Source organism: Odontesthes bonariensis, chromosome 2, assembly GCF_027942865.1.
Source record: "Odontesthes bonariensis isolate fOdoBon6 chromosome 2, fOdoBon6.hap1, whole genome shotgun sequence".
In the NCBI taxonomy this organism is placed as follows: Eukaryota; Metazoa; Chordata; class Actinopteri; order Atheriniformes; family Atherinopsidae; genus Odontesthes; species Odontesthes bonariensis.
In genome coordinates this window covers 46,338,799-46,482,977 of record NC_134507.1, presented here as the reverse complement: position 1 = coordinate 46,482,977, position 144,179 = coordinate 46,338,799, and the positions used below count along the sequence as shown (strand labels likewise).

At 41.8% G+C, this 144,179-nt stretch overlaps 1 protein-coding gene across 1 annotated transcript; it reads right to left on the bottom strand.

Moving 5' to 3' along the window:
* Window positions 1-83,538: 83,538 nt before the first annotated feature.
* Window positions 83,539-140,173, bottom strand: ndst2a (N-deacetylase/N-sulfotransferase (heparan glucosaminyl) 2a). Its single transcript, XM_075482575.1, has 14 exons — window positions 140,060-140,173; window positions 133,879-135,390; window positions 129,200-129,287; window positions 128,959-129,113; window positions 127,891-128,076; window positions 126,807-126,935; window positions 125,469-125,651; window positions 125,220-125,316; window positions 125,010-125,133; window positions 113,434-113,608; window positions 113,153-113,323; window positions 99,547-99,656; window positions 98,298-98,400; window positions 83,539-85,938 (listed from the first exon to the last, which is right to left on the bottom strand). Exons 2-14 carry the CDS (start codon window positions 134,950-134,952, stop codon window positions 85,813-85,815), a joined length of 2,721 nt encoding a protein of 906 aa, XP_075338690.1. The 5' UTR covers window positions 134,953-135,390; window positions 140,060-140,173; the 3' UTR covers window positions 83,539-85,812.
* Window positions 140,174-144,179: the final 4,006 nt, after the last annotated feature.

The following is a 144,179-nucleotide window of genomic DNA, read 5'->3' as shown; positions in this document are numbered from 1 at the left end:
CCCATAGACGTAAGACACTGTCCCATAGACATAAGACACTGTCCCATAGACATAAAACACTGTCCCATAGACATAAGACATTGTCCCATAGACTTAAGACACTGTCCCATAGACATAAGACACTGTCCCATAGACATAAGACACTGTCCCAAAGACATAAGACCCTGTCCAATAGACATAAAACACTGTCCCATAGACATAAGACCCTGTCCAATAGACTTACGACACTGTCCCATAGAAATAAGACACTATCCCATAGACATGACACTGTGCCATAGACATACGACACTGTCCCATAGACTTAAGACAATGTCCGATAGACATACGACACTGTCCCATAGACATAAAACACTGTCCCATAGACATAAGACACTGTCCCATAGACACAAGACACTGTCCCATAGACATAAAACACTGTCCCATAGACATAAGACACTGTCCCATAGACATAAGACCCTGTCCAATAGACTTACGACACTGTCCCATAGAAATAAGACACTATCCCATAGACTTGACACTGTGCCATAGACATACGACACTGTCCCATAGACTTAAGACACTGTCCGATAGACATACGACACTGTCCCATAGACATAAAACACTGTCCCATAGACATAAGACACTGTCCCATAGACATAAAATACTGTCCCATAGACATAAGACACTGTCCCATAGACATAAAACACTGTCCCATAGTCATAACACACTGTCCCATAGACATAAGACCCTGTCCCATAGACATAAAACACTGTCCCATAGACATAAGACACTGTCCCATAGACATAAGACCCTGTCCCATAGACATAAAACACTGTCCCATAGTCATAAGACACTGTCCCATAGACATAAAACACTGTCCCATAGACATAAGACACTGTCCCATAGACATAAGACCCTGTCCAATAGACTTACGACACTGTCCCATAGAAATAAGACACTATCCCATAGACATGACACTGTGCCATAGACATACGACACTGTCCCATAGACTTAAGACACTGTCCGATAGACATACGACACTGTCCCATAGACATAAAACACTGTCCCATAGACATAAGACACTGTCCCATAGACATAAAATACTGTCCCATAGACATAAGACACTGTCCCATAGACATAAAACACTGTCCCATAGTCATAACACACTGTCCCATAGACATAAGACCCTGTCCCATAGACATAAAACACTGTCCCATAGACATAAGACACTGTCCCATAGACATAAGACACTGTCCCATAGACATAAGACCCTGTCCCATAGACATAAAACACTGTCCCATAGTCATAAGACACTGTCCCATAGACATAAGACACTGTCCCATAGACATACGGCACTGTCCCATAGACATAAGACACTGTCCCATAGACATAAGACACTGTCCCATAGATATAAAACGCTGTCCCATAGACATAAAACGCTGTCCCATAGATATAAGACGCTGTCCCATAGATATAAGACACTGTCCCATAGACATAAGATACTTTCCAATAGACATAAAACACTGTCCCATAGGCATAAGACACTGTCCCATAGACATAAGACACTGTCTAATAGACATACGACACTGTCCCATAGACATAAGACAAACTGTCCCATAGACATGAGACACTATCCCATAGACATAAAACACTGTGCCATAGTCACAAGACACTGTCCCATAGACAGAAGACCATGTCTCATAGACATAAGACACTGTCCCATAGACATACGACTCGGTCCCATAGACATAAGACACTGTCCCATAGACATAAGACACTGTCCCATAGACATAAAACACTGTCCCATAGACATAAGACATTGTCCCATAGACTTAAGACACTGTCCCCTTGACATAAGACACTGTCCCAAAGACATAAGACCCTGTCCAATAGACATAAAACACTGTCCCATAGACATAAGACCCTGTCCAATAGACTTACGACACTGTCCCATAGAAAGAAGACACTATCCCATAGACATGACACTGTGCCATAGACATACGACACTGTCCCATAGACTTAAGACACTGTCCGATAGACATACGACACTGTCCCATAGACATAAAACACTGTCCCATAGACATAAGACACTGTCCCATAGACATAAGACACACTGTCCCATAGACATAAGACACTGTCCCATAGACATGACAGTGTCGCATAGACATACGACACTGTCCCATAGACATAAGACACTGTCCAATAGACATAAGAAACTGTCCCATAGACATAAAACAGTCCCATAGACATAAAACACTGTCCCATAGACATAAGACACTGTCCCATAGACTTAAGACACTGTCCCATAGACTTAAGACACTGTCCCATAGACATAAGACACTGTCCCATAGACAAAAAACACTGTCCCATAGACACAAGACACTGTCCCATAGACATAAAACACTGTCCAATAGTAATGAAACGCTGTCCCATAGACATAAGACACTGTTCCATAGACATAAGACCCTGTCCAATAGACATAAAACACTGTCTCATAGACATAAGAAACTGTCCCATAGACATAAGACACTGTCCCATAGACATAAGACACTGTCCCATAGACATAAGATACTTTCCAATAGACATAAAACAATGTCCCATAGGCATAAGACACTGTCCCATAGACATAAGACACTGTCTAATAGACATACGACACTGTCCCATAGACACAAGACAAACTGTCCCATAGACATGAGACACTGTCCCATAGACATAAAACACTGTGCCATAGTCACAAGACACTGTCCCATAGACAGAAGACACTGTCCCAAAGACATAAGACCCTGTTAAATAGACATAAAACACTGTCCCATAGACATAAGACCCTGTCCAATAGACTTACGACACTGTCCCATAGAAATAAGACACTGTCCCATAGACATACGACACTGTCCAATAGACATACGACACTGTCCCATAGACAAAAGACCCTGTCCCATAGACATAAGATACTGTCCCATAGACATAAGAAACTGTCCCATAGACATAAAACACTGTCCCATAGACATAAGACACTGTCCCATAGACATAAAACACTGTCCCATAGACATAAGACACTGTCCCATAGACTTAAGACACTGTCCCATAGACATAAAACACTGTCCCATAGTCATAAGACACTGTCCAATAGACATACGACTCTGTCCCATAGACATAAGACACTATCCCATAGACATAAAACACTGTCCCATAGACATAAGACATTGTTCCATAGACTTAAGACACTGTCCCATAGACATAAGACACTGTACCATAGACATAAGACACTGTTCCAAAGACAAATGACCCTGTACAATAGACATAAAACACTGTCCCATAGACATAAGACACTGTCCCATAGACATAAAACACTGTCCCATAGACATAAGACCCTGTCCCATAGACATAAGACACTGTCCCATAGACATAAAACACTGTCCCATAGACTTAAGACACTGTGCCATAGATATACGACACTGTCCCATAGACATAAGACACTGTCCCATAGACATAAAATACTCTCCCATAGACATAAGACACTGTCCCATAGAAATAAGACATTATCCCATAGACATGACACTGTGCCATAGACATACGACACTGTCCCATAGACTTAAGACACTGTCCGATAGACATACGACACTGTCCCATAGACATAAAACACTGTCCCATAGACATAAGACACTGTCCCATAGACATAAAATACTGTCCCATAGACATAAGACACTGTCCCATAGACATAAAACACTGTCCCATAGTCATAACACACTGTCCCATAGACATAAGACCCTGTCCCATAGACATAAAACACTGTCCCAGAGACATAAGACACTGTCCCATAGACATAAGACCCTGTCCCATAGACATAAAACACTGTCCCATAGTCATAAGACACTGTCCCATAGACATAAGACACTGTCCCATAGACATACGGCACTGTCCCATAGACATAAGACACTGTCCTATAGACATAAGACCCTGTCCCATAGACATAAGACCCTGTCCCATAGACATAAAATACTGTCCCATAGACATAAGAAACTGTCCCATAGACATAAAACACTGTCCCATAGACCTAAGACACTGTCCAATAGACATACGACTCGGTCCCATAGACGTAAGACACTGTCCCATAGACATAAGACACTGTCCCATAGACATAAAACACTGTCCCATAGACATAAGACATTGTCCCATAGACTTAAGACACTGTCCCATAGACATAAGACACTGTCCCATAGACATAAGACACTGTCCCAAAGACATAAGACCCTGTCCAATAGACATAAAACACTGTCCCATAGACATAAGACCCTGTCCAATAGACTTACGACACTGTCCCATAGAAATAAGACACTATCCCATAGACATGACACTGTGCCATAGACATACGACACTGTCCCATAGACTTAAGACACTGTCCCATAGACATAAAACACTGTCCCATAGACATAAAACACTGTCCCATAGACATAAGACACTGTCCCATAGACATAAGACCCTGTCCAATAGACTTACGACACTGTCCCATAGAAATAAGACACTATCCCATAGACATGACACTGTGCCATAGACATACGACACTGTCCCATAGACTTAAGACACTGTCCGATAGACATACGACACTGTCCCATAGACATAAAACACTGTCCCATAGACATAAGACACTGTCCCATAGACATAAAATACTGTCCCATAGACATAAGACACTGTCCCATAGACATAAAACACTGTCCCATAGTCATAACACACTGTCCCATAGACATAAGACCCTGTCCCATAGACATAAAACACTGTCCCATAGACATAAGACACTGTCCCATAGACATAAGACCCTGTCCCATAGACATAAAACACTGTCCCATAGTCATAAGACACTGTCCCATAGACATAAGACACTGTCCCATAGACATACGGCACTGTCCCATAGACATAAGACACTGTCCCATAGACATAAGACACTGTCCCATAGACATAAGACACTGTCCCATAGATATAAAACGCTGTCCCATAGACATAAAACGCTGTCCCATAGATATAAGACGCTGTCCCATAGATATAAGACACTGTCCCATAGACATAAGATACTTTCCAATAGACATAAAACACTGTCCCATAGGCATAAGACACTGTCCCATAGACATAAGACACTGTCTAATAGACATACGACACTGTCCCATAGACATAAGACAAACTGTCCCATAGACATGAGACACTATCCCATAGACATAAAACACTGTGCCATAGTCACAAGACACTGTCCCATAGACAGAAGACCATGTCTCATAGACATAAGACACTGTCCCATAGACATACGACTCGGTCCCATAGACATAAGACACTGTCCCATAGACATAAGACACTGTCCCATAGACATAAAACACTGTCCCATAGACATAAGACATTGTCCCATAGACTTAAGACACTGTCCCCTTGACATAAGACACTGTCCCAAAGACATAAGACCCTGTCCAATAGACATAAAACACTGTCCCATAGACATAAGACCCTGTCCAATAGACTTACGACACTGTCCCATAGAAAGAAGACACTATCCCATAGACATGACACTGTGCCATAGACATACGACACTGTCCCATAGACTTAAGACACTGTCCGATAGACATACGACACTGTCCCATAGACATAAAACACTGTCCCATAGACATAAGACACTGTCCCATAGACATAAGACACACTGTCCCATAGACATAAGACACTGTCCCATAGACATGACAGTGTCGCATAGACATACGACACTGTCCCATAGACATAAGACACTGTCCAATAGACATAAGAAACTGTCCCATAGACATAAAACAGTCCCATAGACATAAAACACTGTCCCATAGACATAAGACACTGTCCCATAGACTTAAGACACTGTCCCATAGACTTAAGACACTGTCCCATAGACATAAGACACTGTCCCATAGACAAAAAACACTGTCCCATAGACACAAGACACTGTCCCATAGACATAAAACACTGTCCAATAGTAATGAAACGCTGTCCCATAGACATAAGACACTGTTCCATAGACATAAGACCCTGTCCAATAGACATAAAACACTGTCTCATAGACATAAGAAACTGTCCCATAGACATAAGACACTGTCCCATAGACATAAGACACTGTCCCATAGACATAAGATACTTTCCAATAGACATAAAACAATGTCCCATAGGCATAAGACACTGTCCCATAGACATAAGACACTGTCTAATAGACATACGACACTGTCCCATAGACACAAGACAAACTGTCCCATAGACATGAGACACTGTCCCATAGACATAAAACACTGTGCCATAGTCACAAGACACTGTCCCATAGACAGAAGACACTGTCCCAAAGACATAAGACCCTGTTAAATAGACATAAAACACTGTCCCATAGACATAAGACCCTGTCCAATAGACTTACGACACTGTCCCATAGAAATAAGACACTGTCCCATAGACATACGACACTGTCCAATAGACATACGACACTGTCCCATAGACAAAAGACCCTGTCCCATAGACATAAGATACTGTCCCATAGACATAAGAAACTGTCCCATAGACATAAAACACTGTCCCATAGACATAAGACACTGTCCCATAGACATAAAACACTGTCCCATAGACATAAGACACTGTCCCATAGACTTAAGACACTGTCCCATAGACATAAAACACTGTCCCATAGTCATAAGACACTGTCCAATAGACATACGACTCTGTCCCATAGACATAAGACACTATCCCATAGACATAAAACACTGTCCCATAGACATAAGACATTGTTCCATAGACTTAAGACACTGTCCCATAGACATAAGACACTGTACCATAGACATAAGACACTGTTCCAAAGACAAATGACCCTGTCCAATAGACATAAAACACTGTCCCATAGACATAAGACACTGTCCCATAGACATAAAACACTGTCCCATAGACATAAGACCCTGTCCCATAGACATAAGACACTGTCCCATAGACATAAAACACTGTCCCATAGACTTAAGACACTGTGCCATAGATATACGACACTGTCCCATAGACATAAGACACTGTCCCATAGACATAAAATACTCTCCCATAGACATAAGACACTGTCCCATAGAAATAAGACATTATCCCATAGACATGACACTGTGCCATAGACATACGACACTGTCCCATAGACTTAAGACACTGTCCGATAGACATACGACACTGTCCCATAGACATAAAACACTGTCCCATAGACATAAGACACTGTCCCATAGACATAAAATACTGTCCCATAGACATAAGACACTGTCCCATAGACATAAAACACTGTCCCATAGTCATAACACACTGTCCCATAGACATAAGACCCTGTCCCATAGACATAAAACACTGTCCCAGAGACATAAGACACTGTCCCATAGACATAAGACCCTGTCCCATAGACATAAAACACTGTCCCATAGTCATAAGACACTGTCCCATAGACATAAGACACTGTCCCATAGACATACGGCACTGTCCCATAGACATAAGACACTGTCCTATAGACATAAGACCCTGTCCCATAGACATAAGACCCTGTCCCATAGACATAAGATACTGTCCCATAGACATAAGAAACTGTCCCATAGACATAAAACACTGTCCCATAGACCTAAGACACTGTCCAATAGACATACGACTCGGTCCCATAGACGTAAGACACTGTCCCATAGACATAAGACACTGTCCCATAGACATAAAACACTGTCCCATAGACATAAGACATTGTCCCATAGACTTAAGACACTGTCCCATAGACATAAGACACTGTCCCATAGACATAAGACACTGTCCCAAAGACATAAGACCCTGTCCAATAGACATAAAACACTGTCCCATAGACATAAGACCCTGTCCAATAGACTTACGACACTGTCCCATAGAAATAAGACACTATCCCATAGACATGACACTGTGCCATAGACATACGACACTGTCCCATAGACTTAAGACACTGTCCCATAGACATAAAACACTGTCCCATAGACATAAAACACTGTCCCATAGACATAAGACACTGTCCCATAGACATAAAATACTGTCCCATAGACATAAGACACTGTCCCATAGACATAAAACACTGTCCCATAGACATAAGACACTGTCCCATAGACATAAGACCCTGTCCAATAGACTTACGACACTGTCCCATAGAAATAAGACACTATCCCATAGACTTGACACTGTGCCATAGACATACGACACTGTCCCATAGACTTAAGACACTGTCCGATAGACATACGACACTGTCCCATAGACATAAAATACTGTCCCATAGACATAAGACACTGTCCCATAGACATAAAACACTGTCCCATAGTCATAACACACTGTCCCATAGACATAAGACCCTGTCCCATAGACATAAAACACTGTCCCATAGACATAAGACACTGTCCCATAGACATAAGACCCTGTCCCATAGACATAAAACACTGTCCCATAGTCATAAGACACTGTCCCATAGACATAAAACACTGTCCCATAGACATAAGACACTGTCCCATAGACATAAGACCCTGTCCAATAGACTTACGACACTGTCCCATAGAAATAAGACACTATCCCATAGACATGACACTGTGCCATAGACATACGACACTGTCCCATAGACTTAAGACACTGTCCGATAGACATACGACAATGTCCCATAGACATAAAACACTGTCCCATAGACATAAGACACTGTCCCATAGACATAAAATACTGTCCCATAGACATAAGACACTGTCCCATAGACATAAAACACTGTCCCATAGTCATAACACACTGTCCCATAGACATAAGACCCTGTCCCATAGACATAAAACACTGTCCCATAGACATAAGACACTGTCCCATAGACATAAGACCCTGTCCCATAGACATAAAACACTGTCCCATAGTCATAAGACACTGTCCCATAGACATAAGACACTGTCCCATAGACATACGGCACTGTCCCATAGACATAAGACACTGTCCCATAGACATAAGACACTGTCCCATAGACATAAGACACTGTCCCATAGATATAAAACGCTGTCCCATAGACATAAAACGCTGTCCCATAGATATAAGACGCTGTCCCATAGATATAAGACACTGTCCCATAGACATAAGATACTTTCCAATAGACATAAAACACTGTCCCATAGGCATAAGACACTGTCCCATAGACATAAGACACTGTCTAATAGACATACGACACTGTCCCATAGACATAAGACAAACTGTCCCATAGACATGAGACACTATCCCATAGACATAAAACACTGTGCCATAGTCACAAGACACTGTCCCATAGACAGAAGACCATGTCTCATAGACATAAGACACTGTCCCATAGACATACGACTCGGTCCCATAGACATACGACACTGTCCCATAGACATAAGACACTGTCCCATAGACATAAAACACTGTCCAATAGACATAAGACATTGTCCCATAGACTTAAGACACTGTCCCATTGACATAAGACACTGTCCCAAAGACATAAGACCCTGTCCAATAGACATAAAACACTGTCCCATAGACATAAGACCCTGTCCAATAGACTTACGACACTGTCCCATAGAAAGAAGACACTATCCCATAGACATGACACTGTGCCATAGACATACGACACTGTCCCATAGACTTAAGACACTGTCCGATAGACATACGACACTGTCCCATAGACATAAAACACTGTCCCATAGACATAAGACACTGTCCCATAGACATAAGACACACTGTCCCATAGACATAAGACACTGTCCCATAGACATGACAGTGTCGCATAGACATACGACAATGTCCCATAGACATAAGACACTGTCCAATAGACATAAGAAACTGTCCCATAGACATAAAACACTGTCCCATAGACATAAGACACTGTCCCATAGACTTAAGACACTGTCCCATAGACTTAAGACACTGTCCCATAGACATAAGACACTGTCCCATAGACATAAAACACTGTCCCATAGACATAAGACACTGTCCCATAGACATAAAATACTGTCCCATAGACATAAGACACTGTCCCATAGTCATAACACACTGTCCCATAGACATAAGACCCTGTCCCATAGACATAAAACACTGTCCCATAGACATAAGACACTGTCCCATAGACATAAGACCCTGTCCCATAGACATAAGACACTGTCCCATAGACATAAGACCCTGTCCCATAGACATAAAACACTGTCCCATAGTCATAAGACACTGTCCCATAGACATAAGACACTGTCCCATAGACATACGGCACTGTCCCATAGACATAAGACACTGTCCCATAGACATAAGACACTGTCCCATAGATATAAAACGCTGTCCCATAGATATAAGACGCTGTCCCATAGATATAAGACACTGTCCCATAGACATAAGATACTTTCCAATAGACATAAAACACTGTCCCATAGGCATAAGACACTGTCCCATAGACATAAGACACTGTCTAATAGACATACGACACTGTCCCATAGACATAAGACAAACTGTCCCATAGACATGAGACACTATCCCATAGACATAAAACACTGTGCCATAGTCACAAGACACTGTCCCATAGACAGAAGACCATGTCTCATAGACATAAGACACTGTCCCATAGACATACGACTCGGTCCCATAGACATACGACACTGTCCCATAGACATAAGACACTGTCCCATAGACATAAAACACTGTCCAATAGACATAAGACATTGTCCCATAGACTTAAGACACTGTCCCATTGATATAAGACACTGTCCCAAAGACATAAGACCCTGTCCAATAGACATAAAACACTGTCCCATAGACATAAGACCCTGTCCAATAGACTTACGACACTGTCCCATAGAAAGAAGACACTATCCCATAGACATGACACTGTGCCATAGACATACGACACTGTCCCATAGACTTAAGACACTGTCCGATAGACATACGACACTGTCCCATAGACATAAAACACTGTCCCATAGACATAAGACACTGTCCCATAGACATAAGACACACTGTCCCATAGACATAAGACACTGTCCCATAGACATGACAGTGTCGCATAGACATACGACAATGTCCCATAGACATAAGACACTGTCCAATAGACATAAGAAACTGTCCCATAGACATAAAACACTGTCCCATAGACATAAGACACTGTCCCATAGACTTAAGACACTGTCCCATAGACTTAAGACACTGTCCCATAGACATAAGACACTGTCCCATAGACATAAAACACTGTCCCATAGACATAAGACACTGTCCCATAGACATAAAATACTGTCCCATAGACATAAGACACTGTCCCATAGTCATAACACACTGTCCCATAGACATAAGACCCTGTCCCATAGACATAAAACACTGTCCCATAGACATAAGACACTGTCCCATAGACATAAGACCCTGTCCCATAGACATAAAACACTGTCCCATAGTCATAAGACACTGTCCCATAGACATAAGACACTGTCCCATAGACTTACGACACTGTCCCATAGAAATAAGACACTATCCCATAGACATGACACTCTGCCATAGACATACGACACTGTCCCATAGACTTAAGACACTGTCCGATAGACATACGACACTGTCCCATAGACATAAAATACTGTCCCATAGACATAAGACCCTGTCCCATAGACATAAGACACTGTCCCATAGACATAAAACACTGTCCAATAGACATAAAACACTGTCTCATAGACATAAGACACTGTCCCATAGACATGACACTGTCCCATAGACATACGACATTGTCCCATAGACATACCACACTGTCCCATAGACATAAGACACTGTCCCATAGACATAAAACACTGTCCCATAGACTTAAAACACTGTCCAATAGACACACCACACTGTCCCATAGACATAAAACACTGTCCCATAGACATAAAACACTGTCCAATAGACACACCACACTGTCCCATAGACATAAAACACTGTCCCATAGACATAAAACACTGTCCCATAGGCATAAGACACTGTCCCATAGACATAAGACACTGTCCCATAGACATAAGACCCTGTCCAATAGACTTACGACACTGTCCCATAGAAATAAGACACTATCCCATAGACTTGACACTGTGCCATAGACATACGACACTGTCCCATAGACTTAAGACACTGTCCGATAGACATACGACACTGTCCCATAGACATAAAACACTGTCCCATAGACATAAGACACTGTCCCATAGACATAAAACACTGTCCCATAGTCATAACACACTGTCCCATAGACATAAGACCCTGTCCCATAGACATAAAACACTGTCCCATAGACATAAGACACTGTCCCATAGACATAAGACCCTGTCCCATAGACATAAAACACTGTCCCATAGTCATAAGACACTGTCCCATAGACATAAAACACTGTCCCATAGACATAAGACACTGTCCCATAGACATAAGACCCTGTCCAATAGACTTACGACACTGTCCCATAGAAATAAGACACTATCCCATAGACATGACACTGTGCCATAGACATACGACACTGTCCCATAGACTTAAGACACTGTCCGATAGACATACGACACTGTCCCATTGACATAAAACACTGTCCCATAGACATAAGACACTGTCCCATAGACATAAAATACTGTCCCATAGACATAAGACACTGTCCCATAGACATAAAACACTGTCCCATAGTCATAACACACTGTCCCATAGACATAAGACCCTGTCCCATAGACATAAAACACTGTCCCATAGACATAAGACACTGTCCCATAGACATAAGACCCTGTCCCATAGACATAAAACACTGTCCCATAGTCATAAGACACTGTCCCATAGACATAAGACACTGTCCCATAGACATACGGCACTGTCCCATAGACATAAGACACTGTCCCATAGACATAAGACACTGTCCCATAGATATAAAACGCTGTCCCATAGACATAAAACGCTGTCCCATAGATATAAGACGCTGTCCCATAGATATAAGACACTGTCCCATAGACATAAGATACTTTCCAATAGACATAAAACACTGTCCCATAGGCATAAGACACTGTCCCATAGACATAAGACACTGTCTAATAGACATACGACACTGTCCCATAGACATAAGACAAACTGTCCCATAGACATGAGACACTATCCCATAGACATAAAACACTGTGCCATAGTCACAAGACACTGTCCCATAGACAGAAGACCATGTCTCATAGACATAAGACACTGTCCCATAGACATACGACTCGGTCCCATAGACATAAGACACTGTCCCATAGACATAAGACACTGTCCCATAGACATAAAACACTGTCCCATAGACATAAGACATTGTCCCATAGACTTAAGACACTGTCCCATTGACATAAGACACTGTCCCAAAGACATAAGACCCTGTCCAATAGACATAAAACACTGTCCCATAGACATAAGACCCTGTCCAATAGACTTACGACACTGTCCCATAGAAAGAAGACACTATCCCATAGACATGACACTGTGCCATAGACATACGACACTGTCCCATAGACTTAAGACACTGTCCGATAGACATACGACACTGTCCCATAGACATAAAACACTGTCCCATAGACATAAGACACTGTCCCATAGACATAAGACACACTGTCCCATAGACATAAGACACTGTCCCATAGACATGACAGTGTCGCATAGACATACGACAATGTCCCATAGACATAAGACACTGTCCAATAGACATAAGAAACTGTCCCATAGACATGAAACAGTCCCATAGACATAAAACACTGTCCCATAGACATAAGACACTGTCCCATAGACTTAAGACACTGTCCCATAGACTTAAGACACTGTCCCATAGACATAAAACACTGTCCCATAGACATAAGACACTGTCCCATAGACATAAAATACTGTCCCATAGACATAAGACACTGTCCCATAGACATAAAACACTGTCCCATAGTCATAACACACTGTCCCATAGACATAAGACCCTGTCCCATAGACATAAAACACTGTCCCATAGACATAAGACACTGTCCCATAGACATAAGACCCTGTCCCATAGACATAAAACACTGTCCCATAGTCATAAGACACTGTCCCATAGACATAAAACACTGTCCCATAGACATAAGACACTGTCCCATAGACATAAGACCCTGTCCAATAGACTTACGACACTGTCCCATAGAAATAAGACACTATCCCATAGACATGACACTCTGCCATAGACATACGACACTGTCCCATAGACTTAAGACACTGTCCGATAGACATACGACACTGTCCCATAGACATAAAATACTGTCCCATAGACATAAGACCCTGTCCAATAGACATAAAACACTGTCCCATAGACATAAGACACTGTCCCATAGACATAAAACACTGTCCCATAGACATAAGACCCTGTCCCATAGACATAAGACACTGTCCCATAGACATAAAACACTGTCCCATAGACTTAAGACACTGTGCCATAGATATACGACACTGTCCCATAGACATAAGACACTGTCCCATAGACATAAAATACTCTCCCATAGACATAAGACACTGTCCCATAGACATAAAACACTGTCCCATAGACATAAGACACTGTCCCATAGACATAAGACCGTGTCCCATAGACATAAAACACTGTCCCATAGACATAAGACACTGTCCCATAGACATAAAACACTGTCCCATAGTCATAACACACTGTCCCATAGACATAAGACCCTGTACCATAGACATAAAACACTGTCCCATAGACATAAGACACTGTCCCATAGACATAAGACCCTGTCCCATAGACATAAAACACTGTCCCATAGTCATAAGACACTGTCCCATAGACATAAAACGCTGTCCCATAGACATAAGACGCTGTCCCATAGATATAAGACACTGTCCCATAGACATAAGATACTTTCCAATAGACATAAAACACTGTCCCATAGACATAAGACACTGTCCCATAGATATAAAACGCTGTCCCATAGACATAAAACGCTGTCCCATAGATATAAGACGCTGTCCCATAGATATAAGACACTGTCCCATAGACATAAGATACTTTCCAATAGACATAAAACACTGTCCCATAGGCATAAGACACTGTCCCATAGACATAAGACACTGTCTAATAGACATACGACACTGTCCCATAGACATAAGACAAACTGTCCCATAGACATGAGACACTATCCCATAGACATAAAACACTGTGCCATAGTCACAAGACACTGTCCCATAGACAGAAGACCATGTCTCATAGACATAAGACACTGTCCCATAGACATACGACTCGGTCCCATAGACATAAGACACTGTCCCATAGACATAAGACACTGTCCCATAGACATAAAACACTGTCCCATAGACATAAGACATTGTCCCATAGACTTAAGACACTGTCCCATTTGTATTTTTGTATTTGTTTATTTATTTCAAGCCAGAATTTAAAAATAAATCAAAAAATAAATATATGTCTATTTATAAATAACAGTCACTTATGCCCACTGGGCATAGAAAACAACAAATGATAAATTAAACAACAGAATACCAGCTTGAAAAGGAGTGGGATGAAGACAAGCTTATTTACTCCCACCCCCATCCAATCCGCAATAGTTTTCAATTCCCACTATACTCCGTAGTCAACTGCATCAACAGTATTCATAAGTTAACATATAATATACATCACTGCAACATATAGCCATAACATACACCTATTATATATCACACATACATACTATACACACGTGATCACCCCATACTCATCATTATTTACCAATTATTATCCTCAAAAAGCAAAACAAAAATAATGATGGTATCTGCGAACACCAAGTAACAGTCAAACGCCCCTGACTTCATTCCCATACCGTGACAAAATCATTTCCTTGTATTTTGTTTTGAATTGATAAATATTTGGACACTGTTTGTACTCTAACCCCAGTCGATTCCACAGTTTAACGCCACATACAGACACACACATACTTTTCCTTGTGGTTCGTACTTTCCGGACATAAAAGTTACCACACCCCCTCAAATTATAACCCCTGTCTTTCTGTGTGAAAATCTTCTGAATATTACTAGGTAATATACTTTTATAAGCTTTGAATAGAAGTTGCGCATTATAGAAGTCAACTAAATCTGAAAATTTTAGCAGCTTAGACTGCAAAAATAAGGTATTTGTGTGATCAATATATCCTACCTTATGTATAATTCGTATTGCACGTTTTTGGAGTATAACAAGAGGTTGTAGTGAACTTTTGTAGTTATTACCCCAGACTTCTATACAGTATGTTAAATAGGGCAAAACTAATGAACAATACAATAAATATAATGCATTATATTCTAGGAAATATCTAACTTTATACATTATTGCTACACTTTTGGAAACTTTACGTTGTATATGTTCAATATGAGTTTTCCAGCTTAGTTTACTGTCAATAATTATCCCTAAGAACTTATATTCTGACACTTTATCTACAACAAAACCGTCTATATTTATTACTAAATCTGAATTTTCTTTATAGTTTCCGAACAACATACTTTTTGTTTTATCTAAATTTAGGGATAATTTGTTGATGTCCATCCAAGTTTTTAACTTGATTAGTTCATCATTTACTTCATTTATAAGCTCACTATAGTTATCACTGGAACAGAATATGTTAGTGTCATCTGCAAATAATAATAATTTTAATATATTTGATACATTAAATATGTCATTTATGTAAAGATTAAATAACTTGGGGCCCAATACAGATCCCTGAGGGACCCCGCAAGCAATGCCCAAATACTCCGATTGGAACTCCCCCATCTTCACATACTGTTGTCTCTCCATGAAATAGCTTTGAATCCAGTTCAAAGTCACTCCCCTTATACCATATTTATCTAGTTTTTTAAATAATATTGAATGATTAAGGGTATCAAAGGCTTTTTTCAAGTCAATAAATATTCCAACTGCGTATTTTCTACTATCGACAGTGTTGGTAATCTCTTCCACTGCTTCAAGTAAAGCCATTGAAGTTGACCTTCCTGACCTGAACCCATACTGACTTTCATTTATTATATTATATTTATCTATAAATGATTCTAATCTATTATTGAAGAGCTTTTCTAAAATTTTGGAAAATTGAGGGAGCAGAGAGACAGGTCTATAGTTTGTGAAGATGTGTGTGTTCCCATTTTTGTGTAGTGGTATTACTTTTGCAATTTTCATTTTATTGGGAAATGTCCCCGTTTGAAATGATAAGTTACATATGTAAATTAAGGGTTTTAAGATACTTTTTATTGTCCTTTTAACTAAAGTCATATCTATATCATAACAATCAGTCGATGTTTTATTTTTACATTTATTAACAATATCTATTATTTCTGCCTCACTTACTCCAGAGAGAAACATTGTGCTAGGGTTTATTTCTATCAATGATTCACTGTGATCACTACTGCACTCAGGAATTTTCGCTGCCAAATCTGGTCCAACATTTACAAAAAAAGTATTGAAACTATTAACCATTTCATTCATATTATAATTATCATTGTTATTTACGGTAAAATAATCTGGATAATAATTATTTTTTGTATTACCTTTAATTACAGTATTTAGTATCCCCCAAACTTTTTTAATATTATTTTTATTTTTATTTAGTAGATTGGTATAGTATAATTTCTTACTAGTTCTTATTATATTAGTCAATTTATTTTTATATATTTTATATCTCTGTTCAGATTCTTTAGTCCTTAGCCTAATAAATTGTCTGTATAAAGTATTTTTCTTTTTGCAAGCATTTTGTAAACCATTTGTTAACCATGGACATTTTACAACAGTATTATTTGTACTAAGTTGTCGAATCGGACAGTTTTTGTTATATAGAGAACAAAAAATTCCTAAAAAGTTATTGAAAGCACAGTCCACATCCTTCTCTCTGTATACAGACTTCCAGTCCTGTTCTATTAAGTCACAATTAAGTGCATCTAATGCTTCTTCAGTTCTTACTCGTTTAAATATAAATTTTTGGGGTATTTTATGATAATTACAACTATAGTCGTACAGTGTGAAGACCGGTAGATGATCAGTTATATCACATATCATTAGACCACTAACATTTATGGACTCTATATTATTTGTAAAGATGTTATCTATGAGTGTTGCACTGTGTGATGTAACTCTACTGGGTCTTGTTATAGTTGGGAACAAACTCATACTGTACATCCTATTAATAAATTCCTCCGTTGTTTTATGTTTATTTGGATTGATCAAGTCAATGTTGTAGTCTCCACAGATGAAGATTTTTTTATTACCTATTACCGAAAACATTTTTTCCACCCAGTCTGTAAATATGTCCAAACTCGAACCCGGTGACCTATATAAACAACTTATTATTATATTTTTCTTATTTCCATTATAAATTTCTATTGATATACATTCTAACACATCATTTATTGTCAATGTCATGTTTTCTATTACTTTAAATTTAAGATAATTATGGACATATATAGCAACTCCTCCACCTATTTTGTTTGTTCTATTTACATAGGTCAAATTATAACCATCTAACTCAAAATCAATACCTTTATCTTCATTAAACCATGTTTCAGAAATTGCTATGATACTAAATGGCTGCCCAAACTGCTGTAAATATTCTTTGATAGAGTTGAAGTTTGTATACATGCTTCTACTATTAAAATGAATAATTGAAAATGTCCCTTCTGATTTAACAAAGTTATTATAATCATCTTCAGTATAGTAGTTGCAATCAATCGTGTTAGATGATAAAAACAAGTTATTATCAGGGTCTAGTTCATCTTCCAAATCTGATCTCTTATGTTCAGTGTATTCAAACGGTTTCAGTTCCAAGTGCTCATAGTTCCGGATATTTTGCTGTATCCCTAAATGTTGTGAATATGAAAGCGCGTGAGAAGTGTCAATAGTCATAGTATATTTAGTAGTTCATCATCAACATACCTCTGTGAATTAAATGTCCTGCTGTTGTTTTGGTGCGCCGCTGCGCGGATAAACAACCAGCTTATCGTAACGTAGGTATGCAATGTCCCCTCTCCCCCTCGCTGCTCTCATCTCCGGTAGTAGCTCTTTTCTCTTTCTTCTTACAGCGTCAGTAAAGTCCTCGTTAACGTAAATGTTGGATCCTTTGAGAGCTTTTGTGCGCTGTAGTATGGCATCTCTGTCCTTGCAGCGTAAAAGTTTAACCACTATGGGTCTCGGTCTGTCACCCCCTCCATGTCTCCCAGTGCGGTGCGCTCTCTCTACTTCCACTGTCGGTTGCATCTGTAGCTTCTCCGTCAAAACTTTTCTAACTTTCTGCTCGGTCTCAGTCCAAGTTTCTCCTGGTGACTCCACTACCCCGTCAAAAACTAGATTATTTCGTCTACTCTGTCCCTCCAGGTACTCAATCTTGTCTGTGATGGTGAGCAAACTGTCACAGACTTTGGAGATATCCGCCTGCATCATGTCATCTCGCTCGGTCTGTTTAACATTTTCAGCTTTCAAGTCGTCAACTTCTCTTTGTGTGAACTGCAAGCTCACCTTAATTTCCTGTAAATCCTTCGTTACTGCATCCAGTCTTGTGTTCGACGAGTCCACCAAGATCTTCACAAAGCCTTGGAAGTTGTCTTGTTGTTGTTTCAGCAGTGCCATAAACATTTCCTTTTGTTGTTGCATTAGCTCGTTTAATTGGCTAATTGGTACATACTCGTCATCTGGCTTTATATCCACTTTTGCTACCTTAGGAGGCATTTTTTTAGCTTCAGTTTTTTTAATTTTTTAATTTTTTTCGTTGGAGCCTGGGCCTGATGGTGGATGGCTGTAGCTGGAGCCTGGGCCTGATGGTGGATGGCTGTAGCTGGAGCCTGGGCCTGATGGTGGATGGCTGTAGCTGGAGCCTGGGCCTGATGGTGGATGGCTGTAGCTGGAGCCTGGGCCTGATGGTGGATGGCTGTAGCTGGAGCCTGGGCCTGGTGGTGGATGGCTCTGGAGCCTGGACCTGGTGGTGGATGGCTGTAGCTGGAGCCTGGGCCTGATGGTGGATGGCTGTAGCTGGAGCCTGGGCCTGATGGTGGATGGCTGTAGCTGGAGCCTGGGCCTGGTGGTGGATGGCTCTGGAGCCTGGACCTGGTGGTGGATGGCTGTAGCTGGAGCCTGGGACTGATGGTGGATGGCTGTAGCTGGAGCCTGGACCTGGTGGTGGATGGCTGTAGCTGGAGCCTGGGCCTGATGGTGGATGGCTGTAGCTAGAGCCTGGGCCTGATGGTGGATGGCTCTGGAGCCTGGACCTGATGGTGGATGGCTGTAGCTGGAGCCTGGGCCTGATGGTGGATGGCTCTGGAGCCTGGGCCTGGTGGTGGATGGCTCTGGAGCCTGGGCCTGGTGGTGGATGGCTGTAGCTGGAGCCTGGGCCTGATGGTGGATGGCTCTGGAGCCTGGACCTGATGGTGGATGGCTGTAGCTGGAGCCTGGACCTGGTGGTGGATGGCTCTGGAGCCTGGGCCTGGTGGTGGATGGCTGTAGCTGGAGCCTGGACCTGGTGGTGGATGGCTGTAGCTGGAGCCTGGGCCTGATGGTGGATGGCTGTAGCTAGAGCCTGGGCCTGATGGTGGATGGCTCTGGAGCCTGGACCTGATGGTGGATGGCTGTAGCTGGAGCCTGGGCCTGATGGTGGATGGCTCTGGAGCCTGGGCCTGGTGGTGGATGGCTCTGGAGCCTGGGCCTGGTGGTGGATGGCTGTAGCTGGAGCCTGGGCCTGATGCACTTCTGGGTCTCTCCAACACTTGTTAGCTTTTGCTGGTCAATGAGCGGGGGTGTTAAACATTATACGGTTTAGTTAGGAAAAAAGAATCACGGCTGCATGACAACATATCCTATACTGATGTATATCCATTGACATAAGACACTGTCCCAAAGACATAAGACCCTGTCCAATAGACATAAAACACTGTCCCATAGACATAAGACCCTGTCCAATAGACTTACGACACTGTCCCATAGAAAGAAGACACTATCCCATAGACATGACACTGTGCCATAGACATACGACACTGTCCCATAGACTTAAGACACTGTCCGATAGACATACGACACTGTCCCATAGACATAAAACACTGTCCCATAGACATAAGACACTGTCCCATAGACATAAAACACTGTCCCATAGACATAAGACCCTGTCCCATAGACATAAGACACTGTCCCATAGACATAAAACACTGTCCCATAGACTTAAGACACTGTGCCATAGATATACGACACTGTCCCATAGACATAAGACACTGTCCCATAGACATAAAATACTCTCCCATAGACATAAGACACTGTCCCATAGACATAAAACACTGTCCCATAGACATAAGACACTGTCCCATAGACATAAGACCGTGTCCCATAGACATAAAACACTGTCCCATAGACATAAGACACTGTCCCATAGACATAAAACACTGTCCCATAGTCATAACACACTGTCCCATAGACATAAGACCCTGTACCATAGACATAAAACACTGTCCCATAGACATAAGACACTGTCCCATAGACATAAGACCCTGTCCCATAGACATAAAACACTGTCCCATAGTCATAAGACACTGTCCCATAGACATAAAACGCTGTCCCATAGACATAAGACGCTGTCCCATAGATATAAGACACTGTCCCATAGACATAAGATACTTTCCAATAGACATAAAACACTGTCCCATAGACATAAGACACTGTCCCATAGATATAAAACGCTGTCCCATAGACATAAAACGCTGTCCCATAGATATAAGACGCTGTCCCATAGATATAAGACACTGTCCCATAGACATAAGATACTTTCCAATAGACATAAAACACTGTCCCATAGGCATAAGACACTGTCCCATAGACATAAGACACTGTCTAATAGACATACGACACTGTCCCATAGACATAAGACAAACTGTCCCATAGACATGAGACACTATCCCATAGACATAAAACACTGTGCCATAGTCACAAGACACTGTCCCATAGACAGAAGACCATGTCTCATAGACATAAGACACTGTCCCATAGACATACGACTCGGTCCCATAGACATAAGACACTGTCCCATAGACATAAGACACTGTCCCATAGACATAAAACACTGTCCCATAGACATAAGACATTGTCCCATAGACTTAAGACACTGTCCCATTGACATAAGACACTGTCCCAAAGACATAAGACCCTGTCCAATAGACATAAAACACTGTCCCATAGACATAAGACCCTGTCCAATAGACTTACGACACTGTCCCATAGAAAGAAGACACTATCCCATAGACATGACACTGTGCCATAGACATACGACACTGTCCCATAGACTTAAGACACTGTCCGATAGACATACGACACTGTCCCATAGACATAAAACACTGTCCCATAGACATAAGACACTGTCCCATAGACATAAGACACACTGTCCCATAGACATAAGACACTGTCCCATAGACATAAAACACTGTCCCATAGACATAAGACCCTGTCCCATAGACATAAGACACTGTCCCATAGACATAAAACACTGTCCCATAGACTTAAGACACTGTGCCATAGATATACGACACTGTCCCATAGACATAAGACACTGTCCCATAGACATAAAATACTCTCCCATAGACATAAGACACTGTCCCATAGACATAAAACACTGTCCCATAGACATAAGACACTGTCCCATAGACATAAGACCGTGTCCCATAGACATAAAACACTGTCCCATAGACATAAGACACTGTCCCATAGACATAAAACACTGTCCCATAGTCATAACACACTGTCCCATAGACATAAGACCCTGTACCATAGACATAAAACACTGTCCCATAGACATAAGACACTGTCCCATAGACATAAGACCCTGTCCCATAGACATAAAACACTGTCCCATAGTCATAAGACACTGTCCCATAGACATAAAACGCTGTCCCATAGACATAAGACGCTGTCCCATAGATATAAGACACTGTCCCATAGACATAAGATACTTTCCAATAGACATAAAACACTGTCCCATAGACATAAGACACTGTCCCATAGATATAAAACGCTGTCCCATAGACATAAAACGCTGTCCCATAGATATAAGACGCTGTCCCATAGATATAAGACACTGTCCCATAGACATAAGATACTTTCCAATAGACATAAAACACTGTCCCATAGGCATAAGACACTGTCCCATAGACATAAGACACTGTCTAATAGACATACGACACTGTCCCATAGACATAAGACAAACTGTCCCATAGACATGAGACACTATCCCATAGACATAAAACACTGTGCCATAGTCACAAGACACTGTCCCATAGACAGAAGACCATGTCTCATAGACATAAGACACTGTCCCATAGACATACGACTCGGTCCCATAGACATAAGACACTGTCCCATAGACATAAGACACTGTCCCATAGACATAAAACACTGTCCCATAGACATAAGACATTGTCCCATAGACTTAAGACACTGTCCCATTGACATAAGACACTGTCCCAAAGACATAAGACCCTGTCCAATAGACATAAAACACTGTCCCATAGACATAAGACCCTGTCCAATAGACTTACGACACTGTCCCATAGAAAGAAGACACTATCCCATAGACATGACACTGTGCCATAGACATACGACACTGTCCCATAGACTTAAGACACTGTCCGATAGACATACGACACTGTCCCATAGACATAAAACACTGTCCCATAGACATAAGACACTGTCCCATAGACATAAGACACACTGTCCCATAGACATAAGACACTGTCCCATAGACATGACAGTGTCGCATAGACATACGACAATGTCCCATAGACATAAGACACTGTCCAATAGACATAAGAAACTGTCCCATAGACATAAAACAGTCCCATAGACATAAAACACTGTCCCATAGACATAAGACACTGTCCCATAGACTTAAGACACTGTCCCATAGACTTAAGACACTGTCCCATAGACATAAAACACTGTCCCATAGACATAAGACACTGTCCCATAGACATAAAATACTGTCCCATAGACATAAGACACTGTCCCATAGACATAAAACACTGTCCCATAGTCATAACACACTGTCCCATAGACATAAGACCCTGTCCCATAGACATAAAACACTGTCCCATAGACATAAGACACTGTCCCATAGACATAAGACCCTGTCCCATAGACATAAAACACTGTCCCATAGTCATAAGACACTGTCCCATAGACATAAAACACTGTCCCATAGACATAAGACACTGTCCCATAGACATAAGACCCTGTCCAATAGACTTACGACACTGTCCCATAGAAATAAGACACTATCCCATAGACATGACACTCTGCCATAGACATACGACACTGTCCCATAGACTTAAGACACTGTCCGATAGACATACGACACTGTCCCATAGACATAAAATACTGTCCCATAGACATAAGACCCTGTCCCATAGACATAAGACACTGTCCCATAGACATAAAACACTGTCCAATAGACATAAAACACTGTCTCATAGACATAAGACACTGTCCCATAGACATGACACTGTCCCATAGACATACGACATTGTCCCATAGACATACCACACTGTCCCATAGACATAAGACACTGTCCCATAGACATAAAACACTGTCCCATAGACTTAAAACACTGTCCAATAGACACACCACACTGTCCCATAGACATAAGACACTGTCCCATAGACATGACAGTGTCGCATAGACATACGACACTGTCCCATAGACATAAGAAACTGTCCCATAGACATAAAACACTGTCCCATAGACATAAGACACTGTCCCATAGACATAAAACACTGTCCCATAGACATAAGACACTGTCCCATAGACTTAAGACACTGTCCCATAGACATAAAACACTGTCCCATAGACATAAGACCCTGTCCCATAGACATAAGATACTGTCCCATAGACATAAGACACTGTCCCATAGACATAAGAAACTGTCCCATAGACATAAAACACTGTCCCATAGACCTAAGACACTGTCCAATAGACATACGACTCTGTCCCATAGACATAAGACACTATCCCATAGACATAAAACACTGTCCCATAGACATAAGACATTGTTCCATAGACTTAAGACACTGTCCCATAGACATAAGACACTGTACCATAGACATAAGACACTGTTCCAAAGACAAAAGACCCTGTCCAATAGACATAAAACACTGTCCCATAGACATAAGACACTGTCCCATAGACATAAAACACTGTCCCATAGACATAAGACCCTGTCCCATAGACATAAAACACTGTCCCATAGTCATAAGACACTGTCCCATAGACATAAAACACTGTCCCATAGACATAAGACACTGTCCCATAGACATAAGACCCTGTCGAATAGACTTACGACACTGTCCCATAGAAATAAGACACTATCCCATAGACATGACACTCTGCCATAGACATACGACACTGTCCCATAGACTTAAGACACTGTCCGATAGACATACGACACTGTCCCATAGACATAAAATACTGTCCCATAGACATAAGACCCTGTCCCATAGACATAAGACACTGTCCCATAGACATAAAACACTGTCCAATAGACATAAAACACTGTCTCATAGACATAAGACACTGTCCCATAGACATGACACTGTCCCATAGACATACGACATTGTCCCATAGACATACCACACTGTCCCATAGACATAAGACACTGTCCCATAGACATAAAACACTGTCCCATAGACTTAAAACACTGTCCAATAGACACACCACACTGTCCCATAGACATAAGACACTGTCCCATAGACATGACAGTGTCGCATAGACATACGACACTGTCCCATAGACATAAGAAACTGTCCCATAGACATAAAACACTGTCCCATAGACATAAGACACTGTCCCATAGACATAAAACACTGTCCCATAGACATAAGACACTGTCCCATAGACTTAAGACACTGTCCCATAGACATAAAACACTGTCCCATAGACATAAGACCCTGTCCCATAGACATAAGATACTGTCCCATAGACATAAGACACTGTCCCATAGACATAAGAAACTGTCCCATAGACATAAAACACTGTCCCATAGACCTAAGACACTGTCCAATAGACATACGACTCTGTCCCATAGACATAAGACACTATCCCATAGACATAAAACACTGTCCCATAGACATAAGACATTGTTCCATAGACTTAAGACACTGTCCCATAGACATAAGACACTGTACCATAGACATAAGACACTGTTCCAAAGACAAAAGACCCTGTCCAATAGACATAAAACACTGTCCCATAGACATAAGACACTGTCCCATAGACATAAAACACTGTCCCATAGACATAAGACCCTGTCCCATAGACATAAGACACTGTCCCATAGACATAAAACACTGTCCCATAGACTTAAGACACTGTGCCATAGATATACGACACTGTCCCATAGACATAAGACACTGTCCCATAGACATAAAATACTCTCCCATAGACATAAGACACTGTCCCATAGACATAAAACACTGTCCCATAGACATAAGACACTGTCCCATAGACATAAGACCGTGTCCCATAGACATAAAACACTGTCCCATAGACATAAGACACTGTCCCATAGACATAAAACACTGTCCCATAGTCATAACACACTGTCCCATAGACATAAGACCCTGTACCATAGACATAAAACACTGTCCCATAGACATAAGACACTGTCCCATAGACATAAGACCCTGTCCCATAGACATAAAACACTGTCCCATAGTCATAAGACACTGTCCCATAGACATAAGACACTGTCCCATAGACATAAGACCCTGTCCCATAGACATAAAACGCTGTCCCATAGACATAAGACGCTGTCCCATAGATATAAGACACTGTCCCATAGACATAAGATACTTTCCAATAGACATAAAACACTGTCCCATAGACATAAGACACTGTCCCATAGACATAAGACCCTGTCCCATAGACATAAAACACTGTCCCACAGTCATAAGACACTGTCCCATAGACATAAGACACTGTCCCAAAGACATAAGACCCTGTCCAATAGACATAAAACACTGTCCCATAGACATAAGACCCTGTCCAATAGACTTACGACACTGTCCCATAGAAATAAGACACTATCCCATAGACATGACACTGTGCCATAGACATACGACACTGTCCCATAGACTTAAGACAATGTCCGATAGACATACGACACTGTCCCATAGACATAAAACACTGTCCCATAGACATAAGACACTGTCCCATAGACACAAGACACTGTCCCATAGACATAAAACACTGTCCCATAGACATAAGACACTGTCCCATAGACATAAGACCCTGTCCAATAGACTTACGACACTGTCCCATAGAAATAAGACACTATCCCATAGACTTGACACTGTGCCATAGACATACGACACTGTCCCATAGACTTAAGACACTGTCCGATAGACATACGACACTGTCCCATAGACATAAAACACTGTCCCATAGACATAAGACACTGTCCCATAGACATAAAATACTGTCCCATAGACATAAGACACTGTCCCATAGACATAAAACACTGTCCCATAGACATAACACACTGTCCCATAGACATAAGACCCTGTCCCATAGACATAAAACACTGTCCCATAGACATAAGACACTGTCCCATAGACATAAGACCCTGTCCCATAGACATAAAACACTGTCCCATAGTCATAAGACACTGTCCCATAGACATAAAACACTGTCCCATAGACATAAGACACTGTCCCATAGACATAAGACCCTGTCCAATAGACTTACGACACTGTCCCATAGAAATAAGACACTATCCCATAGACATGACACTGTGCCATAGACATACGACACTGTCCCATAGACTTAAGACACTGTCCGATAGACATACGACACTGTCCCATAGACATAAAACACTGTCCCATAGACATAAGACACTGTCCCATAGACATAAAATACTGTCCCATAGACATAAGACACTGTCCCATAGACATAAAACACTGTCCCATAGTCATAACACACTGTCCCATAGACATAAGACCCTGTCCCATAGACATAAAACACTGTCCCATAGACATAAGACACTGTCCCATAGACATAAGACCCTGTCCCATAGACATAAAACACTGTCCCATAGTCATAAGACACTGTCCCATAGACATAAGACACTGTCCCATAGACATACGGCACTGTCCCATAGACATAAGACACTGTCCCATAGACATAAGACACTGTCCCATAGATATAAAACGCTGTCCCATAGACATAAAACGCTGTCCCATAGATATAAGACGCTGTCCCATAGATATAAGACACTGTCCCATAGACATAAGATACTTTCCAATAGACATAAAACACTGTCCCATAGGCATAAGACACTGTCCCATAGACATAAGACACTGTCTAATAGACATACGACACTGTCCCATAGACATAAGACAAACTGTCCCATAGACATGAGACACTATCCCATAGACATAAAACACTGTGCCATAGTCACAAGACACTGTCCCATAGACAGAAGACCATGTCTCATAGACATAAGACACTGTCCCATAGACATACGACTCGGTCCCATAGACATAAGACACTGTCCCATAGACATAAGACACTGTCCCATAGACATAAAACACTGTCCCATAGACATAAGACATTGTCCCATAGACTTAAGACACTGTCCCCTTGACATAAGACACTGTCCCAAAGACATAAGACCCTGTCCAATAGACATAAAACACTGTCCCATAGACATAAGACCCTGTCCAATAGACTTACGACACTGTCCCATAGAAAGAAGACACTATCCCATAGACATGACACTGTGCCATAGACATACGACACTGTCCCATAGACTTAAGACACTGTCCGATAGACATACGACACTGTCCCATAGACATAAAACACTGTCCCATAGACATAAGACACTGTCCCATAGACATAAGACACACTGTCCCATAGACATAAGACACTGTCCCATAGACATAAGAAACTGTCCCATAGACATAAAACACTGTCCCATAGACCTAAGACACTGTCCAATAGACATACGACTCTGTCCCATAGACATAAGACACTATCCCATAGACATAAAACACTGTCCCATAGACATAAGACATTGTTCCATAGACTTAAGACACTGTCCCATAGACATAAGACACTGTACCATAGACATAAGACACTGTTCCAAAGACAAAAGACCCTGTCCAATAGACATAAAACACTGTCCCATAGACATAAGACACTGTCCCATAGACATAAAACACTGTCCCATAGACATAAGACCCTGTCCCATAGACATAAGACACTGTCCCATAGACATAAAACACTGTCCCATAGACTTAAGACACTGTGCCATAGATATACGACACTGTCCCATAGACATAAGACACTGTCCCATAGACATAAAATACTCTCCCATAGACATAAGACACTGTCCCATAGACATAAAACACTGTCCCATAGACATAAGACACTGTCCCATAGACATAAGACCGTGTCCCATAGACATAAAACACTGTCCCATAGACATAAGACACTGTCCCATAGACATAAAACACTGTCCCATAGTCATAACACACTGTCCCATAGACATAAGACCCTGTACCATAGACATAAAACACTGTCCCATAGACATAAGACACTGTCCCATAGACATAAGACCCTGTCCCATAGACATAAAACACTGTCCCATAGTCATAAGACACTGTCCCATAGACATAAGACACTGTCCCATAGACATAAGACCCTGTCCCATAGACATAAAACGCTGTCCCATAGACATAAGACGCTGTCCCATAGATATAAGACACTGTCCCATAGACATAAGATACTTTCCAATAGACATAAAACACTGTCCCATAGACATAAGACACTGTCCCATAGACATAAGACCCTGTCCCATAGACATAAAACACTGTCCCACAGTCATAAGACACTGTCCCATAGACATAAGACACTGTCCCAAAGACATAAGACCCTGTCCAATAGACATAAAACACTGTCCCATAGACATAAGACCCTGTCCAATAGACTTACGACACTATCCCATAGACATGACACTGTGCCATAGACATACGACACTGTCCCATAGACTTAAGACAATGTCCGATAGACATACGACACTGTCCCATAGACATAAAACACTGTCCCATAGACATAAGACACTGTCCCATAGACACAAGACACTGTCCCATAGACATAAAACACTGTCCCATAGACATAAGACACTGTCCCATAGACATAAGACCCTGTCCAATAGACTTACGACACTGTCCCATAGAAATAAGACACTATCCCATAGACTTGACACTGTGCCATAGACATACGACACTGTCCCATAGACTTAAGACACTGTCCGATAGACATACGACACTGTCCCATAGACATAAAACACTGTCCCATAGACATAAGACACTGTCCCATAGACATAAAATACTGTCCCATAGACATAAGACACTGTCCCATAGACATAAAACACTGTCCCATAGACATAACACACTGTCCCATAGACATAAGACCCTGTCCCATAGACATAAAACACTGTCCCATAGACATAAGACACTGTCCCATAGACATAAGACCCTGTCCCATAGACATAAAACACTGTCCCATAGTCATAAGACACTGTCCCATAGACATAAAACACTGTCCCATAGACATAAGACACTGTCCCATAGACATAAGACCCTGTCCAATAGACTTACGACACTGTCCCATAGAAATAAGACACTATCCCATAGACATGACACTGTGCCATAGACATACGACACTGTCCCATAGACTTAAGACACTGTCCGATAGACATACGACACTGTCCCATAGACATAAAACACTGTCCCATAGACATAAGACACTGTCCCATAGACATAAAATACTGTCCCATAGACATAAGACACTGTCCCATAGACATAAAACACTGTCCCATAGTCATAACACACTGTCCCATAGACATAAGACCCTGTCCCATAGACATAAAACACTGTCCCATAGACATAAGACACTGTCCCATAGACATAAGACCCTGTCCCATAGACATAAAACACTGTCCCATAGTCATAAGACAATGTCCCATAGACATAAGACACTGTCCCATAGACATACGGCACTGTCCCATAGACATAAGACACTGTCCCATAGACATAAGACACTGTCCCATAGATATAAAACGCTGTCCCATAGACATAAAACGCTGTCCCATAGATATAAGACGCTGTCCCATAGATATAAGACACTGTCCCATAGACATAAGATACTTTCCAATAGACATAAAACACTGTCCCATAGGCATAAGACACTGTCCCATAGACATAAGACACTGTCTAATAGACATACGACACTGTCCCATAGACATAAGACAAACTGTCCCATAGACATGAGACACTATCCCATAGACATAAAACACTGTGCCATAGTCACAAGACACTGTCCCATAGACAGAAGACCATGTCTCATAGACATAAGACACTGTCCCATAGACATACGACTCGGTCCCATAGACATAAGACACTGTCCCATAGACATAAGACACTGTCCCATAGACATAAAACACTGTCCCATAGACATAAGACATTGTCCCATAGACTTAAGACACTGTCCCCTTGACATAAGACACTGTCCCAAAGACATAAGACCCTGTCCAATAGACATAAAACACTGTCCCATAGACATAAGACCCTGTCCAATAGACTTACGACACTGTCCCATAGAAAGAAGACACTATCCCATAGACATGACACTGTGCCATAGACATACGACACTGTCCCATAGACTTAAGACACTGTCCGATAGACATACGACACTGTCCCATAGACATAAAACACTGTCCCATAGACATAAGACACTGTCCCATAGACATAAGACACACTGTCCCATAGACATAAGACACTGTCCCATAGACATGACAGTGTCGCATAGACATACGACACTGTCCCATAGACATAAGACACTGTCCAATAGACATAAGAAACTGTCCCATAGACATAAAACAGTCCCATAGACATAAAACACTGTCCCATAGACATAAGACACTGTCCCATAGACTTAAGACACTGTCACATAGACTTAAGACACTGTCCCATAGACATAAGACACTGTCCCATAGACAAAAAACACTGTCCCATAGACACAAGACACTGTCCCATAGACATAAAACACTGTCCAATAGTAATGAAACGCTGTCCCATAGACATAAGACACTGTTCCATAGACATAAGACCCTGTCCAATAGACATAAAACACTGTCTCATAGACATAAGAAACTGTCCCATAGACATAAGACACTGTCCCATAGACATAAGACACTGTCCCATAGACATAAGATACTTTCCAATAGACATAAAACAATGTCCCATAGGCATAAGACACTGTCCCATAGACATAAGACACTGTCTAATAGACATACGACACTGTCCCATAGACACAAGACAAACTGTCCCATAGACATGAGACACTGTCCCATAGACATAAAACACTGTGCCATAGTCACAAGACACTGTCCCATAGACAGAAGACACTGTCCCAAAGACATAAGACCCTGTTAAATAGACATAAAACACTGTCCCATAGACATAAGACCCTGTCCAATAGACTTACGACACTGTCCCATAGAAATAAGACACTGTCCCATAGACATACGACACTGTCCAATAGACATACGACACTGTCCCATAGACAAAAGACCCTGTCCCATAGACATAAGATACTGTCCCATAGACATAAGAAACTGTCCCATAGACATAAAACACTGTCCCATAGACATAAGACACTGTCCCATAGACATAAAACACTGTCCCATAGACATAAGACACTGTCCCATAGACTTAAGACACTGTCCCATAGACATAAAACACTGTCCCATAGTCATAAGACACTGTCCAATAGACATACGACTCTGTCCCATAGACATAAGACACTATCCCATAGACATAAAACACTGTCCCATAGACATAAGACATTGTTCCATAGACTTAAGACACTGTCCCATAGACATAAGACACTGTACCATAGACATAAGACACTGTTCCAAAGACAAATGACCCTGTCCAATAGACATAAAACACTGTCCCATAGACATAAGACACTGTCCCATAGACATAAAACACTGTCCCATAGACATAAGACCCTGTCCCATAGACATAAGACACTGTCCCATAGACATAAAACACTGTCCCATAGACTTAAGACACTGTGCCATAGATATACGACACTGTCCCATAGACATAAGACACTGTCCCATAGACATAAAATACTCTCCCATAGACATAAGACACTGTCCCATAGAAATAAGACATTATCCCATAGACATGACACTGTGCCATAGACATACGACACTGTCCCATAGACTTAAGACACTGTCCGATAGACATACGACACTGTCCCATAGACATAAAACACTGTCCCATAGACATAAGACACTGTCCCATAGACATAAAATACTGTCCCATAGACATAAGACACTGTCCCATAGACATAAAACACTGTCCCATAGTCATAACACACTGTCCCATAGACATAAGACCCTGTCCCATAGACATAAAACACTGTCCCATAGACATAAGACACTGTCCCATAGACATAAGACCCTGTCCCATAGACATAAAACACTGTCCCATAGTCATAAGACACTGTCCCATAGACATAAGACACTGTCCCATAGACATACGGCACTGTCCCATAGACATAAGACACTGTCCTATAGACATAAGACCCTGTCCCATAGACATAAGACACTGTCCCATAGATATAAAACGCTGTCCCATAGATATAAGACGCTGTCCCATAGATATAAGACACTGTCCCATAGACATAAGATTCTTTCCAATAGACATAAAACACTGTCCCATAGGCATAAGACACTGTCCCATAGACAGAAGACCATGTCTCATAGACATAAGACACTGTCCCATAGACATACGACACTGTCCAATAGACATACGACACTGTCCCATAGACATAAGACCCTGTCCCATAGACATAAGATACTGTCCCATAGACATAAGAAACTGTCCCATAGACATAAAACACTGTCCCATAGACCTAAGACACTGTCCAATAGACATACGACTCGGTCCCATAGACGTAAGACACTGTCCCATAGACATAAGACACTGTCCCATAGACATAAAACACTGTCCCATAGACATAAGACATTGTCCCATAGACTTAAGACACTGTCCCATAGACATAAGACACTGTCCCATAGACATAAGACACTGTCCCAAAGACATAAGACCCTGTCCAATAGACATAAAACACTGTCCCATAGACATAATACCCTGTCCAATAGACTTACGACACTGTCCCATAGAAATAAGACACTATCCCATAGACATGACACTGTGCCATAGACATACGACACTGTCCCATAGACTTAAGACACTGTCCCATAGACATAAAACACTGTCCCATAGACATAAAACACTGTCCCATAGACATAAGAACTGTCCCATAGACATAAAATACTGTCCCATAGACATAAGACACTGTCCCATAGACATAAAACACTGTCCCATAGACATAAGACACTGTCCCATAGACATAAGACCCTGTCCAATAGACTTACGACACTGTCCCATAGAAATAAGACACTATCCCATAGACTTGACACTGTGCCATAGACATACGACACTGTCCCATAGACTTAAGACACTGTCCGATAGACATACGACACTGTCCCATAGACATAAAATACTGTCCCATAGACATAAGACACTGTCCCATAGACATAAAACACTGTCCCATAGTCATAACACACTGTCCCATAGACAAAAGACCCTGTCCCATAGACATAAAACACTGTCCCATAGACATAAGACACTGTCCCATAGACATAAGACCCTGTCCCATAGACATAAAACACTGTCCCATAGTCATAAGACACTGTCCCATAGACATAAAACACTGTCCCATAGACATAAGACACTGTCCCATAGACATAAGACCCTGTCCAATAGACTTACGACACTGTCCCATAGAAATAAGACACTATCCCATAGACATGACACTGTGCCATAGACATACGACACTGTCCCATAGACTTAAGACACTGTCCGATAGACATACGACACTGTCCCATAGACATAAAACACTGTCCCATAGACATAAGACACTGTCCCATAGACATAAAATACTGTCCCATAGACATAAGACACTGTCCCATAGACATAAAACACTGTCCCATAGACATAAGACACTGTCCCATAGACATAAAATACTGTCCCATAGACATAAGACACTGTCCCATAGACATAAAACACTGTCCCATAGTCATAACACACTGTCCCATAGACATAAGACCCTGTCCCATAGACATAAAACACTGTCCCATAGACATAAGACACTGTCCCATAGACATAAGACCCTGTCCCATAGACATAAAACACTGTCCCATAGTCATAAGACACTGTCCCATAGACATAAGACACTGTCCCATAGACATACGGCACTGTCCCATAGACATAAGACACTGTCCCATAGACATAAGACACTGTCCCATAGATATAAAACGCTGTCCCATAGACATAAAACGCTGTCCCATAGATATAAGACGCTGTCCCATAGATATAAGACACTGTCCCATAGACATAAGATACTTTCCAATAGACATAAAACACTGTCCCATAGGCATAAGACACTGTCCCATAGACATAAGACACTGTCTAATAGACATACGACACTGTCCCATAGACATAAGACAAACTGTCCCATAGACATGAGACACTATCCCATAGACATAAAACACTGTGCCATAGTCACAAGACACTGTCCCATAGACAGAAGACCATGTCTCATAGACATAAGACACTGTCCCATAGACATACGACTCGGTCCCATAGACATAAGACACTGTCCCATAGACATAAGACACTGTCCCATAGACATAAAACACTGTCCCATAGACATAAGACATTGTCCCATAGACTTAAGACACTGTCCCCTTGACATAAGACACTGTCCCAAAGACATAAGACCCTGTCCAATAGACATAAAACACTGTCCCATAGACATAAGACCCTGTCCAATAGACTTACGACACTGTCCCATAGAAAGAAGACACTATCCCATAGACATGACACTGTGCCATAGACATACGACACTGTCCCATAGACTTAAGACACTGTCCGATAGACATACGACACTGTCCCATAGACATAAAACACTGTCCCATAGACATAAGACACTGTCCCATAGACATAAGACACACTGTCCCATAGACATAAGACACTGTCCCATAGACATAAGAAACTGTCCCATAGACATAAAACACTGTCCCATAGACCTAAGACACTGTCCAATAGACATACGACTCTGTCCCATAGACATAAGACACTATCCCATAGACATAAAACACTGTCCCATAGACATAAGACATTGTTCCATAGACTTAAGACACTGTCCCATAGACATAAGACACTGTACCATAGACATAAGACACTGTTCCAAAGACAAAAGACCCTGTCCAATAGACATAAAACACTGTCCCATAGACATAAGACACTGTCCCATAGACATAAAACACTGTCCCATAGACATAAGACCCTGTCCCATAGACATAAGACACTGTCCCATAGACATAAAACACTGTCCCATAGACTTAAGACACTGTGCCATAGATATACGACACTGTCCCATAGACATAAGACACTGTCCCATAGACATAAAATACTCTCCCATAGACATAAGACACTGTCCCATAGACATAAAACACTGTCCCATAGACATAAGACACTGTCCCATAGACATAAGACCGTGTCCCATAGACATAAAACACTGTCCCATAGACATAAGACACTGTCCCATAGACATAAAACACTGTCCCATAGTCATAACACACTGTCCCATAGACATAAGACCCTGTACCATAGACATAAAACACTGTCCCATAGACATAAGACACTGTCCCATAGACATAAGACCCTGTCCCATAGACATAAAACACTGTCCCATAGTCATAAGACACTGTCCCATAGACATAAGACACTGTCCCATAGACATAAGACCCTGTCCCATAGACATAAAACGCTGTCCCATAGACATAAGACGCTGTCCCATAGATATAAGACACTGTCCCATAGACATAAGATACTTTCCAATAGACATAAAACACTGTCCCATAGACATAAGACACTGTCCCATAGACATAAGACCCTGTCCCATAGACATAAAACACTGTCCCACAGTCATAAGACACTGTCCCATAGACATAAGACACTGTCCCAAAGACATAAGACCCTGTCCAATAGACATAAAACACTGTCCCATAGACATAAGACCCTGTCCAATAGACTTACGACACTGTCCCATAGAAATAAGACACTATCCCATAGACATGACACTGTGCCATAGACATACGACACTGTCCCATAGACTTAAGACAATGTCCGATAGACATACGACACTGTCCCATAGACATAAAACACTGTCCCATAGACATAAGACACTGTCCCATAGACACAAGACACTGTCCCATAGACATAAAACACTGTCCCATAGACATAAGACACTGTCCCATAGACATAAGACCCTGTCCAATAGACTTACGACACTGTCCCATAGAAATAAGACACTATCCCATAGACTTGACACTGTGCCATAGACATACGACACTGTCCCATAGACTTAAGACACTGTCCGATAGACATACGACACTGTCCCATAGACATAAAACACTGTCCCATAGACATAAGACACTGTCCCATAGACATAAAATACTGTCCCATAGACATAAGACACTGTCCCATAGACATAAAACACTGTCCCATAGACATAACACACTGTCCCATAGACATAAGACCCTGTCCCATAGACATAAAACACTGTCCCATAGACATAAGACACTGTCCCATAGACATAAGACCCTGTCCCATAGACATAAAACACTGTCCCATAGTCATAAGACACTGTCCCATAGACATAAAACACTGTCCCATAGACATAAGACACTGTCCCATAGACATAAGACCCTGTCCAATAGACTTACGACACTGTCCCATAGAAATAAGACACTATCCCATAGACATGACACTGTGCCATAGACATACGACACTGTCCCATAGACTTAAGACACTGTCCGATAGACATACGACACTGTCCCATAGACATAAAACACTGTCCCATAGACATAAGACACTGTCCCATAGACATAAAATACTGTCCCATAGACATAAGACACTGTCCCATAGACATAAAACACTGTCCCATAGTCATAACACACTGTCCCATAGACATAAGACCCTGTCCCATAGACATAAAACACTGTCCCATAGACATAAGACACTGTCCCATAGACATAAGACCCTGTCCCATAGACATAAAACACTGTCCCATAGTCATAAGACACTGTCCCATAGACATAAGACACTGTCCCATAGACATACGGCACTGTCCCATAGACATAAGACACTGTCCCATAGACATAAGACACTGTCCCATAGATATAAAACGCTGTCCCATAGACATAAAACGCTGTCCCATAGATATAAGACGCTGTCCCATAGATATAAGACACTGTCCCATAGACATAAGATACTTTCCAATAGACATAAAACACTGTCCCATAGGCATAAGACACTGTCCCATAGACATAAGACACTGTCTAATAGACATACGACACTGTCCCATAGACATAAGACAAACTGTCCCATAGACATGAGACACTATCCCATAGACATAAAACACTGTGCCATAGTCACAAGACACTGTCCCATAGACAGAAGACCATGTCTCATAGACATAAGACACTGTCCCATAGACATACGACTCGGTCCCATAGACATAAGACACTGTCCCATAGACATAAGACACTGTCCCATAGACATAAAACACTGTCCCATAGACATAAGACATTGTCCCATAGACTTAAGACACTGTCCCCTTGACATAAGACACTGTCCCAAAGACATAAGACCCTGTCCAATAGACATAAAACACTGTCCCATAGACATAAGACCCTGTCCAATAGACTTACGACACTGTCCCATAGAAAGAAGACACTATCCCATAGACATGACACTGTGCCATAGACATACGACACTGTCCCATAGACTTAAGACACTGTCCGATAGACATACGACACTGTCCCATAGACATAAAACACTGTCCCATAGACATAAGACACTGTCCCATAGACATAAGACACACTGTCCCATAGACATAAGACACTGTCCCATAGACATGACAGTGTCGCATAGACATACGACACTGTCCCATAGACATAAGACACTGTCCAATAGACATAAGAAACTGTCCCATAGACATAAAACAGTCCCATAGACATAAAACACTGTCCCATAGACATAAGACACTGTCCCATAGACTTAAGACACTGTCACATAGACTTAAGACACTGTCCCATAGACATAAGACACTGTCCCATAGACAAAAAACACTGTCCCATAGACACAAGACACTGTCCCATAGACATAAAACACTGTCCAATAGTAATGAAACGCTGTCCCATAGACATAAGACACTGTTCCATAGACATAAGACCCTGTCCAATAGACATAAAACACTGTCTCATAGACATAAGAAACTGTCCCATAGACATAAGACACTGTCCCATAGACATAAGACACTGTCCCATAGACATAAGATACTTTCCAATAGACATAAAACAATGTCCCATAGGCATAAGACACTGTCCCATAGACATAAGACACTGTCTAATAGACATACGACACTGTCCCATAGACACAAGACAAACTGTCCCATAGACATGAGACACTGTCCCATAGACATAAAACACTGTGCCATAGTCACAAGACACTGTTCCATAGACAGAAGACACTGTCCCAAAGACATAAGACCCTGTTAAATAGACATAAAACACTGTCCCATAGACATAAGACCCTGTCCAATAGACTTACGACACTGTCCCATAGAAATAAGACACTGTCCCATAGACATACGACACTGTCCAATAGACATACGACACTGTCCCATAGACAAAAGACCCTGTCCCATAGACATAAGATACTGTCCCATAGACATAAGAAACTGTCCCATAGACATAAAACACTGTCCCATAGACATAAGACACTGTCCCATAGACATAAAACACTGTCCCATAGACATAAGACACTGTCCCATAGACTTAAGACACTGTCCCATAGACATAAAACACTGTCCCATAGTCATAAGACACTGTCCAATAGACATACGACTCTGTCCCATAGACATAAGACACTATCCCATAGACATAAAACACTGTCCCATAGACATAAGACATTGTTCCATAGACTTAAGACACTGTCCCATAGACATAAGACACTGTACCATAGACATAAGACACTGTTCCAAAGACAAATGACCCTGTCCAATAGACATAAAACACTGTCCCATAGACATAAGACACTGTCCCATAGACATAAAACACTGTCCCATAGACATAAGACCCTGTCCCATAGACATAAGACACTGTCCCATAGACATAAAACACTGTCCCATAGACTTAAGACACTGTGCCATAGATATACGACACTGTCCCATAGACATAAGACACTGTCCCATAGACATAAAATACTCTCCCATAGACATAAGACACTGTCCCATAGAAATAAGACATTATCCCATAGACATGACACTGTGCCATAGACATACGACACTGTCCCATAGACTTAAGACACTGTCCGATAGACATACGACACTGTCCCATAGACATAAAACACTGTCCCATAGACATAAGACACTGTCCCATAGACATAAAATACTGTCCCATAGACATAAGACACTGTCCCATAGACATAAAACACTGTCCCATAGTCATAACACACTGTCCCATAGACATAAGACCCTGTCCCATAGACATAAAACACTGTCCCATAGACATAAGACACTGTCCCATAGACATAAGACCCTGTCCCATAGACATAAAACACTGTCCCATAGTCATAAGACACTGTCCCATAGACATAAGACACTGTCCCATAGACATACGGCACTGTCCCATAGACATAAGACACTGTCCTATAGACATAAGACCCTGTCCCATAGACATAAGACACTGTCCCATAGATATAAAACGCTGTCCCATAGATATAAGACGCTGTCCCATAGATATAAGACACTGTCCCATAGACATAAGATTCTTTCCAATAGACATAAAACACTGTCCCATAGGCATAAGACACTGTCCCATAGACAGAAGACCATGTCTCATAGACATAAGACACTGTCCCATAGACATACGACACTGTCCAATAGACATACGACACTGTCCCATAGACATAAGACCCTGTCCCATAGACATAAGATACTGTCCCATAGACATAAGAAACTGTCCCATAGACATAAAACACTGTCCCATAGACCTAAGACACTGTCCAATAGACATACGACTCGGTCCCATAGACGTAAGACACTGTCCCATAGACATAAGACACTGTCCCATAGACATAAAACACTGTCCCATAGACATAAGACATTGTCCCATAGACTTAAGACACTGTCCCATAGACATAAGACACTGTCCCATAGACATAAGACACTGTCCCAAAGACATAAGACCCTGTCCAATAGACATAAAACACTGTCCCATAGACATAAGACCCTGTCCAATAGACTTACGACACTGTCCCATAGAAATAAGACACTATCCCATAGACATGACACTGTGCCATAGACATACGACACTGTCCCATAGACTTAAGACACTGTCCCATAGACATAAAACACTGTCCCATAGACATAAAACACTGTCCCATAGACATAAGAACTGTCCCATAGACATAAAATACTGTCCCATAGACATAAGACACTGTCCCATAGACATAAAACACTGTCCCATAGACATAAGACACTGTCCCATAGACATAAGACCCTGTCCAATAGACTTACGACACTGTCCCATAGAAATAAGACACTATCCCATAGACTTGACACTGTGCCATAGACATACGACACTGTCCCATAGACTTAAGACACTGTCCGATAGACATACGACACTGTCCCATAGACATAAAATACTGTCCCATAGACATAAGACACTGTCCCATAGACATAAAACACTGTCCCATAGTCATAACACACTGTCCCATAGACAAAAGACCCTGTCCCATAGACATAAAACACTGTCCCATAGACATAAGACACTGTCCCATAGACATAAGACCCTGTCCCATAGACATAAAACACTGTCCCATAGTCATAAGACACTGTCCCATAGACATAAAACACTGTCCCATAGACATAAGACACTGTCCCATAGACATAAGACCCTGTCCAATAGACTTACGACACTGTCCCATAGAAATAAGACACTATCCCATAGACATGACACTGTGCCATAGACATACGACACTGTCCCATAGACTTAAGACACTGTCCGATAGACATACGACACTGTCCCATAGACATAAAACACTGTCCCATAGACATAAGACACTGTCCCATAGACATAAAATACTGTCCCATAGACATAAGACACTGTCCCATAGACATAAAACACTGTCCCATAATCATAACACACTGTCCCATAGACATAAGACCCTGTCCCATAGACATAAAACACTGTCCCATAGACATAAGACACTGTCCCATAGACATAAGACCCTGTCCCATAGACATAAAACACTGTCCCATAGTCATAAGACACTGTCCCATAGACATAAGACACTGTCCCATAGACATACGGCACTGTCCCATAGATATAAGACACTGTCCCATAGATATAAGACACTGTCCCATAGACATAAGATACTTTCCAATAGACATAAAACACTGTCCCATAGGCATAAGACACTGTCCCATAGACATAAGACACTGTCTAATAGACATACGACACTGTCCCATAGACATAAGACAAACTGTCCCATAGACATGAGACACTATCCCATAGACATAAAACACTGTGCCATAGTCACAAGACACTGTCCCATAGACAGAAGACCATGTCTCATAGACATAAGACACTGTCCCATAGACATACGACTCGGTCCCATAGACATACGACACTGTCCCATAGACATAAGACACTGTCCCATAGACATAAAACACTGTCCAATAGACATAAGACATTGTCCCATAGACTTAAGACACTGTCCCATTGACATAAGACACTGTCCCAAAGACATAAGACCCTGTCCAATAGACATAAAACACTGTCCCATAGACATAAGACCCTGTCCAATAGACTTACGACACTGTCCCATAGAAAGAAGAAACTATCCCATAGACATGACACTGTGCCATAGACATACGACACTGTCCCATAGACTTAAGACACTGTCCGATAGACATACGACACTGTCCCATAGACATAAAACACTGTCCCATAGACATAAGACACTGTCCCATAGACATAAGACACACTGTCCCATAGACATAAGACACTGTCCCATAGACATGACAGTGTCGCATAGACATACGACAATGTCCCATAGACATAAGACACTGTCCAATAGACATAAGAAACTGTCCCATAGACATAAAACAGTCCCATAGACATAAAACACTGTCCCATAGACATAAGACACTGTCCCATAGACTTAAGACACTGTCCCATAGACTTAAGACACTGTCCCATAGACATAAGACACTGTCCCATAGACATAAAACACTGTCCCATAGACATAAGACACTGTCCCATAGACATAAAATACTGTCCCATAGACATAAGACACTGTCCCATAGTCATAACACACTGTCCCATAGACATAAGACCCTGTCCCATAGACATAAAACACTGTCCCATAGACATAAGACACTGTCCCATAGACATAAGACCCTGTCCCATAGACATAAAACACTGTCCCATAGTCATAAGACACTGTCCCATAGACATAAGACACTGTCCCATAGACTTACGACACTGTCCCATAGAAATAAGACACTGTCCCATAGACATGACACTCTGCCATAGACATAAGACACTGTCCCATAGACTTAAGACACTGTCCGATAGACATACGACACTGTCCCATAGACATAAAATACTGTCCCATAGACATAAGACCCTGTCCCATAGACATAAGACACTGTCCCATAGACATAAAACACTGTCCAATAGACATAAAACACTGTCTCATAGACATAAGACACTGTCCCATAGACATGACACTGTCCCATAGACATACGACATTGTCCCATAGACATACCACACTGTCCCATAGACATAAGACACTGTCCCATAGACATAAAACACTGTCCCATAGACTTAAAACACTGTCCAATAGACACACCACACTGTCCCATAGACATAAAACACTGTCCCATAGACATAAAACACTGTCCCATAGACATAAGACACTGTCCCATAGACATAAAATACTGTCCCATAGACATAAGACACTGTCCCATAGACATAAAACACTGTCCCATAGACATAAGACACTGTCCCATAGACATAAGACCCTGTCCAATAGACTTATGACACTGTCCCATAGAAATAAGACACTATCCCATAGACTTGACACTGTGCCATAGACATACGACACTGTCCCATAGACTTAAGACACTGTCCGATAGACATACGACACTGTCCCATAGACATAAAACACTGTCCCATAGACATAAGACACTGTCCCATAGACATAAAACACTGTCCCATAGTCATAACACACTGTCCCATAGACATAAGACCCTGTCCCATAGACATAAAACACTGTCCCATAGACATAAGACACTGTCCCATAGACATAAGACCCTGTCCCATAGACATAAAACACTGTCCCATAGTCATAAGACACTGTCCCATAGACATAAAACACTGTCCCATAGACATAAGACACTGTCCCATAGACATAAGACCCTGTCCAATAGACTTACGACACTGTCCCATAGAAAAAAGACACTATCCCATAGACATGACACTGTGCCATAGACATACGACACTGTCCCATAGACTTAAGACACTGTCCGATAGACATACGACACTGTCCCATAGACATAAAACACTGTCCCATAGACATAAGACACTGTCCCATAGACATAAAATACTGTCCCATAGACATAAGACACTGTCCCATAGACATAAAACACTGTCCCATAGTCATAACACACTGTCCCATAGACATAAGACCCTGTCCCATAGACATAAAACACTGTCCCATAGACATAAGACACTGTCCCATAGACATAAGACCCTGTCCCATAGACATAAAACACTGTCCCATAGTCATAAGACACTGTCCCATAGACATAAGACACTGTCCCATAGACATACGGCACTGTCCCATAGACATAAGACACTGTCCCATAGACATAAGACACTGTCCCATAGATATAAAACGCTGTCCCATAGACATAAAACGCTGTCCCATAGATATAAGACGCTGTCCCATAGATATAAGACACTGTCCCATAGACATAAGATACTTTCCAATAGACATAAAACACTGTCCCATAGGCATAAGACACTGTCCCATAGACATAAGACACTGTCTAATAGACATACGACACTGTCCCATAGACATAAGACAAACTGTCCCATAGACATGAGACACTATCCCATAGACATAAAACACTGTGCCATAGTCACAAGACACTGTCCCATAGACAGAAGACCATGTCTCATAGACCTAAGACACTGTCCCATAGACATACGACTCGGTCCCATAGACATAAGACACTGTCCCATAGACATAAGACACTGTCCCATAGACATAAAACACTGTCCCATAGACATAAGACATTGTCCCATAGACTTAAGACACTGTCCCATTGACATAAGACACTGTCCCAAAGACATAAGACCCTGTCCAATAGACATAAAACACTGTCCCATAGACATAAGACCCTGTCCAATAGACTTACGACACTGTCCCATAGAAAGAAGACACTATCCCATAGACATGACACTGTGCCATAGACATACGACACTGTCCCATAGACTTAAGACACTGTCCGATAGACATACGACACTGTCCCATAGACATAAAACACTGTCCCATAGACATAAGACACTGTCCCATAGACATAAGACACACTGTCCCATAGACATAAGACACTGTCCCATAGACATGACAGTGTCGCATAGACATACGACAATGTCCCATAGACATAAGACACTGTCCAATAGACATAAGAAACTGTCCCATAGACATAAAACAGTCCCATAGACATAAAACACTGTCCCATAGACATAAGACACTGTCCCATAGACTTAAGACACTGTCCCATAGACTTAAGACACTGTCCCATAGACATAAGACACTGTCCCATAGACATAAAACACTGTCCCATAGACATAAGACACTGTCCCATAGACATAAAATACTGTCCCATAGACATAAGACACTGTCCCATAGACATAAAACACTGTCCCATAGTCATAACACACTGTCCCATAGACATAAGACCCTGTCCCATAGACATAAAACACTGTCCCATAGACATAAGACACTGTCCCATAGACATAAGACCCTGTCCCATAGACATAAAACACTGTCCCATAGTCATAAGACAATGTCCCATAGACATAAAACACTGTCCCATAGACATAAGACACTGTCCCATAGACATAAGACCCTGTCCAATAGACTTACGACACTGTCCCATAGAAATAAGACAATATCCCATAGACATGACACTCTGCCATAGACATACGACACTGTCCCATAGACTTAAGACACTGTCCGATAGACATACGACACTGTCCCATAGACATAAAATACTGTCCCATAGACATAAGACCCAGTCCCATAGACATAAGACACTGTCCCATAGACATAAAACACTGTCCAATAGACATAAAACACTGTCTCATAGACATAAGACACTGTCCCATAGACATGACACTGTCCCATAGACATACGACATTGTCCCATAGACATACCACACTGTCCCATAGACATAAGACACTGTCCCATAGACATAAAACACTGTCCCATAGACTTAAAACACTGTCCAATAGACACACCACACTGTCCCATAGACATAAGACACTGTCCCATAGACATGACAGTGTCGCATAGACATACGACACTGTCCCATAGACATAAGAAACTGTCCCATAGACATAAAACACTGTCCCATAGACATAAGACACTGTCCCATAGACATAAAACACTGTCCCATAGACATAAGACACTGTCCCATAGACTTAAGACACTGTCCCATAGACATAAAACACTGTCCCATAGACATAAGACCCTGTCCCATAGACATAAGATACTGTCCCATAGACATAAGACACTGTCCCATAGACATAAGAAACTGTCCCATAGACATAAAACACTGTCCCATAGACCTAAGACACTGTCCAATAGACATACGACTCTGTCCCATAGACATAAGACACTATCCCATAGACATAAAACACTGTCCCATAGACATAAGACATTGTTCCATAGACTTAAGACACTGTCCCATAGACATAAGACACTGTACCATAGACATAAGACACTGTTCCAAAGACAAAAGACCCTGTCCAATAGACATAAAACACTGTCCCATAGACATAAGACACTGTCCCATAGACATAAAACACTGTCCCATAGACATAAGACCCTGTCCCATAGACATAAGACACTGTCCCATAGACATAAAACACTGTCCCATAGACTTAAGACACTGTGCCATAGATATACGACACTGTCCCATAGACATAAGACACTGTCCCATAGACATAAAATACTCTCCCATAGACATAAGACACTGTCCCATAGACATAAAACACTGTCCCATAGACATAAGACACTGTCCCATGGACATAAGACCGTGTCCCATAGACATAAAACACTGTCCAATAGTAATGAAACGCTGTCCCATAGACATAAGACACTGTTCCATAGACATAAGACCCTGTCCAATAGACATAAAACACTGTCTCATAGACATAAGAAACTGTCCCATAGACATAAGACACTGTCCCATAGACATAAGATACTTTCCAAAAGACATAAAACAATGTCCCATAGGCATAAGACACTGTCCCATAGACATAAGACACTGTCTAATAGACATACGACACTGTCCCATAGACACAAGACAAACTGTCCCATAGACATGAGACACTGTCCCATAGACATAAAACACTGTGCCATAGTCACAAGACACTGTCCCATAGACAGAAGACACTGTCCCAAAGACATAAGACCCTGTCAAATAGACATAAAACACTGTCCCATAGACATAAGACCCTGTCCAGTAGACTTACGACACTGTCCCATAGAAATAAGACACTGTCCCATAGACATACGACACTGTCCAATAGACATACGACACTGTCCCATAGACATAAGACCCTGTCCCATAGACATAAGATACTGTCCCATAGACATAAGATACTGTCCCATAGACATAAGAAACTGTCCCATAGACATAAAACACTGTCCCATAGACCTAAGACACTGTCCAATAGACATACGACTCGGTCCCATAGACATAAGACACTGTCCCATAGACATAAGACACTGTCCCATAGACATAAAACACTGTCCCATAGACATAAGACATTGTCCCATAGACTTAAGACACTGTCCCATAGACATAAGACACTGTCCCATAGACATAAGACACTGTCCCAAAGACATAAGACCCTGTCCAATAGACATAAAACACTGTCCCATAGACATAAGACCCTGTCCAATAGACTTACGACACTGTCCCATAGAAATAAGACACTATCCCATAGACTTGACACTGTGCCATAGACATACGACACTGTCCCATAGACTTAAGACACTGTCCGATAGACATACGACACTGTCCCATAGACATAAAACACTGTCCCATAGACATAAGACACTGTCCCATAGACATAAAATACTGTCCCATAGACATAAGACACTGTCCCATAGACATAAAACACTGTCCCATAGTCATAACACACTGTCCCATAGACATAAGACCCTGTCCCATAGACATAAAACACTGTCCCATAGACATAAGACACTGTCCCATAGACATAAGACCCTGTCCCATAGACATAAAACACTGTCCCATAGTCATAAGACACTGTCCCATAGACATAAAACACTGTCCCATAGACATAAGACACTGTCCCATAGACATAAGACCCTGTCCAATAGACTTACGACACTGTCCCATAGAAATAAGACACTATCCCATAGACATGACACTGTGCCATAGACATACGACACTGTCCCATAGACTTAAGACACTGTCCGATAGACATACGACACTGTCCCATAGACATAAAACACTGTCCCATAGACATAAGACACTGTCCCATAGACATAAAATACTGTCCCATAGACATAAGACACTGTCCCATAGACATAAAACACTGTCCCATAGTCATAACACACTGTCCCATAGACATAAGACCCTGTCCCATAGACATAAAACACTGTCCCATAGACATAAGACACTGTCCCATAGACATAAGACCCTGTCCCATAGACATAAAACACTGTCCCATAGTCATAAGACACTGTCCCATAGACATAAGACACTGTCCCATAGACATACGACACTGTCCAATAGACATACGACACTGTCCCATAGACATAAGACCCTGTCCCATAGACATAAGATACCGTCCCATAGACATAAGAAACTGTCCCATAGACATAAAACACTGTCCCATAGACCTAAGACACTGTCCAATAGACATACGACTCGGTCCCATAGACATAAGACACTGTCCCATAGACATAAGACACTGTCCCATAGACATAAAACACTGTCCCATAGACATAAGACATTGTCCCATAGACTTAAGACACTGTCCCATAGACATAAGACACTGTCCCATAGACATAAGACACTGTCCCAAAGACATAAGACCCTGTCCAATAGACATAAAACACTGTCCCATAGACATAAGACCCTGTCCAATAGACTTACGACACTGTCCCATAGAAATAAGACACTATCCCATAGACTTGACACTGTGCCATAGACATAAGACACTGTCCCATAGACTTAAGACACTGTCCGATAGACATACGACACTGTCCCATAGACATAAAACACTGTCCCATAGACATAAGACACTGTCCCATAGACATAAAATACTGTCCCATAGACATAAGACACTGTCCCATAGACATAAAACACTGTCCCATAGACATAAGACACTGTCCCATAGACATAAGACCCTGTCCAATAGACTTACGATACTGTCCCATAGAAATAAGACACTATCCCATAGACTTGACACTGTGCCATAGACATAAGACACTGTCCCATAGACATACGACTCGGTCCCATAGACATAAGACACTGTCCCATAGACATAAGACACTGTCCCATAGACATAAAACACTGTCCCATAGACATAAGACATTGTCCCATAGACTTAAGACACTGTCCCATTGACATAAGACACTGTCCCAAAGACATAAGACCCTGTCCAATAGACATAAAACACTGTCCCATAGACATAAGACCCTGTCCAATAGACTTACGACACTGTCCCATAGAAAGAAGACACTATCCCATAGACATGACACTGTGCCATAGACATACGACACTGTCCCATAGACTTAAGACACTGTCCGATAGACATACGACACTGTCCCATAGACATAAAACACTGTCCCATAGACATAAGACACTGTCCCATAGACATGACAGTGTCGCATAGACATACGACACTGTCCCATAGACATAAGACACTGTCCAATAGACATAAGAAACTGTCCCATAGACATAAAACAGTCCCATAGACATAAAACACTGTCCCATAGACATAAGACACTGTCCCATAGACTTAAGACACTGTCCCATAGACTTAAGACACTGTCCCATAGACATAAGACACTGTCCCATAGACATAAAACACTGTCCCATAGACATAAGACACTGTCCCATAGACATAAAACACTGTCCAATAGTAATAAAACGCTGTCCCATAGACATAAGACACTGTTCCATAGACATAAGACCCTGTCCAATAGACATAAAACACTGTCTCATAGACATAAGAAACTGTCCCATAGACATAAGACACTGTCCCATAGACATAAGACACTGTCCCATAGACATAAAACACTGTCCAATAGACATAAGACACTGTCCAATAGACATACGACACTGTCCCATAGACATAAAACACTGTCCAATAGACATAAGACACTGTCCCATAGACATGATACTGTCCCATAGACATACGACACTGTCCCATAGACATAAGACACTGTCCCATAGACTTAAGACACTGTCCCATAGACATACGACACTGTCCCATAGACATAAGACACTGTCCCATAGACATAAAACACTGTCCCATAGACATAAGACACTGTCCCATAGACTTAAGACACTGTCCCATAGACATAAGACACTGTCCCATAGAGTTAAGACACTGTCCCATAGACATACGACACTGTCCCATAGACATAAGACACTGTCCCATAGACATAAAACACTGTCCCATAGACATAAAACACTGTCCAATAGACATAAGACACTGTCCCATAGACATGATACTGTCCCATAGACATACGACACTGTCCCATAGACATAAGACACTGTCCCATAGACTTAAGACACTGTCCCATAGACATACGACACTGTCCCATAGACATAAGACACTGTCCCATTGACATAAAACACTGTCCCATAGACATAAGACACTGTCCCATAGACTTAAGACACTGTCCCATAGACATAAGACACTGTCCCATAGAGTTAAGACACTGTCCCATAGACATACGACACTGTCCCATAGACATAAAACACTGTCCCATAGACATACGGCACTGTCCCATAGACATAAGACACTGTCCCATAGACATAAAACACTGTCCGTAGCTGCACCGGCGCCGCTCGCCTCTCTCTGGCTGCGCTTCCGTCTCCTCCGCTGATTGTTGGCTTGGTTGGTGGAATTGTTTGCGTGTGTGTGCACTAAGGAGGGTTAGGGGTGACTAAATTAAATAAATAAAAATATCATGAAATAAATAAATACATCATGAACTACATACCTGTATATCTCCCATTAATTAATTCAATGTATAATAAAATGATTAAAAACATCATTAAATAATTAAATTCACCACTAATTAATTAAATATATCTTTAAATCATTAAATATATCAATAAATAATCAAATACATCATGGAATTATGAAATATGCAATTAATTGATTAAATGTCCCATGAAATAATTCAGTCTTCCTTTTAAAATAATGAATTTAAATACTAAAATGTCCTTTCAAAGACAACTTTTATTTCAAAATATATTTAATTATTTCACTGTGTATTTATAGAAATAGAAATAGAAATAGAAAAATACTTTATTTATCCCCCAATGGGGGAAATTCAAATTCGTCAAGTAGCTCAACATTTCTTTAAATATTTACAATGATTGAATTAACAACAATAAAACAACAATAATAATTCTACTACTAACTAAATAATAATAAATGACTAAATGGCAAAATAAACAAATAAATAAAAATCAATCAATCAATTTGAGAAGAACTCAGCAGTCACTGTTAAAAAGCCTTCTGGCTGTGGGAACAAAGGACCTCCTGAAGCTCTCAGTTCTGCAGCCTCTCACTGCAGCTGCTCCTCTGTCCTGTCAGGATGCTGTGGATAGGATGTTTATTATTCTCCATCACAGAATCTAACTTCCTCCTCATCCGTTTCTCCACCACAGCACTGAGAGCCTACAACAGAACCAGTCTTTTTCACCAGTTTGTCCAGGCACCTACAGTTTGTGTCTGTAGTGCAACTCCCCCAGCAGACAGCAGCATAGAACAGTGCACTCTCAGTGATAGTGTGATAAAACATGCACATCATATCACTGCAGACATTGAAGGACCTGAGCGTCTCAGGAAAAAGAGACGGCTCTGGCCCCTCCTGTACACTGCTTCTGTGTTGGCAGACCACTCCAGTTTATTATCCAGCACCACCCCCAGGTATTTGCAGATCTGAACAGTCTCTATCTCCCCTCCATCAATGCAGACTGACTGGTATGGAGTTTTAGATCTCCTGAAGTCCACCACCAGCTCTTTGGTTTTGGTGGTGTTCAGGAGCAAACAGTTCTTTTTGCTCCAGTCAGTAAAGGCCTCCACAAGGTCCCTGTACTCCCTCTCCTGCCCACCGTGCACACATGCCACAACAGCCGTATCATCAGAATATTTCTGAATGTGGCATGACTCTGAGTTGTACCTGAAGTCTGATGTGTACAGGGTGAAAAGAAAAGGAGCCAAAACAGTACCCTGCGGAGCACCAGTACTGCATTCCAGTGTTCCAGAAACACATTTCCCCATCCTGACATACTGTGGTCTGGCAGACAGATAGTCTATAATCCATGATGTCAGGGAGGGGGCCACACCCATACCTAGCAGCTTGTCTTTCAGTATGGGAGGCCGTATGGTGTTGAAGGCACTGGAGAAGTCAAAGAACATGACTCTCACATATGAACCAGGCACATCCAGATAAGCATATCCCCGATGCAACATGTACAGAATCAGGTCTTCCACTCCTGTGTTTCTGGTAGGCAAACTGGAGGGGGTCAAGATCCTCAGCAACCTGCAATCTCATGCGATGAACAAGAAGTCTCTCCAAGGTCTTCATGATATGAGATGTCAGAGCCACCGGTCTGTAGTCATTCAGCTCCACCGGTTGCCCTAATTTGAGACAAGAAGTTTTCCACAGTACTGGGACTTTTTCCATCTGAATGCTCATATTTAAGAGCCTCTGAAGAGGGACTGCTAGTTGACCAGCACAGTCCCTCAGAAGCCTTGGACAGACTCCATCTGGGCCTGAAGCCCTCCCTGACTTAAGTCTCCTGAGCTCAGCTCCAACCTCCTCTATAGTTAGACACAGAGGTTGTAGCAGAGGGATGGCGACAGGAGTGATGTTGCTATCAACCATAGAGATGACGGTGGGGGTGCAGCTGGACAGAGGAGGGCTAGTGGTGGGAGTTGCTGCAGAGGTGGAGGAGCAGCTGGACCGAGGAGGCCAGGCGGTGGGAGCAGCCACAGATGTGGAGATGCAGCTGTGCTCAGGACCTGGTGGTGGAAGCTGCCGCAGAGGTGGAGGTGCACCTGGGCTTAGGAGGCCTGATGGTGGAAGCTGCCACACAGGTGGAGGTATAGCTTGGCTCAGGAGACCAGGCGGTGGAAGTTGCTGCAGAGGTGGAGGTGCACCTGGACAGAAGAAGCTTGTTGGTGACAGCAGAGGTAGAGGTGCAGTCAGGCGGAGGAGGAGGCTTGGCGATGCAGGTTGCCATTGAGGTGGAAGTACAGCTGGGCAGTGGAAGCAGTATAGAGGAAGCAGCTGTAGTGGTGGGGGTGGAGGGAGCAGCAGCAGAGGAGGGAAAAGCCACACTGTCAAACCTGTTGTAATAATGGTTGAAAGTGTTGGCTCTGTCCACATCACCTTCTACAGACTGAGAGTTCTTCAGTCTGTATCCAGTGATGGTCCTCATGCCCTTCCACACCTCCTTGGTGTTATTGTTCTCCAGCTGTCTCTCCACCTTTTTCTTGTACTCCACCTTAGCTCGACGTAATGTCTTTTTAAGCTCCTGTTGTACACTCCTCCGCCTTTCTCTATCCCCATTCTGGAACGCCCTCTTTTTCTGCTTCAGGAGGTCTTTGATGTCACTGGTGATCCATGGTTTGTTATTTGGATAGCACCTTACAGTCCTGACTGGAATCACAGTGTCCCTACAGAAGTTAATGTAGTCTATGATGGTGCTGACCCTCCTGTCCATGTCAATGTCCATTTCATCTTCCTCCAGCAGTACAGCCCAGTCTGTATGTGGGTTGTAGATAGACCATGCTGTGTCTACCCATCTACCTAGTGGTGGAAGAGACACTGTCCTGTAAGCCTCCTTCACGTTAGCATAGAACAGATCTAATGTCTTTTCTCCACCTGTTGGACAGTCCACATACTGTACAAAGCCAGTCAGGCAGGAGGATAGAGAGACGTGGTTGAAATCTCCTGTGATTGCAACGAATGCCTCAGGATGCTGGGTCTGTATCCTAGCAACGGCGTCATGAATGACGTCACACGCCGTTGTAGGTGCCGCCCTCGGTGGAATGTAAACAACGATGACGACTGTGTATGGGAACTCTCTGGGCGCATAGAACGCACGGAAACCAACTGACATCAGTTCGATGTCTGGACAACAAACCCTCTCCTTAACGGTCACATTGCGGGGGTTTACCCATATCTGATTAAAGAACAGGATAACACCCCTGTCTTTCCGCTTACCGCCGCTCGTACTCAGGTCTCGATCTGCTTGTACGGCTGTGAAGCCGGGTATGTCCACACATGAGTCTGGTGTGTTGTCGTTCAGCCAGGACTCAGACAGACAGATCAAACTGCTCTCCTTATACAGCCGTTGGTTCCGCACAAGCGCCTCTAGCTCATCACACTTGTTTGGTAGTGAGTTAGCATTTCCCATAATCACAGAGGGCAGAAAAGGTTTGTACCTCCACCTCCTGTTGTGCCTCTTTGCCTTTAGTTTCGCTCCAGCTCTGCATCCACGGTACAGCTTTTTAAGCTCAGTCGGAATTGGATGTTTTATTCCGCATCCAATCCTTGACAGTGCCAACAGTCCTTCTCTTGTGTCCCTTGCTTTAGTAGTAGTGCACATTGTCAAAAAATGTATTAAAACAAAAAAGCAGATCAATAAAAACTAACTAAAAATGTTTCAGATAGAAACAAAAAATGACAAATAATCATATAAACGATGAGAAAAATTGAGAGCTACACAGACTTGCTGCCGATAAGGTCGGCGCATAGCAACCGAAATTACTCAAATTATTTATTTCATGCCTCCTGTGCGAGCGCTGTTGTCATGAAATTTTTCTTTTTCTTTTTTTCATTTTTTCAACCTTTATTTTACCAGGAAAATAGACCCGTTGAGATTAAAAATCTCTTTTACAAGGGTGTCCTGGCCAAGTGGCAGCACAAGTTACAAAATTAAAATTTCCGTTGCATTAAAATAACAAATCAAGTAAAACAATAACAAATCAATTAAAACAATTACAGACAAGGGACTCGTCTCAAGTGATCTCATCCTGGAATTAAAATCGCTCAATGGAATCAGTTCCGTTAATTTCAAATCCTTTTGTAAATTGTTCCATGAGGTAGGAGCAGAAAAAGCAAAGGCCCTTTTTCCCTGCTCTGTACGAAAACAGGGGACAGGGAGTGGCAAATGGTCTTTGGAACGCAGACCATAAGAGGCAATGTTCCTTACTGTGATTAGGCTGCAGATGTAGGGTGGCAGTAGTCCGAGTATTGCCTTGTATATAAAAGTGTAGCAGTGAGTGAGTCTCCTGGTAGCCAGTGCAGGCCATTGTACTCTGGCATGTAGTTCACAGTGATGGGTTAGAGCCCTATAGTTAGTGATGAACCTCAGGGCAGCATGATACACAGAGTCAATCTTACTCAGGCATTTAACTGAAGCGTTCATATACAGGAGGTCTGCATAGTCTAAAATGGACACAAAAGTTGCAGAGACAAGGCGCTTCTTAACTAACTTCTGAAATAATTTAAACTGTCAAACCCAGTCATCAAACTCAGTGGGTGGGACTTGTGTGGCTTGTCCACTGACCCTGACGTCTGATTGGCTGCTCCACACAGCAAGTCACAACACATCGACTCCAGATAATGGGTTGAGTACAGCCAGAATACATATTCCTAAACATCCATCCATCCAGATTTGGAAGAGACTGCAAGAAAATAACCAATAATGTATGCTATTGTTTTCTTTTTTTGACACAAAGTTATTTGTTTGAAAGGAAGTTTTTAATTTTTTTCTGGGCGATATTCGGTCCACCATCCTTACCACTGGGTGGCGTTCAATTCAATTCAATTCATTTTTATTTATATAGCGCATAATACAACAAATGTCATCTCAAGGCACTTAAATAATAAAGTCCAATTCAAGCCAATTGGAATTCAATTAATTGTAATCATAATTATTTACAAAATAATCCAATTCATTCATGTAGAGCCAATTCAAAAACAGTTTCCTAGCTAAGAAAACCAACAGATTGCACTGAAACTTGTCTTCAGTCCAATCTCCCATCCTGAGCGTGCCTGAGGCGACTGTGGAGAGAAACGACTCCCTTTTAACAGGAAGAAACCTCTGGCAGAACCAGACTCAGGAAGGGTGGCCATCCGCCTCCACCAGCTGGGGGCTGAGAGGACAGAAAAGAGGGGACAACAAACACTGTAACACCATTCAAAGGATATCTGTTGGAACAGGAAACACGAGTTAATGACCACAATAATGTCACATATACATAAAGAGAGTAAAGTGAGGAAAGGTGTGACAGATGAGCTCCCCCAGCAGTCTGGGCCTATAGCAGCTTAACTATGGGATGTTTCAGGATCACCTGAGCCATCCCTAACTATAAGCTTTATCAGAAAGGAATGTTTTAAGCCTGGTCTTAAAAGTGGAAAGGGTGTCTGCTTCCTGAAGCCAAACTGGCAGCTGGTTTCACAGAGAGGGGCCTGATAACTGAAGGCTCTGCTTCCCAAACTGGCAGCTGGTTCCACAGAGAGGGGCCTGATAACTGAAGGCTCTGCCTCCCAAACTGGCAGCTGGTTCCACAGAGAGGGGCCTGATAACTGAAGGCTCTGCCTCCCAAACTGGCAGCTGGTTCCACAGAGAGGGGCCTGATAACTGAAGGCTCTTCCTCCCAAACTGGCAGCTGGTTCCACAATAGAGGGGCCTGATAACTGAAGGCTCTGCCTCCCATTCTACTTTTAGAAACTCTGGGAACCTCAAGTAAACCTGCAGTTTGGGAACGAAGTGCTCTGTTAGGAAAATATCTTACAATGAGATCTTTAAGATATGATGGAGCTCGGTCATTAAGAGCTTTATATGTGAGGAGAAGAATCTGAAATTCTATTCTGAATGTAAAGGAGAAGCCTGGTGCAAGGCACAGGTGAGCATGATTAGGAACTAAGGCGAGCAGATTGAATCAGATTGTGACACCAAATCACAACAAACATCATCTCAAGGCATTTAATCCCTCAACAATTTTGCTAGCTCCCCCTTTGTCTTCTGATTTCTGTCTAACCTCGACAATTTGGAATTAGTTTCAACACTAATCAATCACCAATTGAGCACAGTTTTTTTGGACCATGAATTATTTGGGACGTGTGCTAGCACCGAGAGTTATGAGAGTTTGACCATCTAGTGTACACGTGTTTTGGAGACTTGGAAAAGGGGTTACGACTGTGTTCTCCGAGGGATTCTGTGGGGGGTCCTGAGGGAGTACGGGGTACTAGAGCCCCTTCACGAGCTATCCAGTCTCTTTATAACCAAAGCAAGAGCTGTGTCTGCATTCTCGGAACTAAGTTGATCTTGTTTACAGTGACTCCGTCAGGGCTGCTCCTTGTGACCAATCCGGTTTGTGATTTTCATAGACAGGATCTCAAGGCATAGTTGTGGAGAGGAGGGCTTCTGGTTTGGGAAACTGCTTTTTTGCGGATAATGTGGTTCTGTTGACTTCTTCTCTTGGCACTGGAGCAGTTTGCAGATGAGTATGAAGCAGCTGGAATGAAAGTCAGCTTTTCCAAAACCAAAGCCATGGTTCACAACCCTAAAAAAGGTGAAATGTTCTCTCCGGGTTGGAGATGAGCCGCTGGGTATCTGGGTATCTTGCTCATGAGTGACGGCAGGTTGGAGCGAGAAATGGACAGATGGATTAGGGCTTCATCAGCAGTAATGAGGGCGTTGCTCCCGTCTGTTGTAGTGAAGAATGAGCTGAGCCGGAAGGAGAAGCTTTCAGTTTACTGCTCCATCTTTGCTCCAACCCTCACCTATGGTCACAGATCTGGGTAGTGGCCAAAATAACGAGATCACAGATACAACCGGCTGAAATGGATATCCTTCTGAGGATGGCTGGGATCAGCCTTAGAGTTATGGTGAGGAGCTCGGAGTAGAGCCGCTGCTCCTCTGCATCGAAAGGAGTCAGCTGAGGTGGTTCATCTGGTTAGGACGCTTCTCTAACGATGACGACATCTATGCGCGACACCGAAGCTTGTAGAGTGTTAATCCAACATGGCAGCGGACAACGTTACCGTTCGATGCAGCCTTAGAAAGTGTTTTAAGTAGCTTAGAACGCAAGTTTACTTTTAAAAAAGAGCAACGTTTGGCGTTGAAAGATTTCATTGCCAAGAAGGATGTATTTGCTCGTCAAATTTCTGTCGCTCTACATACGTCATCTGGTATAAGTGATACAATTGGCTATGAATCGCGCGCAAAGCAGCATGGGAAGAACCGGACGCCCATTGATAGACATTCGTAGCGCCCAATAAACGGCTCTAGGCATTCGTAAACCACGCCTCAAATACGAGAAAATGCACACCTAGTTCCCAGACCACCATCTCATCGAGATGTGGACGCGTCAGCCAGGCTAGTTTAGTCTTACTTATTTCAACAAACTCAATCTGCCTGATCTTCTCTTCTCTCTACTTTAGACCTCAGTAAAAATGTTCTAGTGCTATTGCTCAAAATACATATTTAACCACCAACACAAGTATGGTATGTACTTTTACATTATCTATAATGTAGCCTTTAATGTCTTTTGTTATATATTGTATTACTGGGTTGAATGGTATTGAAGTAGAATCTTAAAGAGTAAAGCTTAAACATGAAAGCAGAACCAAGGGAAGGCAAATATTGAGTGGTGCATTCTTTTTATTACTTTTATTATTATTATCATTATCAACAAAATTGAAATCAAAATATATTTTTTCTTTTCTTACCTGAAACCTGGTTTCCTGTGACAGTATGAATGAAACATACCTTGGTCCTGGGTTAATGAATACTATTAATTTGACAAGCTTTTGTTTCCTACCAGCTTCAGATGTTGAAATATCCAGGACACTTAATTTGAATATTTCTGTCAATAATACCCACACACCATATATGTAACTCCATTACAGATAATATCTGTATGTAAATACAACACTCATATGTATACATTTTCTTCTTGTACATGGAATACATACATACATGGCTCAACAGAGCTAGGACTCTAGCCTGGCTACAGTGCTGAAAAGAAACCTGGGATTCCAACAATGCTGAATAGAAAGCAGTTATAGCTTCATGAAGGGCTTTCTTATACATTACCAAATCTTTCCGACTCTTCGACTCTTTGAAATTCCTCAAAGTTAGTGGAATGCCTTTTTTTTCATTTTTCTTGTAGTCTGCTTGTATTTAGTGTATTTTGGATCTATTAATTTTTTGTATATTTTCAGTCTACATTTCCTTTTATAATGTTATGATTCATTTGGATCACTGCACTGATCGTTCTCTGACTCTTGATGATAGTATGACATGTGAATTTACCCAGTGGGAATAAATAAAAACATAACTTGAACTATACATTATTCCTGATGGGCTCATTACTGTGACCATGATGGAAAAAGTTTTGTGAAATATGAAATGCTGTGTGAATGTGTATGTGACTGGGGGAATGAAAAACCCTCTGTAAAGTATATAGAATCTAGCTTGGCGCTAAATAAATGTGGGCTACTTATAAAGAAACACTTGTTTGCAAGGGGTCGGACGGGATGCCTTCCAGACGCCTCCCAGGGGAGGTGTTTTAGACATGTTACACTAGAAGGAGACCTTGAGGCAGACTCAAGACTCACTACACTCCAGTGTATCCCTGGAAGAGCTAGAAGTGGTAGCTAGGGTGGAGGGAGGAGTGTTGTGGATAAGTGGCAGAAAATGGATGGATAAATATTGATACGTAAACAGCAAATAATGGAACAAAAATCTGTTGTTGGTTTTGTCAATTCCTTTCCAGCACTTTTGCATTTGCTTCGTCTTTTTTTTAATCATGATCTTTATTATTCAATAGATTGTACAGATTTTACCTTTCAAATTTTCCATGTACAACTTTTTGATAAACTGTGGTCTACAGACCATACATGTAAGTATGCAGGTTCTATCATTTTTCATACACCTTTTGATAAGATAGGTGGCATTTAAGGCTGAAGCTATTAGTAGCTAAACTGGCTATTAAGCACAGTGCTGAGGTGTTCAATTCCATCTGCCAACAGGTCAGTCAACAGCTGTGGTGCTGCGACTACAGCAGGCTGGTGTTCTGATAATTCTGCTCCTCTTCGTCTGAGAGTTGATATTCATGCTCTCCTGGTGCAAAAGATTGGTCGCACGGCTAGCTGTCTCCTTGATCTGCAGCTCCAGGTGTCTCTGGATGGCCTGACCCAGTTCCTCAGGGTCTACGGAGGCCCCATATACCTCCCATGTCATCCCCTCTGCATCCCACTTTACTTCCTTCACTGGTGACTTGGGAGCTTCATTTAATTTCTCAACTCCATCATGATGGCTGCTTGGAGTCTGACAGAGGATCTCTCTTCTGTTATCAACTGCCAGAAAGATCTGGGGGAACACATGAGAACTGATGGTTTGACCTGTCTGCACCCCAACATCCCTCAGAACTTTGTGGACTGTCATAGTGCCAATGTCATTTGTCAAGGCTCTAGCATGACAAAGTACACTACAACAGCACTCCTCTCCAATAAAGTTTTTTGGGCATTGCGAGCGTTTAAAAGGTGGCTGGGAGCTGATCCAAGAGCATTTGAGGTTGCAGCACTGCAGCTGATGTTTACCATCCAGGTCTGTCTCACTGACAGATGAGATAAGACGAGGTAGAGTGAGGTGGTTGGCTGATGGAGGGGGAGTCACTGCACGCTGAATTTTGCAACTTGGCTCTATGCCCATAAGGCATGGTAGCAGCTGGGAGGGGACTGAAATGGACTGGGGATGGCAGAAAGAAGCAAATGTGTCCTCAATGTTGGTGTGGTGAATATAAGGGCCATAACAAAGTGCCTCGTTACTTCTAGCAGGGCAACAGCCATCTTCTTCAGGACACTCTACTTTGACAGATAAGCTGGCAGATGACTTACAGGCACACTTGTTCAAAGGCTGATGCTCACAACCCTCTCTGCTACTGATTCCTCTGCAAAAAGTAGTGACAATGTTGCCCTGCTGTACCTGCATTGGCTGCTTACAGGCTAACTTGGAGTGAGTCTCAGTCTCAGGGGTAGCCTTATCTGCCTCATGATAACCAAGTCCACACATTTCACTGTGTGGCACTCGAGGAGGCACTCCATTTTTAACCAAAGATAAACTGTCTGAGTGGCTCCTGTGAATAGGAAAAGAGGTTGGCTTTACACTGTGTACTGTCCTGCCAGCCCCATTGTCACTGTCACTGTTATTGGGAGTCTTTAAAACTATCTTGTAGTATTGCAAGGATGCATTTATGTCTGACAGAGAATGTGGGTGGCTTAAAGCCCTGGGAATTGCACAATGATCTGATGGGCTTAGTTGCTGTTCAGCAGACCCTCTGCTGGCCCTCTGGTTGCTACTTTGAGCAGTCATGGTAGGAGTAGTTGCAAACTGATCTTCATATATCTCACTGACTTCCTCCTGGCAGGTGTACACTAATTCTCCAGTTCGTTCACAAGGTGTTCTTGCTTCTGGAAAGCTCTTGTTAGATTCAAAGGGAACTCCATCCCCAAGTGTGCACAGCTCCGACACAGGATACCCAGCCTCTGCCATGGAGGACCTTTAAAAAGAGAGATAAAGTAGGTTGTGGATTTGACTTGACGAGCGCAGACATGACATGGAACAGAATAAATGCCAAATATTTTGCTATTTGTATCAAAAGTATGAAAACTACTTTATGTGTATATTTGTCACAATTGAATAAAAATACAGGGTTATAAAACACTTAGAAAATGGCAATACAGACTGGAAGTAGGGAAAAGAGTACTTTCTGTTATACTGCAAAGCTGAAATCACACAATAAACTGTGAAATCATAAAATGCAGTGTAGCGTTGTGACTACAACTGTGTACACACAAAGGCAGATATATGCATCTGGGTTCTTTCTGCCTGATTCATAAAACTGTGCCCAGGCAAAGGGACTGTACCTATGCAGTGCTTTTCTAGTTTAGTTGACCAGTCAAAGCGCTTTTACACAACAAGCCACATTCACCTATTCACTCACACAGCATGTCTTTGTCTATACAGCGTTACGGAGCACACAGTGCTTTTCTTCTGTATCACACACACTCAGACACTGATGGACACATCGGTAGGCAACGTGGAGTTCAGTGTCTCGCCCAAGGACACTTCTGTATGTGGTCCAAAGAAGCCAAGAATCGAATCAGTGACCTTCAAATTAGCAGAGGACTACTCTTCCTCCTAAGCTACAGCTACCCAGGTATCTTTTGTAATTGTCAATTGTTGTCATAAAATTTTGATACCAATTTCTACTGCAATTTTTAGCTATGTATCGATGTGGACAATTGTTTGTATATAAAATACTGCTTTCACCACAACATGGCAACAACGACAAGCCTTGGTTCACAGCGAAGCTCAGACAGCTAAAGCTGGTGAAGGAGGAGGCGTTCAGGAGTGGGGACAGAGGCAGATTTAAAGAGGCCAAGTACAGGTTTAGCAAGGGGGTGAGAGAAGCTAGAGGACTCAGGCATCTGACCAACTACAAGCCGAAAACCCCCCACTCCCTGGACAATCTTGATCTTGCCAACAGCCTTAATGAGTTTTACTGTCGCTTCGAAAGACAATGGGACAGCCCTGACACCATCACCCGTGACACCATACCCCAACCCGTCGCCCTGACCTCTGTGGTGATGAAGTAATTTGAGCGCCTTCTGCTTTCACACCTGAAAGCCATCATGGACCCTCTCCTGGACCCCCTGCAGTTTGCCTACAGAGCCAACAGGTCTGTAGGCACGCAGTCAACATGGCCCTCCACTTCATCCTCCAGCACCTGGACTCCTCAAGAACCTACGCCAGGATCCTGTTTGTGGATTTCAGCTCTGCCTTCAATATAATCATCCCGGCTCTGCTACAGGACAAGCTCTCCCAGCTGAACATGCCTGACTCCCCCTGCAGGTGGATCACAGACTTCCTGTCTGACAGGAGGCAGCACGTGAGGCTGGGAAAACAGGTCACAGACTCCCGGACCATCAAAGCAAGGCAAGGCAAGGCAATTTTATTTACAGAGCACAATTCATACACAAGGCAATTCAAAGTGCTTCACAGCTACATAAAACCACAAGAAGGCAATAAAAAGAAATAAAAAATTTAAATTTAAATAAAAATTAAAATTAAAAAAAAAATTAAAAACCCATTAAAAATAATCATTAATTAATTAATTTAAAAGCAAAGAGTGCAGATAAAATACTTTCAGGTGTCATATGCACAGCTAAACAGAACTGTTTTCAGCCTGGATTTAAACATTGTCAGAGCTAAGGCCTGTCTCACATCTTCTGGAAGACTGTTCCAGATTTTAGGAGCATAAAACTGAAACGCAGCCTCACCTTGTTTAGTCCTGACTCTGGGCCCCAGCAGGAGACCCCTCCCTGAGGCAGGAGACCCCTCCCTGAGGTTCTCAGAGCCCGAGTTGGTTCATATGGCTCTAACATGTCAGAGATGTACTTTGGCGCTTGACCATGAAGAGACTTGTACACGAGCAGAGCTGTTTTAAAGTCTATTCTCTGAGCGACAGGAAGCCAGTGCAGAGACCTGAGCACTGGACTAATATGGTCGTATTTCCTGGTTCTAGTCAGGACTCGAGCAGCAGCATTCTGGATGTACTGCAGCTGTCTTACAGCCCGTTTAGAGCCCAGTGAGCAGGCCGTTACAGTACACTGTAAACCCGGAATTTGTTTTCAATTAAACATTTTAGTGTTCATTACTTATTCTATTATGTTTTGTAAAAATCTATGTAATTACTAAATCAAATTAGTTCTTTGGATTAGAAATGTGAAAATATACACTGCAATGATCATGTTAAGCAGAGATTACATATAAAGTTACGTTCTGTGAGGGAGGGGCGGAGCCTATTTGAAGTTCAACTGAGAGTCAAGACCCGTCCTGTGTGAGAGCGTGACCAGCTCGATTTTTGGAGAAAACTGAATTGTGTATTTAAAAATAAACTGTGGATGTTTTAAAGTAGTTTTAACGACACTAAGTAGACGGAAGAGTGTGTAAAGCAATTATTAAGATCGGTCTGGTTGCTAAACGTTTGCTAAAGGTTAGCTTAGGACTGCACCAGTCTTAATTCATTATTGCTGCAGTGAATTATTTGTGTTAATTTTTATTTGTTAATTTCAATGTTTTCTGAAATAAAATAACTTGAACAATTTAAAAGTATTTTTTAATTTCTTCCTTCCCATACAAATTTCTTTTTAAACAATATATTGTGGCGTGCTTTGGGTGTGTTGCCGCATTGCATTATGGGTGCTCTCTGTTCCCCGTTTATGTGCTGTATTTAGTGCTGTGGTAGAGTTTGTATGTGTTTTATGTTTATGTTCTGTACGCAGTGACGGTGTAGTACAAGGTTTTTGTTCGTGTTGCATTTTAACTAAATCTGCACCATAACTGAAAGTGGTGAGATAGAAAGTTACCACCACTTGTTCGAATACATGTGGGTTGGTTGAAATTCACTATTGTTCCTGTGAATTGTCTGTCAAGATAAAAGTGCTTATTGCAGGAGGAAGTCTGGACTAAGCCTTTTCTTGCCTCCACCTCTACCATTGCTACAATGGTATATACAAACTCTAAATCAAAACAGTATAAGTCATTAATTAAAATTTGAAGACAATACATTACTTATATCAACAAATGATGTTAAGAAATGCTTTTATATATATTTATGTGCATTTGACCTAAAATGGTTGGCTAGACCTCAGAAAAGAGATAAGTTATGTGAACTAATGGTTTTGAGTAAAGGTTACTAATGTAAACTTGAATATGTCTAAGTTATCTATGCCAATACAACTTAAAAGGTTTAGTTTCATGTTTTGTAAAAACTTAAACGGGATAAGGCAACGGGTTTCCACGCGATTTTCTAGTAAACTCAACTAGTTCGGGTTAAGAGTGTAGTCTAACCTGCTGGAGACACGCATGGATCAGTCTCTCTAAGTCTGGTTTAGACACTATTCCTTTGATTCTGGCAATGTTTTTTAGATGGTAAAAAGCTGCTGATGTGACTGATTTAATGTGGCTGTTAAAGTTCAGGTCTGAGTCCAATATTACCCCGAGATTTCTAACCTGATTATTAGGTTTTAGAGAGAGAGTCTCAAGGTGACTGATAACACTTTCTCTTTGTTTCTGTGGGCCACAGACAATGATTTCAGTTTTGTCTGAGTTTTGCTGGAGGAAATTGTTTTGCATCCACACACTGATCTGTTCGATGCAGCGACACAATGTATCTACAGGTCCGTGTTCTCCTGCCGTCAGTGACATGTAGATCTGAGTGTCATCTACATAGTTGTGGTAGGACACATTATAGCTATGTATTAGCTGGCCTAGTGGATGCATGTACAGATCGAACAATAGGGGTCCCAGGATTGACCCCTGGGGAACTCCACAGGTCATAGCCATTTGGTCTGAGACACAGTTATCAATTTCAACAAAATATTTCCTGTCCTCCAGATAGGACTTGAACCAGTTTAAAGCACGACCAGATATTCCCACCCAGTCTTCTAACCTCTGTAATAAGAGCACATGGTCCACTGTGTCAAAGGCAGCACTCAGGTCCAGCAGAACTAAGACTGTGACTTTACTTGCATCTGTGTTCAGGCGGATGTCATTTATCACCTTGATCAGAGCTGTCTCAGTGCTGTGGTGGGGCCTAAAGCCTGATTGGAAAGTATCAAAAGCATTGTTAGACAGGAGAAAGTCACTAAGCTGTTGGTATACAACTTTTTCAATGACTTTGCCTAAGAATGGCAGGTTTGATATGGGCCGGTAGTTGTTCAGTACTGTGGCATCAAGATTGCTCTTCTTTAGAAGGGGCTTAATGACAGCGGTTTTTATCAGGTGTTGTAGGTGATTTTGAACAGGTGGGTTTTGAGCTGGCTTTTGAATGAGGGGAGTGTATCAGAGTTCCGGATGGCGGGGGGCAGGGAGTTCCAAAGGGTAGGGCAGCAATGGAGAACGCTCTGTCCCCAAGGGTGCGGTACTTGGTCTTGGTGATGGGAGTGAGGAGGTTTGCATCAGAGGAGCGGAGATGTCGAGTGGGGGAGTAGGGGTGGAGGAGGTTTGTAAGGTATGGAGGTGCAAGGTTATTGAGGCCTTTGTAGGTGATGAGAAGGATCTTGAAGTTGATTCGCTGTTTTATTGGAAGCCAGTGAAGTTGTTGAAGGATGGGAGTGATGTGTTCTCTGGAGGGGGAGTGAGTGAGCAATCGGGCGGCCGAGTTTTGAAAATATTGCAGTTTTTGAAGAGCAGAGGAGGGGAGGCCATACAGGATGCTATTGCAATAGTCGAGTCTGGAGGTGATGAAGGCATGGACGAGTGTTTCGGCAGCTGAGGGGGAGAGAGTAGGGCGAAGGCGTGCAATGTTGATGTAGATGAGCGAGTTGTGGTAACAAACTGCTCAGCACAGACTTTAGGAATCTAGTGGGCAACTCATCAAGGCAGCACGTTGATGAACTCAGACTGCAGATGGTCTCTGACTGTTTGTCAGTAACAGGTGTGAAATGTGTCAGCTCTAGGTGTCCAGCTGGCTGCAGAGTAGTTCTTTGTGTTGTGGAAATTATTGCATTCTTAATGCCTTGAACTTTGTCCTTAAAGAATATTGCAAAATCATTACACTTGGATGTAGAAATGAGTTCTAAAGGCAGTGAAACTGGAGGGTTTGTTAATCTGTTTACTGTAGCAAACAGGACACAAGAGTCGTTCTACGCAAAGTCTGGTTGAACACACGTAGCTTTTCTTTGTAAGTCTCATAATGAACCTGGAGCTTTGACTCGGCTCTCCGGCACTCCCTTTTTTGTGCCCTGACCGACTCTTCTTTCCTCCATGGCGCCCTTTACCTACTTTGAACCCTTCTAACCTTGACAGGAGCAATGGTATCCAAAACATTTAAGAGACTTGATGTGTAAGAGTTCAACAGATCATCAACATCAGAACACGGGGTGTTCTCAAACCTAATTATTTCCATAAACTGTGTCCCGGTTCTGTCATTTATGAGTCTTCCCCGAAAAACTGCAGACCCAGGTGCTGGTTTGGGTATAACAGACAGGTCGAAGAAAACACAGAAATGATCAGATAAAGCAACATCGACGACATCCACGTTTGAAATAACAACACCCCTTGAAATGAGCACATCTAGAGTGTGCCCTCTGCTGTGGGTGGGCTCAGTCACATGCTGAGTTATACCAATCATTTCAAGGACAGCAGTGAGCTCATTAGCTTCCTTGTTATGCGCTACGTCCACATGCACATTCAGCACCGGTTCCCCTCAAGGCTGTGTTCTTTCTCCTCTGCTCTTCGAAACACGGTGGCTTCAGCCGGGGTGTTGAACTTGTACCGGAACCCTTCGGCGATTACACGGAGCTTTGCGGGGAAGCGCAGGCTGAACTGGTATCCCGCTCTCCTTAGCTCGGCCTTGATTGGGGTGAAGGCGGCTCTCTTCTTGGACACCTCAGCGCCGTAATCTGCATAAATGTGAATCTCCGTGCCCCTGTAGGTCAGATAACCTTTCTTTCGGGAAAGCTGCATAATTTGCTGCTTCACCTGAAAATGGTGGATGCAGGCTAAGAAGGGTCGGGGTGCGCCGTTTTGTCTCCTTTGGATGACCAGCCTGTGTGCTCTAGCCACGGTTGGGCGTCGGGCCGAAGATTTCTCCCAGGAGGGATTCAACGAAGGAGGTTGGTTTGTTGCCTTCGGTCCCCTCTGGTACGCTTGTTATACGAGAGTTGCACCTTCTTGACCTGTTTTTGAGGTCGTCCACCTTCGATTGCAGTTGTGCGTTCACTTTAACAAGTTTGCCGACTGTGGACTCTATCGTGGTTAGTCTCCCCTGGAATTCATTCATTGAGGTTTCAATAGCTTGGATTGTCTGGTCATGTCTGGCGATGGGGGCGTGCTTGGCTGAAATTTGTGCCATCAGGCTTGTTATAATCCGCTCCTCCATGCCCGTGAGCAGTTTCTGAAGGCGGGTTGTCTTAATTTTCATCCTCTACAGGCTCATTGCTGACTAGCTGCTAAACCGCCATTTTGTCCGCTCTCGTTTTCAGCTTTTGTACCTTTTTTACCCATGATGAATTGAGTGTTAAAAGTAACAACTGCGAAAAAAGCCTTTTGAAGTGGGTTCACCACACAATATCGCACCATGCAGCACTCCCTCTCTTCTCTTTTTTTTCTTTATAATTTCCTCTGTACTTTGTATCTCACCGCTCACATGGCTGGACTGTCTCGTTATGCTTGTTTTTTTTCTACCGCGTACTTGTCCGTCACACACACAAGCGGAGGATAGGGCCTGCAGTCTCTACAAGTGCCGTGAATAGGGTTGCCACCTGTCCAGGATTTTCATGGTCTGTCCAGGAAAATAAAAATAAAAATCCTGGACACTGAATGTCCCGGATTTTTGTACATGATGCGCAAAATGTGTATTTCAGTTTAATTGAAGTGTGCCTACGTCCATAATACACAGCCTTATTGGCTCTACAAAAATGACGTAGCATAACATGGGTGGTGGTGGTGGTGGGGGCACGCACCGTGGAGGTTCATTAGAAATGGTAAGGTGGAGACGGAGAGTGTGTGCGTGCCCCCAGGTGTCCACAACTAAAAACTGTTGAAAATATAACAAAATAATAAAGGTCTGCTGTTAAATAAAGCAATTAACTGAACAAATCACTAGAAATTGTCATTCTTACTAATTTTAGCTATACAACTGTCGCTTAGAAGACGGTTTTTATCTTGGGTTAGATGTGCGAAAGGTGCCGTTGCTTACAAACATAAAGGTCGATTCGATGGTCAAAATGTCCAGGATTTTTGTCAGACACAGGTGGCAACCCTAGCCGTGAAGGATCAAAAACAACTCACGCATCATTCATTTCTTAGTGACCATACCCTTTTAGTGTGTGGGTTACACTGCAGTAGCCACACGTTAGACAAGATGGCCGCAGACACTGCCGTGAAGTCTGACCTCAGTCAAGTTTCATTCCATATATTCAGGATTCATTCAATATATTCAAAGGTTCATTCCATATTTTCAAAGATTGATTTCCTGAACGGCATGCCATAATATATATATATATATATATATATATATATATATATATATGTATATATATATATATATATATATATGTATATATATATATATATATAAAAAAAACATATTCAAGGTTATTTCAGTTGGAAGACTTGTTTGGAAGATTTGATTGGATTATGATCATACTAAAATGAATGGGATTGTAATTTACTTGAAATGAATTGATCTTTTAATACCTTGAGATGACATTTGTTGTGGTTTAGTACTATATCAATAAAACTGAATTGAATATATAATATTTAACAGAGCAAACCTCAGCCACGAACTGCCAAAATATAAACAGCATATTAAGTGTCCCACCAGGGACACAAAGACTCTGGACCACTGTTACACTGTTTTTAAGAACTCATATCACTCTGTCCCCCGTGCAGCCCTGGGACTCTCTGATCACTGCATGGTTCATCTTATCCCGACCTACAGGCAGAAGCTGAAATCTGCTAAGCCTGTGGTCAAGACGGTGAGGAGATGGACCAACAACGCCAAAGTGGAATTACAAGCCTGCTTTGACTGCACTGATTGGAGCGTTTTTGAGACTGCAGCCTCAGACCTGCATGAACTGACTGATACCGTGACATCTTACATCAGCTTTTGTGAGGACATGTGTGTGCCCACCAAAACCTTCCGCACATACAGCAACAACAAACCTCGGTTCACTGCAAAACTCAGGCAACTTCGTCAGGCCAAGGAGGAGGCCTACAGAAGTGGGGACAGAGTCCTGTACAACCAGGCCAGAAACACGCTGACAATGGCGGTGAAAGCAGGCAAGAGGAGCTACGCTGAAAAGATTAAAAACAGCCTTTCAGCCAACGATCCAGCGTCAGTGTGGAGAGGCCGGGAGAACATCACCAACTACAGGAGACCATCCCCCAACACTGCAGCGAACCATCAACTGGCTGACGAGCTGAATGTGTTCTACTGCAGGTTTGACACCACCCCCCCCAGACACTAAAGACCCATTGACATCACCTGCCACTCTGCCACCTCTCCCCTCTGACCCCACAACAGCACTCACGATCTGTGAAGAGGATGTTCTGTCAGTCTTTCACAGACAGAAGATCAGGAAGGCACCCGGCCCAGACGGTGTGTCACCCTCCTGCTTGAAGGTCTGCGCTGACCACTGGCCCCCATCTTCACCCGGATCTTCAACAAATCCCTGGAGCTGTGCGAAGTCCCCTCATGCTTCAAACTCTCCACAATAATCCCGGTCCCCAAGAAACCCACCATCACAGGACTGAACGACTACAGGCCCGTCGCCCTCACGTCTGTAGTCATGAAGTCCTTCGAGAGACTGGTGTTGGCGCACCTGAAGGACATCACACACCCCCTGCTGGACCCCCTGCAGTTCGCCTACCGAGCGAACAGGTCAGCGGATGATGCCGTTAACATGGGACTGCACTACATCCTGCAACACCTCGACTCTGCAGGGACGTACGCCAGGATCCTGTTTGTGGACTTCAGTTCGGCGTTCAACACCATCGCCCCAGCCATCCTCCGCACCAAACTCACCGAGCTCACTGTGCCCTCCTCCCCCTGTCAGTGGATTACAAACTTCCTGACTGACAGGAAGCAGCAGGTGAGGCTGAGGAGCATCACATCCAGCACCCGGGCCATCAGCACCGGCGCCCCCCAGGGGTGTGTGCTCTCCCCACTGCTCTTCTCCCTTTACACCAACGACTGCACCTCAGAGACCCGTCTGTTAAACTCCTGAAGTTTGCAGATGAAACAACGGTCATCGGCCTCATCCGGAACGGTGACGAGTCTGCATACAGACGGGAGGTTGAACGGCTGGTCTGCTGGTGTGGTCAGAACAATCTGGAGCTGAACACGCTAAAAACAGTGGAGATGACAGTGGATTTTAAGAGAAGCCCCCCCACTCTGCCACCCATCACCATCACCAACAACGCAGTGTCTGCTGTGAAATCCTTCAGGTTTCTGGGCTCCACAATCTCTCAGGACCTGAAGTGGGAGACCAACAGTCACCATCATCAAAAAGGCCCAGCAGAGGTTGTACTTCCTGCGGCAGCTCAGGAAGCTCAACCTACCTAAGGAGCTGCTGATCCAGTTTTACACCGCCATTGTTCAGTCTGTTCTCTGTTCATCCATCACCGTTTGGTTCGGATCAACCACCAAACAGGAAAAAAACAGACTGCAACGGACAATAAGGTCTGCAGAGAAGATTATTGGTGTCAGCCTGCCCTCCATCCAGGACCTGTACCTGTCCAGAGTCAGGAAACGGGCAGGTAACATCTCTGCAGACCCATCACACCCTGGACACAAACTGTTTAAACTCCTCCCTTCTGCAAGGCGCTACAGAACTCTGTACGCCAAAACAACAAGACACAGGAACAGTTTCTTCCCTCAGGCTGTCTCTGTGTTAAACAGCAAAAACTGGACTTCAGTGTATCATCCTTGCACCATGCACCAATTTGCACTTCTACTTTAGTCTTGTTCTATGTCTATTTTTTGTCTATTTTTGTACTTGTTGCACTAAAGAGAGTGAAGTGTAACCGGAGTCAAATTCCTCGTGTGTGTCCACATACCTGGCAATAAAAAGCGATTCTGATTCTGAATTGAATCGTTGAGTTTTATTAATGCCTTCATGTTCAGCGTTCACCTTGTTTATTTCAGTTATGTAACAATCAAGGTTTTAAAATTTGCTTCAGATTTACTTGAGTGTTGGATAAATTGTTTATATGGATGTAGTCTCAGGATGTGATTACATCTGTAATCTTTAAAGGTTAATTTAGGTGTGGAGATTTAAAGTGATAATTGGTGAGAATAGTGCAATGGTAAACTGCCTCATCTTTGAAAAGCTTACTTATTGACTAATTGATTCCAGCTTTGTGTGACCACGTCAGATCTGAGGCTTATATTCATCCTTCTCATCTCGCTCTCAGAAAGATATATGACTAAGTAGTATTTCCATTTCAGCAAAATTTTACTTTAGAAATAGTAATAGTATTACTGCATTCGTATAATTTGAAGAACTGACCGGACAACGTGTTATCAATCATTATAAGAGAAGGTTCCTGACAGCAACAAGTCAGCGGCAGTTCATATTCATATTCACCAAATTGTGACAGGCCATCTTTAGTTGCTGAATATACCTTGGGCTGAACCCTCATGGACCAGACCATACACTTTAACATCACATTGACTATGATAATGGTGTGCAAAAACAGAGACACACCCATCAACATTTAACAGATACATATACACCAATCTTGTATGAACAGACGTAATAAGAAGTGACGTAAACAGAAGTAATAACAAGGTTAAGAGAGCACATTTCTCTGAAGAAAAATAGGTTTGAACATTTTCATCCACTGGCTTACCTTTCATAGCAATCCACCTGAACTGGAGACTCTATCCTGTCCTTACTGTCTTCTTTTTGCATTTGTCAGGCGATGGGTAAAGTAGTGCTCTAAGAAAACAGATATCTTCCCCCTGTCTCATTTGCCAGTGACCCCTCTCCTTCTCTCTATCTTTTGCTCTATTCACTAAGCTGCCTGTGATCCCTCTCTGGTCTCTCCCTGCCTTTTTATTCTATCTTTTGAGTAGCATCCCTCGTCAAGATAAAATGGAAGAGACCATGAGATAATCCTCTCTTACATCAGATTACAAATGTAAGGAAGCAATCTTCAAATCCCTTCTCTGGAGTTATGCCGGTTAGTGGCCGGTTTATTCAGCTGTAGAAGAAGACCAATGAGGGGGAGGGGCAATGATAATGAGAGGCGATAGTCAGGAAGCTGACGTCATTGTCCCACCACCTGGAAAGATGGAAGCAGGGGAGATGTGTGACTGAACTGTTTACACTAGCATAAAACAACAGAACTACTCGTGTGTCTATTCTTTTTAATATTCACTCACATACACACATTGTTCCAATTTCAACACCTTTGGTGCTTTATCCTCACTCTTTCTCTCACTCAGTCTCCTTCCCACCTTCACCCCCACACCAACAACTCCCTATCAAGATCACTGTTGCTATGGAAACTGTAATACTCAATGGGTGTATGTGCATGTTTATTTTCAGGCAGCAATGAGACAGACAAACATGAGGATGAGGCTTTTTATGTTTACAGCTGACTCAGCTTCAGTCAGTTTCACACTTTATGGTTTGCTTTTTTTTTCTTTTATGGACATAGAGTTTGATGTAGAAATTAAGAAACTGTAAGAACACCTATTGATCCTGCAGCATATGAATTCTTGTAGTCCAGGGACCAGATGCATAAACCATTTTTACAAAAAAAACCTGTATGTGCTTCCCTGTACAAAAACTGGGAATTACTCTGGAAAATGTTGTGGTGAGAATGTGTGTACCTCATGCAGTCATCGGATCTTGTATACACACGTTCATCGAGCAATTTAACTCTAATAATAATATGATGGAATGGAAAAGAAATAAACAAAGCAGACAACAGAATTTAACATTATGATATTGTATGGGGCGACCACCGATCAAGAGTTATCAAATATAGATGAACGAGGATGCCACTCAGAGGGGAACCTACTCATCTTCTCTATAGCCCTCCAGACAGCAATCATCTGACAGACTACTGGGCCGTACGTTTCTCTGCGTTGTGCTAAAGGCACGTTAGAATACAGGAAGTCTTGAAGAGAGTATGGATGTACAAAACTCTCTTCTACAGCCCGCCAAGACACTGCGGCACTAGGCTCAAACCAGGTTATTAAAGGTCTAAGAGTAAAGGCCCAATAATAAAACTTAAAGTTCGGCAACAATTGCCCACCTGTCAGTCTATCTCGTTGCATCGTGGTGAGCCTTATACGAGGGCGTTTTCCTTGCCAGACACATTTAGTCACTGCAGTCTGTATCTTGCTCCAATACTGTGCAGGAGGCGGGAGAGGAAGCATCAAGCTTATAAAGTTAACTCTGGGGAGAATATTCATTTTAATAATGGAGACTCGGCTACGCAAAGAATTGGGAAGTGAGGCCCATCTGTTTAGGTCTGTAGTGATTGTATTAAGGGCATTTTCAAAATTATTCTTTGCAGTAGTGCTGGTTGTTGAAAAGATCTCAACGCCCAGGTACATAAAATGTTTGACCACTGGAATACTTGGAGGGACGGGTGCACAGGCCATTGCGTTGTTCAGGGGCAACAGGGCGGAATTCTGCCAATTTATTCGAAAACCAGATAACTCACTAAATCTGTCAAAAAATAACAAGTATTCGAGGAATAGATTGCGTCGCATCGTCAGCATACAATGAAATGTGATGACGTGTTCCGTTGATTGAGATCGGAGACAAAAGAGGCGATTGTCGAATTGTCTGGGCAAGCGGTTCGAGGGAGAGTGCAAATAGCAGTGGGCTTAAGGGGCAGCCCTGTCTGGACCCCCTTGCAACGTCAAAGAGATTAGAGCAGCCAAAGCCCATAGCTTCCAGTACCGACCACAAGAACGGCCATTCCAGCCTGTCGAAAGCCTTCATTGCGTCTAGCGATAGAACCGCAGCAGGAGAGTCAAGATTGCGCGTGCCATCTAGGATATGTAGCAGCATTCTTACATTGTCCAAAGTTAGTCTGGTTCTTATGAAACTTGTCTGGTCGCAGTGTACCAACTTCAACATATAGCCCTGAAGGCGATGGGCCAACACTTTAGCATAAATCTTAAGGTCTGCATTCAGCAGTGAAAGGGGTCGATCGCTAGCACATTCCACTAGCTAGCACATTTTTCAAAAGCAAGAAGATCAGTGCAATGTTCACATCTCGTAGAAATGAGCCCTCTTGTATTGAATACTGAATCATATCATAAAGTAAGGGACCAAACAGAGGCCAAAAAGCGAGGTAAAACTCCGGTGGAATTCCATCCAGACCCGGCGATTTGCCCTTACGCATATCCTTTAAAGCCTGCTCGATCTCCTCCAATGTAATAGGCGCATCCAACATTTCAGATTCCTTTTCCGAGAGCTGCTCTAAACAAATGTTATTTAGGTAGCTATCATATGTAGGGTTAACCTTGACGGTTTCAGAGCTATACAATTCTATATAAAACAATCTCCAGGTGGAGATTATACCCAAAGGATCGGTCAGAACAACCCCCTCCTTTGACTTAATGCTAAATATATCTGAGAAGTGTTAACTAGTGCGAAGTCTCAGGGCCAACAAGTGGATGGGCCTTGCAGCATGGAAATAATATTTCTGCCTGGTTCTATGAATAAGAAATTCGGAACTCCATTTAAGAATAGAGTTGATTTCTTTTTTTACCAGCTCCTTTTGAAGGGAGACTGCCTCAGTATAGGTATGCTGGAGGGTGGCATCCAGCGCAGCATATTGTGACTTCAGAGTTGCTTCTCACATAGCCCTTCACCGCATTCCACAGAGTCCTAGGATCAGCAACCGAACCCTTATTAAACTTCAAAAACTCTCGAAAACCAATTTCAAACTGTAATTTCTAAGCTTCATTTTTAAGTAGCGAAGTATTAAAACGCCACCTCGGAGCTTTAGATGGAGCAGGCTTAATGGAAGCAATAAACAGGCTTGTGATCGGACCAGGTGACCGGAATGTGAACTGCATTAGTGACATTTTGAAACAAATCTTTGGAAGCAAATGACTGTTGTGGTCAACAGTATCAACGACAGCACTTAAATCTAAAAGAACTCAAATTGAGCAGGCTTGGCTATCTGCACTCAGCAGTAGGTCATTGGTCACCTTAACCAGAGATATCTCTTAATTAAAGAGCGCACGATCGACACGGTCACGGCTTTTCTCTGTTCTGGCACCCCGATGGTGGAACGATCTCCCGACTGATATCAGGACAGCTGAGTCGCTGCCCATCTTTCGCCGCAGGCTGAAAACCCATCTCTTCAGGAAACACTACCCAGATCCGCCCTCTTAGGACATCACCTGCTCCGTCCTAGTTCCTTACGCACTTATTTGTTTCCTAAATTGTCTTTGTTTTCTAAATTGTCTTCCCATCTGTCTAGGTACCTGACTGATCGCACTTACTCTAGCACTAGTTATGCTCTTAGCTGTTTGGTGTTGGAAGGAAATGCACTTATGATTTCTTGTGACCTGAAGTTCTTTTGCCTACCGATGTTGAACGCACTTATTGTAAGTCGCTTTGGTTAAAAGCGTTTGCAAAATGACCGTAACGTAACGTTAAAATCTCTTAATTTGAACAAGTCAGGGATGAAACTGTTCACCTCCAACTTATTTGACTTCCTACGTCCTCCATCTGTGCTCGGTGCCAAGACTGAGATAAACCAGGAGTCATCTCACAGAGGAACAAACAAAGCCCAGCAGAAACCTTGAGGAGGAACTCCATCTGCCCCAACCCGGGAAGAGCCTCGGAAAGAAGAGACATCAGAGGCAAGAAGAGGGGTCCTTATTTGCCCCCAACCCTCTGGACTGCACCAATGACCAGGACCAGGGCCCAGAAGCTTCCCCAGGCCCCCAAAACCCGTACAGGTCATGGCGCTCCTCACCCCTCCCTTTCTCCCTCCTCCCCTCACCTGAAATTCACTGAGCAGACGCTGGGCTCAGATCTGCCCCCCCAGCCCAATCCCTTTTCGTCCCCCATAAACCCCCCACCAGAGCGGCCAAAGGTTCGCCACCGAGCCCCTCCCCTAGCAGAGCAGCCGAAGCCGCGGCGCCCAGCCCCCCACCCTACTGTCCATCCACGCCGCCATCATGTTCTGTCTCCGCAGTCTGATGTGTGATGTGTGGAGGGTCCGGCAGTCTGATGTGTGGAGGGTCCAGCAGTCTGATGTGTGGAGGGTCCAGCAGTCTGATGTGTGATGTATAGAGGGTCCGGCAGTCTGATGTGTGATGTGTAGAGGGTCCGGGCTGTGAGGGTTATGACAGCTGGGACCCTGTTTGTTAGAAGGTTTTAACCTTTCTGTACTTTAGGTGACAGAAGGAGAAATTTGGCCCAGTCAGAACACAGTTTTACTCTGAAAGATCTTTAAATAAAGTAAACATACCTTGTGTGCCACAGACTGCTCCCAAACACCAGGGGGCAAATAATACCTCTAAAACACTTAAGTTGGCTTTATTAAATGTTAGGTCTTTAGCTGGTAAAACATTTTTAATGAATGATTTTATCACTGAGCACACCCTGGACTTTATGTTTTTAACTGAAACTTGGTTAGACCAAAATAACAGTGCTTCTGCTCTCATTGAGTCGACCCCTCCTGGTTACTGCTTTATCAGCGAGGCCAGAGTGAGCAGGAGAGGAGGAGGGGGGGCAGTCTTATTTAATGAATCATTTCAATGGAAGCAGTTATCTCCTGGAAGTTTTCAGTCCTTTGAATATGTGGATGTACAGCTGAAGGCCTCATCCAGAGTCCTGTTTCTGAATGTTTACAGGCCCCCCAAATACTGTGCAGACTTTTTTGATGACCTCAGTGAACTGCTCTCTATGATCTGTGTTGACTCTGACTGTAATTATTGTTGGTGATTTTAACATCCATGTGGACAGCCCTCAGGACAAAGGGACTAAAGACCTGAGTAACACTCTGGACAACTTTGGGCTGACTCAGCATGTAACAGAGGCCACGCACAATAGGGGGCGCACTCTAGACTTACTGATCTCTGAGGGTCTGAGCATTTCAAAGGTTACTGTGTTTGATGTGGGCCTGTCGGATCATTCCTGTGTTTTCTTTGAGAGAACGATTTCACTGCACACAAATGTCTCAGCAGCAGTGATCTCAAAACGGTGTAGAACTGAAAACAGTAGTGAGATCTTTAACCAGGTCTTCTCTTTAACACCTGCCCTGTCCGGGGGTTCAGTCAATGAGCTCGTCAGTAGCTTCAGTGCTAAAATGTTAAATGTTATGGATGCTATTGCTCCCATTAAGGTGAAGGTTATCTCTGGAAGGAAGAAGTCTCCATGGCCAAATTCCACACTGGTGAAAAATGGGAAAAGAGAGTGTCGGAAAGCTGAGCGCAGATGGAGAAAAACAAATCTCCAGGTTCATTATAACATCTATAAAGAGAAACTTCACTCTTATCATTTACAACTGAGGAATGCAAGAAAGTCCTACTTCTCTGACATCATCACCAAAAACAGTCCTAATGCTCGGGCCTTATTGGCTACAGCTGACAGGCTAACAAACCCTCCTGTGTTAGTGGAACTGAACTTCATTCCACCATGGCCTGCAATGACTTTGCCAAATTCTTCACAGACAAAATCCAAAATATTAGACAAGCTGTTGGTGCATCAGCAGCAGGTTCAGCATATGTACCGTCTCCACCGGCCAGTGGCCTTTTTTCTGTATAAGTGTAGGTTCCTGCCTGCTGTCTCCACTGAGGGAACTGGATGCAGCTCTACTCCTGGTACTTCCTGGTTGGGGCCTACTCCTGCTCTGATTGGTTCTTCACCTTGATGACTCCATCAATCACTGAAGAGGCCTCCCTATTTAAACCACTTCCTACCAGAAGGCGTGGCTGTGTTCCTTTGTTTGAACAGCTTGCTGGGAGTGAGTTTGTTTGTTTGTATAGCTTTATTAGCTTGTGCTGGACTGTGACTTTTCCTTATGTTTTTTGTATGTTCTGAAGGCGCTACTAGAACCTGTATGTAGCTAGATTGTTTTTGAAGAGTCCTGAGTTTCGGTTTTGTGTTATATTGACTAAAACTGTTTTTTGAAGCCTCTTGGTTTGTTTGATTTTGTTTTAGTTTTGAATTACCTCTCCAACTTTAAGATGTAATCATTTGTTTTGGAGTTTTTGTTTTATTTAGGGTATTGTTTTAAGACCCTCTTTTGTGGATTTTTGTAAAATTTCAGCTTTAGTTCAACGAAAGAAGAAGAAGAAAAAAACTAAACAATAAACACTTCACTACTTTTACCTTTAAAACATCTGTGTATTTTAATTACTATTTTTGTTTTTTATTTTCTTTAATGTTACACCCCCTCCCGGCTGAGCTGGGTCGTAACAACACCATGACAGTGTCAGCCCATTAAAAGCAAAGACCTGGAGGACATCTTACGTCAACTGAACTCCTCCTCTTGCTGCTGAGACATCCTGCCAACAGCTTTTTTCAAAAGGGTCTCAAAGATTTTGGAGTCAGACTTGTTACTGATCGTGAACTTGTCCTTGATGTCAGGTGTTTCCAGAGCCACTAAAAACAGCTGTAATTAAACCTCTGCTGAAAAAGGATAACCTTGACAAGACACAAATGAACAACTACAGGCCCACCTCAAATTTTCAGAATTTTTAAGTAAGATCATTGAAAAAACGGTTTTTCAACAGCTTAATTACTTTTTAACACAAAATAACTGCTATGATACCTTCCAGTCAGGTTTCAGACAGCACCACAGCACTGAGACTGCTCTGACCAAAGTGTTTAATGACATATGTCTGAATACAGACGGTGGAAAAATGTCAGTCTTAGTTTTACTGGATCTCAGTGCTGCATTTGATACAGTTGACCACAATATATTACTCAAATGACTGGAGAACTGGGCGGGTCTTTTCAGAACTGTACTAAACTGGTTAAAAAAATACTTAGAGAACAGGAAGTACTTTGTGTCAATAGGCAACTTTACATCTGAGCAGACAAGAATCACATGTGGACTTCCCAAAGGTTCCATCCTGGGACTTTTTCTGTTTAACATCTACACTCTCCCACTGGCACAGATTATAAAAAACAACAAAATAAACTACCATAGCTATGCAGATGACATGCAGATATATATTACAATGTCACCAGGAGACCGAGGCCCTGTACAGGCTCTTGGTAAATGCATTGAGGAGATTAATGACTGGATGTGCCACAACTTTCTCCAGCTAAACAAAAACAAAACTGAGGTAATTGTCTTTGGAGCCAAAGAGAAACGATTACAGGTCACCACAGAGCTTCAATCTATACACCTAGAAACTACCAGACCAGGCCAGAAATCTGGGTGTAGTGATGGACTCAGACCTAAATTTGGAAAAACACATTAAGGCAGTAACAAAGTCAGCCTACTATCACCTTAAGAATATATCAAGGTTAAAAGATCTGATGTGTCAGCAGGACCTGGAAAAACTAGTCCATGCATTCATCTTTAGTAGGCTTGATTACTGTAACAGCATCTTTACAGGTCTACCTAAAAAGTCAGTTAGACAACTGCAGCTCATTCAGAACTCTGCTGCTCGAGCCCTCACCAAGACCAAAGAAGTGGACCACATCAGTGCAGCTCTGAGGTCTTTACACTGGCTGCCTGTCCATCAGAGGATAGACTTTAAAGTTTTGATGCTAGTCTCTAAAGCTCTGAATGGTCCAGGACCAGAATACATCAGTGACCTCCTGACCCAGTATGAACCTTCCAGACCCCTCAGGTCATCTGGATCCGGTCTTCTATCAGTTCCCAGAGTCAGAACCAGACATGGAGAAGCTGCGTTCAACTTCTATGCTCCACATGTCTGGAACAAACTCCCAGAAAGCCTCAGATCAGCTGAAACACTAAGTGTGTTTAAGCTGAAATACTTAAGTATTTAAGTATTTCAGCTGCGTTTGAATAAAGCTCCAAATCTGAAGCTTGAGTTCAAAACTTAATCATATTTTAATTACTGTTTTTATTTATTGTTCTTATATCTTTCTTTTTTGTTTAAAATTTAAATCTTGCATTTTATTTCTTCTGTTTTAATGTCTCTGTAAAGCACTTTGAATCACCTTGTTATTGAATTGTGCTGTACAAATAAACTTGCCTTGCCTTACTATAAAGCACTCTAAAACAAGACTCAAAGCTGAAAATACTGTTACAATTACAATATATTATATAAATGCAGAGAGGACTTTCTTCAGAACTTTATATAAAAGAGACTGTTTGGAGATTGTTCTGAAGATAGAGATCCAAATGAGTTTTTTTTTGTTTAAAACAGTCTGGCCAGAGAGACATTCATTTTTTTTTAATGTAATAATTTTTAAGAAGCCTAGAAGGAAAAATATGTAAAATGCAAGAGGAGGAAGTCATATGGGAAAATGCATGCTCCAATTGTGGACGGGGGCTCTGTTGGAACACTTAAAGGGATAGTTCGCCTCTTTTGACATGAAGCTGTATGACATCCCATATAGCAACATCATTTATGAACATTGACTTACCCCCCGCTGCATCCTGTGAGCCGAATTCCAGCTGAGTTTTGCGTTCCACGAAGCTAGTCCAGCTAGTTGGCTGGGGTCAAAAAAATAAAGCGTTTTGCTTCTCAAAAAAATATCCGTTCAAAAGAGTAATACATTTGCATCACAAAATGTTGTCCAGGAAAAAGTCAGACCTCAGTTCGCTTGGCGCTATTTTTGCCTCCCTTGATATCAATGCGTCCAATGTCAAACTGTGCAGACCGAAGAGCAGACCGAGCACTCCCCTGCTTCCGAGCAGTAAACACCGTAACAGGTGCAGCTATCGCTAGGTGGCTAGGGAGTGCTCGGTGAACTATCCCTTTAAAGAGACAACCAAAAGTGGAAATGTAAAATCTGCACAAATCACTAAAATTGTGCTCTGGTATTTTCCACTTGGTTTATAAAATGAATCAGAACTTTTTTGGGGAGTTCAGCATCAGGACATTAGAGGGACCCATTAAAAACAGGAATTACCTTAAACGGTACTTTTAGGATTATGTTTGTTCCTGTGAATCTGTTTTGAGAAGTAAGTAAACAATGGGTCCTTAATAGCTTTTTAAAAAAACTAAATGAACATTTGTTCTTTTTCAAGGTGTTTTATGAGTAATTTGTGTTTTTACAGACTTCTTCGCCTACCACTGAAGTTCATGTTTTCTAAAGTCCCTTGAAAGCTTGAGCGTAATCACAGAGCAGAGTAAGGATATCTGATTGTTGTTATCCTGTTTAAATTTGGGCAGTCTGGTCAAGAATGGAAAAGCAACGATCATTAAACTTCAATTATAAACCAGCCTGACTTATAAAACCCTTAAATTTAGCAAGTACCACATGGGAGGACCTCATAAGGCGTCATATTTTTTTACACTAAATAGCTGGCTTACTTAACTGCCAAGATGAACTGCTGGCAACTTTGTGGATGAGGAAGACTGAAGTCAGGGACAGGAAGATGAGTGTAGGCAACAAACTGTAGCAATTGTCAACCTCTCTATGACTTTATTAGAGATAATACAGTGTAGCCTTTTTGACATTAATACAAAAACTGAAAAGAAGTTAGCAGTGTCCAACTGCTCACTCTACTGGCTCTCATGTCCATCTTCTCGTCCTGTAATATGTGAGGGATCTATCCTTAGGTGACAAGAATCTAAGAACAGTTATGTCTGCTTAGAATCTGCGCTGGTTATATGACAATATTAGACAAATGACTTTGTTTTTTTTGGAGGATGTTGCAGCCTTACTGACTGAGATGAAGCCCTGACAGTATAACACACCTGATGGTAGGTTTGCCGTAAGAAGGTCATGGGTATCATTAAGGTGCCTGGCAGCCATGATGAGCTTGCTTTGAAAGGTGCTTTGATGATTCCTTTATTATCTCCTACAGCCAGTGTTACACTGGACCATCCTTTACGAAAGGAGGTAAAAAAAAAAAAGAGGAGATGAATTAAAATGAGCACAGGAGAGTTAATGTGAGCAACCATTCTACATATGACATTACATTTGTGTATCCCCCCCCTTTCATTGTTTTAAATACTAGATTTGGAAAGTATGTATTTTTTTGCCTGGGGCGTATTCTGCATGAAGCATCATGGTAAAAAAAAGCACAGGCCAATGTATCTACAAAAGTTTTATGTAGTCCCTATTTGCAACTTTGTAGTAACCACAGCAGAGCCACACCACTGCTGAGTGGAAGTACAGTTCATTCTCCACATTTTTCCTCAATATCATAATATATTTCCAATCAAGGACAAGAAAAGGGCTATATATTTCATAACCACATCAGGTCAGCATCAGAAGTTCATTCAGCAATTTTCACCTTTAAAATGGCGTACACACTGAGTAATGAAAATGAATAAAAAATCACACAGTAGACTCTGAAATGATATAGTTCCAACATTGTGAGCTGGTTAATTTAAGATCAAAAGGGTGTTATATACTAGAAATATAGTTACTATCTTTTGTGGATATTCCAACTTCTTTGAAGTGAAACAAGAAACCATTAGGATGGGCCTTTAAAATGCATTTGTTTTAAGCTAATTTCATTCCTAACTTTGCAGTTGACTATTTTATTCTTACATCAATGATTCTAATTCCACATCATCCACATTTAAAAAAAAAACGTAACCACTGATACCCTTGTATTGACATTGACAGCATATCTTCAAAAAAATTCTATGTCATAAAGGTTGAAAGCAGGGATAGAAAAGTTGTAAAAGGGAAGGCGACCTACTGGAGAACATTCAGAAATCAAAACCCCTCCTTAGCACAGTAAATGAAAATCCTCTGTGCTACAGGCTCACCCTGAACCATACCTGCATTTCAGCTGTTGTGCAAAATCTAGAAATGGTATTTACACTGACCTGTCACTACTGGTTAAATCCAGCTGGAAATGTATGTGACAACAGTAAACCCAATGAAGATTCAGAGGAACAAAGCATCATACAGTAGACAGATGTGTGTGTGTGTGTGTGTGTGTGTGTGTGTGTGTGTGAGTGTGTGTGTGTGTTTGTGAGTGTGTGTGTGTTTGTGAGTGTGTGTGTGTGTGTGTTTGTGAGTGTAGGTGTGTGTGTGTGTGTGTGTGTGAGTGTGTGTTTGTGTTTGTGAGTGTGTGTGTATGAGTGTAAACCTTGGGTGAGGAATCTTCATAGAACAGATCAGAGCCTACACATCACTGTGGCACTTTAACACATGTGCCACAGGGAGTTTGCATCGGCCTGCAGGATTAATCAGACGTCAATTTGAAGGTTTTCAATTCTTGTTAAATTATGGGAAAGTGAATAATTTATGCAACCATCATCTTGATGTGGGACCGACTTGTTTTAACTGGCCGTGGAGCAGGTTGGGGGAGTGTGTATGTGGGGTTAATTATAGAATAACGATTGCATAATTCCCAGTGGTTTTGAATTGTATTTTCACATGAAATGCAAAACTGGTCTGCAGTCAAAGCACCAAAGCCCTAGCTGTGGACTGAGTGCAGTTGAACAGAAAGAAGGAAGAAGTAAAAGGAAATACTGTATATATCCTTGAATCTTTTGAGTCTGCCCATGGACTAGCAGAACTTTGAAAATGAGGAAAAACGGCAAAAAGCTTCGGGCAGAATACTTGTTATTGTGTGAGCATTTTGAAAAGCATTTTCATACATTTTACAGTGTTGTTTCACAAGGGCGTTACATTTGAGCAGAGCACTGTCATGTAAATACAGCAAACACAACAAGCCAGTCACAGAGGTTACAGTCTGTAACGGCAAGATGTGGGCTGGGATTTCTAAGGAGGCACACGCCTGGCTTTGACCAAATGAGTAGACAGTGTAGTGGCAGGCTCTGTGTCTGACGCTTAGGAGTGAACAGTGGAGCGGGGTTTGGGCTGCGTGTGTGTCCTCTTGTTTTAGGCTACTGGCTGTTCTGGTTCTCATCTGCCCCCCCACCTTTACAATCGTTCTTAGGAAGCAATGAGATGTACGAGTGTGCATGCTGGTCCCATGTCTTGTTATACATATGACACCCATCTCAGTCTGAACTTGAATCCTCACATCATAGCCGTTCCATCCGTTTTTAGAGTTCCAGACCTGTTCATCACCTTGAGCTTGGGACCCTCAGCTCATGTGTACAGCCTCATCCTAAACAGACTGAGACTGAAGGCCTCCTGGAGCTCGCAGGAGTTTGGCAACAAGTCAGGAGGATGGAGTCCACTTGGATCTATATGGAAGCAACACTTTAACAAAGATTTCATGTTATACAGTTCTTTTTTTTTTCATGAAACCGGAGTACTGGTAACATAAGCCAAAACATTGTAGCTTAATGTGTTTTACTGTTGCTTCCAGATCAAGTAGTATAGTATAATCTTCAGTCAATGGTTGGCTTGAGCCTACATGTGGCTGGGCTTGTGGCATCAGCTCCAGCTGGTACTCTGGAGCTCCTGACGAAGCCAGGATGGCAGTGGTTGGCCCAACCGGTTCAGCAAGCGGAGCAGCTCAATGTTGTGGTCCCGATAATACTCTGCGAGAAAGGCCCGCAACTGCAACACACAACACACACACACACACACACACACACACACACCAGAAGAGGTCAGTAATAATAATTTAACAAAGGGCTGTTCAAATGTTATTGACAAAGTTTGGTTTTGTTTTGAAGGATAACTTAAAGTGCTGTGTGAGGGTTTTATTTCCAATTCATTAATTGTAATTTTTGTTTCTCAATAATGTAAATGTACTTTATTTTTACAGCCCTTTATAAACAATCCTTACGGTGTACCAAAGTGCTTTACAGCAGGTAATAAATAAAGAGAAGAAGAAGTAAAATCAAATAAAAACGATAAAAGAACAGTGAAAGCAATAAAATACAACAAAATCGAATAAGATAAATTAAGATAAAAGTGTAATCATACTACTGGGTATTAAAAGCCATCCTAAATAAGTAGGTTTTTAGCCTGGATCTGAAGAGGCCCAGGTCAGAAATAAGACGCAGCTGGACGGGGGGCTTATTCCAGAGCCTGGGGGCAGCTTTGGGAAAAGGCTCGGTCACCCCAGGGTTTGTACTCTGACCTGGGCACTTCCAGCAGAAACTGCTCTGTTGACCTCAGAGCTCTAATCTAACATTAATCATGCACTACTTATTCAGCCCTTACTGACAGACCTATAACCTCAATAAGTTCCTTGTGAAGATGTTACTCTGAAATTTTTCCACACTAGATATTATTTTAACAAAGGTTTGGTGGGTCCTCCACGACATCGTCTTACATACTGTATATTAGTAAGCCAGGACAGCAATGGACACATTTAATTCAATTTAATGGACTAATAATAAAGCAACATGTTTGTCCACACATGCCAAAACAGAATTGTTAGAGCCATGGTGAACCCATCGCAGCTTGCATACAAATATTCAAAAATTAGCCGACTACTTGATGACCAAAAATGTTTACTATAAATTTTAAAACATGGTTCTTCTTCATAGGCGTTTATTAAAAATAATTTTTCTAAAGTTTGCATTCTAAGGTATAAAACAATTCTCAACTCTTCATCTGAGGAGCAGGATTTACTTACCAGGCATTCTGAAAGGGCCAGAAAATGAAAATGGATAGCGTTCGCTAGCATTAGCACAATGTTCCTGCCTCGAGGGTGCAATGCATCATGGTCCATTGACTGATCTAGTGTTCAGCTTCAATACACTACTTTTTGTGTACCACGTGACAGAAAAGTAGAGCACTATACAGTTAGGGAAAAGTTTCATGTGATGTTTCGAACATCTTTACTTAATGGCTGACCCAGTACAATGAATGAGAGGACAATTTGAACAATTTTCTTTTAACCACACCTGGTGGTTCTGCTGCTGTGGATATCTGTTTGACATGTTGTGCATTTAGAGATGCTCTTATGCATACCTTATAAGAGCTTGAATAAGGGCAACTGGACTTCTTTTTTGGACTTTGGTTTATGTTTCTGCATTTAGCAGACGCTTTTATCCAAAGCTACTTACAAATGAGGATATAACATCAAAGCTAACAATAAGCTACGTAGAAGGAAACCACCAGTCAGACTCTGTCAGAGATGACAGGGGGATAGGGTAGAGATAGACTGCAGGCATAAAGGGAAGTACAGAAAGATAAAGTGCAGTAGAGGGGGTAGGGAAGTACAGGGTAAGTGCTAGGATAGGAGATGCTCTCTGAAGAGCTGGGTCAAGAGTTTCTTGAAGATAGACAGGGCCTCGTAGGCCTGTTCTGGTAGCGCTCAGTAGGTTATTCCACCATCGTGGAACGACCCATGAAAAGAGTCTGGATTGTCTTCAGCGTGGTGTAGGCACTGCTAGACGACAATCCTATGACGACTGGAGTGACCGAGTTGTGACGTAAGCCTTTGCAAGAGCATTCAAGAAGATGGGAGCCGTTCCATTTAGGACTTTGTAGGCTAACATCAGTGACTTGAATTTGATGCGGGCGGCTAAGGGTAGCCAGTGGAGCTCAATGAACGGAGGCGTGACGTGTGCTCTTTTAGGCTGATTGAAGACCAGACGCGCTGCCACATTCTGGACCATCTGCAGAGGTTTCACAGCACAGGCTAGGAGACCAGTTAGGAGACCAGTTAGGAAGGCGTTGCACTAGTCAAGGTGGGAGATGACCACAGACTGCACCAGGAGCTGGGTGGCGTGTTGGGTTAGGTACGGCCTGATCTTTCTGTTTAGCAATGCAAAGCGGCACAATCGAGCGATGGTTGCCCTTATTCAAGCTCTTATGATTACCATGGCCTGGATGACTGATAATCTTCATCAACATTATGCATACCTCAGTTATCAAAAAAGTTAATGGAGTTAATGTTGCCTTTCTATTACATCTAACCAGTCTGGCTATTCTTCTCTGACCCCTGGCATCAACAGAGCACTTTCACCCAGAGAACTGACAATTGCTGTAAAGGTTGTCTTTGTGGGAGAAGGATGTCATGACATGCTCATGACTTCTGGCCTAGTTACATCCTGGGCCTTGTTGACTGGTTCATATGAATATGGGTAAAAGGTAGTATGGGCTGTTTACATTTAGGGCAGACGCTCGGCGTCGCAGAAAGAGATTGAGTCCGGATGACGCATGCATGTTATGATTAAACCAGTATAAAGTTGGTTCACAGTATGAAGACGGTGGACATTTTGTACATTCTGTATGCACATTTGCTGTGACGGTTTGTTCAATAAACTCCCCAATGGACGGCTGACCAACGCGGGATTCGACTCTAATTTCTCCACAACATAATGGTGACCCCGAATTCGTGAGAGTTTGCATCTGGATCCCGGCGGAGCGTGTCCTCCGTGCCCCGACAACCGACATCAGCTGTAACAAGCCGGCAGGTGGGATTTTGTTCCTACCATTACGCAGTTAATCTTGGTTAGTGGAGCACAGCTGACGGCTTCTTCCGGCTTCCCCAAATTTAAAAGAACACAGGAGAGAGACGGATCCTGTATTCGGTAAGCTCTTCCATTGCTTTCCTCTGCGCAGGGGGGCTGTTGAAATTGTTTGGGAAATTTTGGGCCAAGAGGAGCCATATGTGTGAATTGGGATAAAAATTGGGTAAACAGCAGCTGATGTGAGTTGTAAAGCAGACAGCTGTGGTCAGTTGGTCTGGCTTGTGTTGTTGTATTTTTGTAATTAAGGAAGACTAGTCGCTAATGCTCGGGCAGGGAATAAATCGATGAGTTTAAACTGGAATAGTGGATACGCTTTTAGAGCGGGCAGAGTGGAAATCACTCGTTCATAGTGATGTCATAGAGCCAACGGCCGACCTTTTATGCATGGGGGGTTCGGGCTACCGTGGGACTATGGTTCGCATTAGTCATTAATATATGTGAAAATTATTCTCACTAGTCAAGGAGTAGACGAATGCTGGTAATTGATTGACTTGCGAACATAAAAGTTTGAAGGTGGAATCAAAAGAGCAGTTCAAGAAAACTCCGAAAAAGTCAATTCCAGTTCTATACGGGCACATTTTAAGTATATATGTTTATATCATTTTATATATCTGCTTAGAACTCTTTGGAGTTATCCGAGACCTCAGTATAAAGACATTTTGAGAAGAAAATTCAAATTCGTTTATGAAATTGGCCACAGGAGATTATTATTGAGAGGTCACAGCGAAGCTGATAAATACACGTCAGCATCTGTTGCTTTGGTCAAGAAACCATATCACAAGGCTTGTAGGGAAAACACATTTTGTATTCCATATATTGCCGACACCCACATCTCCTGAAAAATTAAAAGTCTAAATGAAAGAAATTGATAATTTAAAACTGTGAAGATTTGAACGGTGACTGACAAAACTTTGATCGACTGACTTGGTGTGGGTGCGTGGGACCGGTCTCTGTTTGTCTGTCAATGTGTGTGTCAATGTGTGTGGAGTCCTGCTGGTTTGTGTGAATCAAGAAAGAGAAGAAAAGAAAAAAGGTTCTGACTCATATCATCCCTTGACTTTTGAGTATTCGTAGCATTTTAAGTTAAACTCAGATTTGCTTCATTGTTATAATTTGCTTCATTGTTATAATTTGCTTAATTGTTATAGTTGCCACATTAATAACTTGGGGAGATAAGAAGTTGTTGCAGTAATGTGCTGTGATTTTTAAACGCTGTGTGTTTATTTCTTTAAGATTCTGTATTTTCGTTGCGTGCATCTTGTTATTATTGAATTATTGAATACTGCTGTGATTGGTGTTAAGTTTCTAAAGTTCTATTCTCAACAGGCGAGTGAAGGTGTTTTGGCTTTCAGGGGGACAGAGAGTGCTGCGCGTTCACGAGGCTGGTGTGAAGGAGCGTGCTCTGTCCTTGACAGTTTTCTGCTGCTGCAAATGTTCGTGTGTGATCACATTTTCTTTCCTTGTGTCTTCCAGGGGCAATTTATGGTTGAACTGTAATAATTATTAGTTTTCTTTAGGTAATGTGCTAATTGCGGAGTTGTTATCAGTCGAGTAATGAGGGTTTCGCAATTCTAGAGGAGAGTTTCTGTCTCTAGTCAAGTTGAATGTGACATTCCTGATAAAGAAAGTTTTTCGCTTATGCATTGTTTCTGTATCTTTTGATTTGTAGTTTCCCTGTCCACAGCGTGTTAAATTGTATTTCTTTCTCTTTCTTAACAAATGCCATTTCGAGGTGAAGAATAGTGCAACTGTTATTTCTGTGTTAAATTGTATTTCTTCTCTGTCCAGCTGAAAGTTTGTATTTCCTCCTTTTTCTCAACTTGTAACAAAAAGTGTGACAAACGCCATTTTGAGTTGGGGTGTGGTTCAATTGTTATGTCTGGTTCAATTGTTATGCTTGGGAGGAGTTAATAACAGTCTAGGAAGTAGATGTAATGGTGTGTTCATATTTGGTTGGTTAGAAATTCACGTGGTTCATTGGAGGCAGGCTTAGAGGTGTGTTCATATTTTATTGGTTAGTAGTTACGTGTCTCAGACGTGTTTCATTGGAGATAGATTTAGAGGTGTGTTCAGATTTCATTGGTCAAAAAAAAAAAAAAAAAAAAAATAATAATTTTATTTCATTGGTCAGAATTGACGTAGCTGTGACGTACATTGGATCATCTGGAATGGTGGAGGACATTGTGTGTGGATTGGATCGGAAGCATCCGGATGTGAGCAAAAGTTGGGGCAACGCCTTTAGCCTGAGTCACTTCAAACAGAGTAAGCATTAACTGAGCTTTCGATTAGCAATAAATTAACATTGGGTAGCATTAGCAATACAGCAAGTATTGATTAGCAATAACTAGCATTGTTTAGCATTGATTAGCGTTGATTAGCAATAATTAGTATTGATTAGCAATAACTAGCATTGATTAGCAATCACTAGCGTTGAATAGCATAATTAGCATTCAATTAGCATTGGTCAACAAGGAAGCTAGTATTGATTAGCAATAAGTAGCATTAATTAGCAATAGTTAGCATTGGTTAGCATTAGTAGCATTTGTTAGCATTTCGTTAGCCATAATTAGCATTGATCAGAAAGACAATTAGCATTGATTAGCAATAGCAATAAGGCAAATATTGGTTTAAATCTTAATTAGCAATAGGTTAGCATTTATTAGCAACAGCTAGGAAGCTAACAGCAATTGGCATTGGTTAGAAGTCAAAAAGCTAAATTAGCCTAACATTGAATTAACATTGGTTCAATTAAAAAAAAAAAAAAAAAAAAAAAAACAACCTAGAGCATAAGCTTTCAAAGCTAACATAGGCTAACCTTAACATTAGCATTGACAATATCCAATCCAATAATTAGCTGCATCTAAGCTAAATTTAGCCGAGCATTAAATTAGCATTGATTAGAGTTAAATAATTAAGTTAATTTAAATTGACTTTCAAAAAAAAAAAAAAAGGGGGAATACGAATAATAAATAAGGAAAATTTAGAAAATAGATAAGTAAATAAAAAGGAAAAGTCAAAAGTCAATAGAAGGGAACTAACTAGGTGAAACAATGGATGTAACACCAACAATAATCATCAGCGCCAAACATCCTGAACATTCCAAAGATATTAAAAAGATATCTCTAAAATGGGAAAAACGAACAAAAAATAACGTCTCACCCTGGCCAAAAGGTGGCACTTTCAATGTAACTACCTGTAAGATTATGGAACAAAGGATTAAAGCTTACAAACCAAAGGACAAAAGCAAAAAGAGACAGGAAAAGAGAGAGCTTGAATTAAAAGTTTTACATTTCTTTGAAAATGCAGAGCTATATCCAACACTGCCAGGAGCAGTAAACATACAAGTAGATTCTGAAATAAAAGATCACAAAATATTTCATGAACATCCAGAACCACAAATAGCTACATCAAGCAGTCATGGAGCTCCTGAGCCAGACGTCATCTGTAATTCAGATCAGGCAAGGGGACAGCTCCCACAATACCAAAAATCACCCGAACTGGCATCTCCAGTTCAAAAGGCATCTTCTGAGGAACATAAGAGTCCAACAGCGTCAGCACCGAGTTTGGTAGAAATGACGCAGGGACAGTATGTGCCGTGGCAGACGCTCGACCTAGGGGGGCTGGTTGCTCGATTGCCGGACATTCACACAGGTGCAAGTAGATGGATAAGAGCTTTTGAACAAGAGACTGTGCATAAACTGTTGACTGTGGGACACATTAAGGCAGTGTGGGCACTGTGTTTTGGAACTTCTACCATGGAGGGCATTTTGAGACACAGTGAGAATGACTGGATGTTAAGCCACCGAGCTGATGGAACTGACTTTAATGCATATCGAGCTGCACTCTGGAGAGCGTTACGAGCTGAGTTTCCTGTAGGAGTGGACCTCGAAGCATTAAAGGGGGAGCCACTGTCAGGAACAGAGAGTCCGGTTGTGTACATTGCACAACAATTGAAGAAATGGAGACAAGAGTCTGAGGGAGAAATCGAGAAGAGCCCAGCTTGGGTGACATTGTTCAGAGTTTCCATCAAAGAGGCTCTGCCTGCCCCAGTTCAGGGGAGGCTGGAGGATGTGGTGGGGTTGAATTCAATGTCACATGGACAATTCCGAGACCACGTGGTGCATGCAGTAAACAAATACAGAAAAGAACTGAAACGGAAGGAGCAGGAGGAGGATATGCAAAGGGAACTTGCACGGTTGCAGTTAGAAGAACTGCAAGCGAAGCAAGAAGTACGAAATGAGGCCATAACAGCGGGGGCCGCTGAACAGCCATCACAGGGGCAAGTCCATCGTCGACCCTGTCAAAGGTCAAGAAGAGGTGCACCTGGAGGACGAAGGTCCTCGGGGGCATGTTGGGCCTGTGGCGAGAGGGGACACTTTGTTTACAGCTGTCCGAGAGCACCGAGAAACCCGAGTGTTCGGCAGGACCGTGGCCAGTCCCTGCGGGGCGGAGCGGGTGGCCCGGCAGGTCCAAGGCGTTCCTCTGGCAGAGGAATCCCAGTATTGGTTTACATTGACATATAGAGGTAAGAAGTACACTTACATCAGACGTACTCAAAAGGGTTTAAAAACCGCCCTCAGGTGTGTCATTATTACAAAACAAAACAAAGTTTTTAAGTTAAATGTGTCACGACTACTAAGTTTCTAAAACTTGAATTTAAATAGGTCACTGTTACTAGGACACAACAAAACAAAGTTTCTGAATTTAAAATTAAATGTGCCACTATTACGAAGTTCTAAAATTTGAACGGAACAAAGTTTCTAATTTAAATTTTAGCATTGATAGCCTAAATTAGAGTATCTATTTAGCCCATAGGGAATTACTGATATCTCTCCATCCCACTTGGAGGGAGTAAGAAAAGCGCCATGTCCAAAATAAATAAATAAATAAATATCTAATGAATAAATAAGTAAGATTAAAATACAACAAGTATGATCTTCTTTTGGGAGGATTATGCAATAAAATGCGCTTCCTCTGGAAGGAATCATGAAAGATCCAAAGATCAAAGGTTGAAAGCACAACTGGAGAGGACAACCGAGGCTAAGTTAGCCTTTGAAAAGTTGAAACGAAATTAGCAAAAGTCATCCAAAACGGCCAACACTAGTCTATGAGAAGCCATTTTTCTTATATGTCTCCAATAAAAACCATAAGATTTCAGAACTAATAAATCAGAGTAGGTATGTTGTGACTCAGACAGGATGTTTGCAGGTTGTGCATCTTTTGACACGTCCAGATGTGAATACAGAAGTGTACTACATCGGGATCTGCGGATGTCATTCCACGTGAGTTTGAAGGAGAACCACATGAGCGTGTGTCAGAAGCTGTGAGATACATTAAACTGAGACCTGACTTAGAAGCAACTTCACTTGTGCAGGCTGACGTCACTTATGTTGTGTAGGGTCCATGTTGTGAGATCATTTGGGTAATCATGCAGGTTTTGCAGTTGTGAAACAGGATGGTGGAAAACTTTGTGACGGTGAAAGCTGAGAAGTGTGAACGGCCATGTTCGGCACAGTTGGCTGAACTGAAGGCATTAACGGAAGCATGTTGACTGGTGAAAGGTAAGGTTACGAATGTATACACAGATTCTGCATAGACTCATGATATTTGCTATTTGTTGGAAGCGGTTTGGAAGCAGAGAGGGTTCAGGAGGTCAGAAGGAAGTCCAGTGCGACATCAGGTCCAAAGGAAGGAGCGGATTGCAGTCATGAAAATTGAAAATTGGCAGTGATACATTGTCAAATAATCGTAAAGGTAACAAAATGGTTGGTAAAGGTAATAACGCGGCTGATGAAGCAGCGAAAGTAGCATCAAAGTGCCAGCTTGCTGTTTTGGCACCAATGGTGTTACTGGAGCCAGAGGTCGCACCACCACATGGATATTGGTCATACATATTGGATAAATAGTCGTAAATTTTTTTGGTAAGAGAATTGATTCATCTGTTTGTCATTCCATCAGAGATTAGCTCAAATAATGGTTAAGTGTTTGTTTATAAAAGTGCAAGAGGCATTCTGCAGCAGCTGCGAGTCAAGCAGCGCTGTGGGGCCGTTTATCATCCACAGAGTCAAGGGATGGTTGAGAGGATCAATGGAACCTGGAAAGTGAAATTGAATTGAATCTGTGTTTCAACTGAACTACACTAGATGCTTTGCTGCTTGCACTAATGAGCTTTCGTATGCAGACTCATAGAGTCATGCACTAACACCGCATAAAATGCTAACGGGTCGACCCATGCCGGCACCTCAGTTCCCACTTGAGCAGGTGCAAACAGAGTGGACAGCTTACATGAGGCAACTAACTGCAATCCACAGAACAATCTATCTACAGGAGGAGTCCAGAGACTCAGGTCTCGAACAGCTGGTTGAGAGGCCAGTGGTGCCAGGCGACCAGGTGCACATCAAAGTGTTCCGGAGGAAGTGGCTTGAGCCAAGACGGAAAGGACCGTACACAGTGGTGCGAGCAACGCCGACGGCAGTTCAAGTGGAAGGTAGCAACACATGGTACCATTTGAATCACTGCACCAAGGTTCGAACTAAAGACACAGTCGGAGTCAAGTCCGAGGGAAAGGATTAACAAAAGGAAGAGGTTAAGATTTCTGACACTGTGAGCATCCAGGTGTGGGTGTTGGCCGACAGCATGGGCTCAGGAGAACGAAGCCTGGAGATGTTGGGCGGGATCCCGCAGACAGGAGAGGCTGGAAGGGTCCCGTGATGAAGCCACCCCGCAGGGAAGTAGCCAGCCTGGGTCAGATGAGTATGATGCAACAATACACACCCACTCAGACCATGCCACGCCACAAACTTTGCCAGCAATACACACTAGAGCTAGTCGTGAAGAGGTATCTGCTAAGCTTGAATTTAAGTTCATGGAATAAACGATTTGAGGAAGTGTGGATCATGGGTCCGGTGGAGGAGACGACCAAATCGCTGCCTCCGGACGCCACGACAAAGGGGCAATCTGGTAAGATCATGTCAGATCGGGTCAGAAGTAGTTGTTCACAATGGTTGTAAGAATAGAAAGATTTTTCGGGAAAGTCTAGGGGGATTGGATACCATTAGCACTACAGGACAGAATAATCATGTTAATCCAAGAACAGACGGAGTGTACATGCACAGGTGGAGTCGGGAAAACAGTGTAACTGTGGAAGATGGTTTAAGGCAGCACAGGATATGTGGTATAGTTGGGCATGGTACATCACGAGAGGACTGACAGCGACAGAGTGTCTCATATGTGCAGACGCTCCAGGAGCACTGCCTGTTGTTGTTCCAGAGCCACACACCTTCAGGGACTGTGCGGTGGTCCAGCAACAGGAATGCAGAGAAGGTAGGTTCACATCGGCAGAGGATAAATGGTTATTGTTTCCTATGTGTGGTATTAAATGCAGATTGATGTTTGGGCCAAATAAATTACATAGTTATTTTCAAAATAAGGAAGGGCCACAAATTGGAGTCTTCTTGTGCTGAATTTAATCTGAGTACATCACAGGAGGGGCCTCCCACTGATGATAGAGTAGATTACGATGGTGAGTTTGAATGCTTTTGGAAGTCACGTAAGTAGTACTACTGTTAAAAGGAACCAATATTTATTAGGGTTTATTTATTTGGATCAATAATGTGAAAATATAGAAATGATCATTTTAACTCTATATCTTTTTGGGGATCAGACACACCCAGTAGCTGAGAGTTACTGGATGTGTGGAGATGATGTTTTGTTAAATGTGCTACCCAACAGGGAGATAGGTTTTTGGGCACTGGTGAGGAGGAACACATCAGTTGTGGTAGTGTATGACAAGGTAAACGAGATGCGAGGTTTGGTTGTGGAAAAAGGGAGAGTTAAAAGATCTAGTGATGGCTACATCAGGGATAAGCACGTTTACTTGGATGCAATATGACAGCCGAGAGGGATTCCTTTGAGCTCAAAGCACGCAGGGAGATTGCAGCTGGATTTGAGGCTGGTTTGCAGTGGATCACAATTAACAAAATGGGGAATGGACTAATTACATATAACACAACCAACAGAGAATTCTCAGCTACACGAGTGAAGGGCTTGCAGGCTTTGGAGAACAACTACATGAGACGAGTATGATGGCTTGGTAGAACAGACAAGTTTTAGAATGTATATTAGAAGGGAAAATGGTGTGTGCCAGATGGTTGGGGAAAATGTTGTACATTTATACCCGGGAACACTGCAGCTGATGGTACGTTTACAACGGCCGTGAAGAAGATCAGAGAACGGAGAGAGGAGCTGACGTGTGATGCTGGTGGAGGTGAACGGTGGTGGACTGGTCTGTTTGGGATTTTGGGAGAAGGGGGAGCGATGACAGTTAAGGCGGGAATAGCAATATTGTTGATAGTGAGGATGGTCTCCCTATTGGGGTGTTGCATGTGTCAACATCTTCTTTGGATAATTCTGAGTGACTCTGAATCACAGCAGGTCAGTTCCTGAAATACTCAGACCAACTCATCTGGCAACAATAATCATGCAACATTCAGAGTTACGCAAGTCAGGTTTAATTCCCATGCTAATGCCCATTTGACCATGCAAAGGTTCTCTTGATCATATCTACATTCCTTAAAAATTGAGTTGCTGCTATGTAATAAACTGAAAAGACATTTGTGTTAAAGAATTAATCAGGTGTACCCTATGAAATGACCAGTGAGAAAGGCAAAAAAAAGACAGTTCAAGCCCAACCATAATATGCCCTTATTGGTAAGTGTGATTTTGACGCAATATCTGTTGCTTTGGACCTGCAGAATTCAGGTGGGCTTATTTTTCCATGTTGTTTAAATGGTGGTGTGCAGAAAACAATTCATGCCACATGTGACAAAAGCTGTACACAGTTTCTTAACACTGTTTTAACCCAGCTCCATACTACACCAAATAAATATATGTATAAGAAAAACAACACGGACAAATAAAACAAAAAAAAGAAAAACACTTTGCACTAAGGCGAGTGGTTTGCACATTTTTCTACATTAGGTTAACTAATTGGATTTTACAGTGTATGCAGATGTGCTGTGGTGTGAAAAGGTAGGAGAAGCAGCCCATTTGTACACACAGAGGTCAGCAAAGAAGTTGAGATTGATCCAACAAATCAAAAGGAAGCATACAATTCATCTGTTTTTTAAAATCTAGTCAACAAATGTTTTTACTGTAAGTGCAGTAAAATCCTTGGAAGTGAAAAGCCAGAAGAATCCTCTGTTCAATAAGTAGAAATATTTACTGTCACAGATATGTTTTAATAACCATATCATACTTAAGGCTAGAAGTTGGAGCAATATGAGATGTTGCTAGAAGGGCACATAGCAAGTCCGGCTCTGTCACTGTCATTTCTAAATGAATAAAAATGAGAGGAACATTAATGTTTATGTGACCAAAGCCAGAATGACCGAATGCTGTTGCTTTTACAGTCTGATGGAGACACTAGAAGGACTTAACTATTTTAGGTGTGACAGTGTGTGAGTGTGACAAAAGTAGATGTACCTCAGAAGCCATCTCTGGGTACTTTCTGCCTTTACTCTTCCCCAGACATTTGGCTCGGCCTCCTTCCACTCGCTGACACCAGAAACCTTTGCTGTCATCATACCTGCAGATGGGAAATGTTTTACCACACAGCAAACATTTCACAAAAGTTTGGTGGAAACATTTCTTCTCTAAAAGGCATGCTAAGCAGAATTAAACAGCAGATTGGTATTTCTGTAAATTTTAAATCTATTACCAAAGCATTTATCCGCAATAAGATGGAAAAAGGGTGTGGAGTTGTGTATTGATTGAGTTCACAGTAAATGGTTGACAAGTCTGTGTTACAACAATTATCAGGTAGTAACCCTGCATTGTTATCACACAAAAGCCCTGCACCAATTCTGGCTCCCACTAAGATGTACTTCAAAAGATGGATGACCTATACAAACAATCATAAGACATGATGCTCTAAGCAGTTAAATTCAACTGTACTGTCTCACAGAAACCGTTTCAAAATATGAATCCTCAATCAGTCTGATAAATAGTCTTTTCTCACTGCATGTTCAAAATGGGACCGCTGTACTTTTGTTGGTCCTGTCCTGTTTGTAAGGAACAGGAATACTAGTTGAACTTTATGTGCCTCTGAGTCCAGTCAGCATGTGTGTGTGAGCCAGAAAGCACGGCAGGACACACCACTATTCCCCAATACGGTTGTCAGATGATTTGGGATCGCCAACATGTTGCTTGACAGCATTTGCATATTACTATATCTCTGCTATTCATTGAACAAAAACGCACAAAGAAGCGTAGCAGCAATTCTAAGTTGTGAAAAGGGCTTGCTGTTGAAACCACTGTATCCATCCCTCTGTGCACACGTCTCTGCATGTTCAGGCTCCTTTAGCAGAAAGCTGCCTCTGCCAACACACTTTCCAGCTTGGCAGAGCAAAGGTGTGGATACGTCTGTGCTTTAGAACAATCGGCAGATTATTCATTTTTTGTTCTGATTCACAGCTTTATTATGCGTCCGGCTGCACCTTCATTTTTACCTCAACACGGCAACTCATTCTCAAAGAAGCACAGGAGGAGGCACCATGTCTGAATGCTCTGTTCACAGTTTACAGCAAAGATTAATAAAAGCTTTGTCTGCCTTTAGTCTGTGTTTTGTCTTTATTTGCTTTCAAAAAACATCTAAGAGACCATCTGCTGATGTACTGAAGATGATCTGTGTATTTGTTTAGCTGCTTTTTTTGCGTTTGAGTGTGCTACAAACATCAAAGCCTGAGTGTAGTTAAAGATGGGAGTGACGCCAAGGAACCTCTGGATTCCCTCCATCACCAGGGCTGGGTTGGACCGCAGTAAGGCTCCATCCACGATGTGCAGCTGAACAGAAAAACAACAGACATATCCATGACTCACGTCACCAGTGGTTAATGAGATTTCAGTGAGAGAAGACATTACAGCAGCATCCAAACCACTAAAAAATTCAGAACTATCTTCTAATGTTTGTTTGAGATTTATCATTATTTTAAGAACTTTAGAATGATTCAAAAATAAAACAAAAGGCAGATACATTATGCATTTACATCACTCAAAAGGAGGGTTCTCGTCTTCGGACACACAGTTACTGTGCTAGGTGACAAAGACGTAGAAGCAACACACTGTTGCTTTGTCACATTGCTGTGTAGAGGGTGGGCAATCTTGTCTATCATGTTATTCAGCTTTTTATACATTCTACTTTGACCAATCAGCTCCAGAGCAGTCCCCATCACAGAGCCAGCTTTCTTTATCTGATGCTGCAAAGCAGATTGTACTTTCCACCACAGACTGATGGAAGATATGAAACATCTTGGTGCAGACATTGAAGGACATAAGCTTGCTCTAGAAGTCTGTTTGTTCTGTCCCTACTAGTAGACATCCTCAGTGTTGCATTTTTAGCTCAGATTGTTGTCCAAATGAGTTACCAGGTTAGGGGTTAGTGTGTGGTTTAGTGTCCTGCTCAAGGAAACTTCAACAAATGGGAAAGCAAGGTATTCAACCACCAACATTGTGGTTGGAAGACGACCACTCCATCTCCTTAGCCACAGCCACCCTGAAGTGTTTGGTTCTACAATTATTTCTCAGTTTATTTGTGTTCAAGATGAGGTGATTGTTCACCAACTATGCCAAATAGTGATGAACAAGAGGCTGATTACAGGGAACTGGTGTTACACCACAGAACTGTAGAGTTCTGATGCACAATGACTTAACAGGGAGGTATAGTAGGTCAGCCACACATACAGCAGAAATAAGTGGCAGAGAGGTAGATAGGTATATATTGAACATGTTATTCCCAAATAGGGGTGCGCGATCTGACGATATAAAATCGTGACTGGCGAGGAAGAGTGGAGAATCGCAGGCGATCTACCAAATTAGAGAAACCGTATAGATCGCCTTTGCCAATCAGCGCAATGATTTTTTATTTTTTTTTAATGCTGGTTCCCGTCCTTAACCTAACCGACCAATCACAGCGAACTGTGCGTCATGACACTTTCTTACACGCCTCCATGTTGTGTTTGTAAAAACTTGGACAGCCATGGCTGAAAGCCAAGCCGACGAGCTGGTGAAGAAGAGGAAATCCACCTCTGTAATTTGGAATTGGTTCGGGTTTTCTTCTACCCTAACCCACTGCTGCTGGTCCACATCAGGAATGGGAACGGCAGCAGCGGCACCATCCACAGCACATCCATAGCGGCGCACGGGAGAAACTCACGGCCAGCAGCAGCACTCTCGGGTCGGATGAGGAAACCGCTAGCTCGTAAGCTAACTACGGTGCAAGAGAAAAGGGATGCACCGCGACCGTGACAAACATTACACAGTTGAAAAGTATTCCTTTAGGGCGCTCTGGTGATGGCAGTGCGTGACTGTGGCTGCAGTAAATGAACATGCAGCGTTGCTCATCTGTTGCTAAATGGCATCATGAGGTGGAGTCAAGTCGTCATCAGTGGTTCGTTTTTCTATTTCCGGTTGCTTCACTCTCACTGTGTCAGATGTCATCAATTAGATCATTATTTTCATCTTGAATTGGGTTACAGTTGAATTACATGTGTTGACTGCCAAATTCTTTATTTTACTCCTTAGCTCTTCTGTGGTTCAGCATGTCGACTTAACTCTACTGTAATTGGTCTTTTTTTTTTTGGATGGAAGATCGTGATAAAAAAAATCGAAATCGTGATTTTATGCAAAAAAATCGTGATACAACATTTTTTCCATATCGCCCACCCCTATTCCCAAAGGTCATGCAGTCCCCAGATCTTGTGGCTACTTATACTCAGTAAAGGGGGCGCTCACCGTTCCCTAGCACCGAGTCCGGGCACTAATCAACGCGCCAGACCTATCATCATGAAACTTCACGACTTCGCTGATAAACAACAAGTGATGGCTGCAGCCCGGCGCCTTGCTACAGAGCCGAACCAGCCAGCGGACCGGATCAGAGTTTCCTTCTTCAATGATTACTCGGCGGCGGTGGCTGAGAAACGTAAGGCTTTTGACGAGGGGAAGGGCTGTCTGAGGAGGAAGAGTGTAGATTATGCTCTTCTATAGCCCGCTAAGCTGAGGTTGTCTGTCAACAGTGTGGTGAAGAGGTTTGACACACCGGAGGCAGCTGCGGCTTACGTGGATTCTCTGTCCTAAATCTCGGTAACCAGCGGATTGTCACTTTTCTTTAACATTGCGCATGGACTGTGCCTTATGAAGCAATGTGAGCATCTGCCAAATTCAGGCATGTGTGACTATGCTACTTTTCTTTCTTACTGCTTGTAATCTACCAGGTGAAATGTTCTACTTTGCCGTGTTCTTGATGGACTGTGTGTGTTTGTGTCTATGGGTAGGTGCGCGTTAAGCACTTGTTGCTCCTGTCGGCCTGCAGCCGCAGGTAGGAGGAGAAGGACGCTTTTTCCCTACATGTTTAGTAGGATCGTTGCCAAACTACTGTTTTTTTTAATGTTTTGTTGCACAGCTCTTTGTTTTTATTTCTTTATTTACTTATTTAACTCTTATCCAGTGTGTGGTGGATCTCTTGGCTCAATATGCTTTCTATGATACTAAAGATGAATAAGCTGCGAGTATGCACCTTGAATGAACGGGGTGTCCACAACCCTATTAAGCGGAGAAAAATAATGACATGTCTAAAGAAGGATGATATAGATGTTGCTATGTTACAAGAGACGCATCTTGATGACGCAGAGCATTTAAAGTTGCAACAAGGGCCATTCGGACAAGTATTTTTCTCATCCTTTACAACGAGAAGTGGGGGAGTAACAGTGTTGATTAGGAAAAACCTACCTCTTATAATATCCGACTGTGTTAAGGATCTGAATGGTCGCTATGTGATAATCAAAGGAATTTTGCAAGGTCAAAATATTGTAATGATGAATGTGTACTTTCCACCTGCCCACCCAGTCACCTTCCTCACCAAAATGTTTCTGGACTTAGCTCCATTCCTTTCCAACTCCACTGTTATTGTTGGTGGTGATTTTAACTTAATATTAAATTCGCTTATTGACCAATATCCTCACAGTGATGTGCCCCCCTCTCCTCAGGCCAACACACTCCATGCTCTATGTGAGGAGTTCGGGCTTGCTGATGCTTGGAGGGGCACCCACCCCTCTGATAAACAATATACATTTTTCTCAGCCCCGCACTTTTTTTCTGCCAAGAACTGACTTATATTTAGTTTTGTCATGTGACATAACCAGTATAATTATCTCTGACCACGCAAGAGTAATTATGGACTTTAACCTCAAAACAGCGTTACATCAGTCTCGTCACAGGAGACTTAATACCATTATTCTTAAAGATTTATCTCCAACTTCTCTACTGAACTTAAAGGATTTCTGGAAATTAATACTCCATCGGCCAGCAACGCCTCCATCTTATGGGAAACATGCAAAGTTTATGCCAGAGGTTTAATTATTTCGTACTCTGCAACAAAGAAGCGCCAAAGACAGGAGAAACAAAAATCTTTAGAAAGTGAATTGATGGATAAAGAAAACGCATATATTGCCTCTCTGTCACCACCATTGTGACAAGAAATGACAGCAATCAGAACAGCTCTAAATTGCCTTCTTACCAGGGATGCAGAGAAGAAAATAAAATATACTAGACAGATGTTTTATGAGCACGGAGATAAAACAGGCAAATATTTGGCCTATTATGTTAAAAAGCGTGGAGAGTCTCAAACTATTGCAGCTGTTTCTAATAAGGATGGCCACAAGGTATATGAAAATAAACTGATAAATAACAAGTTTCAGAGGGAGAGCAACTAATGGACAATTTCTTTGCTCAATTGGATTTGCCAAATTTGTCAGAAGAGCATAAGATAGTCCCACAACTAAAATTGAAGTGGTCAAGGCTATTAAAACATTAAAAAGTGGAAAGTCTGGGGGCGCTGTTGAGCAAGACATGGAGTAAGACGTGTTTGTGAGCGCTCCTGCAGGGCCACTAATAATTTAACGTTTTAACGGCATTCAAACTTCAAAAAACAACTTAAACCATATACCCTTGATGTCGAAAACCGTCAGTGTTTGATACCAGTCGTGTTCGCTGCTATACATGGCGGCAAACCTTCGAAAATACAAGTTCACTGCCTCCTCCGGTACAAGGCCAGAGGCCTCGTCTTCAGGTGCTCAAGGTAACCCCAATCGACCTGTTGCGCAGACGAAACCGGACGCCTCGAGTATGGATTTGGACGTGATAAAGTCTGACATCCTCTCTTCTCTGAGATCGGATATGTCCATAGTGATACGACAGGAACTGAAAAACGCATTAGCTGAAGACTTTGACGCACTAAAATGTGAGTTACAAGCGGTAAAATCTGAAATTATGAACAACGCCACCGCCATCCGGACCGGAATGGAGCAGATGAAGGGAAACAGAGACATCGAAGGGGGACTCTCAACATGGTCGGATGAAGTTGTTTCCCTTCAAACCACAGTGAGCACTCTTAGAAGTGAAGTGGAAGATCTGAAAGGAAAATGCGAGGACCGAGAGGGGCGGATGAGACGAGGGAATATCCGGATCGTGGGAGTCCCAGAACAACCGGGCTCTAGCTCCACCACAGCAGTTTCTAAACTCCTGAGAGAGATACTGCGGATGGACAAAGATATAAAAATTGATCGATCCCATCGCAGTCTTGGGTCTAGAAAGCCGGGAGACAAACCTCGTGCCATTATTGCAAAATTACATTACGACGGAGAGTGCATGGAGATCTTGAGAAGAGCTCGGGACCAGGCTCCGCTGAGGTACAACGGAAATCAGGTGGCCATCTACCCGGATTACACAGCCAGTGTGGCAAGAGCAAGAGCGGCCTTTACGGATGTCCGAAAATTACTCCGAGGACGACAGGGGGTCCGGTACGGTCTGCTTTTTCCTGCCAGATTCCGGATCACGCACAACGGAGAGGAGAAGGAATTTAAGGATGCGGCCGACGCGATGGATTACGTGAAGAGGAAAATACCCTCAGAGACAGAGACTGACACCTGAGGATAAGAGCATCTCCAATAAGATGGGACAAGAACATCGCTGATAAGCATTTGAATGTTTGTTTCGTATTCATATACAGTTCTGATCACTTTATTATACAGGAGAAGTGATATGTTTGTAACTGTACATTGAGAATGTAACTAGAGTGTGTATGTGCAGACGGTTGTGTGTGCGTTGCCGGTGCTGGCGCGCACGTTTGATGAAAGGGTTATGAGTATATTTTATTTACAGTAAGTTGTTTAGGTTACTTCAAATTAAGATCACAGGATTTACTTAACACTTTTACTTTATTTATTTTGGTAAGCCCACAGTGTCCTCAGTTAAAGTCTCATCTTACATCCTGTGAGTCCTTTAGTTAAGATACTGAGAACATGATTGTGTTTTATATTCAGAAAATAATCTGGGATGTGTATAACCTGTGGTGCCATTGTTATGCCTTACTTTTATCTTGTATTGTGGTTCTGCAGGGGCGGGTGTAGTGAACATCTGATAACCCCTGTCCATATCTGGAGCTGTAAGCACTAGCAGCTACTAACACGTACGGTGGCTTAATAGGTATTGATTGTAGTATAGAGAACGGCCTACATAGCTGCTTGTTCGCCTGGTGCGGCTTGGGACTAGGTCCCAAAGAACTAGCTCAACACCTATGTTCTTGAGTTCAAGAGAGTTTCCCATGGCTCTGTTTGTTCTGATCCCAGTGTTCCCCTTGGGATCTAGGTATGTTAGGAAAAGTGACAAGAGAAGCAAATCATTCCTAAACACAGACTCACCATTATCACAGTGCTTTGTATTAATATTATGGTTTTATCCTACAGCTGTTGATCACTTAACTACGGTATGTCCTTTTTTTGTGTGTGTGTGTACACCGCTACTATTTCCCCACTCCCAATGTAACCACACAGAATTTTGAATGGGGTTACTAAAGGTAATAAGTTATAACGTTAAAGGACTTCACAGCCCTCTTAAGAGGAAAAAGATCCTGCGTCAGCTGAAACAATCTCAGTGTCAAATAGCATTTTTACAAGAAACACATTTATCTGACGCGGAGCACGAAAAATGAAAGAAATCATGGGCTGATAAAGTGTACTTCTCTTCTCATCCGTCGGGGAGAAAAAAGGGTGTATCTATCTTGATCCATAAACAAGTCAATTTCAGTTGAGTCTCAGTTCATAAGGATGCAGAGAGGAGATTTATTTTGTTAAATGGTTCCATTGATGGTATAGATGTGTCCTTTATGAATGTATACGCTCCAAATGAAGACAACCCAGATTTCATTAGAAAAGTCTTCAGCGTGATAACACAGCATAGTTCTGGGATCCTGTTGGTGGGTGGAGATTTTAATTGCGTTATGTCACAATTCATGGATAAACAACCAGTCTCCACTACTCCGTCCTCCCGAATGAGTAAAACATTAAAGTATCAATCCTCAGAATTGGGACTTGGTGATGTATGGAGAGGCATATACCCCAATTGTAGAGACTTTACATTTTATTCGCATAGACATGCATCCTATTCTAGAATTGACTATTTTTTCACCCCCAGAGCTGAACTGTATAGAATAACTGATTTGAGGATTTTACCAATGACAATCTCGGACCACTCACCTATTGAACTCTTATGGAACATAGGACATAAGTCCACATCTAAACAATGGCGGTTAAATGCATCTCTCCTTAATGACAAAGCGTTCATCAACCTTATCACAACAGAACTTAAGTTCTACCTGGACACCAACTCCTCCCCAGAAATTTCACCAATTATACTATGGGACTGTGCAAAGGCTTACCTTAGGGGTCGTATTATCTCTTTCGCAATTGCCAAAAAGAAAAAGAGGGATGCTAGACAACAGGAACTAGAACAAACAATTCTAAAATTGGAACAACAACACAAGCAAAGCTCGAATCCTACACTCCTAACAAATCTTAGAGATGCACGAAGGGAATATAACAGTCTGATTACTGAGAAAATTTAAGGCAATTTAAGGTTCACCAGTCAGAAGTATTATGAACATGGAAATAGAGCTAGTCGACTATTGGCTTTCAGACTGAGAAAACAACGGTCGTCGAATATAGTGCAGAAGCTAAAAAGTAATAACTCGCTTAACCCCATTACAAAACCAGATAAAATAGCTGAATGTTTTGCAGGATTTTATAAATCATTGTATGAAAATACTGACACCTGCTCTGATGCTAATACCTTATCATCCTTTCTGGAAAATATAAAATTAACTGAATTATCAGAGACAATGTCAAAAGATATAGATGGACCGATTAAGGAGGGGGAGATTAAAGAGATAATCGCATCCTTGAAAAATAATAAAAGTCCAGGACCAGATGGTTATATTAATGAATTCTATAAAAAATTTTAAAGATATATTGTCGCCCCTTCTATTAAAAGCATATCATCATGCTTTACAGTCTGGAATATTGGCACCGTCTTGGAGAGAAGCGACTGTAGTAGTAATACACAAGGAAGGTAAAGACCCCACTGAATGCCAATCATACAGGCCCATTTCTTTATTGAATGGTGATATACGTATTCTGACAGCCATTTTAGCAAAGAGGTTGAATAAAAATATTGCACAAATTATAAATCCAGACCAAACAGGTTTTATCACAGGGAGATACTATGGTGACAATCTTCGTAGATTATTAAACATAATGAGCTATTCTAAATCTAAAGGAGAGGAGGCGCTGTTATTATCACTGGACGCTTATAAAGCATTCGACCGGGTGTCCTGGCTGTATCTATTCCAGACCCTCAAGCGGTTCAGATTTGGTTCAGATTTCATAAAATGGATACAAATACTCTATTCATGTCCACTGGCCTCAGTCAAAGTTAATGGTCAGATATCAGCAAGTTTTGCATTAGAGCGGGGTTGCAGACAAGGATGCTCTCTCTCACCTTTGTTATTCAACATCAGTATAGAACCCCTAGCCCAGCTCATCAGGGATGATTGTAATATCAAAGGCAACTCTATTAATGGGGAAGAGCATAAACTATCATTGTATCCCGATGATGTAATGATGTTTTTAACGGAACCGGCTACAACATTACCATGTTTAAAAATCTTCTCTTCCACTACGGCTTTTACTCAGGATACAAGGTTAATATGGATAAGACTGAAGCTATGGATGTTAACGGCCAAATCTCTATGTCAGTTAAACTTAACAGTGGGTTTAAATGGACTAAGGATGGATTCAAGTATTTGGGTATTTTTATCCCCACATCTACAGAAAAACTTTACGAAGCTAATTATAAAGAAAATAGTTAAACACATTAGTGAAGATCTCGAGAGATGGTCAACACTTCCCCTTTCCCTAATAGGTCGAGTAGAGAGTATACGGATGAATGTTTTGCCATGATTGTTGTATCTTTTCCAGATGCTGCCCGCAGAAGTTCCAAAATTAACATTTGACAAATTAAACAAAATGATTTCAAAATTTTTTTGGCAAGGTAAACGACCAAGAGTGAGATTAAAAACATTGCAGTTGGATAAATCAAATGGAGGTGTGGGACTTCCAAATCTTAGAAATAATTTTTGGGCCGCACAACTGAGACCCTTAATATCCTGGATTAAGGATTTGCCGCATACACGATGGCTTGATATTGAAAAGGACCTCAACCCAAAACCCCTCGGAGCGCTTCCCTTTCTGGATATCAATTTTAAGGGTGTCCGGATGGGGGAGTGGACTAGGGTAACCCTAAAAATCTGGAGAGCGATACAAACTGCCTTTAACCTGCCAAAGCAAATCTCTTCAGTAGGCTATATAAGATGTTTGAAAGGGTTCATACCAGCATATATGGACGCAGGCTTTAAAAAGTGGTCTGAATATGGTTTGTGTTATGTGAATCAACTCGTTCATAATGGAGAACTTAAGTCATTTGAACAATTAAGACGGGAGTTTACCCTCCCAAGGGCTGACTTTTTTAGATATTTACAACTGAGGCATTTTCTTACAACACATAAGGAATGGGAAAAAGTGAAACATCCAAGTCCAATAGAAGAATTTCTCTCTAGGTTGCAAGCTGGAGACGAGGCTAGAAAAGAGATCTCTAAATTATACTCAGTTTTCTTGTTGATGAACCCAAATAATACTATACAAATAAAGGAGAAATGGGAAGTTGAAATGAACACAAATATCTCATTAGATACTTGGACACAGATTTGTAGAGAGGCACATCAGGTGACTAACCCTAATATTTGGAGGGAGTTTAGATGGAAAGTCATAATGAGATATTTTAGGACACCTCAAATAACCGTAAAATGGGCCCTGACATCAGACAAATGTTGGAGGAACTGTGGGCCACAAATTGGAAACCACACTCATATTTTCTGGTCCTGCCCGAAGTTGAATATTTTTTGGAAGGACGTACTAGACGCCCTGAGAGAAGTGTTTCACCAAAATGTCCCTAATGATCCAAGGGTAGTCCTCCTTGGTTCAATCCCAGAAGGCTTTGAGGGAAGAGCCAAAATTTACCTCTTACAAATACTCTTGGGAGCTGCTATTAAGTGTATCACAATAAGATGGTTAAAGCCAGAACCACCAACATATAATGTATGGCTTGAAAAAGTATGGGAATTGTATGAGATGGAGCGAATTACATATGCAATAAGGTTACAAAGACCCATTTTTATAAAGAGATGGAGCCCTGTAATGCGTTTAGTAATGCAATCAGAGGTGTACTTTAGTTGTAATTATTACTTTCATTTACTTTGTCTATTCATTTACCTACTTAATTTTGACCTTCTTTTCGTGTTTTTCTTTATTTATTCATGTGTGTATTCAGTCTTATTTATTTGTGTAGGATAAGTTGAAGTGGATATCTAAGCAGCTGTGATGGTGTAAAGTACAATGCAAAAATGTAAAATGTAAATGTGTACTGTTTGTATGGAATGGAATACCTTTGTGAAAATAAAATGTGAGTTAAAAAAAAAAAAAAGTGGAAAGTCACCAGGACCTGACGGCTTCTGTTGTGAATTTTATAAACAGCTCTAAAATATTCTTGTAGATCCTCTTCTTGATATGCTTAATCACTCCTTCACTACAGGAGAATTCCCACAGACATTGAAGGAGGCCAATATATCATTAATTTTAAAGAAGGGGAAGTGCTCTGACTCTAGTGGATCCTACAGGCCCATTGCTTTCCTAAATGTAGATAGGAAGCTGCTTTCTAAAATCTTGGCCTCTCGTTTAGAAAATCTCCTGCCAGTACTGGTAAAGGAGGACCAGACGGGTTTTGTAAGGGGTCGGAATTCAGCTACCAATGTTAGACGTTTGTTGAATGCTGTCATAGCTTTTAAACAGAAGTCTATTGATGGTCGGGTGCTTTCTCTCGATGCGGAGAAAGCATTCGATCGAATTGAATGGTCTTTCTTACTGTATAATTTGGTTTGGGGGAGAACTTTATAAAATGGGTCAAAATTATATATACTGAACCACAGGCAGCAGTCTTGACTAATGGACTCAGGTCTGAATACTTTAATACTCACAGAGGGGTGATGCAGGGCTGCCCTTTATCGTCCCTCCTATTCGCTTTGGCCATAGAGCCACTTGCTGAGGCCATAAGGGTGATACCCACAATACATAGTTTAGAGATTGGACAGCTGTGTCATAAAATTACCTTATATGCGGATGATGTTCTAATCCTTCTAACCGACCCTGAAACATCTATACCAGGTCTTATTGATGTGATGGATAGATTCAGTTGTTTCTCTGGTTATAAGATCGGCTAAATCAGGGGCTATGCCCCTAGGTTCTCTTTCAACAATACCAACTACTGTACGTTCCTTTCCTTTCAAATGGTCTTCCAATGGGTTTGTGTATTTAGGAATATTTATCACCCCATCCTTTGATCAATTATATAAGGCCAACTTTGCACCCTTATTTTGTAAAATTAAGTAGGACCTAGAGCGATGGATGTCACTTCCGGTTTCCTGGTTAGGGCCCATTGCCCTGGTCAAAATGAATGTGTTGCCTAGGTTATTGTATCCTATACAAATGATTCCTGTTTTGTTTTCTTAAAGGGTGTTGAAGGATATAAATGGATGGCTCAGCTCTTTTATTTGGAACAAACATAGACCCAGGCTTAAGATGGCAGTATTACATCTACCAAGCTCGATGTGTGGCCTAGACCAACCTAATATTAAAATTTACCAACTCTGTGCCTATTTAAGATTTGTAAACGACTGGGTTAAGGGTAAATTTTCAATCTGGATGGATAGCAAGACAGCACTATCACAGTGCAGACTAAGTGACCTATTATTTTTTTAAGAATTTTAAGGATATTAAAGCTTTTTGTGCAAATCCTGTAACAATCAACCCTATAAAAGCCTGGCGGCTTGTCCGCCGTCTTGAGGGAAGATCAAATATAACATCTATTTTCACCCCAATAATAAATAATCCTGCTTTTCCTCCTGGTTCTTTGGACCCTGGTTTTCAACAATGGTCTAATAAGAATATTAAATCCCTCAGTGACATATTTTCAGATAAGCTTATGTCATTTGAACAGCTTACTAACAATTACAAATTGTCCAAAGTAATCCAAAAGATTTTTTTTCTCTTTTTGCAAATAAGGCATTATATCACTCATAGTACAACCCTTATTATTCACCCTGAAATATATGTTATAGAGAAAATTCTGTTTCATCAACAATTGAAAGTACCGTGTACTTAATGGTTTTTCTACTACTGGTGCGCAGGGGGTCAGAGGTGTGTGGGAGAAGGAGTTGTCTGTGACCATAGATGAAGAAAAGTGGGATACCATTTGGTCTCTTACAAAAAAGATCTAAATTTGCGCTCGGACAAGAGCTATACAACTTAAGATTTTACACAGATTACATATTTCCCCTCACTGCAGGCATTTCTTCGACCGCTCTCTCTCCCCTGTGTCTCAAGTGTAAAACTGCTGTGGGAACATTAACGCATTGTTTCTGGTCTTGTCATAAACTTCAGAGATATTGGGTTGAAATTGTAAGTGAAATGGAGAGAATTTTTCATATCAGTGTGGACATGCACCCCATGTCCCTGATTTTAGGTCTTTCAAGTGACCATTTGAAAACAGCAGCTAACAAAAGATTGTATAATATTCTAACGTTTGCAGCTAGAAAAAATATTATTTTGCAATGGGTCAGTGACGAGGTTCCTTCTGTCTGTGCAAAATAATTTTTGAACTGATACCTCTAGAATTTCTTACTAACGTCATACATCACAGTGTAGATCAGTTCTACAGAGTATGGCGCCCGTTTTTGGACTATATCGGTCCAGACCTTTCCTCCACCCTATTAAAAGGACGGCTGTGGACTTGAACGACATTCGTGTACTGTAAGACTGATTCACCACCTTTTGTATCGTGCTGTATGTTCATCTCTATGTAAGAGCTGTCATGTTTGTTTGTTTTGTGTTCGTTTTGTTTTGTGTCTAGTTTTACAGTGTTTGTTGTATGGAAATGAAAATTGAAAAAAAAATAAAAATAAAAAAAATAAATAAATAAATAAATGAGTCCATAGTGACAGTCACTGTCTTAGGGCCAAATCATGGTTTTCACAATGGTGGGCTTGATAAAGTTCAGACTTTGCAGACATGCACAAGGTTCTATTCATACCACAATTTAGGACATCTGCACCAAAGTCTTCCACACTTGTGCATTACTCATCCTACAGTCCTGAGACTTTTTCAGAAGGTGTGGGTAAAGTTGATCTCCTCAAAACCAGCTTCCATGTTGTTCTCCTACTGCTCATCATCGCCTTTGGTGCGCATGTGTGCCACGCTTTGAATAGTAGATTGAACAAGTCCAATGAGTAGTCTGCATGCTTAGAAGAGGTACAGTCCGTGCAAACATTTGGACAGCTATGTAGAGGGACCCCCATGTTCCAAAATGTTCTGTCCCAATTGTTGCTGTTAAATTGTTATGTTGAAGGATGTTATTGGCACAATATGATCAAGAAAATATACTTCTTCTATACATCATTAAAACTCTCATGTCACTACCACTGTTACCACCAGGTCCACTCCAGGAATCTAGTATGAACAGATTGTAAATTTAGGGCTTTATTAGTTTCTGTTATGCAGGCGAATGTAAGTGTTATCACTGTTATGTAGCTTGTTATGCATATAGGTACGAGTGGTTGTGGTACAGGAAGTAGAGTATTAGTTGGTGGTTTATCATGTTGAAGTATCATTGAGCAAAACAGTGAACCTGACTTAGCCTCTGATGTGTTCAACAGTGTGTGAGTGTACGTATGGAAAAAAAAGCACTGAGGGGACAGCAAACAGAAGAAAGACAGACAAAGACAACAATTTTGGTTTGATATAACGTTATCCTATCTTTACATCAGCAGCTGAACTTTGTGTTACCTGGCTGGGCTGGTAGTATTGCAGCCAGCGCTCCAGGTGAACAGCATAGGTCCCAGGATTAAGGCAGCGTCTCTGAAGGCTGTGTAAATCCCTGGCAGCTGTTGGGCCTGCCGTCACCACTGCATGGAACGTGCTGTTGAGAGCTGCAGGGTCCTGGTGGGCCCTCTGGTGCTGTGGTCATTAACACACAAACAGAAAAAAAAAAAAAAATGTGAGACTTCTTATATCTGACACAGGCAAAGATGTGTCGAGTTTTAGCAGCAGAGCAGGATTATTCCTACCTGGTACCAGGAGTAAGCCCGGTCAGATGGGTTGATGAGCACTGCCAAGATTTTGGCTCTGGGTAGCAGAGCTGCAGCTCTTTTGGGAGCTGCCTCTGTGTCAAAGTAGTTGGCACTCTTTTCAAACATGAAGTCTGTACTGACATTGGAAGGGAATGGGAAGAACTCCATATACCTGAGGAAAACATTGAACAAAAGACATTCACATGATTTAAGTTTAATTAGGTGTTGTTTTAGTTTCACTGAAATGAATTCGGTCAGCTGGACAGCAGAAGTGACTGTGTGACATCAAAATTAAGTAGAAAGAGGTAACTACATAGTACAGTCAGTTCAACATGGTTTCCAGAAGACTTGAGATTGAAGGTAACCTGATGAGCTGGATTGTTTGTTATAGAAACCAAGAAAGCATGTCCTCTCCAGAAACTGCTAAGAGAAAGCTTAGCCTCCTTTAAAAAAAATACTCAGCAGGTGACAGGATAAAGAAGCTATCACACAAGTTTAAACCAATCAGATCAATGAAGCACTACAGCAGAGCCAATACATGAAAAGAAGCTGCCACTGTTTACCATCATCACACAAAACCCCCGTCAATACTAAATGATTCTGATTGGACGGGACTTTGTGTTTTGGCAATAAATGGAAAGTCTGGAGCCTGAAAAGGAATCTTTAAATGATGGTGTGTATTATGTAGTTTAGATTTGCAGTTTCACGAAGAAAACTTTATTTTCGAATTGTTTGGTGATTCAACCTCTGGATGCTCTTTCTCTTCCAGTGCGTGTACTTTGCTTACACCAATTAGCCAATTTAGTTGTATTCCACCTGTTTTTTTTAAACATTTGACAACCATCCAAATCAATACATGCATAAATTTCCCAAAGAATAAAAATTGTCAGTTTAAACATTAGGTGTCATCTCTGTGATATTTCAATAAAATACTTTTTTCGTTGACAGTTTAAAGTCCATTTGTTTTGATAGGAAAACATTGGAAGCTGCTACAACTCATTAATTAATGTTGTTAAGTCCTTGTATTTGTGTTAGAGCTTGTGCATTTTCAGTTAAATATTCTTTTAGTCTTTAGTAGTCATCTCCTGGTCTGTAAGTTTATTCTGGTGCAGAACGTTGGCTCTGACACTTTTTCTTTAAAACAATTGCAGATGAGGACTTCTGGTGGTGCGCTACACGGCATGGCAGCATAATAACTGAGCTCCCGGTATCAGCCTTATATTCAATTATCTTTACTCATTAATACTATTATATATATACACAAACAAACAAATACATTTCGCTTCGAAGATGGATGGGGACAAAGGCAAGAAAGGAGGATACAGACTACTTAATAACCCTGAAAGAGAACCCGAGAGGGAGGCTGAAGCTAGCGAAACCCCAAAACAAGATGGAGGCCACATCAAAACTTTGGACTCAATCCACACAGTGATGAGTGGAGTTATGACTACGGGGATGGCAACGCTCCAGGCTGAACTGAAAAAAGATCTCTCAGACTTCCGCACGTGCTTCAGGGAAGATACTAAAAAACAAAGGGACGAATTTGTATCAGAAGTAGACCGGAAAATACGAGATGTAACAGGTCAAATTGAAGGGGCAGTGAAACGTATAGGAAAGATGGAGGAAAACATGATCTACATGGAAAGATAGGACATCGGAGTCAAAGATACCCTCACCCAGCTGCTCCCTAAACAGCGGGCGCTACAAGAAAAGGTGACCGATCTGGAAGGGCGCTCCAGACGTAATAATATCAGGATTTATGGCATCCCCGAGAACGCCGAGGGCACGTCTGCAGTGACTTTTATTGAAGACTTCATCAAGACAGAGCTGGTGAACGACCTCGACCTTGGCCCGGGGATTGAGCGCGCACACCGCTCAATGGCACCGAAACCACAGCCGAGCGCCCCGCCACGCTCTATGGTAGTTCGATTCCTCCAGTTCTCTGTGAAAGAAAAGATCCCTCACGCCGCCCGGAAAAAAGAGCTCCGTGTCCAGAACAAACGGGTGTATTGTGATCATGATTATGCAACAGAGGTGCAGAACAAAAGGAAGGAATATATACCCATCAAGAAAACACTACGGGATAATGGCGTACGTTTCCAGACCCCACTGACAAGATTGCGTGCTCTTTTCGAAACGGGCCCTGTAATGTATAACAGCGCCACACAAGCAGCAGAAGACCTGCGGCGGGGAGGATACACGGTGGGCTTCTACCCTGGGAGACAACTGAGGCCCGACCCGGGGGAGAAAAGCACCGATTCCAGGAGCAGATCCGAGAGAAGCTGAAGGACTATCGCAGAACAGAATCAGGAGCCACAGCAAGGGATGAGTGAGATATTTAATTCCCCCATCATCTTATAATAATTATGTGTAGTAAAAATACAGGCTGATGCCCACGGGCAAAAGGCAGAGCCACCAAACTCCTTTTTTCCACTACTGAGGGCCCCACCTTGTGGCCAACCCCCTCACTGTCTAAAGCAACATGACAGCTTTCCTGATGGAAGTTCAGTTCACTGTTCTACAGAGTTCCTCATGTTCATCTGTTCTATACTGTTTTGTTTATTACCATTGGTCCGGGGTGTTACAAGAAAAATGTTTCAAGTGTAAGACAGATGCATTACCAACACTATAACATACTATCTTTGAATGTAAAAGGGCTGAATAACCTGGTCAAAAGAAGCAAAATGATAGCTAAAATAAAAAGGGAAAAGATAAATGTGGCTTTTTGGCAGGAGACACACCTTTCAGATGTTGAACATGGAAAACTTAAAAAGATGGGTTTTAGAAATACTTTTTTCTCATCATATAAGAAAGGAAAAAGAAGGGGAGAAGCTATATTGATTTCAAATGCTGTTAAATTCGAATTAATCTCTCAAATTAATGACAGAGGGGGCAGATTTGTTTTGGTAAAGGGGAAAATGGACCAAAAAGAGCTAACATTACTTAATTTGTTATGCCCCCCCTGGGAGCAATATAACGTTTTTCAAAAAGATGTTTGAACTGATTACATCATGATGAATCTGATTACAGGAGATTTTTATATACTTCTGAACCCTTCTTTAGATACAACCAATAGAATAAGAAGGAAGAATTTGATTGAAACATGAAAATTGATTTTAAAGACATGCTATGCAACTTTTTCATGGTCATAATATTGCTTGGCAATCATCAGTTTGCTTGGCTGACCCGTTCCGATGAAAACGGTGACATTTCCATCTCCATCTGGTGGCCCTAGCCCGAAACAGCGCTTGCAACTTTGCCTGTGGCGCCGCGTGCTTTGTTTAGCTCTGGAAGTCTCGCGACACATGAGAGCCGAGAACTACTGCTTCACGGCAGGTGGTAAAGGGCTCTGAGCCGAGCCAGGTCAGAGAGTCTCTATGGCCAGGTAGCCTGATAGACACACCCCCTCTCCAACTCTCTGCCAGTGTCTTGAAAAATAAACCGTAAATTGCCTCTGGTGGGTTTATGACAGTCTGGCTAGACTGTCGCCTATTTTCTACGGAGCTCCCCCTACAGCTTTGGGGTGTGTATTGCATGGTAAACAAACCCCGTATTACTGAGCCCTGCTTTAACAGAGTACTTAAAGACCTGGGACTTATTGATGTATGGCGGGCTTTGAATGGATCAACCCCAGGATATACCTTTTATTCTGCAAGACACACAGCCCACTCAAGGATTGACTATTTTTTCATGTATAACAAAGATCTGCATAGGCTGAAATACTGCAGAATAGGTCAGAGGGATCTTTCAGACCACTCAGGGATTTTTCTAACTTTACACTAACACCTCATCCTGACTGAAAGCGAGTGAGCGAAACTGACGCGATACGACGACGAAATTTCACGAGGGTGTACTGATATGCAGCTTGATGATTATGTCGGTAGTGATTCTATTGGTTCAGAAAGTACTCACTTGAAACACCGAGTTCTCTGGTGATTGCCGCCCATACGGCCTCCCTTCGGTTCAGATCTTTGTGGTAGGGGTGTTTGGGGTCATAAACCATTGGGTGCTGTTCCAAGGTAAAGATCAACTTCTCCTAGTCCATTATTCCCTGAGTGCTGCTGACCTGTTGCTAACTAGCTTGTCAACAAGAAGCAGCGTGTTCATTTCAACCAATAAGAACGGGACGCCGCTGCGAAATGACGTCCAAATAGAGACAGTGCGGGCGATTTTGTAAGGGGTCGGCATCATCGCTGGACGGAGCGGCATCGCTCGCGGCATGTCAGGACAGGCTGATTGAAAAGTACGCATTCTGATCACTTTTTATCAATCGCTCGCGTTCAGTCAGGATGAGGTGTTAGAAGGGAGTCAGCAAAAAACTTTGTGGTGACTTAATACTGGTTTGCTGAAGGACCATACCTTTAGAAGTTCAATTGAAAAGGACTTAGCATTATACATGCAGGACAATAATAACGAAGAAGTAAACCCCAGTATATTATGGGACGCAGCTAAAGCTGTTCTCAGGGGGAAGATTATAGCCAAGACAGCAACTCAAAAATTAACTAGTTTACAGGAAAAACAGAGAGATTTGGAACAAACACATATAATAAATAAAGAACCTTTATACACCTATTATACAACAAATATTAGTTGAGGTGGAGAAAAATATAAGGTTCATGAAACAAAGATATTACGAGGCTGGCCCAAAAGCGGCAAAAATGTTGGCTTGGAGGCTCAGAAAACAACAGGCAGAAAATACGATCCACAAGATTAGAGACCCTACAACAAATAAAATTACAAATAATTTGGATGGTATAGAAAAAGCATTTGAAAGATACTATAAATCTTTATACTCTCAATCAGAACAGGTTAATAATCACTCTACTGCTGAATTTCTGAGCTCCTTAGATCTCTCCACATTAGGTAAAGAAGCTAATGATAAACTCATCTCACCAATACAAAAGGAGGAAATAAGTAAAGCCATCTCAAGTTTGAACACCAACAAATCACCTGGCACGGATGGCTTCCCTTCAGAATGGTATAAGTCAATGAAAGATCACCTGCTCCCCTTGTTGGAGTCCAGATTTAACTATATCCTAAAAGGAGGCTCTCTCCCTCCCTCTTGGAGAGATGCCTTCATATCAGTGATCCCCAAAGAAGGAAAGGACAGAGTGGACTGTAAAGGGTACAGACCCATTAGCGTTTTGAACTCAGACTATAAACTACAGGTCCTTCTAAAAAAATTTGCATATTGTGATAAAGTTCATTATTTTCCATAATGTAATGATAAAAATTGAACTTTCATATATTTTAGATTCATTGCACACCAACTGAAATATTTCAGGTCTTTTATTGTTTTAATACTGATGATTTTGGCATACAGCTCATGAAAACTCAAAATTCCTATCTCAAAAAATTAGCATATCATGAAAAGGTACTTTAAACGAGCTATTAACCTAATCATCTGAATCAACGAATTAACTCTAAACACCTGCAAAAGATTCCTGAGGCTTTTAAAAACTCCTAGCCTGGTTTATTACTCAAAACCGCAATCATGGGTAAGACTGCCGACCTGACTGCTGTCCAGAAGGCCATCATTGACACCCTCAAGCAAGAGGGTAAGACACAGAAAGAAATTTCTGAGCGAATAGGCTGTTCACAGATCTATATCAAGGCACCTCAGTGGGAAGTCTGTGGGAAGGAAAAAGTGTGGCAGAAAACGCTGCACAACCAGAAGAGGGGACCGGACCCTGAGGAGGATTGTGGAGAAGGGCCGATTCCAGACCTTGGGGGACCTGCGGAAGCAGTGGACTGAGTCTGGAGTAGAAACATCCAGAGCCACCGTGCACAGGCGTGTGCAGGAAATGGGCTACAGGTGCCGCATTCCCCAGGTCAAGCCACTTTTGAACCAGAAACAGCGGCAGAAGCGCCTGACCTGGGCTACAGAGAAGCAGCACTGGACTGTTGCTCAGTGGTCCAAAGTACTTTTTCTGGATGAAAGCAAATTTTGCATGTCATTCGGAAATCAAGGTGCCAGAGTCTGGAGGAAGACTGGGGAGAAGGAAATGCCTGAAGTCCAGTGTCAAGTACCCACAGTCAGTGATGGTCTGGGGTGCCATGTCAGCTGCTGGTGTTGGTCCACTGTGTTTTATCAAGGGCAGGGTCAATGCAGCTAGCTATCAAGAGATTTTGGAGCACTTCATGCTTCCATCTGCTGAAAAGCTTTATGGAGATGATTTCATTTTTCAGCACGATCTGGCACCTGCTCACAGTGCCAAAACCACTGGTAAATGGTTTACTGACCATGGTATTACTGTGCTCAATTGGCCTGCCAACTCTCCTGACCTGAACCCCATAGAGAATCTGTGGGATATTGTGAAGAGGAAGTTGAGAGACACCAGACCCAACACTGTGGATGAACTTAAGGCCGCTATCGAAGCATCCTGGGCCTCCACCTCAGCAGTGCCACAGGCTGATTGCCTCCATGCCACGCCGCATTGAAGCAGTCATTTCTGCAAAAGGATTCCCGACCAAGTATTGAGTGCATAACTGAACACAATTATTTGAAGGTTGACTTTTTTTGTATTAAAAACAGTTTTCTTTTATTGGTCGGATGAAATATGCAAATTTTTTTAGATCGGAATTTTGAGTTTTCATGAGCTGTATGCCAAAATCATCAGTATTAAAACAATAAAAGACCTGAAATATTTCAGTTGGTGTGCAATGAATCTAAAATATATGAAAGTTCAATTTTTATTATTACATTATGGAAAATAATGAACTTTATCACAATATGCTAATTTTTTTGAGAAGGACCTGTATATGCCACCATTTTAGCAAAAAGAATGGAACCTATAATGCCCTTGTTAATAGATGAGGACCAAACAGGATTCATAAAGAATAGACAAACACAAGACAATATAAAAAGAGCCCTCCATGCCATCGAACGGATTAACAAAGACAAAATTAGTGCCGTTATTCTCAGCTTAGATGCTGAAAAAGCTTTTGATTCAGTCAGGTGGGAATTTCTCTATCAAGTAATGAAGAGATTTGGCTTCAGTAAGGATTTTATACATTGTATCCAGGCACTTCACTCCTCCCCTACTACGAGAATTAAGGTTAATGGCAGTCTGTCTGATTCTATAACATTACAACGTGGTTGCAGGAAGGGCCTGTACTTTCAGCCCCAACCTATTTAACTTATTCAACGAACCTTTAGCCCAAGCAATACACCAGGAGACGGGACTAAATGGCATCTCCATGGGAGGGGTGGAGTATAAAATAAGTCTGTACACGGACGACGTATTGTTTACAATAAAAGATTCTAATTCAGGCCTGCCTCTCTTAATGAAAATGCTGGAAACTTATGGGGAATATTCAGGATATGCCCTAAATATACATAAAAAGCAGTTTACGATATTTAATTACACCCCGACAGAAGAACTCAATGCAATGTATAGTTTTAATTGGAACTCATCCTATATTAAATACCTGGGAGTGAGTTTGCCTAAAGACATGTCACAATTATTCAATAATAATTAGAACTGTATTCACAAAAAAAATATATGATGACCTTGATGGGTGGAGCCTGCTGCCTCTTGACTTTGGTAGCAGTATTAGATCAATAAAGATGAATATAATGTAATGTCTGACTCTTCTTTGTCCATTTTATTTGCGGATGATACCAACATTGTCATATCTCACTCTGACTTTGGATGTCGAATCAGAAATGCTAATACCACACTGGAATACGCCTCAGAATGGTTTCAGATGAACAAGCTTTCTTTGAATGTGAACAAATCCAATTATATACTTTTCAGAAACAAAAATAAAACTTGTCCTAAGCAGGACTTAAAGCTGCAAATTAATAACCTGGAAATTAAACAAGTCTCATGTATGAAATTTCTTGGGATATTAGTCGATGAAAGATTGTCCTGGAGAAACCATATTGAGTATGTATGCAAAAAAATTATGAAGTCTTATGGTATTATCAGAAGAGTCGCTCCCTTAGTTAATCAATCTTGTCTCATGACATTATATTACAGTTTAATTTATCCATATTTAACATATTGTAATATTGCTTGGGGTGCCTCATATTCTTCTTACCTTAACCAGATACTCCTAATTCAGAAAAGACTCTTGTCAATTTTTTCTATTAATATGCTTCAAACATCTCTGTTTATGTTTAATTTCATTCATTGTAAACAAGACATTCCAGGCACTTTTCATACGTTCTTTTTGTTATCATCAGATATTCACTCATATTCAGTAAGAGGTCAGAACAATTTTCTTTTACCTCTTTGTAGAACTTCCAGACATAAATGTTTTATCAAATTCCATGGTCCCCAGCTCTGGAACTCCCTAGACAGAAGTCTCAAGCTTTTATCCTCCTACAAAATGTTTAAGTCTAGTTTGGTGAGGTATCTTCTGTCCAGGCAAAATTTCAATTGAAATGAAATTGCGATTTTGTTCTCTCTCTGTATTTTTCCTTGTCGTCTCCTCTTTTCTTTTCTGCCTTTTCTTTTCTTTTCTTTTCTTTTATTGGTTGATTTAATTTAGTGTTTTGTATTTGGGGGGGGGGGGGGGGATTTATATAAGCCCTTGGGCTTCCTTTCCTCTCCTGCACATTCTTTTGGCCTTTGTATTAATAAATGTATTTTATTGTTTTATCATTGTGCATATTTAAATAATAAATAAATAAATAAATAAATAAATAAATAAATAAACTCCCTAGGTTATTGTATTTGTTTCTATCGTTACCAGTGGAAATCCCTCTGAAACAATTGAGATTGGAAAAAAATATACATTTCACGATTCATTTAGAATAAACAGAGACCAAGGGTTAAATTTTCCAGCCTTTAGCTTCCAGAGGAGAGGGGCAGCAAGACCCTCCCATCTTTAAGGGGTTACCATTTGGCAGCCCAATTGAGATCTCTAGTATATTGGTGTAATTCTTCTTATGTAGCTAAATGGAAAACTATGGAGCCATCTTTAACAGATGCACCAACCACTGGGTTGTGCGGGAATGGAGGGAAAAATATTAGACAGAAAGCCAATGGGTGAACTGTTCACTGAAGGTATGGGGAGAGGTGGTTAAAACATGTGAACTCCAAAAATAGTTAAAACTACTAGAGATGCACCGGATCCAGGATCCGGGGTCCGGTTCCGGCCGGATAGTGGCGTTTTTGACGAGGTTCGGTTACTGCCGGACCCGGTACCCCAACCGGACCGGATCCTACAGCACGTAAGCACAACGTGATTACGTCGTTAAATGTTTAAAGAAGATAACCTCCATTGTGCTAGCAGTCGGCGGCGGCAGCCACACTGAGCGCCAAAACAGAGGTCAGCGTTTTTTTCAGCGAGCCACTGATTCCTCTAACCGAAGACCCGCTTCAGTGGTGGAAAGGCAATCAGCAGCGCTTTCCACTGCTGTCAAAAACGGCCAAAGTTTATCTCTGCCCACCACCAACCTCTGTACCCAGTGAACGACTCTTCAGCACCGCTGGAGACATCCGTTCTCACACTCGCAACCAGCTGTCGCCGATTAATGCAGAGCGTCTTGTTTTTCTGAAAGGAAACGCTCATTTTCTGTGAAAGCTACCTATAGAAGTTGTTCATAATATAACCCACAGGAGAGTAGGTTCGAGTTTTTTGTGCCACACTTTGTTTAATGTTCTAATTAAGCCTACAGTTAAGTGCTTGAAATAGAAATGAAATAGCCTATGTTCCATGACTGTAGGCTTTCATGATGATTATCAAGATTCCCAGTGGGTTTTTTTTCTGAGAAAAAAAAAAAAAAAATCAGTCTGCAGTTAATAGGCTACTATTAGCCTACATTTTTTTTCATTACATTTACCAGCCCTATTAAAATTTTGTATCCAAGAGTTATACATGTGCTAAATTTGCTATATTTTAGTTTGTAAATGCAGTAGGCATATGTTTTGTTGGATTCTTTTACTCTTTTCTTTTACTTTTCAAAGAGCACTTTATGGCTTGCTGTTTATGACAGGCCTCATTCTCTTTAGTAATAATGTCATTTTTTGCTCTCTTTATTTGTTCTTTGGATTGAACAGAACAATAAGCCTGTAGGGCCTACACAAATGACGTTAAGCTGAACATTTCAGCGGTGTGTTCCAAGTGACTATATTCAAATAAAATAGATAATGTTAGAAGTTATTGCCTATTTCATCTGTTAAGGAAAGGAAATTAACTGTAAAGTGGTTTTCACTGCATTATAATTTACAAGCTGATGATCCGAGTAGGATCCGGTATCCGGTTCCGGCAGGATCTTAAAAATCAGGATCCGGTGCATCTCTAACACCAGCACAACAAGATCATAGATATGAACAATGGACCTATTATGGTGTTACTGCTGTATGCAAAATTGTTAAAAAATGGGAGCTCAACAGCTTTAACAATTCATGTCAAATGTATGGATTGGGTGGGCAAGACTTTTACAGGTACTTATAGTTTCGTGATTATTTTAGTAAAAAGCTGAAAAGTGGTAACCCAGCAGAGCCACCAGCGGTTATTCATATATTTATGGAGACATACAACTCTGGGAATATTAAAGGACTTATAGGGGCGGTCGGTGGCGTAGTGGGTTAAGCAGCCGCCCCATGTACAGAGGCTACAGTCCTCGCTGCAGCGGGCCTCGGTTCGACTCCCGCACCGAGCGGCCCTTTGCTGCGTGTCTTCCACCTTCTCTCTGCCCCCTGCTTCCTGTCTCTCTCACACTGTCCTATCATTAAAGGCATAAAAAGCCCAAAAAAATACTTAAAAAAAAAAAAGGACTTATAAGCAAGTTATACCACGGCATCACCTCACTGAATAAGGACAATACAGACTATGAAACATCGATGGAAAAAGAGTTGAACGTAGTAATAACAGAGGACATGTGGCTGAAAGCCTGGGAAACGGTCATCCTCCACCAACTCCTGGACTTGGAGAGACTTCGGTTGGAAAAGCTTAATTCGTTTCTTTATAACTCCCAAGCAGACGTCCAAACAGACTGGCACACAACTGGCCTGCTGGAGAGACTGTGGAGAGGTCTTCGCTGATCAGGCCCATGTTTTTTGGTCTTGCCCCCCCCCCCCCATCCAGATTTTCTGGAGGGAAGTGGCAAATCATTTCAAAGGTTCTATGTTTCAATATTAATGTATCATTCATAACTCTCTATCTTGGAAATATTGCGGATGGATTGAGTAAAGCTGACAATTATCTTCTTAGGGTCTTGCTGGCAGCAAGTAAAAAGGCCATCACAAAATGTTGGCTCCAGAAAAATGCCCCCACTACAGATACTTTTGTTAATATTGTAAAACAACTGTATGTCCTAGAGCAAATGACTTACTCAATCCGACTCCAAAAAGATCTGGGTGAAAAACGATGGCAGAAATGGCATGCTTATTTGGCCAATGAGTGAGACTGTTTTAACGTGTTGTGTATGATATTCTGTCTTTCAAAAATACTGACCACCCCCGGACCTTGAATGTGTAATTGTTCAATGTTTTGTACTATAAATAAAGAGTTTTAAAAAAAACTAAAAAAAACAACCAATTGCAGATGACTGTGAATATCCTGTTGGTAATAGCAACCTGAAGGAAGTGTAGAGTATGTAGTGGTTACATCTTTACCAATCAATCCCATTTTCATAGTTGGGTCCACTGAAGAACTGGATCTCCTCAAATGTGCTGGGACTGGGGAAGGAGCTGGTGATTGCTGGGTGGAGGCTCAGGAATGAATGAAGTGCCGTAGTGCCTTGTAGATGAGACATTCATAATAATGAATAAAGATAGATGTGGATAAAGATAGACATCTGGTAAGAGTGCAGATGGAGGTAGTACCTGTTTTCTGTGGTCCAATAATAAGGAACTTAGGGAGTCTGTCACAGGTCTTTTCTTTAGACCAGATATCTTTGTGTCTCTTGTCATGACAAGGGTTCTGAAAAATAAGTTTAATTTTTAATGAGTAGCATTAAATACCTACATTCAACAATTTATGAATACAATATACTATTTCCAGATGTAAAACTAAATGTCATTGCTTTCATCACAGCATGTCTGTGTCCACCCCTCCAATTTAATTATACCCACCTGCCAGAGTGGGTTTCTCTCTTCTGGGAAGATCTGAAAGTATTTCTCAGCGAGCTGGACTGGGGGCAATGTCTGCAACTTGAGGTTGGTCCAGCACTGAACAAACTTCACCAGAGACTCAAAGGTGTACAGCCCAAGGCGATCATTGCCATAGTTAGACAGGTGAGTCATGAAGATGCTTATCTGGATTGAGAAGGTACAGTGTTAATTTATAGTTAGTTGTGTGGGGTGGGCTAAATTTGCCAAATAATAACCAACAACACTGCCAGACAGCAGTGTAGCTTTTCAGATAAACATATCAGCTCATGCTGAAAAATGACCTCACACCTTTTATGTGCAACTATAAAAATTCCAAGACCAGGCAGGCTCTGTATCCTATTGAAGACTTATTTGAAATAGAAACTGGACATTCATTTCTCCAGCACAAGATCATTAAATCTTGTGGTATCTTGGGATTCAGTTGCAATTAATCAAAGCACCACAGTGCATGTCAAAAAGTTCCATAATTTAAAGCTTTACGCTTTATCTACATCATTTATAAACACTTTTGGGCTGATGACAGGAAGGTTACAGTTATGTAAAACAGTCTTTTCAGCAGTTAAGTTCAAACATCACTAAAGTATAGGATTATTTATATACAAATAGTTTAGATTAGATTGAAGATTTCTCCCCTCTCAGCAGGACAAGAAGTAAAGTATTTTCCTTTCTAATGCAGGATTATATCACTGAAAAAACACAATCTAAAAGAGTTCTGAGTTGTGCGTCAGGTAAATTCTGCAAACAACAGAGTAAAAAAAGTCATGTTTGAAATGCAGGGAACTTTAGAACTACAGCTTCAGTTAAGACCTCAGTTTTTGAGTTGCACTTCGACTGTATATAAAAATGGTTCAATTCCACGCTCTATCATAGAAGGTGCAGAACATGGTTGACTCTGGTTTTATACCCATCGTGGAGGAAAATCTGGAAGCCCACTTGCTCCATGCTGCAAAGCAGGGTCTCGTGTATGCTAACATGGACACATGCCTAAATCAGCTGCCACAAGAACATAATGCATGAGCTGAGACTACAACAAACACAAAAAAGGTAACGGCACTCTTTAATAGGAATGTTGTTCCACGGATAAATCTTTTCAAGCCTCTACATTTCACCATGTTGACACATGCAATTTACACCAACAGATTTTCATACCAGAGGTGTCCCTGCATTTGACCTTTTTTCCCTGTCACATAATGGTATCTGTGAGTCTGAATTTATTCATCCATTTATTAAATTCCACCTTTTAGCAGCATGAGTGTACATCTGCACTTGTGCTGTGTGCATGGAGGCGAGTTTTCTTACAGGGTTTAAGAGAACAGTGAGAAAAAGTTCTCCTCCTCTGATGCTCTTATCCAGCTCCTTTGAGCCTCCTGGGTATTCATTATAGAAGATTGTGTGAGTGAACAGACCACAAGTCTGTCTAGGCAACACCTGGAACACAGAAGGAGAGGATTCATTATTTCATATCCGTTTCTTTGAGTCCGTTTGAGTGTTCTCTGGAAACATATTATATCTCAGTCAAGTAGAAATCCGTAAACAGCTTTTGCTACCAGTAAAAATCAGGATTGTCCTATTCTGATCTGCAAGATCATAGCTGAGGGGGATTTTTTTTTTTATTCAGTCATAGAGCCATTTAAAGAGATGATTTTTTTTTTGTATTCTTTTTGCTCCAAGTACTACTCTCAGCACCCAGACTATTCAAAATGAATACGTTCAGTTTATGCTGTCTGGCTACAAACATTTGGCATCTAAGAGCCAAAAGCTCAATAAATTGGTGTTGTCACTGAGGAAAAAGTCAGACCTCACAATCGCTTGGCACTATTTTCTCTCCCTTCGTATCACTGCCTGCTGCCTCCTGCCGCGCCTGTTACGGTGTTTGCTGCTCGGAAGCGGGGGACCGCTCGGTCTGCACGATCACTTACAAACTATTTAAATTTATATCATTTATCTTTATTAAATTAAACTCTTTACAACTTGCTATATACTATATCATTATCCTATGTGTGGCTCCAATATCTATGTAACATAGTGCTGATACTGAACTGTTATCACATGACGACAAAACCGAATTTCAATGACTGTATGATGATCAAAGTCCAGTAAATCAAGTGAAGCTTCATCATCTGGAAACTGATGAGGATGATGGGAGCTCAACAGATTGAGTGGGCACCCCATGTGCAGAGTTTGTAAATTCTCATAGCAGTAGGCCCAGCTTCAGCCTGAGGCGCTTTGCTGCATGCCTTATTCAGATTTGTGCGAAACCCTGTGGATTTTCAAAACTGTTTTCTGCGTCCACCACATCAAAATTTTGTCTTTTTTTTCAAGAAAAGTTCAAGTGTACAAACATGACTAAAATTAAAATATTCATCAAGGACTATGTACTGACCTGGATCCCATTGTGGATAAAGCCACGACGGTACCGTGCAGGCCTCAGATGAGGGTATTCTTCGGTGCTGGTCACCTTGATTCCCCACACAGACTTCCATGCCTCATACAGTTGGCTGTGAACAGGGTAAACACCAGAGTGGTGGGGAGCTACTGCATAGCCCATATCTGTTGGGATGCCGTGCTCCTGGAAAGAGGAGTGGATAGACAGGATGTGGGTACATTAAAAAGTAGAAGAGGGACGGGTCAAAGGGTAAGATATGTTTTGTCAGTACATTAAAAGGATTAAGCCTTTTTCCTTTCATTTAGACAGTTTACATTGCTTTATTTTCATTTGAGTTTGCTCTCAGAGCCCCCAACAGTTTTGGGGCATTTTTTTCCTCACTGTCAGCTCATTTTTCACTGAAGCACAAAGTCATCCAGCTCTACAGAAACAGATCAGTCATAGCTACAAGTCCCAAGAGTGTTTAGAAAAATTGTGATACAAAATATAAAATTAAAAATTAAAAACAACCAAAATGAGCATGTGGTAAAAAAAGGTTACTAACATGGGGGGTGGGGGCTCTACTTCATACATATTTCAAACTATTAAGTTTTTTTTTAGTAACGTCTGTTTTACTAACTATTTTACACAAGTCTGCACATTCACCATGCAGAAGCACTAAAGTCATGTCAGTCATCGATTTGCTTCAGATAAACTGGTACCAGAAGAAAACTGTTGCGCCAAACAATAACTATACCTGTCCTTCTGTTTAAAAAACAAACAAACAATGGGAGACTTTAAACTCTGTAAGGAGAGAATCTTCTTGGTAACCTCACTGAGATTCTGTTACTGGAGCTGTAATAAACAGTTTTGTTGTTTGTTTGTTTGTTTAACCGTTTCCAATCTAGTTTATCAAAAGTGGAAACCAGTTGACACGTCGGGATAATTAAGTCAACGAGAATGTACCCGAACACGTGTTGTGCAAATTCAAAGATTTTAGATCAACACATAAAATCCAAACAAACATAAAGAGCGACAGTTTTATTTGAAGGTCTACAAAATAAATCTCTTTTGATCTTCTCTAACCTGAGCAAAGATCTTGTTGAGCCTCATTTGCTCAGCCAGGACACTGACGTTGTGAAAAAGGTGAGGCTGCATGTGGCTCCACATGTGAGGGAACCACCAGAAGTCCATCCTGTGCTGCAGCAGCATGTTATCGCCCTGGTCCTCCTCATCAGTACCTGAAACACAATAACTAATTAGTTAGAAGGGACAATCCCCACAGCAGCAAATACTGTTTCTAAACACCTTTAGACAGTTTTCATACCTGTGTGATAGAACTTTCCAGAAAATCCCAAGTTGAAGGTGAAATTAGGTACCAGAGCTCTCATCTTATTTTGAGTACTGAGCAATGCCTTAGGGAAAAAAAACAACAATCAGTTTTCATTTCATATCTATGCAAGAAAGAAAAATGCCATTGTTTCTAAACCTCAAAAATAAGGCAAGAAAACAATTGACATTTTTACCTTTTCGTGGAGCACATTTTATGTTGGTGGATAAAAACAATGCACTTGAACCTAACTTAGGGGTGCGCGATCTGACGATATAAAATCGTGACTGGCGAGGAAGAGTGGAGAATCGCAGGCGATCTACCAAATTAGAGAAACCGTATAGATCGCCTTTGCCAATCAGCGCAATGATTTTTTTTTTTTTTTTTTAATGCTGGTTCCCGTCCTTAACCTAACCGACCAATCATAGCGAACTGTGCGTCGTGACACTTTCTTACACGCCTCCATGTTGTGTTTGTAAAAACTTGGACAGCCATGGCTGAAAGCCAAGCCGACGAGCTGGTGAAGAAGAGGAAATCCACCTCTGTAATTTGGAATTGATTCGGGTTTTCTTCTACCCTAACCCACTGCTGCTGGTCCACATCAGGAATGGGAACGGCAGCAGCGGCACCATCCACAGCACATCCATAGCGGCGCACGGGAGAAACTCACGGCCAGCAGCAGCACTCTCGGGTCGGATGAGGAAACCGCTAGCTCGTAAGCTAACTACGGTGCAAGAGAAAAGGGATGCACCGCGACCGTGACAAACATTACACAGTTGAAAAGTATTCCTTTAGGGCGCTCTGGTGATGGCAGTGCGTGACTGTGGCTGCAGTAAATGAACATGCAGCGTTGCTCATCTGTTGCTAAATGGCATCATGAGGTGGAGTCAAGTCGTCATCAGTGGTTCGTTTTTCTATTTCCGGTTGCTTCACTCTCACTGTGTCAGATGTCATCAATTAGATCATTATTTTCATCTTGAATTGGGTTACAGTTGAATTACATGTGTTGACTGCCAAATTCTTTATTTTACTCCTTAGCTCTTCTGTGGTTCAGCATGTCGACTTAACTCTACTGTAATTGGTCTTTTTTTTTTTTTTGGATGGAAGATCGTGATAAAAAAATCGAAATCGTGATTTTATGCAAAAAAATCGTGATACAAAATTTTTTCCATATCGCCCACCCCTAACCTAACTTTACACTAACACATACACTTTTGAGATCAACATTATTATACTGAGTAGGGATGCACCCATCCGATCTTTGTATCGGTAGTGATATTGAAGAAAATTCTAGATCGGGTATCGGTGACAATGGGCCAATCCATATCAGCCGATCTATTCAGTCCAATTCTTTCTTCTTTTTTTTTCCTTGTCCTGTCCAGCATTATGGCAGCAGAATTGTAATCTGATGTTTAATAATAGAAGAAGGGTAATCTGTAATGTATGTTTCATTCCCATTTGCACTAAACTATATAAAGAGCTGATTGCTATTTATTTTGAAAGTCTACCACCAAGCTAGTGAAGCTATTGTTTTTTCCTCAATTTCAGCTCCTTTATTATTTAATTTTTTTTTTTTTTTTTACATTGGATTTTGAATCCCTAATTGCACTGACTAAACCAGTTACACTTGTTATATTTTTATGGTTAAGATTGTTTTACTGGTGCACAATTAGTAAATAAATAAGTAATTCAGTACATTTATATCTGTTTATATGTTTAAAAAAAAATAGGAAAGAAATGTTTAAGTCAAGTCTGATGTTGCCTTGCACAAAAGAATGATCCCAGTCTTTTCCACACAATGAAACGTCCCGTTTGTTACCATAATTCCGCGCTGTTTTTCTGTATCTGTCGATACTAAACCTCAGATATCGGTAACGGTGGTGAACAAAAGCAGATCGCTGCATCCCTGATATTGACAACCTGTTATGCTATAGTTTTAAGGCATCCATCATTTTGAAAGAAAATCATGCCTGCGATCAATTCTGAACCTTTCTGTAAAAACTGTATAAATATATCAAATAAATATTTCTTTCATTTCTTTATTATTTTTGCACCAACAAGCGATTCCCAAATCACAGCATGTGAGCTCAGGCAAATAAAAAACTAATTGTTTTATTGAACTGAATAGGAGTAACATTAGCTCATTTAAAGGTGGGGTATGAGATGTTTTCTGGAGCATTTTTTATCATATGGTCTGAAAACCTCCTCACGACCCCATTGCACCCACTAAAATAGAATGTTTGGGAAAAAAACTAAATCTTTTAGTCCATTGTAGAGGGTGTAGCAAGAGGAAATGCCTGACCAATAGAAGTAATGATGAGAGTTACTTCTATTGGATTCTGACACGCCAATCAACCGTCAGCCCCCCTCACCCCTCCCCCCTGCGCGTTCACAGACTCGTGACATGTGTTTTGAAGGCGTGGTTTTGAGGGGTGGGCTGAAGGGAGAGGCAAGGTTGTGTATTTTCAAAAATATAGCTTGCAGGAACTGTTTTTCAAAGATCTCAGACCCCACCTTTAAGTGATTATAAACATATATACATATTACTGAATCAACATTGTATCTTGGTTCAATTTGGCTTCATCTATAAATGGTACACCGACTGACTTTAAAAATGAAGGTTGGATTATTGATTTTCTGAGTAATTTGACAAACTATTCTGTGTTTTCAATTACAATCAATGAAGTACTTCTAATTTGGGTACAAGGACAGACAGCTTTCAATATTTCTGCCTGATGACATACAAATGCTGTTTCAGTCAGACTTTGTTGTGTGGGATATCACCAGGAGGAGAATCAGACCATTCAATCTGAAACTGATTAGAAACTGCATATTCCACCACAGAGCCTCCTGCTGTGAGGTGCAACAGTAGGATCAGACAGAATTCTCCTCATATTCTCCTAAACATTCCTGGTGTTATCGTACCGGCTTCAGAAAACAGCACAATTCTGCAGTCAAACATAGTTCAACATTGAAAGTCGTGTGCTGCTCAGCTAAAGAGTGGTATAAAACCACATAATTATTCAATAAAGCTGAGTGAAAAGTAGGGCTGGGCGATATGGGAAAAAGTCATATCACGATATATTTTTTTTACATCAGTCAATATCGATATATATCACGATATAAAACAAATCCCTATTTTGTGAATTTTAAATGTTCCCTGTTACTCTTAATTGAGATTTGATGATATCAGAAAATTCATTTTTAATGAAATATTTATTTTCTGTCAAAGTTGAACATGACATGTGACACTATACAACTGTTTCCGATAAATACAGAACAGGTGTTTGAAATGAAAATCCTGCATCTGACGGCTCAGCTGTTTGCTCTCCAGCAGCGGTGGTCTCTCTTGCTGTTCGGGGGCTCTCAGCTGATGAACACATCCCTCACACACGCAGTAAACTCACTCAGTTGCTTGTATCAGAAACACAGGAAACATGTTGCTCTGAACTCGCTTCAGTGAGGAGGGGCCGCTCTCTTTATTAAACATTGACCGGGAACACAACTACGACGCATGTGTGCGTGTAAAGATCGTTTATAGTGACTCTACATCAACTAATCAAACAAAGTTAGCCTTCTCTGAGCTCAAACGGGTGGCGCTGCTTCAGCTGATGAAACAGATTAGGGGTATTCCCCGTCTGTGTCGGAACATGTGCTCCACATAACACACTTCTCTGTTTGGTGTCGGACTCCCTGCTCACGGCTCAGTTATGGGAGGATTTTATGCAAACTCAGGACCCAGCTACGTGGGAGGAGATTCCGCTAATCACCGACCTGCGTCTCCGTCTCCAACGTTGCGCGCTCAGGCCAGGGAAAGGCGCTTGGGAATATGTTTCCTTTTTTTAAAATCGACGATTTTGTCGGATTCAGGTGTGGATATGTCGTCGCCTTCGCACTCATTTTCTCCTCCTTAATTTCTTTTTCTTTCTCCCTCTCAGTCTCTCTCTGCAACTGCAGCCATGCTGCTCACAACAGGGAAGTGGGCGTGTCCTACCTGCAGCCATGCTGCTCACAACAGGGAAGTGGGCGTGTCCTACCTGCAGCCATGCTGCTCACAACAGGGAAGTGGGCGTGTCCTACCTGCAGTCGGCAGACGCTCATACTGTTAATGTGTTTACTTTTGCCATGTGATAGTCTATCGATTGTTGTTCACGAGCAGATTATCGAGATCGATCAAAATTTTATCGCGATCCCGATTCGAGATCAAATTATCGCCCAGCCCTAGTGAAAAGGTTTATCATCTTAATCAAGAACATTTATCACTCAAGTCATCATTTGTTCAATTGTTTCTAGGAATAAGGTAGATGATGATGGAGATGTGATTACGTTATTAGACAATTAAGTACCATTGCACTTCACAGGATGCTTTAGAAAATGTAGTCAAACTCAATTTATTGTTACAAAATACCAATCAACTCATCAGTATAAGAGGTTAAGTAGCAAAGGCTGCACCCCAACTGCCCCCAGCAAGGTTAGAACTGGGACTAATGACTAGTTGCATTTAAATCTACAAAATAGATCCAAAAACATTTAAAAAAAAGAGCCTATTAAATTTGTAAGACAAGAACTTTGTTGGCATATGATCAACACTTACAAAGCATCTCACAACCAGACTTATTTTTATATTTGATCATTTGTGGTTACTTGTTTAGGTATAATTGACTAGGCTCACCTACCTCCACATCAGACACCTTCATCCGGGTTCCCTCCTTCCCAACAAATATGTCATCCACATCCACCAGGATGTGACGGTCCAGAGACAGACAAAGTCTCTTCCCTGTCAGGTAGGCAATGGCGTCTACAAACACCAGCTTGTGAAGCCAATAGTTGAGATTATTTCCAAACAGAACTCTCTGAATGCCATCGTGGAGTCCCAAGTCCTGGACCACTGTGGCATGGAGGGCCCGCAGAGGACTGGTTCCAAAATTTGCCAACACTTCTGAGGACTTTGTGGTGGCCAGAAGCACTGGTTCATATGTTGAGTGGTTAGACTGGAAAATTGTCCAATCATCCCCTGGCAAAGGGCCCTGCTCTACCTGGTTGGGCTTGGTGATGTAGAGCAGAGGAGCACTGGGGTTAATGCGGTAGTCCCTGAGTCCAAGATGTGAGTGTAGGAAGAGGGGGAAACCTTTAAGCTGTGCACTGAGAAGAGAGTTTTCATTAGCTTTATAGAAGCCAATGACACCTACTCCATACTCAACAGAGTACTTGTCCAGCAAGTCACGGTTCCACACGTCCAGATTGACATATTTCAACACATTTTCAAAGATGATCAATGTGTAGCGTCCACGGTTATGCTCTGTCAAAGTGGGCATGTCACCCTTACTAGGAGCAATCTCTGTGCGGTAGTGGAAGCGACTTGACTCTAATATGGCAATAATCTCTTGGCCCAGCTGGGAGTAGATACTTTCTACAAAAACCAGAACCACAGGCTCTGTCCTGGAATTATCCATTGCCTTCACTTGTCGTTGTCGTCCCTGGCGTACAGGAAGGAAAAGAGGAGCTCTCTGTCCACCTGTCCCTATACTTGCAGGCCCAGTACTCACTCCAAGTGGCACCCCCCCACCTCCCCCACAGTCACTGAAGGGTAAAGGTGGAGGCTCCTTGATTTTAGGGCTGCTAGAGACATAGTAAGCTAAGAAAGCCATAGACAACAAGGAGAAGATAATAAGTGCCAGGATGAGGCGGTGAAGCTCCAACTGGCGAACACCTCGCATTAGCTTCAAAATACCCAAGCCTGCAACCACCATTATGTTGAAGGGGTAAGGCAGGACAGGTCACCAAGCAGCAGCAATAAAAGGGGCAGCAGAGCAGAGATGTGGAGGAAGAATGACAGGAGAAGAAAGTGGGGGAGGAAGATTGAGCAGCAGATACTGTCACTGAGCTGTGCTTCTGAATAGCCATTTACTCTAAGTCACCATGGCCAACATCGTCAATTATCTGCTCTCTATTTCTAGCTCTGAAGTGCAAAAAAACACATTCAGACTAACAAGAAGATGGAAAGAAGATCAGGTCCAAAGTAAAACCTCAGCTCCTTGCTGCGTGGTTTTATTTCAAGTAGCTCTGCAGATATCTTTGCATGTGGATTTGTCCATGTCCTTGCAGTCTCTCGACAGTGGGAGTCAAAGCCGTTGGTCTGAACATCAGGCTGATCCCACTCTGATCACCTGGTGACGACATCTAAAACTCTTGGAAAATAAGGCAAAAGAAAAGAGAGAATCAAAACAATTAGGTTTTTGTAATGAGCAATTGGCTTTTATAACTGTTTGATATAATTCTGACATTTTCAGCTGCTAATAACACAGCTGCTAGTAACATTGAATTATGCGAGTATACCATATGCATGTACTAAATGCAAAGTGCAACAGCTTACAGGTACCTGTATGAGGAGCTGTATTTGTAATTCTGATGTTATTAAATGACTTAGGAAGAATGTCAGAGTAATGTAGCATTTTAGCAAACAAAAAAAGGGGGAGAAAATGTCATTATCAAAACATTTATCAGTAATTGTGTGAAGCTGAAGTATTAATGCGTGGAACTGCATGTTGACTGAAGCTATTGACTGAAACATCAATGTCAGCTGCACACACTGTACTTTCTACCTTTCAAATTCACTATGATTTTATCAACTGAACTCAATTATCATCGTTTCAGTTTATCCTGCAGACTAATTAGCTGTTTCTTGCCTTTCAACATTCTGCTGACAGACCTGCTGTGTATTTAAGCTGTTTTTTGGGGGTCAAATTCAACAACAGGGTATCCCCAGGTTTGACCACATGAAATTTAAGACCTTTTTAAGACCACAAAAAATGAAAATTAAGACTGGGGTCGCGACCCTGGGGGGTTCGATCCCCTCTAGGACACAAAACACCACGTACACAAATCAGTTTAAAATATGTTATTTCACAGGTCATGCAGAGCAGTCACTGTACATATTGTGGATAGGTCAAGTAATTGAAAACACAGGTAAAAAAACACATATGCTTAAAGTGTACTTTTGACAACTGTACTTAGTACAAAGTACAATATTTTCGGCGATTTAAAATGCGCTTCATTGCATTATTAGTGCGCTTGAGCACTACTAAAGCGGTACTTCAGCACACTTGCAGCACACTGAGTCTGCTAAATTGGCACCACTTTTGGACAGCTTTAAGTGCACTACTAGCCTATTTTAGAAATTATGATCCAGACACAATTTAATAAGACACAATTTAATAATGTAATCCAAGGTGTTCTACAGGTATTATGGGTGGAACACAATCACAGGGTATTTGGTACAAGCTTAGTACCCATGCACAGTACACCTGTACAGTTACCGAACTTGGTGATATATGCGGTTTTGTTCTTGCCCGAGCTGAATGTAGCAGCAATTTCTGAATCGCTAAACATAGCTTTGAACAGTGTTCCAATGCCTTTGTTAGAGTTGTAAGAGTGGTGGTCTGTAATTGTCTTTAACACCCAGAGCACCTCTGCCCGAAGTGACTGGGCGCCACAAACCCTACTGACGGTGCCCTTGGCTTTGCCGCCGGGCACGGTTGTTGCTGGCCATCTGTGGAAGAAGTTGCGGTAACTTGATGCTGTTCACCCCTGCAGAACATCGTGATGCTCGGTTGACGTTCTTGAGCTAGCTTAGCATGTTTTGCGCTCCTCATGTGAGAGTCCAGGGCAAGGTGACCGAATGTTGTAAGTTTGAATTGTTTACGACAGCACTTACATCTCGCCTCCACGTCAGTCTCCGGGGCCGCGAGCAACCAGCTGCTGTATTTTGGATCACTTAGCCATTGCGGGTTGAATTTGCACTTTCCCATCTTCGAAACAACTGACCACCAACTGCCGGGCGGGTTGGCTCACGCGCGCTGTCACTGTCACTGTACTCACGAACTGTCAGGCTAGCCGAGACCTTTGTGCGCATGCTCCATATACACGTTCGCGCGCTCTGTAATTCATGTTTGACGTTCGTAGGGGCTGTGGTTCGTTCACGTTTTCTGCGTTGCTCGTAATTCGCTACAGATCGGTTGAGGGGGAAAAATAGACCAGAGAAATTTAAGACCTATGTATGACATTTTAGACCCGTGACACACATTTAAGACCTTTTTAAGGCCTAGAATCGGGGGAATTTTTTTTAAGACTTTTTTAAGACCCCGCGGCTACCCTGGTAATGCTCTTTCTAACAGATACTGCTCTACCCTGACAGCTGACAACAACAGCGAGGAATCTCAGCTGACAGGGCTACCTGTCCCAGTTTCTTGAGAGAAAACACACAGAAAGAAACGAGATTGGAGCTCATGTCCATGTCATACTTATTTTCTGACTTCCAGTGTCTTATTTTAATTGTTTAAAATGAGTAGAGAGCGCATGCGTAAGCCTTGAGAAAAAACGCAGAACCTACGTCCTTTTTCAGATGGACGCTCACAGCATATAAAGTTGAAAGATGCTGATGTTGTAACAGCTGGTTTTTCTCAGGCAACCACTCACATAAGCAGAAACTATCACCCATGTAACCTTGAAAATGGAGTGTAAACTTGTTCTTGCTGCATCTGCCTATTCTGAGCAGGAGGCTATGATACATCAGAAATATCAGAGCTATCCGATTCTTCCTAACACCAAAGCAAAAGTCGAAACAGACAGGACTACAACCTACATGCTGGAGGGGGGGTGTACCCAGTATGGCACATCCTACACATATATTCTGGAGCTGTCCTATGCTTAAATCCTTCTGGGAAAGAATTCAAAGTATTATCAGTAAAGTCTTGCAGTATCATTTTAATTTCACCTGTTTATCATTCTACCTGGGAAATATGGACACAGAATTCCCAAAAAAAGACAGATACCTCTTAAAAACGGTCAATCAGTGGGAAGCCATAATTAAAAACATCCAAACAATGGAACTATTGACGTTTAGTCTCAGATTACAAAGGGACAAAGGTGATGCCCTCTGGGAAAAATGGAGCACTTATGTTACAAGAAGAGGTGATAACCAACCTTAAAGCTTTAGATATTTTGGTTTGAAGAAAAACAATATTGCAACTATATTGCAGTAATCTATGTGACACACGACCTACCCCCACTGTTCTCCCATGTGTGAGTGTTCATATGTATGTGTGCAACTGTGTACATACACATTTTTAATTGTGTGCGGCGCACGTCGATGAAGTCATCCCACCAGACCAGCGTGTAGAAAGTCCCCCATAAGCCCCCCGATAGCCCCGGATAACAACAACACGGCAGCTCTGAGCTAACAGTGCAACAGTACGCGTTCATTCATTCATTCATTGGTCTTAAAGTGTTGGTGAAATAAAGACAGATAAAGCCTTATTCAGAGGCTGTAGTGTCTCTGCCCTGTTCTCTCTGTTATATGGATATAAGCAGATCTCCAGGGATCTAAATATCTTCCGAAGGACGCAGACTTTCACCAAACTGTTATCGGAGAGTAGATGAAGGTATTTTATGCCAGAAATAAGGCCCAGCTTTAAAAAAAAAAAAAACGAACTTCCCCTTTAAGGACCAAGTACCATTCCAATTCAAAGAACGCATCTAGACAAGTACGCTCCACATTCCCGGATGTGTCCATTTTATGGAGGATGCTTCTGAGGTGATTTGTGTGGACTTCAGACAGCTTGCTATCCCAGAAAACAGCGCAGCACAAACCAAGATAGCAGAGCAGAGAGCCCAGAACTGTAAATTCTGTTTGGAAATGTTACGGAAAGCACACCAACAGCAACTGCAAGGACAGCTCGCTCCATTTTGAATCTTTTTTCTACAAATGTTGTTATTTTTGGCGGCAACGTCAACATCTTTGACGTAATCAAATACGCTTCCATTCCAAATGCATAATGAGCGTACCTGCGCCATTGTTGTCATGTTCCAGTCTTCTGTTTCCCTGCTTCACACCTGGCTCAGATTAATGCATCCTTAACAGACTTTCAACAGCTTGCTGTCAAATTTTTTAACAGACCCATTTATCTTGATTGAGGTGTGGAGCAGGGAAACACCTCAAACATGCAGGGCAGCGGCCCCCGAAACACAGAGTGTGATAGTACCAGTGTAAGCTGGATGATGGGGAAGTTTCAGAAAAACTTTGCCAAAATTTATGACATGATTAAGAATTGTTTTATAACAATTTTGTAATTTCCTACATGAACGTTTTTTCTCCACTTTCTTTGATAATAGCTGTACCTGCAGATATATTATCCTGTGTTAGTTTCACACGCAAACATCAGCCTTCCTCGTTGGCTGCTTCAACCATTCACTGAACAACATGGATTATTGATCATTGGAATTAAACTAGCAGTCACGCAATCAAACCTAATGAGCATGCACGTGCATATGACGTTGCACTGTGCTACTAGCACCCGATGAGCAAAACAACAGCCCGGAGCCCCGGAGCCCGACACCTGACTGTTAACAAACATGACATGCAGCCGAAACAATGGCCGAACATACTTCCACTGTATGGAAGATAAAGCCAAACTGCAGAAGTGTTGGGACCCCTGATGATCCCCCCTGCCCTGGCTCCAGCTTTGATCAAAGATAGCTCACTGAACACAGCAGTGTGTCTCACTGGACCACGGCTAATGTTAGCATTTCATAGCTAACGTCAGCTTTGTGTGTCTCTGTCCTCTAACGAACACCTGTCAGCTCAGGCTTTTCTTGCTTTTCTCCTTTGTCTACGGTAACAGCACATTTCTGTGCGCTTCAGTGGGCAGGAATGATTCACAGACAGAGCTGAGTCTTGTCCCCGCTGGGTAACTGAACCCGCTGCTAGCTGAAAGGCTAACCGCAGCCGCTCAGGATGTTGGACACATCTTTGACACATTATCCCACCTAAGACCACCGCTGCTGCCGGGACAAACTTACCGAGATTTGTGCTGAGCAGACAACAATCTGACCAAAGTACAAGAGGATGTCAAGCTGCAGAATTTGAGTTAAAAGTGAACTTCGGTGCTTCACAACTCAGGCAGCCATCTTGGTTGTGATGGGCTCAACCAAATTTGACAAACCAATGGGGGGGGTCATAAACCAAAGTTTCAGGTGCTTTTCTGTTATTCAGGACACATGAAGGGACGTCAGTTACCATGGTGACACACTTCTATTGCCTTGTATCAGAAATGTTGCCGACCAACATTAGTATTGTTGTTGTCGTTCTTATTGTTATTGTGATGGTAGTAGTAGTTAAACTGGTATTTACTGTGTTGGATGGGGCGGGATGCTTTTTCCTCTGACTGAGCTCAGAGCAGTTTGGGTTGAAAGTTATGACCTTGGTTAGGTTCCAACAGTTACACACTTTTCATTCAGTTTTTTTACATTTTACATGAGCAAGTGTCTGCACTCCAATTCATGGACAACAGCTTTATACCAGACCCATGTTTGCTCAGTGTCATAAACAGTCCCAAACAAATCAAGAGATTAACTGACCAACTAATTATTGTTGAATAATGCATCCAATATGTTTGATGCATTATTAGACAATGTACAGTAATGCTGTAGCAGTTGTTAACATATATTCAACTGACCCTGATTTTAATTCTATTTTTTTCAAGAAATGTGGGTACCCAAAAAAGTTCATATTTTACATATTCATGCAACCAAATGGCTACAATAATTTATACATTTAATTGTCCCATTAATGGAGGGGGCATGTCAATTGTTGTTTGTGAATAGTTATTTATCTGCATCTGTGTATCAGAGCCAAAGTATTCAGAATGTTTAGCAGGAAGTATTGGCTCTTTTCTTGGCTGGGCCAGTTATGTGGACTGCTGCTACGTGCTGACCTTTGCGGTAAGATGCATTGCATCACTTCCTGTAACCTCCTTTGTGTTCTTTGGAACTTCTTGCTTCTCTTGGATTATGACATAAACTTTTGCATAGTAAACCCCCTATTACACACTATTTGCTTTATTCTAGCACCCATTTATATCTACAGGGCTCTGAAGTTTGAATGCAGGCAAGAGTGAGATCTTTGGAAGGAGCGGCTCTCATTTTTACAAATATGGACAAATTCATTAGGCACCCTAAAACATGACAACCCAGGGCTCAGAGCAGGATGCAGAGTTGTAGTCTTACACACTTCTCTGCAGCTTCCCACCTGCTGCTACCCCCCCTGACCCCAACCCAAATTAAATAAATCAATAAACACAAGAGGAGAAAATCCAGAAAACCTCAAAAAGAATAAGACAAAAACTTTAACTGAACAAAAACATCAAACTATTAAATGTGCTTTGCTGAATATCAGATCTCTCCTTTCGAAGTCTCTGTTAGTGAATGAGTTGATGTGTGATCATCATATTGATATATTTAGTCTGACAGAAACCTGGCTGCAGCAGGAGGATCATGTTAGTATCATGTTAGCATTAATGAAGCAACTCCCTCTGACTGTTTAAGTGTTCACGTTCCTCGAACCACAGGCAGAGGAGGAGGAGTGGCAGCTATCTTCAGATCAGGGTTACTCATCAGTCCCAGACCCAAGATTAGTTTGAGCTCTTTTGAATCTCTGATTCTCAGTTTTTCCCACGCAAAGTGGAAATCACAGAAACCTCTTGTGTTTGTTGTTGTGTATCGTCCACCTGGCCCTTATTCTGAGTTTCTGTCTGAATTCTCAGAGTTTTTATCCCAGTTAGTGCTGAGTACAGATAAAGTCATTGTAGTGGGTGACTTTAATATTCATGTAGATGTTGAAAATGACAGCCTGAATATGAACTTTAATTCTATATTGGACTCTATTGGATTTTCTCAGAGTGTTCACGGACCGACTCACTGCCTTAATCACACCCTTGATCTTGTGCTGACTTATGGCATTGAGAGTGAACAGTTAACAGTGTTCCCTCATAACCCTGTCTTATCTGTAGCCTAGCAAGCCAGACCCATACGGCAAAAAGCTGTACAGGGGTCTAGTGACGCTGGATAGCAGTGTGGGCGGGATAAACGGTTGTCTGTGCGTACAGCACTGGACAATGTTGTGTGTTGCTGTAATTAAACCTTTACTTAAAAAACCTACTCTTGACTCAGAAGTGTTAGCTCATTATAGACCTATATCCAATCTCCCTTTTATGTCTAAAGTTCTTGAAAAAATAGTTGCAGCTCAGCTTTGTGATCATTTACACAGAAATAATCAGTTTGAAGAGTTTCAGTCAGGATTCAGAGTGCATCATAGCACAGAAACTGCACTGCTGAAAGTTACCAATGATCTCCTCTTAGCCTCTGATAGCGGACTTGTGTCTGTGCTTGTCCTGTTGGATCTCAGTGCTGCATTTGATACGGTCGATCACAGTATCTTATTACACAGACTTGAACATGTTATTGGGATTAAAGGAACTGCATTAGGCTGGTTTAAGTCATATTTATCTGATAGATTTCAGTCTGTTCTTGTAAATGAAGAATCTTCCTCACACACCAGAGTAAGTCATGGAGTTCCTCAGGGTTCTGTGCTTGGACCGATTCTTTTCACTTTATACACGCTTCCATTAGGTAACATTATTAGACAGCATGGCATAAATTTCCATTGCTATGCTGATGATACTCAGCTGTACTTATCTATAAAACCAGATGAACCCAATAGGTTGGTCAGACTACAAGCATGTCTTAAAGACATAAACACCTGGATGACTCAGAACTGTCTGCTTCTAAATTCAGATAAACTGAAGTCGTTGTCTTTGGACCTGAGCGCTTCAGGGAGAAATTGTCTAGCTATATAGTTACTCTAGATGGTATTTCCTTGGCTTCTAGTTCTACAGTGAGGAACCTTGGAGTTATTTTTGACCAGAATTTATCATTTGACTCGCATATAAAACAGGTTTCTAGGACTGCCTTCTTTCATCTTCGTAATATTGTTAAAATCAGGAACATCTTGTCTCAGAGTGATGCAGAAAAACAAGTCCATGCATTTGTTACTTCAGGATTGGACTACTGTAATTCTTTATTATGGGCTGTCCCACATATTCTCTGAAAAGCCTCCAGCTGATCCAAAATGCTGCAGCCAGAGTTTTGATGAGAACTAACAGCAGAGATCATATTTCTCCAGTTTTAGCTTCTCTTCATTGGCTCCCTGTTAAATTCAGAATAGAATTTAAGATTCTTCTCCTTACATATAAAGCTCTTAATGACCGAGCTCCATCATATCTTAAAGATCTCATTATAAGATATTTTCCTAACAGAGCACTTCGTTCCCAAACTACAGGTTTACTTGAGGTTCCCAGAGTTTCTAAAAGTAGAATGGGAGGCAGAGCCTTAAAGTTATCAGGCCCCTCTCTGTGGAACCAGCTGCCAGTTTGGGAGGCAGAGCCTTCAGTCATCAGGCCCCTCTCTGTGGAACCAGCTGCCAGTTTGGGAGGCAGAGCCTTCAGTTATCAGGCCCCTCTCTGTGGAACCAGCTGCCAGTTTGGGAGGCAGAACCTTCAGTCATCAGGCCCCTCTCTGTGGAACCAGCTGCCAGTTTGGGAGGCAGAGCCTTCAGTCATCAGGCCCCTCTCTGTGGAACCAGCTGCCAGTTTGGGAGGCAGAGCCTTCAGTCATCAGGCCCCTCTCTGTGGATCCAGCTGCCAGTTTGGGAGGCAGAGCCTTCAGTTATCAGGCTCCTTTCTGTAGAACCAGCTGCCAGTTTGGGAGAAAGAGCCTTCAGTTATCAGGCCCCTCTCTGTGGAACCAGCTAACAGTTTGGGAGGCAGAGCCTTCAGTTATCAGGCCCCTCTCTGTGGAACCAGCTGCCAGTTTGGGAGGCAGAGCCTTCAGTTATCAGGCTCCTTTCTGTGGAACCAGCTGCCAGTTTGGGAGGTAGAGCCTTCAGTTATCAGGCGCCTCTCTGTGGAACCAGCTGCCAGTTTGGGAGGCAGAGCCTTCAGTTATCAGGCCCATCTCTTGTGGAACCAGTTGCCAGTTTGGGAGGCAGAGCCTTCAGTTATCAGGCCCTTCTCTTGTGGAACCAGCAGCCAGTTTGGGAGGCAGAGCCTTCAGTTATCAGGCCCCTCTCTGTGGAACCAGCTGC

Coding starts and splice junctions, on each gene's coding strand:
- ndst2a (XM_075482575.1), bottom strand. CDS start 134,952: ATGGTGGTTGCAGGCTTGGGTATTTTGAAGCTAATGCGAGGTGTTCGC. Junction 125,652..126,806: donor TCACTGTTCTCTTAAACCCT/GTAAGAAAACTC, acceptor TTCTCAATCCAG/ATAAGCATCTTCATGACTCA. Junction 99,657..113,152: donor AATACTACCAGCCCAGCCAG/GTAACACAAAGT, acceptor TTTTCTGTTCAG/CTGCACATCGTGGATGGAGC.